The sequence below is a fragment of the Hemicordylus capensis genome, chromosome 1, assembly GCF_027244095.1.
Source record: "Hemicordylus capensis ecotype Gifberg chromosome 1, rHemCap1.1.pri, whole genome shotgun sequence".
NCBI classification, from domain to species: Eukaryota; Metazoa; Chordata; class Lepidosauria; order Squamata; family Cordylidae; genus Hemicordylus; species Hemicordylus capensis.
Genome location: NC_069657.1, coordinates 8,965,943 through 9,110,121, shown reverse-complemented (window position 1 = coordinate 9,110,121; position 144,179 = coordinate 8,965,943). Strand labels below are relative to the sequence as shown.

Below are 144,179 nucleotides of genomic sequence, written 5' to 3'. Positions count from 1 at the left end.
TGTGTGTGTGTGTGTGTGTGTGAGAGAGAGAGAGAGAGAGAGAGTATTCAAGGCCCTTTGTTTAAAAAAAAAAACCCAAAGGGGGCGGGGGAGAGTGGGAGAAAGAGAAAAATCCCGTTCAGCAGCATTTCAATTAACAAAGTAGGATGGTTTACCTGATAAAATGCTCCCTGTGTGAGTGTAATTGCATATTTATGCCCCACAGAGAATTTTTAATTTCTGTTCAGTTTGTTTGCCTTGAAAGTATTTGTCACTGGAAAAGGTTCTTGATGTGTAATTTTTTAAGGCAGCGTTCGCCGACTGCACAGCTTGTTTTCGTTTTAGATTTATTTCACTGCGGAAGGGTTTGGAGATGATGCCTTTTGCAGTCCTGGATATACAATATAATCTCGCTCAAGAAGAGAGGCAGGATTTCACAAAGCAGCACTGTGAATGGATACTGTCAAGGACCTGTTGTTAGAGTTTGCAGTGTCTGTAATTTTGTTTTGTTGTTTACGGCTCACAACAACTTTTATAGGCCTTCCAATATTCTGTGCTTCTGTCGCTTGCCAAAGAGAGTCATCTTTAACAAAACAAAACAGAATTAAAAAAAATTCAAAGTAACATGTCCTTTTGCATAGTGTTAGCGGAGAACTCCTGTGGTGTAGCGGCTGGGCCAGGCTAGATGGAGAGTGAGGTGGGAGTTTCGTGAGTGGCACTTTTGATGTCCTTTCCTTTTCCAAAAAGCAGCCGTGAAGAGGGATATATATAATTTAGACTGAGGCTGTAGCATAGGAGGGGGAAATCAAACTCTTTTATTTAGGGGAAATAGCAAGGTTGGAGTGGGCCCTGGAACCAAAAGTGAAGATGAGCCCTTACACCTATCACCTTCTCCTTCTTGGCATGAGGGAGAGGGCAAAGAGCAAGCTATCAGCCAGAGGCAAAGCCCGCCTCCCTCTGGGGCCCGGGGACATTTGTCCCCCACCCACCCCATTCCATTGTAGCAGTGCCCCTACTTTTATCCCAGGGCTTCTCAAAGCTAGCATTCAAGCTGCTGTTGGACTACAACTCCCATCATCCCCAGCCACAATGGCCGAAGCGGATTGGAGTTTTGTCCAACAACATCTGCAGATCCAACTCTGAGAACATCTGCTTCTACCTCCCATGCAGTGTCTTCAGGCCAAATCTGTCCCCAAGCGACTATTAGCCATGGAGAGGAAAACTTACAGGCAAAAAATTGTACCCACAAATTTCCCCCTCTGGGTTCATAGCCATTTTGGGGAGCAGTTTAAGTTGGGGGATTGGCCTGGGGGCAAAAGGTTAACCTACCCTAGGCCCACACTTCAGACCTTGTCCAAATTGCCTCCTATACGACTACCTTTGGAACAAGAAAAATACATTGTTTCAATCATAGTTTGGTCCTAAGAGAAAAACTGGGAATCAGAAATCCGTCTTTCTAATCTTGCCCACCTTCCGAGGTGAGTTGGGTAATGGTCAGAGAAAGGGCCTTTCTAGTGGTGGCCTCCATATCATTCAGCTCCCTCCCAATACATATGTCTCGCACTTCCCTTATTAGCTTCTAGGTCCCAGGCAAAGTCCGTCCTCTTCTCATGGGCCGTTAATGGACTTTGGCAGCTTTCTGGTATTTTAATTCCCAGGGCAGAAATGAATTTACCAGCTGCAGCTTTTATTGTCTGGTTGTTTTTATCTGCTGTGCTATTTTTAATTACTGTGTAATGCTTTACTGACTAGTTTTTTAATATCGACATTAGCTGCTATGAGATCTTGTGATAAGGCAGAATAGAAATCCTTAAATAAGTATGTACACACAGAGCTATACAAATTAAACATGGTCAACACCCCCAGTAACAGTATGGAAGTGCTTCATGCAAAGTGCCTCTGTATCAATTTGTAATCCAGAGTCCTGCTGCAATGGGTGGGAGGGGGGAGATTTCCTCTCTCTTCCCCATAGAAGCACAATTTAACACCCATACTTTATTGATTAATTATTATTATTAGTAGTAGTAGTAGTATTGTTGTTAAATTTATATACCGCCTTTCATTAAAGCAATCCCAAGGCGGTTTACAGCAAATATATATATATATTTAACATAAGATGGTTAAAAAGACAGAATTAAAAGATTAAGTGGGGGGGGGATATTACACAAATCTGATTTAAAAATTTAAAACAAAAGCATAAAAGCAATAAAAACTATAAAGAGCAGCAGCAGAGAATCAAATAAATGCCTGGGCAAAAAGCCAAGATTTTACACTTTTTCTAAAAGCTGTGATGGAGACCAAGGAGAGAATAGCCACTGGGAGAGCATTCCAGAGTCTGGGGGCAGCAACAGAGAAGGCCCTGTTGCACGTGCACGACAACTGAGCCTTACTCATTGTCGGCACCCGAAGCAGAGCCCCCTCAGATGACCTTGTCAAGCGGGCAGCAACCCTTGGGAGCAGGCGGTCCCTCAGTTGCGCAGTCCTCAGAGACATATTTCCCTATGTTAAATAGTGCTTCTGGCGGGGGAGGAAAAATTACCAAAAATTGCCCCTCCACCTTTTCAGTGGGACTCTGGATTACTAAATGCTGTAGAGGCACACTGAACTCCTCCACACCATTAGTGGGAATACTGTATCAGCCATTATTGTTGCTGTTATCATCATTTTATTTCAATGCTTTTGAAGGCTGTCAAAATTCAGAGCGGATGTTCCATAACACACTTCAACCAAAATTGTGAACACAGAATTTTCCTGGGGAGCACTGAAGACTAAAACACATTAATGATGGGCAAACTGACCCTCTTGCAATTCAGAATCGGATGTGATTTACAAGTTCAGCAGAAGGACAACATGGAAGAAAGCTCTCCTTTGCTCTGAACTTTCTAGGAACAATAGGAAGCTGCCTTTTACTGAGTCAGACCATTGGTCCGTGTCGCTGAGTATTGTCTGCACAGACTGGCAGCAGCTTCCCCAAGGCTACAGGCAGGAGTCTCTCTCAGCCCTACTTTGGAGATACCAGGAAGGGAACTTAGAACCTTCTGCATTCAAGCAAGCAGATGCTCTTCCCAGAGAGGCCCCATCCCGTAAGGGGACTATCTTACAGCAATCACACATAGTTTCCCATTCAAGTGCGAACCAGGGAGGACCCTGCTTAGAAAAGGGGACAATCCATGCTTGCTCTCCCTAATCATGCTCATTTTTTTAGCACATGTGCATTTGCAGTATGCAGCCTGGGAACAGGGCATGCCCATTGCCTAGGGCTAGGCAACCATGTGTTGTCCTTTTTTCTCCCCCTCCCCAGTATCACAACATGCATGTCTCCATGTATTAGTAACTCTCAAGCAACTAGAGAGTTAAGCCATATGTAAGCCAACAAATCAGATGCTGCCCAACTTTGGCCACTGAGTCATGCCAGCTGCACAGACTGCAGGGGTGCAAAAAGGAGACACTGACTAATAAGACCTTTCATTTTTATGGAAATGGAATGAGTTCCTTCCACATGCATGGTGGTCCTGAACCAAGTTGATCTTCCCTTGGCTGCTGTGTATCAAAAAGGAGCACTTGCAGTCCGCTTCCGGTAACACCATGAGCCTGTTCTCACAACCACAGATTCCGGGATATGAGAAGTCTAACCCAGGAACCTGTAGTCGTTTGGGGCAGCGGAAATCCTCCTGACTCCGCTGTTCCAAGCCTGGGTAGCCCAGATCTGCTACCCAGGTTAAAAGTGAGGGAGGGTGCAAACAAAGCCTGTTCTACCTTTTGTTTTGGTTTTCTGCAGCACTGGCATGTTTCAAACTGTTTGCGGGCTACCGGCAGCCATCTTAACCATAGAGTTGGGTGGAAAGCAGGGCCAGGGAGAAGAAGAGAGCTGCTTCTGCACTAAGGGCTGCCTCTCCACTGCTCATCCAATGCACTGTGGGATACTAGTGGACCCAGCTCAGGTTTTCCTTCCTTCCTGTAGTGTGCAGCAGGCCTGCACATGTGGGGGTTGGGTAAGTAAACCCTACTGGGGCTCAGGTTGTCTGGGAGCACAGGATGGAACATGCCTCCCCTTCAGCCCACCCCATCTTCATTTAAGAGAATGTCTTCTTCATTATGAGCCCCCCACCCCACCCATTGAGATCATCAGGAGAGGTCTGTCTGCATTTGCCACCGACTCGTCTGGTGGCTACTCAGGGACGGGCCTTCTCCGCTGCTGCCCTGAGGCTTTGGAATGCGCTCCCTGGTGAAATAAGAGCCTCCCCATCTCTGACAATTTTTAAAAAGTCTTTAAAGATGCATCTGTTCACCCAGGCTTTTAACTGATACTGTTTTGATTGTTTTTAATGTTGTTTTAGAATATTGTTTTAAAAATTTAAAATTGTTGTGTTTTAAATTTCTTGTTTTTGTTTTTAATTAATGTTTTAATGTTTTATCTTCTTGTAAACCACCCAGAGACGTATGTTTTGGGTGGTATAAAAATATGGTAAATAAATAAATAATGAAATAAATAAACAATGAAATAAATAAATAATGAAATTAATAAATATGGTCGTTAGAACAAGCTCAATGTGTCATTTGACCCCTCACAGGAAGGTACTTTAACCTTCCAGATTGTAGACCTCTTCAGGGCAGGGGGCTGTTTATGCCACCCTATTCAACATCATGTCCACTGATACTGCAGTATTAACACATAAATATATTTGTGATTTCTTCTGTTCAGCACCTCTCCAAGTTGTTGTTGTTATATTTATTCAATTTTTAAACCGCCCTTCCAAAAATGGCTCGGGGTGGTTTACACAGAGAAATAACAAACAAATAAGATGGCTTCCTGTCCCCAAAGGGCTCACAATCTAAAAAAAGACATAAAATAGACACCAGCAACAGTCACTGGAGGAGGTACTGTGCTGGGGGTGGATAGTTGCATGCAAGAGACACATTCACCGCATGTATTTAGAACACAATATAGGAAGCTGCCATATACTGAGTCAGACCATTGGTCCATCTAGCTCGGTATTGTTGACACTGACTGGCAGTGGCTCTCCAAAGTTTCAGGCAGGAGTTTCTCCCAGCCCTACCTGGAGCTTTCAGCGAGGGAACCTGGGAACTTCTGCATGGAAGCAGATGCTCTACTACTGAGCGGAAAAAAAACCCCACCCTTTAAGGGAAGTATGTTATAGCAGACAGCATGTACATGTAGTCACCCATCCAAATGCAAATCAGGGTGGACCCTGCTTAGCAAAAGGGACAATTCATGCTCTTTACCAAAAGTCCAACTCTCCTCTGGGGCTCAGTGGAAGAGCATCTGCTTTATATGCAGAAGGCTTTGTTGTTGTATAGTTGTGAGCCACCCACAGAACAATTTGTTATGTGGCAGCTAACAAATAAAGGTGGTGGTGGTCATTATGTCCCATGTTCAATCCCCTGCATTTCCAGGTAGGCCTGGGAAAGATCCCTGCCTGAAATCCTAGAAAGCTGCTGCCAGTCAGTGTAGACAATACTAAACTAGTCTGATTAGGTAGAAGGCAACTCCCTATGCTCCTAGGCCTGCAAAAGTTGAGACTCACCAAGTCAAGCACAGCTTACCAGCCCTGCATCACAGCCAAATGCATGCTTGCCGTCCCCTCTGTTTTGCTGTCCCAGGCAGGCAGCAAAAACAGGTTTCTCAAGGCCCTGGCAGGTCCTGAGCTGCACTCAGTTCAGTGGGTCATGACAAATTATGCTGGTCTGGTGGAAATAAAAGGCTGACAGCCCATAATGCCTTTTCTGTAGCAACTGGGGTCTCTGGAGTTGCTTTGCAATGCAGACAGAAAGAGAGAGAGAGAGAGAGAGAGAGAGAGAGAGAGAGAGAGAGAGAGATTAGGCTCATTACTTATTGTGCCCCACAGGAACTAAAGCATATGATGCGGTCTTTAAAAGGTTTTCGGATATCTTGAAGTGCAGGGACTGAATATCTATTTTTCATCTAGTTAATACTATAGGCCCCATGCATTGCAGTGTCCATCTAGAGAGTCTCCACCTCCAGTTTAGCGTAGCGATAACCACCAGAATGTTAAGCAGAACAAGCAAGGTTTGATCGCCTGGAGTAATCCGTAGGTGCCACATCAACCAATCTCTGCCTTTAGACACCCACGTGGAAAAGATAACACGCCACATTCAGCAGAGGACCTTTTCAATTCTCTTCTGCTACCATCTGAATTTAAAATTCACAAATATGCATGTATATAGCTTTGGAGTGGGGGCATTTGGAAAGAGAGAAAGGAGAGAAGCCTCATAATCTCTGCAGTCAGGTTACTGTAGGTTTAGCTAGTTATTTAATATGTATTTACCTACCTGTCCACAAGGAGCAAGAAACCATATATATGGGGTGTGTGTGTGTGTGTGTGTTTGTTTGTTTGTTTATTTATTTATTTATTTAACATATTTGTATACTGCCCAAAATGCAAGTCCCTGGGCAGTTTACAACAAAACAATAAAAACAAGTTAAAAAGTTAAAACATTACAACAATTTAAAACTTAAAACAACATTAAAGCTATTAAAAATAAGCAAACTATTAAAACAGTATCTAATTAAAAGCCTGGGTGAACAAATGTGTCTTGACTGCCTTTTAAAAAGTTGTCAGAGATGGGGAGGCTCTTATTTCACTAGGGAGCACATTCCAAAGCCTCGGGCCAGCAACGGAGAAGGCCTGCCCCTGAGTAGCCACCAGAGGAGCCGGTGGCAAATGCAGACGGACCTCTCCTGATGATCTCAGTGGGCGGTGGGCTTCACAACGAAGAAGACATTCTCTTAAATACCTAGGGCCCAAGCTGTTTAGGGCTTTATAGGTTATAACCAAGACCTTGTATTTTGCCTGGAAACATATCGGCAACCAGTGTAAATGTTTTAAGATAGGCGTAATATGGTCTCTCCGAGATGACCCAGAGACCAACCTGGCTGCCACAATCTGGACCAACTGCAGTTTCCAGACTACGTACAAAGGCAATCCCACATAGAGTGCATTGCAGTAGTCAAGTTTGGAGGTGACCAGCCAATGTACTACTGTTTTGAGGTCATTTATCTCAAGAAACGGAGGCAGCTGGCATATCTGCCGAAGCTGGAAAAAAGCACCTCTGGCCACGGCCACAACCTGGGACACCAGAGAGAGTTTTGTGTCCAAAAGCACCCCCAGACTGCGTACCTCTTCCTTCTGGGGAAGTGTGACCCCATCCAGAACAGGCAGATCAAAATAATCTCCTGACATGCCTATTTGAAGCAAATCTGGGAAATTCCAAAGGGAGGAGAGAGGGGAGTAGAAAATTGGGAGAAATTTTCAGAAGAGAAAGCTGAGAAGATGGCTACCAGGACCTAGTGGAACATAGGAATCTGCCTTATACCGAGTCGGACCCTTGGTCCATCTAGCTCCGTTTTGTCTACACAGACTGGCAGTGGCTTTTCCAAGGCTGCCGCCTGAGTCACTCTGAGCCCTATCTGGAGATGCCAGGGAAGGAACTTGGAACCTCCTTCATACAAGTGTGCAGGGTGCTTTCCAGCTTAGCCACTCAACAGCAGCAAAATGCTTCTGTTCAGGCAAACCACATTCAAAAACGTGATTAGCAAAGTGCCCTGCAGGGGGAGCAGTCTCACGAAAATGAACAACCTGAAAAAACAGCAACTTTCTTACGCCGGGTATATGACAACGTAGCTCTGTGTCACAGCAATTAAATCCAAAACAAGGCATCGGAAATGTGAATGGCACCCTGCTGTCAGCGTAGGGACTGCAGTGTCACAACACAGGAAGTGTAGCAGCACACTTCAGAGAGACGCCGTGAAACCGTTGCAGGTCTAATCTGGAAAGTGCCCAGGTGTGCTTTCCAGAGCAGCCCCAAACCCTGAGGGCAATGTTTTACAGTTCTCACATGTAGTCTCCCATTCAAATGCAAAGACAGGGCAGAGCCCACTTAGCAAGAGAGACAATTTATACTTGCTACCACAAGGCCAGCACATCCTTTAATCATGTCAGAGGAGAGTTCATCTGAATCACCCCTCTGCCCGTTCTCCAAAACCCTGCTTAAACAGGGTCATCAAAGATAGCATGTGAATAGGGCTAGTATTTATCCATTGGAGGGAGTCAAACTGGACCAGAAACTGAACCCAAAAATCCAGAGAGGTTGTTCCTCCACCTCCACCAGTGAAATGAATCTGAACCTAAAATCTCTTTGTTGCTCTGAACCTGAACTGAACCCCTAAATACAAAAAGCAGTAATATATTCAAAACCTATTCAATAATCAGGCACTCGGGTTATTCTTCTGAGGACTGGTAGGGGTTCCTCTCGGCTTGAGGTGTATGGTAGCCATATCCAGATGGTGAAAAAAGTCAATATCCATCACCAAAAAAGAGGAAATAGAGGACACTTTTCACAGAGAGAGAGAGAGAGAGTCTCCAAAAAGTCGCCACTTTGCATAAAATTTGCATATGTTTTTTGGTGTTATACATGCATATTTTGATAGAAATTGGATAATTTAAGAATAAATACAGTCCACCACTGTGAAGTTGATGACCAGGTGAGCTGTGTGTCTGCTTAGCCTGCTGTCTAGGTGCTAAGTTCTCAAGGTCCCTGCTTCTGAACAGTAACTTCATCTCCCGGTTAGGTTTACCACCCAGTCCTCTGTTCTCCTCCGGCCATGGGTCACCCGGCCTGCTCTCCCCAGCCAGGCCAGCAATTTCACCTCTTGGCTCGAGGCCGGGCAGCCAGCTAGCTACTGAGCGAAGCCTCTTTGCATGCTGGTGCAGAAATGCAGGCACGGTCTCCCACTCACTTGCTGCTCTCTGTGACAACAAGCATTTATAGACCGCTTTTCAACAGAAGCTTTCGCAGTGGTTTTCAAAGAAAAATAAATAAGAAGATGCTCCCCTGTCTCCAAAGGGCTCACAATCTAAAAAGAAACACAAGGTAACACCAGCAACAGCCCCTGAAGGAATGCTGTGCTGGGGTTGGATAGGGCCAGTTGCTCTCCCCAGGATAAATAGAAGAGATCCGCCACTTTAAAAGGGGGAGCTGCTAACTGCTAACTTCTCAGTGCCACCACCATCCCATGAAGGAAGCAAGCGGCACCTGTCAGGCTCACCTATTTCTGCTCCTGCATCACTTGGCTTTGTGTATGGCCTGCTCGGTTCAATTTTATATTAAATAGATGTATGGATAGATTAACCACATTGTATTGAATAGATGCTTGACATGAGTTTTGGTTGACACAATTTAGGCTGTGGTCGTGACTCCTATGAGTGAAGGCCAGGTTCCTCGCAGCATATTTTCCATACTGTCAAGGGTGGCCCCCACCTAGTGCCTTTGGCTAATATTAGTGAAAGTTGGCCTGTCGGCTCGGACACACTTCCTCATTTTTCGATATCTCAGATCGAAACTGGCCAGGGCTCAATGTTCCATTGGGAGTAGGGGTCATTTGGCACGCACCTTGTTCCTCTTTTGCATCTCCCCTAGCCGATGACATCTTCCTTAGCCAATGGTGTAAAATGTCAAATGGAACGGATTAGCCGTGGGTCATCAATGGTCAGGACCCCTCTCTCTGGCCAATCACCGTCAGGTGCGTGGGCAGATAGGGTGGGATACTTAGGACCCTCATTTGGAGCTCGGGGGGGGGGGGTGAGACGAGTGGACGCTGAAGCCAAAGAGAATAGAGGAAGATTGCCCAACTCAACACGCCCGAAAACTTTGCAAAAGGGAAACATCAGTTTCTTTCTTGGTAAGCTCAGAGGGTAAGCTGAAAAGAGTGAAGTGAAAGCTCTGGTGATCTATAGGGTGTCAGTTAGATTTTAATTTAGTTGCTGTGAGAGAAAGGAAAGCCACTGTGTGTATGTACTGCAGTTCATCTGAATATTGGTAAGAAAAATAAATCAGCTTTGATTGAATATACCTTTCCATCTCCCTTCGTGTTTTCTTGGGTCTTGGGATTCCTGACAGCCAGCACCATCAAAAAAACCCAGTGAATGTGAGGATTTTTGGAGCCCTCATTTATTCCTGGTTGCAGGAGTTTTGGGGTGACAAAAATCATTTACATTTACAACATGCCACTAAAGCGAACCTTTGGTCTGGCTTCCCCATTGGATGGATGGTCAGTAGGATGTGGGCAGGGGAAGGAGACGAAGGAAGAGAAGCTGCTGCTGAGAGCAAAGTGTTCTGAGAGAACAACATATTCCAGCTCCTGGACACCACAACACATGCAAACAAAGTTGTTTAGTCCCCAAAGTAGTGTCTGTGCCTCCTAATGCCAAAAAAAAAAAGTCATTTATCCCCCCCGCCCCGCTGCCAAATAGTCACATGCTTCTATAAATGTCCCTAGTTGGAAGAGCGACTGGTGAGGGCAGAACCGGGGAAGGGGGTGGTGAGAGGCACCTTTAAAAATAAATCAGCAGGGCCTTGCCAGCATTAGAGCAGCACCTGCATGCTGCCGCAAGCGGCGGCATTCCACCCAGAATCCTCTGCAGGGCCGCGGGGCAGGGCAGAGGCCACGGCTGTGCCACCGCCCTGCCGGGATTCCAGACAGAGCACTGCCACTCCCCACGGGGTTCTGGGTGGAGCACCACTGCTTGCGACAGCTTGCAGGTGCTGTCCTAACACGGGTGGTAAGCACCTGCGGGGCGCAGAGGCGTAACTATAGGGGGGGCAGGGGGGCACGTGCCCCGGGCGCCATCTTTTCTGGTCATGTGGGGGGCGCAGCCATGACCAAATTTTTAAAATATATATTTTTAAATTTTTGTTAATACAAATGTTTCCTGCTCAGTGCAGCAGCGCTGCAGCAGTCAAGGGAGCGCGTTGGTGCCCCCTTCCCCACGAGCGGTCCCTTCCACGCCGCCTGCGCCCCCCCCCATTGCTTTGCTGGCGCCTGGCGGCCAGTCAGTGGCCTGGCTTGGCGGCGGCGGGAGCTTGTGAGGAAAACCCTAAGTATAATGTAGTATGTTGGGAGGGCGGCGGGGGGGGGGGCGCCATTTCAGTGCTTGCCCCGGGCGCCGTTTTCCCTAGTTACGCCTCTGGCGGGGCGCCTCTTGTCCGGCCGCACTAGCTGCCCTTACTGTCCAGGGCAAGGGTTGGCAGCCATCCGACGCTGCGGGAGGGGACAGCGAGCTGGCGGAGGAGGAGGAAGGTGGCTCGCCGACAGGCCCCGCTGGCCGCCCAGTTGCCCCGCCGCACCGAGTGCCCAGCAGGGAAACGAGGCTGGGCAAGCTGGGACCGGGGGGAGCTTCATAGGGAACATAGGAAACTGCCATATACTGAGTCAGACCAATGGTCTATCTAGCTCAGTATTGTCTTCACAGACTGGCAGCAGCTTCTCCAAGGTTGCAGGTTGGAATCTCTCTCAGCCCTATCTTGGAGATGCTGCCAGGGAGGGAACTTGGAACCTTCTGCTCTTCCCAGAGCGGCTCCATCCCCTGAGGGGAATATCTTGTAGTGCTCACACTTCTAGTCTCTCATTCATATGCAACCAGGGCAGACCCTGCTTAGCTAAGGGGACCAGTCATGCTTACTACCACCAGACCAGCTCTCCTCTCCTTCAAGGGAGGCGCACGGGAATGACATCATCGGCGTGCCTCCCGAGGGGAGGAGACTCATGAGGGAGGAACAGGGATGACGGGGAGTGGAGCTGCCAGGGATAGTGGGTTAATAAAGAGGGGCGTTGGCCCCCTAATTGGGGGATGCAGGTGTACAGCCTGCGAGGGGGCATTGAAGGAGCCGGCCAGGGATGCGTGGCTGAGTGCTGGATCTTCGGGAGAGAGGCCTGTACCAGGAGCAAGCAGCTGGGGGCGGAGGAGACTCAGGGTGGCATTCAACCCTTCCCCGTCCCTACTCTGAGGCCGGTCCCTGCGCGCCCGGGTGGACTGAGTGAAGAAGTCCTGACTGTGTAGCCAGACACCTCTCGTCACCCCCCTCAGTGCTGCCCTCACTGGCCGCTGCTGCTAGTTGGCAGCCCTATTGAGGTCTATTTGGAGACGCCCTTATTTCCCAGTGAACCATCTGGAGAGGAGGAGGAGACGAGGAGCATGGGAGAGTGGTGGGCAGGGGGGCCGAGGACTGGTGATCCTCCTGGGAGACCAGCAAAGGCCTGCCCACTGACGGGCTGTTGTCCAGGAGCAAGGCCTCAGAGTGGACCCATCTTAAACTGAGGCTGGAAAGACGGGAAAGTGTACTTCCTCTTTGCTGCTATTAACACCTCACGGTGCATTTTCCTAATTTTTATCTTAATTTGTTTGTGAATTCCTTTAAAGAAATAGTTAGAAAATAATAAATGTTTATTAAACTATTTCTCTCGGGAAATTCTTGTCCTGTTTATATGTAGTTCAGTGACAGAGCATCTGCGTATCGTGGAGAAGGGTCAGTCCCTGGCAGCGTCTCCAGGTAGGGCTGGGAAACACCCCTGCCTGGAACCTTGGAGGAGCCACTGCCAGTCTGTGTAGACAAAACTCAGCTAGATGGACCAAGGGTCTGACTCAGTATATGGCAGCTTCCTATGTTCCTATCTGCAAGCAGAAGTCTTGTATTATTCTGCATGAAATGAATCTAAACCAGTTCAGAAGCTGGTTACCCAACTACATTTTTAAAACTGATGTCTCAGCTAGAACTTTACTGGAAAGCAAAACAAAAACACACACACAAAAATCACTTTTGAGTTGGAACTGGAACCGAACCCAATTTCTAATGGTTCAACCGCCGATAGATCATTTATGAAACTCCATATTTATTAATAGCCTGATTTTCAGTTTAAACAAAATCCCTGAAGTGGGGAAATGATAAAGCATTTTCAATCAAGTACTTAAAACTACAAAATGATTTATATAAAGGTTGTATTAAAAGCAGCTGAGTAGACCGCTAACAGTCTAACACGGGGGCGACATTAAAAAAAATCAATATCAGATAGCAGATTAAAACCATTCCATATAACATAGTCAAGAGATGCCACCAAAGCACTTAAATTTAAATATCTGAGGTTAAAACAATTACATTTGGCAGCTGAATTTGAACATCAAATGTTCATATTTACATTTTGACAAGAACAAGTTGTTCTGGTAAAAACTAATCTGCCTACTTCCCTTTCACTATAATCTTAATTGATAATTACCATCTTCACAAGTTAGCCTGCTTCAGCCTTAAACGTTCACACATCCACCATCTTGAACTGGGGTGGATGACATCATCACAAACTACGCCGTTGAGGTGTCCCTGTGTGTCACTCACTACAGCTGTACCTAATTTCATTCAAATTGGTTAGACAGTCCACAAGTTAGCCCACTTGCACCTCAAATATTCACACATCTGCAGTCTTGAATTGGGATGGATGACATCAACACAAATTATGCCGTTGAGGTGTCCCTATGTGTATCTCACTACAACTATACCAAATTTGGTTCAAATCAGTTAGATGGTCCACAAGTTAGCCCACTTGTGCCTCAAACATTTACACATCAGCCATCTTGAATCAGGGTGGATGACATCATCACAAACTACATGGTTGAGGGGTCCCTATGTGTCCCTACAACTGTACTCAACGTTGTTCATATTGGTCCAGGCATTGCTAAGTTGATAGGGACAGACAGACAGACAGACAGAGACACACACACACAATGCTGAGTGATCTCATAAGCTAATTTCCTTAAGGAAATCAGGTTAAACATAGGGGAAATACTATTTCAAATATTTGTGAATCTTGACTTCACCTCTAGTGTCCATTAAAAATGAGGTTCTCTCATTCAAGGATTGCCTGAGGTTAGTGGTAGCATACGCAGCAAGCATTCTGATAAAGATATGTAATAAGGAAGATTGTCTTTGGTCTTCTTTACAACACAGACACACACTCTCTCTCTCTCAAATGCCTGTTGTGGCCATTTCTTTGTTTGCCTGCGCCATTTTCGAAACACAACCAAATCATAAAACTGCTTGCATGCTGCAAATGATACAATGAGATTGAAAACAATTGGTAGCTGTGGAATAAATACCTTTTTACAGTCTATCAAGGTCAACCTTTTTGCTTGATGTACTTAACTAACCATGTAAAATATTACATCAGCCAGCCTACGGGGCACTTAGAGATAGATCCCCATTTGCATAATGTCCTCTGTTCGCCGCTCTGTGGTCCTTAAGGGTGTTTAGAATAACGGGCTTGCAAGAACATACTTAATCCAATCTCATTTTAGCTTTTTGCTCTTTTAAGATTTCAAAAATTAATAAATCCCCCAGATATTCCAAATTACCATGCGCTTTTATAAGCATAACTTTGTAACTTTAACCCATTTATGAACATACCCTCCAGGCATATGTACTAATGAATAAGAAATAACATTAGAAGTTTAAAAGATGGCTCTCTTTATGAAGTAATGTAGGAAAATCCTGTTAGCTGGATCAAGTACAAAAGTGTGATTTCTTAAAAATAGAAAATCCTTCACAATTACTTGTAATTACAATAACCAAAGGATAAAAAGTAAGAATAGTTGAAGTATTGTCATTATTTGACTCATTTTGTGGGGTATTTTTATGTATATAGGATGAAGACGTCAGTAAAAACCTGAGCAAAACTATCTCAAAAACCATCTCAAGCAGAGATGGTGGTGCGAGACATTTGGGCGTTCGAGGCAGAAAATGAAAATGGCGGCCCCGTGCCTAATAATAAACATGGAATAGAAAAAGGCAGAAAACTTGAGAAGAGATAGTGCCTGGCACAGAGTCCTTTCATTCTTGGTGGCCCACTCACAGCTACAACTGCATTAGATGTTGGCTGCCATTTACCATTCTTCTTTCTCTCAAATTGCTCCACATAGCATCATGTCACTCCTTGAGCCATTGTGGGAAGGGCAATATGGTAGGCATCAGCCATGATCTAGAAGGCTGATGTTGCCGCCGTTGTCCTGAGAATGGAAGAAATCCATGTCAACTGTAAATAGTAAAGGGACAGTGGTTTACCCAACAGGAGGCCAGTGACTACTGGCTGGGTCCAGTCCTCTCTCCAAGGGGTCAGGGCAGGCACCAGCAGTTGGCCCCTCAGGGTGCCTTGTGTTGACACCAGCCCTGAGGGGACAATGATGAGGCGAGACCATCATAACTACAGGGGAGCAGGACTCAAAGCAGCGGAGGCCAATGTTCTTTTAATAAGAACATAAGAAGAGGACTCCTGCTGGACAGGCCCAAGGTCTATCTAGTCCAACACCCTGTTTCCTACAGTGGCCCACCAGATGCTTCTGGGAAGCCCATAAGCACGTGATGAAGGCGTTTCTCCTCTCCTGCTGCTCTTCTCCTGCTATTCTGTTATTCAGAGACGTCCTACCTCTGAATGTGTAGGTAGCCTTCAGTCATCAATACTAGTAGCCACAGATAGACCTGTCCTCCATGAAAGGGAAGGGGATATGTCCTCTGAGGCCTCTAGGAAAGTGGAACATGGGGTGCCTCCCCCCAGGGAAATCCCCCACAGATGTCCTAGAGATGAGATACTCTGAAATACAGGTTTTAGTTGTATCAGAACATAGTGTGGGTCCATTTCATCAGCCATAAGGCAGGGGTACTCAAACTTGGGTCTCCAGATGTTATTGGACTACGACTCCTATCATCCCCAAGGAGAATGGCTGAAGGCTGGGCATGATGGGAGTTGTAGTCCAACATCACTGGCGAGCACAGGCTTGAGAACCCCTGCCATAAGGGATACCCCTTAAAGAAGGGCATATTGAAATCCTACCACACGCCCCTTCTGTTCCCAGCGTAACTAATCCAGAACAATTCAGTCACTTTTAGAGACATCGGCCTCCCAGGAGAGTTGGCAAGGTCTGGAATGCACCCTGCCTTGCACTCTTTTACATTATCAGAATATAGGATTTAGTGTTGTGCTTTCACAGATATAAAATTAGGCCGACAGAAGTCTGGACCCTGGCCCTTGCTCTATCCTGCTGAACTTGTAACGAGCCGAGAGCCAACAGTTTTTGGAACTGTCGCCTCTCTCCAGATGCTGCCATTCATTTCTGTGGGAACAAGACCACTTACATCTAATTACAGTTTCTGCTCAAATTAACAGGACAGAAATGACAGCAATGGGGGCAGTGGCGGAGGGTGGGGGGGGAATAAAAGAACCGAGGATGAACTAGGAAACCTTTACCCGACACGGATTAGGAAGTTAAGTTGGCTTTCAAGGGCACCAACTCTAAGGCAGGGCCCTACTTGGAACAATTAATAGTTTGCTTAATTTGTGTCAAATGAAGGGCTTATCCATTGGGTCCTGCAAAGGAAACACCAAGCACATGGTTTGTTTTCCCCCTTTTGCAGGATTCTCCTACAGATTCTTCATATATGGTCTTCCATGGGACGGGATGAAAAGCTTTGCTACAGCATCCTGCCAAGCATACCAAATGCTGGCCAATTGATCAATGGGAAGGTTGTTCAATAGTTGCATCAGGAGTGGATTGTCCTTAACCCCTGCTAACTTGGCAAAGAGGCACCTTTTAACGTGGTGATTCTCTTTATTGAGCAGGGGGAGAGTAACTGGCCCTCTCCACCCCCGGCACAGGACCTCCAGTGACTGTTGCTGAAGTCCGTCTTATGTTTCTTTTTAGATTGTGAGCCCTTTGGGGACAGGGAGCCATCTTATTTATTTGTTATTTCTCTGTGTAAACTGCCCTGAGCCATTTTTGGAAGGGCGGTATAGAAATCAAATGGATGGATGAATAAATAAATAATAAAATAATGAGCCTCTCCACTCCCATCCCACCCCAGCATTAATAAGAGTTGTGCTGCCTGCAGACCGCCCATTCATCAGGTAGAGCTGTGTGGCCAGCAGGCAGGCCATTCATCAGGTAGAGCTGCACAGTTCTGCCTAATGACTGGCCAGCCTGCAGGCAGAACGGCTCTCAATCCTGGAGCAGGGCAGGAGAAAGAAGCAAATGGAGCTGCGGGAAGCAGAGGCAGCTGTGCCTCCTTTCGGATGAGCCGCTCATGGGTTGCATCTTTGAAAGCTTCCCCTTAGAGGAAAAACCCTCCCTACACATCCAAAACTAGCATTTCATGGAGAATGCTTCAGTTGCGTTTTCTCCTTGACATGCTGTGTTTCCATGTGCAGAGAGAGGTTGTTTCCCCCTCATCTTGGAATATTTAAAAACGTAGTTCCTCCATCTGCAGCTTGCAACGGCATGGTGCAGGAAAAGCATCACCCTCTTGGTTCTACTGAACATGTAAATCGGCCTTCAGGGGTGGAGTTTGGTTGCTCCAGTGCAAAGTGTGGCAGAATTTAACCTTACCATTTCAAATAAGTTCCCCCTTGTGCCAATCGAGCGGAGAGACACACAGGACTACACAGGGCAGAGGCTGCGTCCGCACATACCCGAAAATCTTACACAGCAACTCCTCTCACGAAATGAGGCCGTAGCTCAGTGGTGGAGCACCTGCTGTGCATGCAGACGGCCCTAAATTCAGCCCCTGACAGCCTCTCCAGGTAGGGACTGAAAAAATCTTTGCATGGAATCCTAGAGAGCTGCTGCCAGTCAGAGTAGACACTACTGAACTAGATGGACCAACATTCTGACTCAGTACAAAGCAGCTGGGAGACCCGAGTTCAAATCCCCATTCAGCCATAAAACTAGCTGGGTGACTCTGGGCCAGTCACTTCTCTCTCAGCCCAACCTACTTCACAGGGTTGTTGTGAAAGAGAAACTCAAGTATGTAGTACACCACTCTGGGCTTCTTGGAGTAAGAGCGGGATATAAATGTAAAATATAATAATAATAAAACTATTATTATTATTTCACTGGGCATTGTCCACAGCACACTTCCAAAGAAACATTCACAGCCATAAATACATAAATACATAAATAAGAAAGAGCTAGGGCTGAGAAAATTTACTCAGAACAGTCCCCTTGAAATTAAAAGGACAAAGTAGGCCATTCTTAATGTAACGTCCTTTTAATTTCAAGGGGCCTACTCTGAGTAATTTTCCTCATCATGTAGGCCAATTGTTGGCATAAGAACAGTCCTGCTGGATCAGGCCCAAGGCCTATCTAGTCCAACAGCCTGTTTCACACAGTGGCCCACCAGATGCCTCTGGGGAGCCCACAGGCAAGAGGGCAAAGTTCCATGCAGTTTGCAATGTCCCTTCGGAAACTGAGTGCAGTTTGTGCTCCTGTGCAAATACAAAAATTGTGCAATTGCCCAACCATGCAGCCGTTATTTCCAATGGGCACAGTCTTGCGGACCTTCACTTGTGCCATTTTGGCCTTTGTGCAAGAGTGCACCACGTGCAAAACTGTGTACATGTCACCTAGCAATGCACATGGAACTTTGCCCAGAATGTCAGCAGTAACTCTAAATGAAACCAGACAGCTGGGATTCTGAAGAAGTAGGATTCTCTCACCAAAAATACATGATGCGCCTTCTTAAAGGTTCAATTTAGCTAACAGGGCTAATCGCCACTGAGAGACCCCCTCCTCCATGAATCTGTCTCTTTTTTCTTTTTCTTTTTTTAAGAAGAAAAGCTCTCTAAACTGGAAGCCATCATCCCCACCGCTTCCTTCTGTTGTAAGCTTGTTGCAAAGATCCAAGATTTCAAAGATGCATGGTGCCTGGAAGATGTGATGTTTTTCCTCTGCTGGGAAAAGCCTGAACACTCAATCTGTGAAAAGAAGACAGCTACCAGTTGGTGGCTGGCTGCTGCGATCATTCCATTCCCCAACCGAGACCTTTCTCCAGCCAGCTATTAGGGCTTCTGCAATGCAGTTCCAAGGATAAATTCCTGGCACGGCAGCAGCTCCAGTTGACAGGGTGAGTTTATCTAGAGGGAACGAACGTGGAATGTGCTAGAGAACAGATTTTTCATTTGAGGCCCATTCCAGGAGTGGCGTCAGCTACAAGGAACAGTTCCCCAAATGTAGGACAGTCGCTTTTAGGTCATTATCGTTCGACATATGCATGAGAACACTTTGTCATGCCGCCATTCAGGAAATCATTTTTTCTCCTTCTGACTCGTGCAGAAATCAGCCCACAGATTAATAGCAACAGATTAAGATCTGCTGATTTAAAAGAAAACTTCTTTAAAATGCAATTCCAGTGGTATTGAACTCCATTATAGATTAAGTTCTGTTTATAACCAAACTCGGGCCTTGTGCTGGCGTTGCATTTCAAAATGTCATGGTTTTTATATATTCTGGGCATGCCATTGAATAAAAATATGTTGCAAACTGATTCTCACTTTAGCCCTCTTTAGACATCAGAGTGAGCAGTACCCACAGGGGTGGGTGGGGTGGGGGGCAAGGAAGGAGTCCTGCTGCCCGACTAGCACTCACCCCAGGATCAGAGTTAGGCACAAGAGGCCTCTGGATACCCCCCCCCCCCCAATGACTTGATTTCAAGCTTTATATAAAGTATTTTGATTTAAAGGTATTCAAATGAAAATAGACCTATAGATAACAATTTATGTTATCAAGATGCAATGAAAAACTAATAATCTAATACAACTAATAAATCGTCTAATAAAACTAATCTAATAATCTAATCTAATAAAAACTGATAAAACCCTAAGCTAGCTAGGTCAAGCTTAAAAGACTCCATAGTGCACACGCACGCACGCATGCACACACACACACACAGAGTCCGGACATAACTGGCACCACCAGCATCACTTCAGCTATTTGACACAATCAGCATCTCAGTAACTATTGTTAAGAATCGCATCTCTGAGTCTGTGGAGTTTTCATCAACCCACACTGTTGTATTTACTTGTGTTTGTATGATGGATGCCTGTTGCAGTTTGTAATTACACATGGAGTACTGTCATACCTTATATTGTGACTCTGCATTTTTTCTTTGCCTACTGTTCTCAGTAGTTCACGGGTTTTGTGTTGTATTCCTTGGAGTGGATTCTCTGCATTTTGTTCCTGCTTTCCTGATTGAGGAAAAGAGAAGATAATAGTTTCACCCCATTCCTGCTGCTGTGAGAATCACTGCCTGTGCCTGCTGTCTGTGAGAATCAATTTGGGTACAAAATGATTTGTACCCAAATCTACCTGTTTTGGGGAATTTGTGGACAAAACAAATTGCCCCGTGCTAGCTGGCCAGATGTGGACACAGAACAATTCGGAGGTGATTAGATTCGGGTACAAATCAAATCGAACAAAAAGTGATTCGTGCACATCCCTACTTTACAGCAAGAGAAACCAGCCATTCCCAATCCATTTTGAAAGAGCTATTGCAACTGGGGGTGATGGGAACTGTAGTCCAACAGGTTGGCCACCTTTGATTTAGGGAAGCAGGAGACCCTGGCTTGGCTGAGAGTGGTAGAACTGGAAGAGTACATGGATATCTCTGTAGCCCCATTCAGGCATTAGGTTACCATGTACTGAGCTGAATGCCAACAGCAGTGCCATGGCAGGCCCCCTATCCTGCCCACATTGATACTACGCTCTGCATCCCCCTACCATTATGACATGCTTCAAAATGAGCACCCCTACAATTCACAGATGCGTTCGTCTACAGAGACAAATGCTGCACCTGATGAGTGTGGCGAAGGTGTGGTTTGTTTATTATTAATTGTTGTTAATTAATGTGTTGACTTATTAATTTATTATTATTACACATATTTATACCTACCTATATTGGGCAGCAGTGATATAGGAAGTATGGTCACTTTAGTGACAATGACAAAGGCATCATTCTGTACTGCACGGGAGAGGACAATTGTAAACCACTCCTGTATGTTACCAAGAAAACCACATGGATAGACAAGACAGAATGATCATCAGTGTAGTGCCATGGGCCCCTCAGGTTGGATAGTACTCAACATGCTGCTGAGAAAGAGCTGAGGATCTTTGAGTACCAATGGTGTTTATGACGCGGTTAGACTAAAGTCTTTTGGACGTCTAGCAGCTGATGTTGCTGTGCAGGAAAAGACAATCCAAAACTGCAAAGACAGAATTACAATGCGAACATGGAATGTAAGAAGCAAGAATATGAGAAAGTTCAACACAGTGAAAGATGAAATAAATCGACTACAGATTGACATCTTGGACATTAGCAAATCAAAATGGACTGGAATTGGACACTTTCAGTCAGAAAATCATACCATTTACTACTCAGGACATGAGAAACAAAAAAGGAACTGTGTCGCCCCAATGACCAATGCAGAAGAAGAGGACGTTGATGAGTTTTATGCTCAAGTTCAGTCTGAAATTGACAGAACGTGCAAGCAAGATGTGCTGCTGGAGTTTGGAGACTGGAATGCCAAATTTGGAAATAGTAAGGAGGAACACACAGTCGGACTGTATGGCCTACAAAACAAAAATGAAATAGGAGAATGACTTCTTAGTTTCTGCCAATCCAATGAACTCTTCATTGTTAACACATTCTTCAAACAATCAAAGTGGTGCCTGTACACATGGACTTCACCAGATGGAGTACACAGAAATCAAATTGATCACATTATTAGTTCAAGGAGGTGGAAGAGCTTAGTTATAACAGCTAAGATGTGGCTGGGGGCCAATTGTGGAACAAATTGTGAACTGCTCATGTGCAAGTTCCAAGTCAAGCTAAAGCGGAAAAACAAAGTTACCCAGTTTCCACAATATGTTCTTGAGAATGTACCCACCATTTTCAAGGAGAACATCAGGAACCGCTTTGAAGTTCTGAACCTCATTGATAAGGAACCAGAGGAATTGTGGAGTGAAATCAAAGACTTTGTTAAGGACAAATGTGAAAAGAGACTGCCAAAGACCAAGAAACAGAAGAAAGCAAAATGGATGTCAGGAGGGACGGTGGTAATTGCCAAGAAGAGGAGAGAAGCCAAAGTCAAGAAAGATAAAGACCTCAGGAAGGGACTTAATAGGGAATTTCAGAAAGCTGTTAAAAGAGACAGGGAGCAGTACTACAATGACATCTGTAAAGACCTTGAGGATGGAAATAGACAGGGAAACAAGGAAAGTTTTCCAAAAGATCTCTGAACTCAGAAGGGGGATCCAACCCTGAATTGGTATGTTAAGGGATGCCAAAGGATAGATAGTAACTGATACAGAGAAGATCAAACAGAGATGGAAGGAGTATACTGAAAATCTGTACAGTGGGGACGTCAATGTCCAAGATACTCTAGAAGATATTTCCTACTTGCAAGAACATCTAGTACTGGAAGATGAAGTTAGATCAGCACTCTGATCATTAGCAAGTTGGAAGGCTACAGGAATGGATGGAATAGCTACAGAAATATGGCAGGCAACAGAAGAAGAATCAGTCAAGGCTCTAACCAAAGTATGCCAGCAAATCTGAAGAATGACACAGTGGCCAACAGATTGGAAGAGGTCAGTCTTCAAAAGAAAGGAGACTTAACAGATTGCACAAACCATCGCACAATAGCCTTAATTTCACATACTAGCAAAATCATGCTCAGGATCGTCCAATGCAGATTAGAGCCCTACGTGGAAAGGGAAATGCTGGATGTTCAAGCTGGTTTCAGAAAAGGCCGAGGAACAAGAGACATCATTGTTGATATGCACTGGATAATTGAGGAAGCCAAAGAATTCCAAAAAGAAGTCAATATGTGCTTTATTGACTACAGAAAAGCCTTCGATTGCATCGACCGTGTCAAGTTGTAGAATTTCCTTAGGAAATGGGTGTCCCAGAACATATCATTGTTCTCATGAGAAACCTATACACAGGACAGGAAGCCACAGTCCAGATGGAACATGGTGAAACAGACCGGTTAGATCGGCAAAGGAGTAAAACAAGGCTGTATACTTTCTACTTATTTATTCAATTTATATGCTTTACATAGCATATAATATGCTCATAGTATACTGAGATTCTCTCAGTATAAGCTGGATTGGAAGAATATGAACATGGTTTTAAAGTTGGAGGAAGAAACATCAATAACTTGTGCTATGCTGATGACACCACTCTGATAGCTGAGAATGTGGATGATCTGCAAGCTCTAGTAATGCAAGTCAAGGAGCACAGTAAAAAAATGGGACTACAACCAAATGTAAAGAAGACTAAACTAATGACAACGGGTACAGCAACCATCCTCAGAATTGATAATGAAGATATTGAAGTGGTGGATAGCTTCTGCCTTTTTTGGATCAACCATCAACAGTAAAGGATCCAGCAGTCAAGAAATACACCGCAGACTAGCACTTGATAGGGGTGCAATGAAGGCCTTGGAAAGGATATTTAGATGCCATGACATGTCTACACCTACAAAGATTAGAATTGTTCGGACAATGGTTTTCCCCATGACACTCTATGGATGTGAAAGCTGGACTTTGAAGAAACAAGATAGAAAAAGCATTGATGTTTTTGAATGTTGGTGCTGGAGAAGACTTTGAGGATACCATGGACAGCCAGGAAAACAAACAAATAGATCATAGAATAAATCAATCCAGAATTTTCACTAGAGGCACAAATGACCAGGCTCAAACTATCATACTTCGGACACATTATGCGAAAACCCAGCTCCCTAGAGAAGTCCATAATGCTGGGGAAAGTTGAAGGAAAGAGAAGAAGAGGATGACCAGCAGCAAGGTGGATGGACTCGATTACGACAACAATGAATGCCCCACTGAGAGACCTTAAAGGCCAAGTTGAAGATGTTGGAGCTAGGACCCTGGCAGCATCAGCTCTCAGCAGCAATGTCTCATAATGACCACTGGGGGGAACAGTTAAGGTCATGGATAAAAGTGCTGGACTCCTCCCTTCTTTGTTCTTCCAGTGTTAGTCTCTATTTTGTCTCTCCAGAGATGACTGTTTTGGTCTCTGTCTTCAGCCATAAGCTGCAGCAGAAATTCAAGCTGCAGGCTTTTTCACATTTGCTTGTAACCTTATCTTTAAATAAATCCTTGTCGTCCTTCAATACTGTCTCAAGACCTCTTGCTTGCTGCTTTCTCACCAAACTGGTTTTTGCCTTGCTATTTGGGGACTGAACTGCCATTCTTCCCCTACAGAAGACAGATCATCCTGGAGAGACTCTATCTATCGCTAAGAGTCCACACTTGGGGCAGCTTACTTCATTAATAAAATAAATACACTATAGATTTTAAAAAATAAGTTTTTAAAAGTTAAGACCAAACTCAAAACTGAAATCAAAACAATGAAAAGCGAAACACTAAGAAACCTACCAGATCAAAGCAGAGGATAAGATATTAAAGGTCTCTGGTTAAAAAGCACATTGGCACCCGGACAGCACTTACCAGCACAATCCTGAGGTATGTGTACAACCTATTTGGTTATTCTCAAAAGGGTTTATATTACAGAAGAAGCAGAACTGGGTGTCTATTTGCCAGTCTCAAGGCACAATAACTAATAATGATGATATCATTAGTAATGATAATAATAATGGCTTACACTGTGATTATTTTATTTGTTTTGTTTTACTTTACTTTATTTGGCACATTTCTATACTTCCCCAAATACAAAAGTCCAAATTATAGGTCATTGATCAGTTGTGTATGCAAACAGATGATACTGTATGTAGATAAGAAGTAAATCATACAGCGTACATCAACATAGAAGCCTTACGTAATAACTTCTAAGAAGGACTAGAGGTTAGCTGTCGATGGATCTTAACAGCAGCTGCACAAAATTTAGGAGGTAGAAGGCTTCTTATAGGCGGTAGAAGGTTTCTTATCTATCAGGAGGAGTATGGCGTAAAATTCAGCAGTCCAGCTGGGAAAGCATGATAGCAAGGGAGAAATAAGACTGCACCGGCTATCACTATAAAAAAAGGACAAAACAGCAGCACATGGTGGACAGATTCGACCTCACCTGAGCCACAGGGGCATAACCGACTGGCCAGAGGGGTTTTCAAAAACCTTCCCAATAAGACCGCTGATGGTAAGGCATCATATCTTGCTCTAAGGAAAACCCTGTGATGGCTTGGTAAAGAGAGGGACAATACATAGATAGCTAGCAAGTTCCTGGTTGAAGTCACCGAGGCGCCCTCTTATGGTCTCCAGGATGGAGCTTAAATCATTCTGATGTTCAATATCCAAGACCCTCTGTTTGAGGATCTCCTGGGCCTGGCTGTAATCTAATAATGACAAATGTTCAGCAGAGAGGCCGAGTGATGACAATTTACCCATCAGTGCTCGCGTCCAGGTGGATTGAAACCTATTGGCCAACATAAGAGGGATCAATCCCAGAAGGGAGAAATGTATCCTAAGCCAATAACTGAGGTTTACAATCCATGCTTTTGTTTCCACCCTCTGGAAGCCCATTTCCAACTCAGTGCTGCATTGGAGATACATTGAGGGGCCCTGAATACTGCTCTAAGAAACTTAGACTGGATTATCTCCAGTGGCTTATAGTTAGGGTAGGGGCCCAGTTGTGAGCCATACAAAAGTTGGGCCAATGATTTAGCAGCAAATAACTTTAGCTCTGCAGGGATAACTTCTCCACTGTTGGAGTAAAAAAATCTTAATGTTGCTGAAGCACTTCTTTGTGCATGTAGGGCAATGTAATCCACATGGGCCTTCCATGACCCAGTGGCGTGAAAAACCACACCCAGATATTTAAAACTATTGACCAGCTCTATATGATGGCCTTCTATATGCCAGTTCAATCTTTTAGGCCTCTTGGCAAAGACCATCTCTTTGGATTTCTGGAAGTTAATTACCAAGTGGTTGTCCTTGCAGTAAGTGATGAGGAGCCTAAGTGCTCTCCTAAGGCCCACAGGAGTTCATGAGATGATAGCAGCAGCATCTGCATATAGTAGGATTGGGATAGCTGCACCCACAATAGTTGGGGAAAGCAGCACTGGATCGGAGAGATTATTAGCTAGGGTATTTATGTAAAGATTAAACAGGGAGGGTGCCAAAATGCACCCTTGTTTAACTTATTTACTAGTGGTTATTAAATGTGAAAGTGAGCCTTGAGGATTACATCTCACTCTTACACTGGTAATATCGTAGAGCTTCTACATAAGAAAGAGTAAGCTCCTGTCAATATTAGTGTCTCTGAGTTTTCCCCAGAGGCTTATGCTCGAGATTGAATCAAAGGCTGCTTTGAAATCTACAAAGGCCACATACAAGGAAGACTTAGGTTTGTTGCTATATTTCTCAGTCAGGTGGGGTAATACCAGGACATGGTCCATGGCTGACCGCCCTATTCTAAAACCCGCCTGTTCATCACCCAGAATACCTTCATTCTCCATCCTGTCTTGCAACTTCCAGGCTAAATGCCTTGGGTAAAGCTTACTCACAACACTCAGCAGGCTAACTGGGCGATAGATGGCAGGATCACATCTATCCCCCTTTTTAAAATATGGGCACTATTATGACTATGCCCCAGTGTTCAAGTATGAGCCCAGTTTGATCGATGCATGTAAAGAAGGCTGCCGATACAGGGGCCAACCACTTTGCATTAAACTTAATCATTTCAGAGCAGATACAATCACAGCCCAAGGCCTTGCCAACTTTTAAGGAGTCAATACGCTTCTTCGGCAACTGAAACAGGTGACCAATCAGGGAGTGGGTCGTTTTTTTAAATCTGATGGGGCTAGTTCCTCTTCCTGGGTTGAATAGAGAGCTTTAAAATGTAATTCCCATGTCTCCATTGGGACCTGACTAGTCAAATGGGAGGAATAATGCTCCGAGCAGCCAGCTGTAATACGCCAGAAGAGAGGGGACTCCTTCTCTCTTACTGAAACAATCAGCCACTACCAGGACAACCTTTGAGCCTCTCTTTTCTTAGCTTTGATCAAGGATTTATATTGTTTTTTCAGGACTAGTAGTGTTGAAGGGGTTGCACGTTGAGGGTCTTGTCAGTACAATTTATAGTTTGCCACTAGAGCCTTCTTGGTAGCTACACACTCTTGGTCGTACCAACCTCTAGCCCTACCCATTGGCCAGCAGTTATAATTAGTTCTTTGCTGCACAAGATGGTCCCGTATCATATGAATGAGTATCCCATAATGTTCATATACAAGCCCAACTTCTCCCCTCATTAACTCATCACAAAACCCCATCATATCGTCTGAGTTTAGCAAAATGTCCATAACTTTGAGCCCATCTCTCATCTCATTTAATCCGTACTTCCCCAGTCACCACTTCCAAAGCAAAATGGTGCTTATCCTGAGAATGAGATGTCCCAGCTGTCAGGTTTGTTCTTAGAATTAAAGGGAGATGGTCTCTATCAGGGCGGGTGTCAACCTCCATTTGAACAACACTACTAACCAGGTTACGGGATGTAAGCCAGTAATCCACGGTTGACATCCTGTTCCCAGAGCAGTAGGTAAATTCTGCTGGGCGGTCTCCACTCGCTGCTCCATTTAGAATACACAAATCAAATTGATTGGCCAACTGGGCCAAACACAGGCCTGCAAAATTATATTTCCCATCCTTGGCCAGCCAGTGGGGAAGAAGGGAGTCTCCCATATCTTCTGGTGGGACAGCATGGTAATAGGTATATAAAGCTGTGTCATCCTGCCCCATCCTTTTTTTTTAAATTTACATTTATATTCCGCTCTTCCTCCAAGGAGCCCAGAGTGGTGTACTACATACTTAAGTTTCTCCTCACAACAACCCTGTGAAATAGGTTAGGCTGAGAGAAATGTGACTGGCCCAGAGTCACCCAGCTAGTATCATGGCTGAATGGGGATTTGAACTCAGGTCTCCCCAGTCCTAGTCCAGCACTCTAACCACTACACCACGCTGGCTCCTTGCATTGAAATCACCTCCCACTAGAAATAAGCTAGGGTGTTGGCTTTCAATGCATTCCTCTAGATATTTGCTTAGACATTGACATTGCTGCCCTACCTGGGAATGCTTACACAGAGGGGTTAAGTATATATTAAACAGAACCAATTGAACATGATTAAATTGCAGTAAAACTGCAGTCACCCACTGGGCATGAAAGGGCACGGGAGTCATCTTCACATGAAGTCCTGTTGCAATTAATAAGGCCAATCCTCCCTTGGGTCTAACCCCCTTTTCGCTGGGCAGGGGATTGACATATTGTACATAGAAACCATCCACCTCAATGTTATCCATGGCCCAAGTCTCCTGCTGGAAAAGAATATTGAATTTAGACAGGTACTCTATAAAAGAGATATCTCTGGATTTTCAAGCCCAACCGGCTACATTCCACGTGCAGAGAGAGAGTCCGCTTCTATTTGATAATTGTCACTTGAGTAATTCAGCAGTGGCTGGGACTGAAGCCTGCTCTTCAGGCAGATTTAGTTGCTGAACTGGATTAGTAGGTCTTGGGGCCTTGTCAGACTCCGTTGGGCAGACGTCCAGGGAGATTGCTCTGTTATTTGGAGGCCTGCTGGAGGAGACATCTTGGGACTGGATTGATCCTTTTTCAAAGATTCTATAAGTTCAGGCAAAGATGGAAGGGGCCCCAGAAGGTCCTCCAGCTTTTCCAGTGATGAAATAGGCTCAAAGGGAAATTGCTGATTTTCCTCTGGTTCCACTGAATCTGCATTGGTGTCCCTCTGAGTATTCTCCGGAGTTATTCCTGTCAGATGGTTTTGATTTGCAAGGAGTGTCTCAAAAATATCTGTTTAATCAGAAGCCGAGAGTCTTACTATGGGATTCCCATCTTGGGTCTCGGGGTGCTTCAATTGCAATGCTGTAGGGCTTCTGCCTCAATCCTTTCCACATCTTTTATCTCCTGGCTCAATTGTCTCACATGCACCAATTGTAGCTTCGTCAGGGATTCTGTTTCATGCATAAAGCTCCACGAGCTCAGCAGATTTTAGAAAATCCTCCCCCACATTTAACTGTTCGTTAGCAGACATATCTTCTAGGATAACAGAACATTCAGTGAGGGGGTCCATCTGTATAACTTCAGAGTTCAAAAACTCTATTAAGTCCTTGTCTAGGGAGACATTGGTTAAAGCAAATTGATCATGTTTCCCTACAGTCTCCGTTTCGCCAGGAGTTGAAATTCCAGAGTTATCAAATAGCTTATACTCAGCATGCCGTTGGCCAACTTTTGCAAGAGGACTTGCAATTGTTTGAACTGAGGACAGAGTCTGTTTGAGATTAAGCAAACTTTTATTGATTTCATTTATTCCTTGTTGCATCTCCTTTGCCGAATCATTTGAGGAGAAGGTTAAGCTATCCTCTTGAAGGCTGTCCAGAGTTTCAACTGTAATGCCTTGTTTATGTGAAACTATCTCAGCAGCTGACTGTGGAAGCACATTTTCCGCAGTGGGCTTATCAATGCTATGCAAATTCAGTCTGGCTGTTGAAGATCTTGCAGTATTCACCCTTGCCGGTAGTAGTGAGAAAATTGAGGTATTTTGAAAAACATACAGGAAAGATTTGATAGCCAGCCAGAAAAGCTCTCATTTTGAGAAGCATGAAAGGAACGGTAGATTGACTGAAAGTTAACAGAATTATTTTGCACTTTGGGGAAGAGGCCCATTCAAGAGGGCAACCATTCAATATCTAGGCTATCAACACTTTGAGGGTGACAATGAAGTAGTTGACCTAACAAGAGTTTAATAGCCTTCCAGGTGGACCAACACCTTCCCATATTGTATTTATTAATAATTATCTGAAGTGCAACCTGATTAGTCTAAAGAATTCTGGTATCGGACATCTTGCCAGAGTCATTTCCTATGCCCACCACATTTCTATTCACATACATCTTTGTAATAAAGCTAACTGTACTAGATGAATGCTTTTGCATGAGGGCATCATCGGAAGTCATAATACAATCTACCTTCTGGCTAACTGAGTTTAAATTTTCAAATATTGCAAGGACGGTCCGAGCTGTTAGTAAGCATTGTTCTCTAATAAAATCTATTGATAATCTGGGGCACTCATCTGGGTCCAGCTCTCCAGCTGATGCAAGAGATAGGTCTATTAAAAGCTTTTATCCTTTACCAAGGTATTATCCCCCTGCAACTGTCTTTCTTTGATAACTGTTGCTGCTTCAATTAGCTCAGTTTCCTCTTGCTCCAAAAGTGCAAATCTATTCATTGTGGCAACAGGGTGGCTCAAACTTACAGGCTCTTTTGATGTCTTACTATGCTTTGTTGCCATAAATGTATCCAGGCGTGTTTGCTTCGAGGTTTTCACCCATCCTTGCATTTCTGGGCTGATACGCTGCCTTTCCCCCCCCCCCTTTTTTTTTGGCCCATTATTTACGATAGCTCAAAAATTTGCAACAGAAAATAATCTGTTGCCTTTTATTAAAAACCAAAGAATCCAAAGAAAAATAAAAGCCAGGCAATTGACCGGCCAGCCAGAGGGTCAACAGTGCTCTGGCTTATTAAGTGCAAAACTCCTCCAAAAGACAAACTGCAAATCCCTGCTAACTTGGCAAAGAGACACCTTTTAATGTGGTGATTCTCTTTATTTTGCAGCGGGAGAGTAACTGGCCCTATCCACCCCCAGCACAGGACCTCCTCCAGTGACTGTTGCTGGTGTCTATCTTGTGTTTCTTTTTAGATTGTGAGCCCTTCGGGGACAGGGAGCCATCTTATTTATTTATTTATTATTCCTCTGTGTAAACCACCCTGAGCCATTTTTGGAAGGGCCATATAGAAATCAATCAATCAAACAGAGGAGCAGAGTTTAAAAGGGGGGAGGGGGAGCTAAAACTAATTAACTCCTCTTCTAAGAGAGTCCATATCAAAATAGCATTAAAAAGGTTGCAGAGTTCCTTCCTGCAGCCCCGATGGGCGTCAGCATATAAAAGGCCAGTGTGCCTCATCTGTACCAGTGTGGCTTGCAAAATGCTCCCGTGCAGCTGGTGGCCATGATTATTATAAAGTTGGAAGGCTTGCAAGGCCAGGGAGAAGGAACAAAAAAGAAGGAAATTTCAAAATGTTTTCAAAGGGCCTGAGAGGCAGAGAGAGCCATTAATGTTCCCTTGAGGATGATACATCAGGAGAAGAGAATGGAAGGAAGGAAACAAGGAAAGTTTGATTGTGGTTTTCTCTGCACTGGGTATAATATGCTGGGCTATTGTTGCTATAACGATCTGGTTTTGCGGCATCTCAAATTGACAAAGGTTTCCAACAATATATTGACAAAGCGCTAAGGACCTGTGAAAGGGCCTTCTCGGTTGCTGCCCCACTTCTCTGGAATTCCCTTCCCCTGCGGATTCGTTTAGCTCCTTCCTTGTTGCTTTTTAAATCTCTATTGAAGATTTTTCTTTTTCGCCAGGCTTTTACCCTGTAGTTTACTTTTTTTCCCCTGTTAGTTACTTTAGTTTTATTTAGAATGTAATTTTAATGCTGGGTTGTTTTTTGTTGTTGTTGTTGTTTTTGCATGTTTTTGTACACTGCCCAGAGTCTTTGGAGTGGGCAGTATATCAAGTGTTTCAAATAAATAAATAAATATTTCTCAGTCAGACCTGGGTACCATGGGGTTGGGGTCAGGTAAGCCAGCTCACCATCCACGGTTTCTCTCGGGGCCCACTGTCCACTTCCCCTTTCTCACTCCTCTTATTTCTGCCCCCCACCCTGGCCACACTGTCCGGTTTGATGGCGTCGTCTGAGAGGCCTTGCTGCTGCCTCAGAAGCATGGCCTGAGAATGCTGAGCACCCACCCACAGATGGGGAGGGGGTATCCTATTTCCCTTCACCGCAGGTAGCAAAACGTCTTAGACTGCCTTGCTGTGTGGGGCACTTCTCCAGTTGTTCTAGATCTCTTTTGCAGGACTCACCCCCAGCCCTATCTATCCTGTCGCTGCTACCAGGGTTAAGATAAGTCTCCCCCAAGCTCTTGTGGAGGTTGACTTGAGTAGCACCGCTGGTGCAAAGTGCTCTTTGGTTCTATCGCTGCCAGAGCCTGCCCTCTTTGCTTACCTATAATGCAAAGCTCCCAGGCCAGGGCATTGCAGTATGGGTACCCAGGAGAACATCAGAACTGCCCTGCTGCATCCAGTCCAGCATCCTGTTTCATACAGTGGCCCACCAGATGCCTCTGGGGAGCCCACAGGCAAGAGATATGTGCATGCCCTCCCTCCTGCTGTTACTCCCTTGTATTTAGAAGCATCTTGCCTCTGAGGCTGGAAGTGGCCTATAGCCACCAGACTAGTAGCCATTGATATTGTCCTCCATGAGGCCATCTAGGCTGGTGCATACCACCACATCATGTGGCAGAGAACTCCATAGGTTGATTATGCATTGTGTGAAAAAGTACTTCCTTTTGTCAGTCCTAAATATGCAGGCCTTCAGTTTCATGGGTTGACCCCAGGTTCTAGAGTTGTGAGAAAGGGAGAAAAATTTCTGGTCTCCTAGGGTTGCGGCCTCCTATGGTGGCTCTTCACACCTCACCTTGTGAAGAGGCATTGGGAATTTATTGATTTAAAATATTTATACCCCACCCCTCCAGTACACTACCTTCTGGGGTAGCTCACAACATTAATAAAATAGATACAGTGTGAAATAAAAGATTGATAAAGTTAAACAAATGAAAGAACCAGGGTAAAACCAAACTTGAAATTACATTTTTAAAAAAAGTTTCAAATTAAATGCTATTAATCAAAAGCTATAAACTGAGAACTATAAAAACTAAAGAACCTACCCAACATAAGCAACAGATAAAACATTTTAAAGTCAGTTAGAGCCAGGGTGCATGCATGTTAAAAACAATGAGGGAGGGAACATGGCAAGCGCTTCAGGGAGGGTGTTCAAAAGCTGAGGGGGGCACAACCGAAAAGGCCCTGTCTCTAGTCCATGCCAATCAGATCTCTGTTAGGGGTGGGGCCATGAGTGGGGTCTGCGATGATGAGTGGAAGGCCCTGGCAGGTTCCCTGGCTTCTCCAAGATAGGGCTGAGAGAGATTCCTACCTGCAACCTTGAAGAAGCTGCTGCCTGTCTGTGAAGACAATACTGAGCTAGGTAGACCAATGGTCTGACTCAGTATATGGCAGCTTCTTATGTTCCTATGTTCCTAAGACCAGCTCTACACAGATTGCTGGCAGGTTCATATGGGCAAATATGGTCTGACAGGTACCCTGGCCCCATGCCATGTAGAGCTTTCTTGGTCAAGACTAGCACCTTGAATCTAGCCCAGATGTGGACTGGTTACAAATGAAGCTGCTGAAGGATGGGTGTGGCATTCATGAAGTGACTTGTGCCTACGAGCATCCTTGCAGCAGCATTCTGAACCAGCTGAAGCTTCCGAACAATCTTCAAGGGCAGCCCCATGTACAGCACAGCACAGTAGTTCCTCAGGAAGGAGTCCCTGGGCGCCAAGCAGGCACTCCATCTTTGGAGTTGGAACTCAATCTGGGCTTGGTGATGCCTCTGTTCCTGTATTCTGGGGGCAATGGAGGGGGCTCGAGGGAAGGGGGCAGCACTCCAGGACTCCTCTCTCTGCAGGGGTGACTGGCTCTGGCTGCCCTGGCTCTGTGAGGGGCAGAGATCTGGGCCAGGTGTCCTTTTCTTCCCCAAACTCACTCTCCAGAGGGTTGGTGCCTGTGTAAACCCAGTGGGTATACAGATGGGCTTAGAAACATAGGAGGCTGCTTTCTACTGAGTCTGACCATTCGTCCATCTAGCTCAGTGTTTTCTACACAGACTGGCAGCAGCTTCTCCTAGGTCGCAGGAATCTCTACCAGCCCTATCTTGGAGGTACCAGGGAGGGAACTTGGAACCTTCTGCATGAAAGCACACATCTGCTCTTCCCAGCGTGGCCCCATCCCCTGAGGGGAACATCTTACAGTGCCCACACTTATAATCTCCCATTCAAATGCAAACTAGGGTGGTCCCTGCTTAGCAAATGGGACAATGCATGCTTGCTCTCACAAGACTGGGTAAGATATTCCCCTTAGGGGATGGAGCCGCTCTGGGAAGAGCAGACGGTTCCAAGTTCCCTCCCTGGCTTCTCCAAGATAGGGCTGAGGGAGATTCCTGCCTGCAACCTGGGAGAAGCCGCTGCCAGTCTGTGAAGACAATACTGAGCTAGATAGACCAGTGGCCTGACTCAGTATATGGCAGCTTCCTATGTCCCTAAGACCAGCTCTCCGCACAGAGAGAACATCACACATCCACGACCGAACAAGCACATCTGCGGAAGCCGGAACCATACCGTCAGTGCGTGGGCAGGTTGCTGAAGGAAGTGCCGTGCACTTGGGCTGTGCCGGGGACTTTGAGGAGCAGTGGCAGCTGCCGCTGAGCCAATAAAAACTGTCATCTATTTTAAAAGGTGCCTTCTTGCTAACCCGCCCCACAGCTGCCCGTTAGAAGACTTTTCAAGGATTCCCCCACTTCTTTGCTTGTAAAGGAATTTCACTGACCAGATTCCAGCCCCTCAATCCTGAACCAGTCCTCCACAGATCAGGCTTGGTTCTGTTTGATCGCAGACCGGACCACCTCCGGCCCAGTTTGCGATCGAACTGTTGAACCCACCCGGTTCGAGGCAAACCGGTTCGGGATTGAACGGTTGGTGTACAGCCCTACTTTGTAGTACAGTGAAGGAGGGTCCACAATGACCCAATTCAGACATTATGCTGTATGAGTGTATAGATCTCTGTACGCGTGTTTGTGTGAATGACTGTACCTGCGCTCATGTTGAAAGTGAACTTGGGCACAAGTCCCTCAAATGCATGATACAGATAGGAAGTGTAGTGCTGTGCTTGTGTTCAACATAACATGTGAATGTATCTATGTATGGGTCTGTACCTGTGCACACTGTACAGTTGTTGTATGAGTGTTGAACATTTTATTTAATTAAATTTATTTTATCTGTATTCTGCCCCTGACTTGCATCTCCAGGCAGTTTACAGCAACGTCAAACAAAGACAAACATTAAAAGATTAAAACAGTTTTTAAAAACCACAATTCTGGTTTAAAACCTTGGTTGAAGAAATGCATTTTTAGACATAACGTGTGAATGGGTGTAATGACACTTGATGAAGGTCCAAATGGACTCGGTGCTGACTCTGCCCGTGACCCAAGATGCCAGCAAGCCCCCACCACCCCCACCCCCACCCTGTACAGTGAAAAGGAAAGTTTATTTTCGTTGCAGGAATCTATATCAAGCACAGATGATTCACTAAAGTACCATGAGGCCAATAAGCAATTGCTTTTTAATCACCAGCAGATATAAAGGTGTATGGATATCTTTATTTTTTATTTTTAGTATAATTATCAAATCAGGATTAATATAATCACGCATATTGCTTCTCTTCTCACAGATTTAAATTATGCAAAAATGTCTCCCACTCCCACCCCCGACTGGCATTCTTCCTACCCAGCAAGGAACATTTTAATTTTAAATGCATTTGGGGGGAGTCTTTAAATTACACCCTGCCTTTTTGTTTTGTTTTGTTTTGTTTTGTTTCTCCTTAATGGCTCCGACGATGGATACTGTGGATGTACTAATCTGTAAATAGACTCCCAGTCCAGAAAGTATCTCAGCAATGTGGCATCAATTGCAACAGCCCCTTTTAGTCAGAGTTGAATAAAGCCACACGAGAGACGCATATAACATCAAACTTGCGGGATTAGAGCGGGAGGCCTCGTGCTCTAAATCATGATTGTCAATCATTGCCTAGGATTAAGGGATATAGTTTAAAAACCTAAAAAGGGAGCACTTCCTTTTAACTTCTGCCTACTGTGCATTTTGGATTATCACCCAGAAATAGCCTTGCTTGAGTCAAGGCTGCCTCCCGACTACCGCAGAGAGGAAATGCACCCCTTTGCCATCTGCCTGGTTCGCTTTCCACTGGAATCACAGCCAGCCAGGGATGCCATGGAGAGATGCCCCAGAACTCGACCCAGCCAGGCTGCTGTTGAATTGCACAATCCTCCCCATTTTTGTTGAACTGGGCTGGAGGAAGAGTGGATTTCTGGTCAAGCGAGCAGCTCCTCCTTCCCGGTCTCATCTTTGGCCTCTTAACCCTTGAGAAGGACCAATCTGGGGAGAGAGTTCCATGCAGTTGGTTATTTGCGGCTATCTTCAAACTGAAATTCAAGAGACCGTGGACTGACAATCGTGGTTGAGTCAACTGTAAACCACATAGAGGCCGCAACTGGCATACTGCACAAGGTTTGGTGTGCATGGTTACATAATGTGTATGCCGTTGCACAAGTATGCTCATGGGCAATCACAACTTCACTGGAAATAATGGCCGTACTATCATACAACTGCATTTGCACGATTTTGCGTTTGCACAAAAGCGCACTTGTGCAACTGTATACACGTGTTGCTGCGCAATGCTCTGGGCTCATTGTGTGTCAGTCACAGATGTGTTATTATTTTTAGATGTAAATAAATAATGGAGTCACTTAAGTGGTATAGAAATGTAATAAACTACAACTACAACTACTACTACTACTACTAATAATAATAACTACAATAATAATAACAACACATCAGCTACAGAGGGTCACACTACTCGGGAAAGCACAAATACTACAACGCTATCTTTAAATTTTTTTTCTTTAGTTATCCTAGCCCCTTGGAAAGGGCCCAATAATTAAAGTACCAAATGCAGTCAATAACATCTGGTAGACTGAGCATAAATAGAATTATTATTATTATTATTATTATTATTATTATTATTATTTTAAAAAATTAATTAAATTATAAACCACCGAGAGGCATCTAGTGTTGGGCAGTATGGAAATGTAATAAATTTATTTTATTACATATTACATATTTGCACAGTCAAACAAGTGTTATTGACTGGTTTGTTTATTATTATTATTTTATTATTGTTTACACAGTCAGACAGGTGTTATTGACTGGTCTGTTTTATCTAGACTTATTATTATTATTATTATTATTATTATTATTATTATTATTATTATCCAGACCAATGCTGTGCTCCATCTTTGGTTATATCTGCTAGGTTCTTTAGTTTTTATAATTTTCAGTTTTTAGCAATTAAAATAACTTTTAATTTGAACTTAATACCAATTTTGGTTTTTAACTTGACTTTCAACCTTGTTTACTCAATTTGGTTAATTTTATTTCTTTTATTGTATATTGTATCTATTTTATTGTTCTGAGCCCCCCCCCCCGAGCAGTAGTGTAGTGGAGGGGTGGGGTATAAATATTTTACATAGATAGATAGATAGATAGATAGATAGATAGATAGATGTGCAATGGACAAGGATACATCCATGCAAGAAGGTCTTATAGCTGAACAGATTCTCAAAGTTGCTTAGTCTCTTGTGCTCTTGGGGTCCACTTTCACAAGGAACATAGGAAGCTGCCATATACCAAGTCAGACTATTGGTACATCTCAGTCAATATTGCCTGCACTGACAGACAAGGTTCCAAGGTTAAGAACATAAGAACAGCCCTGCTGGATCAGACCCAAGGCCCATCTAGTCCAGCATCCTGTTTCGCACAGTGGCCCACCAGATGCCACTGGAAGCCACAGGCAGGAGTTGAGGGCATGCCCTCTCTCCTGCTGTTACTCCCCTGCAACTGGTACTCAGAGGCATCCTGCCTTTGAGGCTGGAGGTGGCCCTCCAACTAGTAGCCACTGATAGACCTCTTCTCCATGAAGTTATCCAAGCCCCTCTTTGAGCCACCCAGGTTGTTGGCTGTCACCACATCTTGTGGCAGAGAATTATAGAAGTTGATTATGCGCTATGTGAAAAAGTACTTCTGTTTGTTGGCTCTAAAGTTCCTGGCAATCAATTTCATGGGATGACCCCTGGTTCTAGTGTTATGGGAGAGGGAGAAGAATTTCTCTCTATCCACTTTCTCCACACCATGCATGATTTTATAGACCTCTATCATGTCTCCCCACAGTTGTCTTTTTTCTAAGCTAAAAAGCCCCAGGTGTTGTAGCCTTGCCTCATAAGGAAAGTGCTCTAGGCCCCTGATCATCTTGGTTGCCCTCTTCTGCACCTTTTCCAGTTCTACAGTGTCCTTTTCTGCAGGACATTGCAAAACTGTCAGGTTGCAGGCAGGAGTCTCTCTCAGCCCTGTCTTGGACATGCTGCCAGGGAGGGGACTTGGAACCTTCTGCATGCAAGCAGACAGATGCTCTTCCCAGAGCGGCTCCATCCCCTAAGGGGAATCTTTTACAGTGCTACACATGTAGATGCAAGCCAGGGTGGACCCTGCTTAGCAAAGGGGACAATTCATTCTTGCGACCACAAGACCAGCTTGCACGACAGCAATAGTGGATAGCTTTGCATCAGACCCTCTGTCTACTGCCTGACGCTGTTCAGACTATAGCTTTTAGCACTGTGTGGTAGTGGTGCTTTCTGGTCTTTGGGCAGTAAGGGGCTGGCATGTTTCACCCGCTCCATGTTTTAAACCATATACGGTTGTTCCTCCAAAGCACTTTCATCTCTGGCCATCTCCGCAGATCCAAACACTAACTATTATTGTAAGCCAGGCGTTCCCAACATTAGGTCTCCAGTGGTTGTTGGACTACAGGCAGCTCCCATCATACCCACCTGAAAGCCATTTTGGCATGGTGTGACGGGAGTTGTAGTCCAACAACAGCTGGAAACCTAAGGCTGAGAACTCCTGATACAAGCAATGAAATGAGCCTGGGTACTAGGAAACACCTACATCGAGCAGCAGCAATATACGAAGATGCTGAAAGGCATCTTCTCATACTGCACGGGAGATGGCAATGGTAAACCCCTCCTGTATTCTACCAGAAGGAAACCACAGGGCTCTGTGGGTGCCAGGAGTCGACACCAACTTCACGGAGCAACTTTACCTTTTACTATACAAGAAATCAAAATTGCTCTGAGCCTGAAGGGGGAAAGAAAGGGGAGAGAACTTGATGGGGTATAAACAGTCGTCACCACAACATTGGGCCACCCATGTTATTTGGGCAACTGAGGCCAGGTGGAAAACGCCGCCTGCCCTGCCCTCTCCACCCCTGGAGGTATTTCAGTGGTTGAGGAGAGGAGGCTACTTGCTGGAAGCCTCTCCTCATCACATTGGCTACCTTGGGCAAGCAGGTCATGAGCAAAAGCTCTGCTCCTTAACACAGCCTTGCAAAGGCTGCAGTGGAAGTGCTGCATCCCACTTTTGCAAGGTTCTGTGAGGACTGCATGCAAGGAGAAGACGTTGTCGGCGGCAGGCAGCCACCCTCCTCATGCAAACTAAGGTCTTCCAAGACTGTGCATGAGGAGGGAAGGTTAGCCCTCCTTGTGAGCACCATGGTCTCATCCACGGTTAAGCTCGCCATCTGGGAAAGGCCCTGGAGATGGTTCTGCTCCTACCTCGAGGTCCATTTTCTAAAAGGTGGTACTGTGCTCATCCCCTTTGGGGCTCGGCAGGATTCCATTCTCTCCCCTCTGCTGTCTAACATCTACATGAAACCATTGGGAGGAATCATCTGGGGATTTGGCCTGAGCTGTCATCAGTATGTGGATGACATTCATTGTATCTCTTTTTCATCAGGCACAGGTGAGGTAGTGACTGTCCTGAATCAGCACCTGGATGCAGTAATTGACGGGATGAGGGTGAACAAATTGAGATTCAATCCAGACAAGACAGAAGTACTCTTGGTCGGTGGTTCCTCTGCCCAGGTGGATGACGTTCTGCCTGTTCTAGATGGGGTTGCACTCCCCCTGAAGGACCAGGTTCACAGTCTGGGTGTGCTCATCGATCCAGCCCTGTCACTAGAGCTCAAGTGACCTCTGTGGCACAGAGCGCCTTTTATCAGCTTTGGCTGATACGCCAACGGCGGCCTTACCTGTACAGAGATAGCTTGGCCACAGTTACTCATGCTCTGGTAACCTCTCACTTGCGTTGGCTGCCTTTGAAAATGGTCCAGAAACTGCAGCTGGTACAAAATAGGGCTGCAAGTTTATTAACTGGGACTGGATGTTTTGATCATATCATGCCAGTGCTTTGTCAGCTGCATGGCTCCCAATCCGTTTCTGGGCCCAATTCAAAGTGCTGTTTTTAACCTTTACAGCTCTAAATGGCTTGGGATCAGGTTACCTGAGAGAGTGCCTTGCCTCATATGTCCCAGTCTGGACCTTAAGATCTTCAGAGGCCCTCCTCCAGTTGCCCCTGCCAAATGAGATGAGGCATGTGGCTACCAGGAAGAGGGCCTGGGTTGCACCCCGTTTATGGAATAGCCTCCCCAGTGAAATTTGCCTGGCTTCATCACTCTATTCTTTTAGATGCCAGGTAAAGACCTTTTTGTTCACCCAGGCTTTTAAATGCTGGTTTTTCAGATTTGATCTGATTTTTAACTAATGTTAAAATGAGTGTTTAAGCTGCTTCGTATTGTATTTTGTATTTTCTTTTCTTCTTTTTTGTCTGTTATGATTTAATGTGCAATGAGTTTTTATTGTATGTTTTAATCCTCTGTTGTGAGCTGCCCAGAGAACAATTTGTTATGGGGCAGCTAACAAATAAAGTTGTTGTTTTTTAATTATCATTATCATCATCATCATCATCATCATCATCATCATCGCTCTTGTGCAAGAACATTGCACTAGTGCAAGACTGTTGTGCTAACTAATTGCACTAAGACTAGTTCCAGACTAGTGTTGCACTAGTTCAAAAATGTTTGTGCTTGCACAATGCTGTGTGTAACCTGTGGCCTGCCTCATATTTTTCAGGGGACTATTGCACAATAATGCAGTTCTGAGAATGCCAGTGATTTAGTGCAGCTACGCACTCTTGCACTTGTGCAACTTCCTTCGTTGCACAAGTGCAGCATTAGTGAGGATGTGGGTCACTGCGATTTGTGGTGTTGTGGTGGCACGAGGGAGCTGCCCCCCAATCTTTTTGCCTTGCCTCAACAATGTCCAGTTGTTCAGGCTTCCTTCCTTCAGGGAAGAAGCCCACAGCTCATACAAAACCAGAAATAAAATCCACTCTGCTTCTTTAAGGAAAGGGGGCAAGGGGGGGGAGTGCAAAGCAAGCAGTAATCTTATCAACACCTAACCTTTTAATCTGATTATTGCAACAACATGTTAATTTATGAAAAAACTTTGGCAGTTGGTTAAATTGCTCACAAGGCTGTGCATGGCAGGCTCAACAGGTTGCTTCATTGAAATCGTGTAGCCACTTCTGGCAAAGACATTCCAAATTTGGACTTAATTAATATTCCTAGTCCTGGTTTCCATAGTTTCTTTTTAAACATGAGTACTAGCAGAACCTGGCAGCAATGTTGCCCATATTCTCAATAATAACCCCCCTCTGGCTGTCAATATGTGTGAAAGAGAAAACATTTTTTGCATACCTAGAACAGCCTGTCTTATCCCAGTCTTTTGTCCCCCCCCCCCCCAAATATGTCGGCATGGTTTTTGTTTGGTTTTGTGATTTCATTGTATTTTTTTCTTTTTGCTTTACCCAGCTTAATAGACTTAACTCTTTCCTGGACTGAGTTCTGCAAAAGCAGGCAAGCATACCCCTTTCTTTTTTCCTGGAAGTTTGTCATGGTTTAAGGATTAAATATATGAATGTTGACGCCTAACACATTTTTGCTTGCTAACCTAAGATGTTCCTTGTTGGACAGAAAAGGCAGCTTGCTACTCCTGACTTTCGGCACAGTACACGCCAGAAAACTGGTCATGACTGAGGCATAGAAAAGCTGAAAGGATCCTCTGAGGCCCAGAGGGGTGGTGGGGTGGAGTCTAGGAGCTGAGAAGAGATGGCTGGCAGAGAAGGGGGTAGAGCCTAATAGTATCTGGACTCTGGAGGGGATCAAAATGGCACATGAATGGTCAGGGGAAGAACTTGTCTTCGCCCAGTGTCTTGGGGTATAAAATGGATATGGGGAGGCAGAGCAAAAGTTAGTTGGCCCACCTCTAATTTAGAAACATTGGGTAGGTGCCAGAGATGGGGCCTTTTCTGTGGTGGCACCATGTTTCGGAAATTCTCTTCTCAAGGAGATATAACAGGCTCCCTCCTTTTGCAGTTTTTAAATGCTGGATTAACACTCCTTCCTTTCGTCAGCATTTGGGAGTTTGTTGTTTTAACTAGATCATTTAAGCTAATTTCCCCCCTACTACTACTTTTATACTGGCTTCCTTTTATTTTGCATTTTTGTTTTTCTCTTTTGCTGTTTTTAATTTGTTTGGTTGTGGTAGGCCTCCTTGTGCTTGTCTTAACAGGGAAAGTGGGGTAGTTGGGCATTATTTGCACAAATATGTAAATCATCAAGTCAAGAGTCCAAAATAGCCAGTCCTCTTCATTCTGAGCCTTCTCCTTGTCATTTTACTCCTTCCTCTGCAGATCTTGAGAAGAAAGCTAAAGCTTGTCTGAGGCTCCTGACATACCCAGGCTCTACCTTTTGACCTTCCAGGCACCATCTTCTGCTTCCACTAGGCGCCACCAGGGTTCACCCCTTCCCAACAGACTCCACCCCAATCTGTTAGACGCCACCCCTTATTTCCAAGGCTCCTCCCCCTGAGACCCAAGGTTTCAGAAACCTAGCAACCTTGTTCCTGAGTCTTAAACAATGAACATGTTGCCATCAGGAAACCACTGGACAAATAGGTGTCCTGGAAAGAAAGGGTGGGGGTTTTGCCTTGGATAAGGGGGTGTTCCTTTTCTTCTGTTTTTGTTTGTTTGTTTGTTTGTTTGTTTTTTGTTTTTTAATGTTGGATCAGGGAGTAGTCATGTTGTAGTCAGTAGTCATGTTGAAGTGGGCTGTATTCTATCTGGATGAAAAACATGAAAGTGGAAGTATATGGAGGTCTATAGTGTGTGGAGGTCAGGGGCATAGCTAGGGGAGAGGGGGCCTGTGTTCACCCCTCTCTCTGGCAGCCCCTCAGGATGAGGGAGATTTTGAAGAAAATAGCGAGGGGTGGAGCTGGGGGCCCTCAGGAGCTGGGGGACCCGGGTTCTTTGAACCCCTTCGCTCCATTATAGCTACACCCCTGGTGGAGATGTTTTAATTGCTATTTGAGATTCCCTACACTGCGACCTTTGCTCTTTGGTATTTATGGAGCTCATTCACAAAATTAAAAAAACCTGTATTCTTCCTGGGTTTGGAAGCTGTGGGTGCTTCCAGTTTTCAGTTGTGTGTAAGCAAGGTGAGAGGAAAACCTGGGTAGAAGTGATTGTGTGGAACCAAGGTAGGAGGAAAGGCTATCCAGCTTTTCTTCCTGAGTCTATTCACACGATGGGGTGAAATCGGGCTAGCAGAGGCTAGCCCGATTTTGCCCTATCGTGTGAACCACCAGGCTCGGCTGCGAGCCGGTGGTTCCTAGGTGGGTAACCCGCCTAAGTACCCCTCCCCTAAAACCAGGTTTGCAGAGCGAGCGCTCCGCAAACCTGGTTTTAAAGATCGAGAGTATCACGCAGGACATACTGGAGCTTCTGGGGGCCACGTGGCCCCCGAGCTCCCCAGCCCCTGCTGGCTCTGTCATGGAGCCGGCAATCATGTGGGCGGCCAATCCGGCTGCCCAGGGCTCCCTCCCTGCTCACCCTTCTAAACCAGGTCTCACTGATCATGAGACCTGGCTCCCTATCTTGCTTCCACACAATCACTTCTACCCAGGTTTTCCTCCTACCTTGCTTCCACACAACCAAAAATTGGGAACACACACACAGCTCCCAAATCTGGGTAGAACACAGTTTTGGATTGTATGAATGACCTCATTTTATTTTATGGATTTCTATACCAGCCTTTAACAATGTTTTGAGGACAGGCTTTGAACTTTTATTTGTAGCCATAAGATCACAGTATATAATAAAAACAAGATCTAAAGCAGCAATCCAACAGCAGTTTCAAGAAGAGAATCAAAAGGCCTGGCAAACCTTTCTGGGGAAGGAAACCCAAAGAGGGGGAATAAAACCAAGTAGACCTTCTCTTTAGTTGCAACCAGGTGTTCTGCTGCAGGAGTTGGTTGAAGAGCCTTCCTAGACAATGGCAGAAAATGGGTAAGTTGATTTTATTCTTTAATTTGTATGTCACCTGTCTCCGAAGGCTCTAGGCGGTTCACAAACGTTAGTCCCCAGAACTGGAGAGTGTAAAGCTAGAAAACTTTCCTGGTATGCTATTCTTGCTGTTTTGTGTGAATGCAAAAACTGTGAAAATGGCAAGAAGAACCTGGAAATCTGGGGTTCAGTAGTAGTAGGAGCAAGCACAAAAGAATCCCAAGTAGATATACTAATATATTTAAACCTGAGATTGTAACAAACATAAAAGTTAAACCTATGCATATAATCATAACTTTAGAAACATGAAAGTGTGAAAAAGCATGTGTGGAAATGCTTGTAACCTCAAACACTAATTCAATCAAGTCCTTATGAAATGAGTGACTGCAAGTTTTCTGGTAAATGAGTTCTTTCCCTTGAAGAAATAAATGCAAGAACAGTCACAGCACCTACATGTCTGGAGTTTTGTGGAGATGGCAAGCAACATTTTGTAGAGTGCCTTGCCTCGGGACTCCCTAGGGACTTGAGTTTTACTCAGAGAGAGGGATCTATCTGCAGATGCTGTGTCTTCTAGCAGCAGAAGGAGCCACTCTGGGTCATTCTGAGAGTCCTAAATTTTGCACCCCACAGCAGTGTCTAATCCCACCCCCACGGGGGTCTTCTCTACAATTTGAAAATCCATGTCCTATGCAGTGGCATAGATTGAGATTATGCAGCAAAACAGCACCTCCAAATGATGCTTTACAAAACAGCCTCCACCTCCATTTTTCTAATTTCCTGGCTTCCGAACAATATTCACCATTTCACCAATGAAAGGGGCATGCCTGTGCCTATGTAGGGGGTGTGGCCAAGCAACCCAGGAGGTGTGGCATACCATGTGGAGGGGCATGGCCATTGGCCAAGCAACCAGGTGGTGTGGTGCACAATTCTGATTCCAAGCATGCCACAAGAGGAGAATAAAATAAAGCACATGCTGAGCCCATTATACCAGATAAGCAAAGCCGAGCAGCTGAGCCCTTCACCTCCAACACTATGCAGATGAAAACAGGGATGGAGAGCTGGTCTTGTGGCAGCAAGCATGAATTGTCCCCTTTGCTAAGCAGGGTCTGCCCTGGTTTGTACTTGTATGGGGACTACATGTGTGAGCACTGTAAGATATTCCCCTTAGAGAATGGGACTGCTCTGGGAAGAACATCTGAAGTTCCAGGTTCCCTCCCTGGGAGCATCTCCAAGACAGGGTTGAGAGAGACTCCTGCCTGTAACCTTGGAGAAGCCACTGCCAGTCTGTGCAAACAATACTGAGCTAGATGGACTAATGGTCTGACTCGGTATATGGCAGCTTCCTATGTTCCTATATACTTGTAACCACCAATTCTCATACCAAGGTTTACTACCCGAGCCGAGCCCCTCATTGCTGAAGGCAGGATTCCACCCACTAAATTCTGTGCAGGTGTACTAAAGAGACAATGACTCTCACCCAACCATTTGGAGACTGAGTTTCTAGAGACACTGGAACCTGGAGAGGATGCTGGATCCTGAAGAATGGCGACCCTAACAACTCACATGAAGAAAAGTGATGGATCTCTAAGGGCCACAAACAGCGAAATAGAGGATCAATGTCGGCTGAGATGGTTCCAACAAAAATGCAAGAACAGCTGATGAATAAAGTATTTATTCCAGTATGTTTCGATAACATCTTTTCCAAGGAATATCTATATGCTATATATATTTTATTTGCAGCCCAATGAACAGCCTCCAGTGGCTGTTGCTGGTGTGTATCTTTTGGTTCTTTTTTAGCTTGTGAGCCCTTTGGGGACAGGGAGCCATTTTATTTATTTATTTATTTATATCTATATAAACCGCTTTGGGAACTTGCGTTGCTAAGACGTATATAAATATTCATTGTATTTGTGTGTGTGTGTGTGTGGATAGATAGATAGATAGATAGATAGATAGATAGATAGATAGATAGATAGAAGATAGATATTGATATTCCTTGAAAAAGATATTATCAAAATGTATTGGAATACATATTTTTTATCATCTCAAAAAAGGGGGGGGCAATCATTTGCAAGGGACAAATTCTATATAACAGAGACTGTTCCTGGCACATAGAGATGCTTGGAGCCTATGGTTCTCCTCTGAATTATCAGATATAAATGAGAAACTTTCCATTTTTACAGGCATTTCCATGCAAAGAGGAACAGTACATTATCCCCTTCCTTTCTCTTCCCCCCTCCCCAAGGGAAAGCTTCTGATCTTTAAATATTTTTAAAAGTTCAGCCTAGTTGCACAGTTTCCTCGTTTGCTCTGCTGCCCCCTCTCCCCCTGCATTTCCAGCCCCCACTTCCAGAACACAGCAATATAAATACTGCTAACTCTGTGGAAATGAATTATTGACAATTTTAATACATGTTGCACAGTACATATTAATACAGAAAAATACATGTTATCAGCACCGTACTGTTGACTGTGTACTAATCCATTCCACCTGCTCAAATATTAGTGCAAATAATTATATATTTGTAATGTATCATTGCTGTCTAGTTGGAATCCACGCTGGCGGAATAAATGTCTCTTCGGAGAAGCTGTTTGCCATGATGGGCAGGATGCACCATATTCCTACTCAAATTGACTTTGGATGGATAAGTAAGTAGATTGAGCAACCTTCAAAAATCCACTTGTGTGAGATTTAGCAAGTTATTTTAATGAATTGTTTACAGTCAAATGAATGTTGCAGCAGTGGAAGGGAGGGAGATGAACTTTCATATGGATGCCCAAATTTGCTGGCTTGTCTCAAAATACTTGATGGTCACACTGAATAGTGGCCAGGGTTCAAAGGTCAAGCTTACCAGCATGGGCAGTCTACACTGGTCATCTCACCATTATTCGCCTCATGCTAGACTTAATCCTTGGCTATTTCCCCCCCCCCCCATGACTTCTAGGGCTGCAACTATCCAATCCCAGCACAGCATCCCTCCAGTGGCTCTTGCTGGTTTCCCTTTTGGGACAGGGTGCCATCCAATTTATGTATTATTTATTTTTCTGTGTAACCCACTTTAAGAACTTTGGTTGAAGAGCGGTACATAAATATTCATAATAGTTGTTGTAACTTAAGTGGAGCAGCGGGGAAATGCCTGACTAACAAGCAGAAGGTTGCCGGTTCGAATCCCCGCTGCTACTATATCAGGCAGCAGCGATACAGGAAGATGCTGAAAGGCGTCATCATCTCATACTGTGTGGGAGGAGGCAATGGTAAACCCCTCCTGTATTCTACCAAAGAAAACCACAGGGCTCTGTGGGCACTAGGAGTAGAAATCGACTTGACGGCACATTTTACCTTTAGAAGTACTTTGAGGTTTCTTGGGTCCCTGATTTGGGGATGGGTCCAGATGCTGGGTCATAGGGAACATAGGAAGCGGCCATATACTGAGTCAGACCATTGGCCCATCTAGCTCAGTATTGTCTTCACAGACTGGCAGTGGCTTCTCCCAGGTTGCAGGCAGGAATCTCTCTCAGCCCTATCTTGGAGATGCTGCCAGGGAGGGAACTTGGAACCTTCTGCTCTTCCCAGAGTGGCTCCATCCCCTGAGGATGCTCAGTGGAAAAACATATATGCTTTGCATGCAGAAGGCCCCAGGTTCAGTCCCTGGTTGCATCTCCAGATGGGGCTGAGTTGGGAAATACCATCTGAAACCCTGGAGAGCTGCTGCCAGTCAGTGTAGGCAGTAGTGAGCTAGATGGACCAAGGGCCTGACATGGCACCAGGCAGCTCCCCATGCTCCTGTGTTGTTGGACTACAACTCCAGTCATCTCTAGCCACAAGGGCCAATAGAAATGGTCACATGCTGCTTTTCAGCAAAGCAGCTCACAAAGCATTCAACGGAACAAAAAGAATGAGGAAATGGTCCCCTGTCCCAAAGGAGCTCACCGTCCAAGAAGGAACCCAGGCAGGGAGTCACCAGCAACAGCCACTGGAGGGATGTGATGCAGGGCTGAATGGAGGCAGTTGCTAACCGCCCCCACCCATCACCCTGCTAAATATAAAAGAAGAGATGCCACTCTCAAAAGGGCTCTCAGTCCAGTTAGTGAGGGTGATTCCCAAGCTGTGGGCCACCAGAGAGCCTGGATAGGGTTCCTAGCCTCAAAGGGGCTCACAACATAAAAAGAAGCACAAAGGAGACACCAGCAACAGCCACTGCAAAGACACTCTGCTGGGGGTTGGCTAGAGACTGCCCCTGCTCAACCGGAGAGAGCCACCACTTTAAAAGGCACCGCCTTCCTCAGTTTGCAGGTGTCCGTCCGGAATAGGGCCCTCTTTCTGCTCCTCTCTCTCTCCTTCCCCTTCTCTTTAAAAATGGATGGCCAACCATGTCCTTGTTTAATAGCCAGTGATGTTGCTCATTCTTAAGAGGAGGTCTCCTCCGGAGACCTGGAGATTCCGGTTTGTCATCTGCTCCTGGACCGAGAATCAGCGACCCTTGAATTAGTGAAAGGCTACCCCGTGTGGTGAGTCACAAGGCTGCAGTCTGAAACATCTTTATGGACAATGACTATCCCCAGGTCCTGGACTTGGCTCTGGGGGACATTCCTACTCGCAGATGGAAGTTGCTGCAGGAAGGAAGAGTGACAGTGTGACTTGCTCAGCCGAGAGAGTTGTGCGACTGCCTCTGCCACACAAAAGTGGGCATTAGGAGTTGGCTGTTAGGGCCAACTAACTCTTCTGTTGGCCCTGGGTCACCCGGCAACTGCCTAACCTGGTCAGTCCCTGATGCCGCTGGATGATCGTATTGGAACTAGACAGTAGGTAGGTACCTTCATGACAATGGCACACAGTCAGATGAGAGAGGAAATCTGTTCAAGCTGTTATTTTTTCCAGAGCTCACGGCAGGACTGAAGAAATGTTTGTGTGTTTCGAGAGCTACCCAAGGACTTCATCCACTCTTCAAATGTTACGGCTGCCCTTCACCCTTTCAACCTCCCCCCCCGCCCCCCCCCCCGCAACAGCCTGTTTCTCCTAAGCATTTAAAGAGCAGCTTTTCAATCCTCCTCCAGTCCCCTTCACAATGTCCCCCCCCCAAAAAAAACCCTGCATGATAGCGTAGTAAGTACTCTGCCTTATTTCCCCCTTTCATTATTATTACCCTTTCTGCTGTAATGCAAACAGAATGCAAATACCTAGTTGTGTTTTAAAAAAAATTATAGGACTTGTAAAAGGAAGAAAGCACATACATTCTTTCCCACTCTATTGCAATTTCCCATTTTAACCAATTGGAAGGCGTATAATTACACCCGCCCCCCTCTCAAGCGTGATTGCTGCTCGTTAAATGCCAAGGTTGGAAGAAGGAGCTATGGAAAAGCAACACTTTTAACTCATTACCAGGAAATCAAAGGGCATTTAAAAAATTTAGTTCTGGATGGCACTTAAATTATATTGAGGTGCTACTGGAAATATTTTCCTAAATTACATGCCATAATAGCTATAATATTTAGAAACACACAGCAGTTTCAACTCCTCCTGGCCCAAATTTAATTTTTCCGTTAACTTTTGTGTTTGTTCGCCTGTGAGTGGGTGGTCCATGTGCCATTGCTGGGTTTGCTGGCACAATGATGGGGAAATAGCGGTTGTCGTTACCTGCATTTGTATGCAAGAACTTTTGGTAATTTTTTTTTTTTAATGAACAAACTTTGCTTTTATCTCCAGACTAACCCTCTGCTGAAACCCCAGGGTTTTCTGCTAAGTGTGTCTGGGGTGTGTGTGTATGTGTGTGTGTGTGCAATTTGGAGGCTATCTCTGCTTATCTCTGCAGTCACCTTTGCCTCCCAAAACTGTGTCCCTGAGGACTGGGGGAGGAGACACAGGACACTTCAGGAGAAAGGGGAGATCATCAAAAATCAATAATAATGACAAATATTCAGTAGAAAAGCCAACAATTTGCGCAATAGTGCTTCTGTCCAGATGGATTGAAACCTATCGGCCAGCATAACCGGGATCAGCCCCAGAGAATCCTAGGGGAATATCGGGTGGAATCCTCAGGAACTGGAGACTAACGGGTTCAGACAACATGCCCACCAGATGCTCACACTTCCTGGGAACCGCTGGTTCTCATCCACATTACTTTGCGATGATCATCTGAATCTGCCCACAGTATGTTTCCCCATGATGCCTGCGATGATCGTCCCGATGATCGTAGATGATCATTCTCGTAGATGATCATTCTATTCTTTGTAGATGATTATTCTCGTAGATGATCGTCTCAATGATCGTATGTTTCCCCATGATGCCTGCGATGATGCCTTTGCAATGATTGTCTGAATCTGCCCACAGTGTTTACCTGTGATGCCTGCCAATTACATTGAGTGGGGTGTGTGAAGGAGGAAAACATTAGGGATGTGCGGAACCGGTCCGGTGGTTCGTGGCCCAATGGTTTGGTACGGGGGTTCGTGGGTTCGTGATCGTACCGAACCCCCACCCCGGTTCCGTCGGACCGGTACTGGACCACCAGGTCCGGTCTGGCAGGCCTGTGAACTTAAAAAAAATAATATTTTTAAAGCAAGTACCTGTAGCCCCTTCGGGGGGGCTTGCTGTAGCCGTGGGGGGGGGGGTCCATGTGGGTTCCCTCTCCCTCCGCCAGCCTTCCTCATCACCGCTGCGGCCAGGTAAGCATAGCCTTTTTGGCCCTTTCAGGCCTCCGTAAAAGCGAGCAGCCACCGCACATGCACAAATGCCCTCTGCAAGGCCGTGGCTGTGGGGACACACACACACACACCCGGCACGGCTACAGCAAGCCCCCCCCCCCCAAAGGGGCTACAGGTACTTGCTTTTACATTTTTAAAAAAAGTTCGCTGACCGGTTCAGGACTGGACTGGATCGGGGGGGTATCAATGGGGGCTGGACCGAACTGGCCCGGTTCCATTCGAGGCCAGTCCAGCCTCGAACCAAACTGAGCCAGACGGTTCTGTGCACACCCCTAGAAGACATACACCATGATGAAGTGATGGCATGGGGCAAATGATCCTGCACATTACAGGGAGAGAGATCTCAAGAAGGGGCTGTCCTTTCAGGTGGGAAGGACAGCCTTCAAGGTCTTTAGGCAAGACCTTGAAATGCCTTCAAGGTCTTTAGGCAAAGGAGGAACATTTCAGAATGTGGGATCAGGAGAAGGAAGGGCTGGTCCCTGCTCCTCAAAGGCCATCCCTATCCTCCTTTGCTATTTATAAGAAGAGTTTTGTAAAGCTTTTGTGGTTTGCTCCACATCTCTACCTCTCATTTATTGCTCTACAAGGAAAGCTTGGGGCCTATATAGTTCAGAACAGAAATTCCCAATCTCAGGTCCCTCGATCTTGTTGGACTTCAGCTCTCATCATCCCCAGCCAAAATGGTGGCCACTATGGCAGGGGATGATGGGAGCTGTAGTACAGTAACATCTGGTGAACCTAGACTGGGAGCCCTTGATTTAGAAAAGCGGCATTTTTGGACCTGCCAATGTTGTAATAGCATCATACAAATCTATGGTGCAGCCCTGCTTGGAATGCTGTGTACCATTTCTGGTCATCCAGTCTGGGAAAGGGTATTTTAGAAATGGAAGAGGTGCAGAAGAAAAAGGCCACCAGAATGATCAGGGGGCTGAAGCATTTTCCTTACAAGGAATGCTACCGCATGTGTGGAGCTTTTTAGTTTAGTTAAGGAACAAGGCTTATACCAAGTCAGGCCATTGGCCCATCTAGCTCAGTCCTGTCTACGCCAGGGGTAGGCAACCTTGGTTCTCCGGTTTGTGTCTGTGGGTGATGGGAGTTGTAGTTCAATGGCTGGAGAGTGAAGGTTCCAGACTGGAGTCTCTCCCTGTCCTACCTGGAGAGGTTGCCAGACAGTGGACCTGGGACCTTGGGCATGCAAAGCAGATGCTGTACCACTGATTTATGGCTCTCCAGACAGGGATGAACTACAACTCCCATCACCCCCAACTACAGTTTATTGTGGCTGGGGGTTATGGGAATTGTAGTTCAGCAACATCTGAAATACCACAGGTTGGAAAACCCTGGCCTATTCTAAGAGACAGGGGCTCACCAAGCTTCAAAGAGGGAGCAGATCTCAAGCATACCACCTGAAATCCTGGGAGATGCCAGAGATCAAACCTGGAACTTCCTGTCTACGTAGCATCAGCTTGACCACTGAGCCATGGCCTATGAAATGTCTTCATTGTTCTAAGGGTACGGTGGCACGAGTGGGAAATGAATCACAGCCTTTCCAAGTCAGGTCCGCTTCCAAGAAAACCACAAACAGCACTACACAAAATCTGAACGGTAGTTTCTTGGCAGGAAGGTTTGGCTACTCGTTTTGATCATTGAAATAAAGTTATGTGAAATGAAATTATTGCAGTAGGCAGGATTTATTGAGCTCTGCGATACTTTAAAACAATACAAAAGAAAGAAAACTAGAGCTAGCACAAGGATGGAGCAATGGGTATGGGTCTATGGTGTGGTGTAGTGGTTAGAGTGCTGGATTAGGACCAGGGAGACCCGGGTTGAAATCCCCATTCAGCCATGAAACTAGCTGGGTGACTCTGGGCCAGTCACTTCTCTCTCAGCCTAACCTACTTCACAGGGTTGTTGTGAAAGAGAAACTCAAGTATGTGTAGTATACCACTCTGGGCTCCTTGGAGGAAGAGCGGGATATAAATGTAAAAATAAATAATAATAATAATAATAATTTTGGTGGTAGTAGTGGAGAACAGTGTGGAGCCTGCATGGTGTGGTGGTTGGACCAGGAGTGAGGAGACCTGAGTTCAAATCCCCATTCAGCAATGCCCCAGCATCATTCAGGGTACTTTTGAAGTATTCTTGTAACCAATTAAGTATTTTTAAGTGTTCCTTAGCTTGGCCAAATTAACAATTAAGAATTAATCTCCCGTGCAGGAAGATGCACAGGAGAGAGAGGTTTTATTTTTGCCTACTGGCAAGGGAAAGCAAAGTGAAACCGGGATTGCTAGTCACCCCAAACCCTGTTGGGAAAGACTTATAGAGGTGGCTTGGTGGCAGTGAGATTTACCCTACCAGAATATTTTCTTTTTCTGAGTTTTGGAAAGTTAAAGTTTTTTAAGCCAGCCAGTCTGCTTCTCAAGCAGAGGAAAGGGATGACTCAGTGCTAGAGTCTTTCCTTGTGCTGCAGAGCTGACTCAGACTAGTCACTGAGTTAAACATTAACTGGCTGAGTCAGAAGGAAAGAAAAATATTCCCACTACCCACAAGTTGCTACAGCAATCGACAGAGGGAGTGTGGCTCCGCTGATTCTTTTGGATCTCTCAGTGGCTTTCAGTACCATCAACCATAGTATCCTTCTGGGTTGCCTGTGGGAGGTGGGATTATGTGGCACTGTTCTACAGTGGTTCCATTCCTACATCTCAGGTAGATTCCAGATGGTGTCACTTGGAGATTGCTGCTCTGCAAATGGAGATTTACAGTATGAAGTTCTACAAGGCTCCATACTGTCTCTTTAACATATATATGAAATTGCTGGAGCGATCATTAGGAGGTTTGGTGCAGGGTGTTATCAATATGCTGATGACACCCAGATTTATTTCTCGATATTGACCTCATCAGGAAAAGGCAAAACTCCCCTAAATGCCTGCCTAGAGGTAGTAATGGGCTGGATAAGGGATAACAAACTGAAGTTGAATCCAAATAAGATGGAGGTACTGACTGTGGCAGGTTGGGACCTGCAAGAAGGTTAATCTGCCTGTTCTGGATGGGGTAACACTCACCCTGAAAGATCAGGTATGTAACCTGGGAGCACTCCTGGATCCCAAATTCTCCCTGGTTTCTCAGGTTGAGGCAGTGGCCAGGAGCGCTTTTTATCAGCTTCGGCTGATATGTCAGATACGTCAATTTCTGGAGGTAAATAACCTTAAAACAGAGGTACATATGCTGGTAACCTCCAGGCTTGACTACTGTAATTCACTCTATGTGGGGCTGCCTTTGTACATAGTCCGGAAACTACTATTGGTACAGAATGTGGCAGCCAGATTGGTCTCTGGGACAATATGAAGGGACCATATAACACTGGTTTTGAAAGAACTGCACTAGCTGCCAATATATTTCTGGGTGAAATACAAAGTGCTGGTTATTACCTATAAAACCCTTAACAGCTTGGGTCCAGGCTATTTAAGAGAGCACCTCCTTTGTCACAAACGCTGCCACCTGTCACGATCTTCTAGAGAGGTCTGGTTTCAGTTGTCAGGTTATGGTTGTTAAGACCTTCTTGGTGTTTTCCACACTAGACGCTGGAAGGTACTCACAATGTTTCTGTGGAGTGCCTGACCAGATTGGCCTCAGTGTCACCACGTTGTAAGAAGGGTGCCGTCTAGGGATGTGCACGAAAAATTATCGGTGCCGGCGGGGGTAGGGCTTTAAGGGCGGGGGAGAGTGTACTCACCCCCCCGCCGCGTTTCCCCCGCCGGCGCTCTCCGAATTTTAAGCCCCTCGGGGCGGCAGCGTTCCTCCCTGCCGCCCCGTTGCCCCCGTCGGCCGGAAGTCCAGAGCGCGTGCGCGCGCGCGCATGGTAGGCGGGCGGGTGCATGCGCGCACGACGGGCGCATGCGTGCTCGGGACTTCCAGCCACTTCCGGCCGACGGGGGGGGACGGGGCGGCAGGGAGGAACGCTGCTGCCCCAAGGGGCTTAAAATTCGGAGAGCACCGGCGGGGGAAACGCGGTGGGGGGGTGAGTACACTCTCCCCCGCCCTTAAAGCCCTACCCCCGCCGGCGCCGAATTGCCGAATCCGCCCCCACACCCGAAGCGTTTCGGCGGCCTTTTCAATGGCCGCCGAAACGTTTCGGGCACAAGCCTAGTGCCGTCCACACTCCCCACGCCTGAGTCCGAATCATAAGGATATGATTTTGCCCTACAACGCGGTTAATGCATCTCAGGAAACTAGCTGTGTTTTTCCATGTTAGGGAGGCTACATGCGTACTCAATGCACTGTAACGTGTGGCAGTCTTGGCAGATTTTTACATTTATTCTGAAAGACATTATCTGCTTCCTCCTGCCTCTTTAAATGTTCAGCTCTCATGACAGTGGGGGGGGGAAGGCAGCGGCATGCATTGCATACGGAGGGAAGGGCAACAGTTCCCCCCCCTTCCACCCCCACTGGAGGCTGCTTGAGGTGGCACAGGGGAATAGTCTCTCTTCTTCAACCTCCCTACTTTTTTGTTGTTGTTCTTACAGTTCCTCTCCTAACCCTTTCTTTAAAACAAAAAACAAACAACGGGTGTTTGTGCAAAGGTGCAAGCCCATTCAGTGGTGCTTCCCCCTCCTGGCAGATTTGCACAAATGCACCGAGAATTTTTTTTTTTTAAGTTCCATCACGTCAGTGACCCCCCTCTCCCCCCGAAATCCCATTGGCCTGAGACAGAGAAAGAGGAGGGGCCGGTGGATGCGTTCTAGAGGTGGAGTATGGAAGCTCCCAGCCTGGAGAAACTGCTGCAGATTACTGCGTGAGAATTGCTGTGCTCCCGGCTTCAAACCACTGCCTCACGCCATTACACAGACATCGCAAATCTCCTCGTATGGAAAACGCCCTGGAGAGGTCCGGTTGCGGTTGCTGCCAGCTCGTTTGGTGGTGACTCAGGACCAGGCCTACTCTGTGGCTGCCCCGAGGCTGTGGAATATGCTTCCTGTTGAAATAAGAGCATCTCCTTCTCTGTTTGCATTTAATAAGACTCTTGACGCACCTGTTTTCTCAGGTTTTTAACAGAAACCCATTTTAAAAACTCTTTGGTTTTATCTTATGAGATTTTTACTTTATTTTGTGAAATTTTAACTGTTTTTCCTCTGTTTTATATTTTAAATGTTGTACACTATCTAGAGACATACTTATTAGGCAGTATAAATATTTGATAAATAAATACACCGCTCTGGACTCCTCGAGGAAGAGTGGGATATAAATATAAACATAACCAAACATTGCAACAAACCTATGGCTGGGAAACAATATTATCCAAGTAAAGCAACATTTCTACAAGTTTTAAAACTTAGGGGGCAGGGGGAGTACAACTTAGGAAGTTCTGAAGCACTCTTAAGATGTGATTTGCAGACTTACGATTATGCCAAATGTTTCTTGCTTTCCATTTCAACATCTCTACAAATTGTACAAACTGCTGCTGCTTCTTCTTTTTTTAAATGTACAAAGATTTATACTGGTGAGCAAAAAAAGCCTCACGACTTGAAAATGCTGGCTCCAAGATTGAGAGGTATCGGAGAAGTATGCCTGGATTCCACTTCACAGCTTTGGAAAATGGCAGCGGTAGGCACAAGCCTCCCCTCCAGTGCCCACAGAACCGTTTGTGCCTCTGCCATGGAGGACGAAGAGAGCAATGCAGCTGAACAAAGCAGCTGTTCTCCCAGAATGCTTTGAGAGAGCCTGGCATGCATCTCCTTCTCTGGTTTATCACTGTAATACTGTGCTCGGGTTTTCCTCTCTTTAAAAAAGCAAATCTACAGCAGTATAAATCAGGGACCTGGAGACATTTAAAAGCTTGCAGGAGGATACTTGGGAGGTCAAAACATTAAGAGAGCAGGGCATCTGCTTAAAATAGAGGTGAAGGGCCATGTCCGGCAGAGGGTCTCCCTGGGGAATGACCCAAGCATACCATTCACATCTCCTTGCCATGGGAACATTCCCTGCCTTCACCAACCCTGGGATCTCCAAGGGTTGAAGTTCACCCCCAATGCCTTATTAGTCTACTTTCCAGTAGGCTTATGAGATTACCTGGCATTCTGTGTGTGACCCCCTCCCCACTATCAACTTTGTAATGCCTGGACCAATATGAACCAAATTAGGTACAGTTGTAGGGACACCTCAACAGTGTAGTTTGTGTTGATGTCATCCATTCCAATTCAAGATGGCAGATGCATAGACATTTGAGGCACAAGTGGGCTAACCTGTGGACCAACTTGAACCAAATTTGGTACACTTGTAGTGAGTGATACCTCCATGGTGTAGTTTGTAATGATGCCATCCACCCCCTATCCAAGATGGCGGATACATGAACATTTGAGGCGCAATTGGGCTAACTTGTGATCTGCCTCACCCATTTGAACCAAATTTGTTACAGGTGTAGGGACACATAGGGACGGCTCAAAGGCATAGTTTGTAATCATGTCATCCACTCTGATCCAAGATGGCAGACACGTGAATGTTTGAGGTGAAAGTGCAAACCGATTTGGACCAAATTTGATAGAGTTGTAGGGACACCTCAAATGCATAGTTTGTGATGATGTCATCCACCCAATTCAAGATGGTGGATGCATGAACATTTGAGCAACAAGTGGGGTAAACTGTGAACTGCCTAACTGATTTGGACCAAATTTAGTGCAGTTGTAGGGATAGTGAAAGGAAAGTAGGCAGATTATCTACTAGAATTTGTGGTTCCATGTTTTCATTTCTTCCATGATTGTCACTATCTCTACAGGTGTTGGTTTCTTACTCTCAGGGAGAAAGATATTCCACACTTATCTTTCCCCACTGACAAACTGTCCACTATTATCTCATTTCTACTGCGGAATGGAGGAGTCTAGCTCTGATCCAGACTGAGCAAGAGCTCATAAGAACTGAGGCCTCCCTGGCAGAGGTACACCCCTCCCCTGCAGATTTAGCATCATCATGCTCGGCTGAGCGACCACACTACCTGGGACAAATTAAAGAGGTTGGGGGGCGGGGGCTGTGGAGGCCCTGGACTTCAGCCCCGAAGTCCAAGGGTAAAAGCGCCTCTGCTCCCTGGCAATGCATAAAAATACACTTCTGAACATGGGCTTATGAACAACAGAAAAAAGGCACAGGGAAAAGGGGATCTGAATTAGTATTATGGTGCAGGGGCAGGGTCTCAACTTCACAGGAATTAAGTCAGCACTTAGGCAAGTGTGTCAAAATTCAGTGACATTTTGAAAATTAAATAAGACACTTTGCAGGTGGAAGGTGACCCTGACCCATAGGCTGAAAGGGCAGCTAAGGTTTCTGTCCCTTTTCATAACCCTGAGGAAAATACCAAGTTGTCCCGCACAGCTTGGGCATCTTCTTCTATCACAACAGTAGTGATGGGAAAACGGGAACCTGCTGAACTTTACCTGACTTCACGTGTCTTGTCCTGGATGGAACCGAGTTAGCTACAAAGCCAACAGCACGGTTTCTAAGTGAGCGCTGATGTGGTGCAGTGGCTGAAGTGAATGAACTCAAAATCCAGACTTCCCTAGTTCAAATCTCACCTTTGCCATGAACTCACTAGATCAGCAATCTTCATTGTTTTTCAAGCAGGCCACTTTGGCAAAAACCTCCACGATGAGAGCCACTTCCCACTCTGTTGACCGCTACACAGTGATGCACTTTTCTCCATGCTGGGGAGGCCCTTTAAGAGATGGAACTCCCTCTCTGAAGGGCTCTAAGAAAGGGCTGGGAGGGGCTCATGAGCACCCAGTTTCCCTTCAAGGAGTCCACCAGCAGTGGGCAAAGCACAGCATGGCGTTGAGGGAATGCTGGCTTCCACTCCACATGGTCCCAGGGGGACTGTGCAGAGTACAGAACGATCTGTACCCGAAATGGCCAATTTCGGGTGATTCGGATCCGAATCGAATCACGGATTTTGGCCCCCCAAATTTTTCGGAGCTGAAACGAAACACCTGTTTCGGCCCTCCATTTTGTGGCTGATAAATGCCTTCTTCCCCCTCCATTTTGAGCAATGACATCAATTTGAATTTCCCGCCTTTTTGCCTCCCACTGACTTCAATGCAAAAAGGTCTGAAGTTATGTCTACTCGAATTTCGGGTCCCAGGGCCAAAAGAGTGGGGTGGGGTGGTAGTGCCTAATGGGTGGAGGCTACCACCCAAATTGCAGAGGGATTGGACAGAGGGCTGATTTTTGGTGAATTTCTGAAGTTTTAGTGTCTTTGGGGAAGATTGGGGCCATAACGTGGGATCTGGGGCAGAAGAGTGGGGTGGGGTGGTAGTGCCTAATTGGTGGAGGCTACCACCCCAATTGCAGAGTGATTGGGCAAAGGGCTGGTTTTTGGTGAATTGTTGAAATTTACGCGTCTTTAAGGTTTTTCCTCATAAAGTATAATGGAGGTTTCAGCAGCCCCATAAGTGCACTTGGGGGGTGCTGGGGTGGCCCAGAGCGAGTGGTGGTGTAGTGCACATAGGGTGCCAACCGCCCCCATGGGTTTCTAACCCATGGGGTACAAGGTTCTGTTGTTTCTTAGATGTTCTGAGTGTAGATTCTATGATAGCAAATGAGAGTGGATTCATGGTGTCTCATTGAAAATCTCATTTGCTATCATAGAATCCACACTCAGAATACCTCAGAAACAACAGAACCCTGTACCCCATGGGTTAGAAACCCATGGGGGCGGTTGGCACCCTATGTGCACTACACCACCACTCACTCTGGGCCACCCCAGCACCCCCCAAGTGCACTTATGGGGCTGCTGAAAGCTCCATTATACCTTATGAGGAAAAACCTTAAAGCCGCATAAACTTCAACAATTCACCAAAAATCAGCCCTTTGCCCAAATCCTTTGAAAAAAAATCTGGTAGCTTCCTTGCCCCTATCTTGCACTACCACCAACCCCAGACCAGTCTGGGCCACCCCTTTCCCCCCGACGTGAAGCGATACACCCTCCATTATACCTAATGGGGGAAAAACCTTAAAGACGCGTAAATTTCAACAATTCACCAAAAATCAGCCCTCTGCCCAATCACTCTGCAATTGGGGTGGTAGCCTCCACCCATTAGGCACTACCACCCCACCCCACTCTTTTGTCCCCAGGACCCGGTTTTTAATCCGAATCAGATTCGGATTAATTCAGATCCGAATCGAATCGGGCGTGATTTGGACAGGTCAGATTCGGATCCAAATCAAAACACCGAAAATCCGAATTGCACACCCCTAGTGCAGAGTATTCAGCTTTGGTTGAAGCTTCACACAGGCCCAATAAATAGTCCAAGAGCCACACTTAGGGTTGGCTCCTGGGCCTTACCATGAAGAACACTGCATTAGGTAGTCCTAGGCAAGCTTCTCAGCCTCAGTTGCACTACGGGGGGTGTTATCATACCTGCTGACCTTCCAGGGTGGTGGTTAGGATCACATCAGAACACCAGTGAAGCTAAGGGCTCTCTGAAAATGTTAGTCATTATTAAGAGTTCTGCATTAAAACACACACAGACATACACCCCAACTGGCATGACTTCTATACAAATGAATTGTCAAGAATATAATACAGATCTCTTCTCTGTATGCTGCCAATTTTTGTCCTGCCATGGCTCCTTTATTTTTAACATCTGCATCAAAGGCATAACATTCAGAAGGTGAAACATTTCTGAGCCCCATCACTTTCCCTCTCCATGTCGGAAGAAAAGTCCAGGTTGTTGGATTTCTGCCCACTGTGCAGCTGTAGAGGCAGCAGAGGCCCACCAGGAGGTTATCTCTGCTACTCCCCATCAGCAGCAAGAACAACTCCTCCCATCGCCCTGTTTGGCCAGGATACTGCACACGTGTACAGGCTTGGAACTGAAAGGGAAAGTGGCAGCAAGAACTGGGCCATTGTTGGTTACAGGTGGCATTCAGAGGAAGGAGTGAGGAGGGGAAAAGAAGAAGAGGGGGCTTGCTGGAGAGAGCTCTGCTTCCGGAATAAAATGCAGCTCTTTAGGGGGACACCATTCCCAATACCTGGCAACCTTGCTCACTGCAGATTCCAGGGTTAATCAGAGCAAACCTTCACATGTGGTGGCTGACATTTTGAGAGAGCAGATTACCCACATTGCCTCTGTGGCATGGGGGAGGGGAGGAGAGGGGGAGGGAATGGCGGGGTGACTCATTTCTGCTGACATTAAGAGGCACTGAAATCTAAGTCATTCAACTTGGGACAAATGCTGAAAAGGGGCATTCCCACTGCACCATCACCACCTCCAAGTGCCTCACCTGCTTGCTTGCAGCAACACAGTGTCCCCATGAATGCACCACAGAAAGTGCTTTTGCAGAACATTCACCTCTGGAAACAGTTTTATTTCACAAGGAATAGGAAAAGAGGACAATGGAAAGGCCCGTTTACGTTGCGGCGTGGTTTCTGTTCTGGGCACTCACCCCCTGCCTCTCAGTCAGTGCCCTCCTTGCCCCACCCACCCCCAAAGAAGCTGTGCTATCTAGTAAGCCAAGTCTTGGGGAAACCCCTGGCTTTGCTTCTCCTGCACTCTCAGCTGAAGTGGCGACCGAGACGAGCCGATCTGTACTCCAGGCGGAGCTGAACAAAGGAATGGAGGATGTTCTTGTCCAGGATAGCGAACTGCTCTTCCGAGCAGACCTGCTTCAAGTTTTCTGGAGCTACGATAAGGAGGTTGCAAAGGGAATGGAGCGTGTCAAACAGCTGCAGTACCAACGCAATCTGTAGCAAGAGGGAAAAGCAAAGCGGAATCCATGTAAATAGCAAGTGGTGAGGTCAGCCCAGAGAGGAGCAGCCAGGCATTCTGTGCAAATAACACCGCACCTCTCGTGCCCAAAGTGCTTTGTCATCTTGTGCACAGGCAAAACAAGAAGCTTGGGAGGCGGGCAGCCTGACAACTCCCCTTTTGGAAATGCAAGGCTGCAGCTTCTAACAGGCCACCCAATTAAAGCACAAGGCGGAGGTGCTGTGTTCCACGATGCACGTCTGACCACCACGTACCTTGAACTCATTGGCACACTTCCTGTACTCAGCCACATCGCAGATGGCCAACAAGCTCCCCATGCAGCTGTAGGAGTACTGCTGCAGGTGCTCGTAGATGAGCCGATGGAAGCGGACTCCAAACTCCATCAGAACAGTGTCCACGTTCTTGCCATCCATGGAATTTCTAATCTTTTCCACTTGCTTTCTGACGTAGGCACAGACTTTGGCACAGGCCTGTAAGATAAACGAGGACGGTAAGAGAAGAAAGGGCTCTCTCAAGTTTGAAAAACACCAGGGTTGTGGGAGGGGGGCGTGTGGAATAGCAGAGGCCACAGTTACTGTGTGTATTCTGGAAACGGCTATGCCTCATATTTCAGATCGTACACAATCTGAATTTCTTAATAAGTGTGAACCATGCTGAGGGCAGCTATTGAGGTCTAAGAGTATGAAGGGCAGAATTAGGAATGTGCTCCTTGGAATATTTTTACGGTTGCTCTTTGCATGTGGCATGCAGTTCATTGGGATGGTGCGAGTTATTCCATGGGGTTATTCCAATATTCCATACTGGAAATCCTGGAGATGCCAGGAATTGAACCTGTGGCCTTCTGCGTGCAAAGCAGCAGCTGGATCCATAAGTGATAGCCTCTGCAATAGAGCTAGAGGTGGAGCATGGCGAGGCAGCTGGAGCTAGGGACTGTGCTAAGGCACAGTCATAAATGTGCCTCAGGACGCAGAGACCCAGCCTTATTGCAGAGGGTTGACTAGGTGACCTGCAGGCCTTGCCCGGCTTTACGGCTCTGCTTTTACAACTTCTTTCTAGCTCAAGAGGACTCCAATGACTAAAAATGCTGAGCATTGAGGAACTGCTACTGTTCTCACTCCGGCTGAAACCACACAATGGAAATGCATCAGAATTCCCGGAAGAGTGGAGGAAACTGGCCTATTAAGCAGGGCGCCCCATGTGACAAAGCGCATACACCAAGAGGGGAGGATGCCAGTGGCTCTCTAGTTACCTTCTGTGCCCCTCGCCTTTGGTGCTTCTATATCTAGTTACTCACATTAGTGTACTGAACCATAATCAAAACACTGTTCTCATCTTCTGGTTTGAAATCGGTCTTCTTTTGTTCCGCAGCCAAGATGTGCTTCATCTGTCCAATCATGCAATTCAGTGTCCTTCAAAGTTAAAATACCAGGTGGCTGTTTTAAAGAGAGTGTTCTAACCCCTACAAGGCCCCAGCTGACACAGTCCCTTATCAAAGCAGCCACTACCTTGTGGCAAAGTAAAGTGGCAGATCTCTTCCCCCTGGGCCTTGCAGAGCCGGTAGACTCCTGGAGTATTTTATTTTATTTTCAGGCAAGGGTCTTTCCCAGCCACTACCTGAAGATGCTGGGGTTGCACCAGAGACCCTTGGCATGCAAACCATGAGTGTGTGTGTGTGTGTGTGTGTGTGTGTGTGTGTTGTATCTATACACACACACACACACACACACACACACGTTCTGATCTATTAGATCTCATTCCAATACTAACACTCCCCCCCAAGAGGAGATGAGTGGTTGTGTTTTTGCTTCACGTAATCTATTCCCCACCTCTACCGCATTTCTCATTGCTTGCCAGACAGTACAGACCAAATGGAAACTGACTGATGAACTGAAATATGAAACCTCCACTTGCCTATCGATGCCCATGTCCAGTTTCACCTCCATTTGCTCTGTGATGTCCTTTTTCTTCTGAAGGCACTCAGACAGCTTAGGAGAAGAGCTGTGAGAAATCAGGGGAGGGCAAGTCATTATCTGCAGTTTGTCACAAGGGAGGCAACAACTGCACACACCCTGGATTCCAAGCACCTGACTCTGCAAGGACCTCCCCGTTATTCTCAACTCTCACAAAGTGGCCCCCAGGCTGGATTAGACAAGCATGTCAGGAAAAACCCAACTGATGTGGGGAAAGGAACCTGGAAGCACCACAGGGGGAGGGGCTGAGAAAAATATGAGCCAGTGTATTCCTAGGCACCAGCATCTGATGGCTTCACAGAATACTAAAAATCTCCATTCAGTAGATTAACTGATTGTATTTCAAAACACAAACATAAGTTTCAGGTCCTCTTGTGGAATACTTGGATGTATGTGAGTTCTGAAACTAGAGGAAGTTTATATGGGTCAAGGAGGGAAAGGGAAAAACACAACTCCACCACATGCTCCCATGTACTTCCTCTAAAGCAGGGATTCTCAAACTTGGGTCCTCAGGTGTTATTGGACTTCAACTCCCACAATCCCCAGCCTCAGTGGCCTTTGGTTGGGGATTATGGGAGTTGAAGTCCAATAACACCTGAGGACCCAAGTTTGAGAATCACTGCTTAAAGTTACAGACCTGATTTACTGCCTCCCTCCAAATCCAGCTCCGTGCCTTGGTGGCCCTTTTCCTGGTGTTAATTTAGTTCCTGCCAAACAACTTAGATTTCTATAACTACCCAGGGTTTGTATAGAAACGTGAATAATTGTCATCACTGTAGCAGAGTGGTAGAAAACTTGCAGATTGTTAATGGAGAAGATCTACACAGCAGTGTGCATGCGAGGAAAGGCAAGCACTGGGCAGTAAGGCCCAAACCCTTTGACTCACAAAAGGCAAGAGAGGCTTCTAACCCCTCTTTACTACACTAGAGCCCGTGGGCGACTGGGTCTGCCCCTTCCATACAGCCTCAGGTGGAGACAACTGCAATAACTCTTCTTCCTCTCTGGAGGAATGATTACGAGTCAAAATGCAAATGCCACCCAGATTACTAGATCAAAGAAACAATGAATGGTCTACCTGACTAATGGCATCAGATGGTCATTGAACTGCTTGTCAAAGAGATGGAAAATGGTATTGGCCTGGTTGACGACATCCAGGAAGTAAAGGTTTGCGTTCTTGGCGTCTGGAGAAGGAATGCCTAGGAGGTGGGTAAATAATGCCATGGGTAAAATATTTCACTGAGGCCAAGGAAATTCCCCTGGAACACCCCCAGGTCCATAACCTGGGGGTGCTCTCAGAGCCGGCTTTGCTCCTGGATGCCCAGGTGGCAGCTGCACCTCGAAGTGCCCTGGCTCATCTTAGGGCAGTGCCCCAGCTGTGCCCTTTCCTGGAGAGGGCAGGTCTGGCCACTGCTACCCATGCTCTGCGTCATGCAGGCTTGACTACTGCAAATGCACTCCATGTGGGGCTCCCTCTGAAGAGCATGCAGAAACTGCAGCTGGTCTAGAATGCTGTGGTCTGGCTGCTACCAGATGCTCAGAACGGGGATCGTGTCACTCTCCTCTTGTTCAAGCCTCACTGGCTCCGGATGAGTTTCCAGGTACAATTCAAAGTGCTGCTATTACATTCAAAGCCCTGTATGGTTGGGGCTCAAGGTATCGTAAAGACCGCCTCCTTCCATTAGCAGTTTCCCTGCCTGCCCAATAAGATCATCCACTGAGGCCTTATTCTATGTTCTGCGAGTGCTGGAGGTATGACCAGCAGTGACACACAATGGGCCCTTCTTGGTAGTGGCGCTCCCTCCCACAGAGGCTCACATGGCCCCCACACTACAGGCTTGAAAAACATAGGAGTATAAGAACAGCCCAGCTGGATCAGGCCCAAGGAAGCCTCTCTGGTCCAGCATCCTGTTTCACACAGTGGCCCACCAGATGCCGCTGGGGAGCCCACAAAAGCAAGATGAAGGCATGCCCTCTCTCTTGCTGTTGCTCCCCTGCAACAGGTATTTAGCAGCATCTTGCATTTGAGGCTGGAGGTGGCCTATAGCCAACAGACTAACAGCCACTGATAGACCTGTGTCCTCCATGGATTTGTCTAAACCCCTTTTAAAGCCATCCAAGCTAGTGGCCATCACCACATCCTGTGGCAGAGAATTCCATAGATTAATTATGTGCTGTGTGAAAACGTACTTCTTTTAGTTGGTCCTAAAATTCCCGGCCTTCTGTTTCATGGGATAACCTCTGGTTCTAGTGTGAGAGAAAAATTTTTCTCTGTCCACTCTCTCTACTCAATGCATAATTTTATAGACCTCTATCATGTCCCACCCGTAGTCGCCTCTTTTCCAAACTAAAAAAGCACCGGATGCTGTAGCCTTGCCTCCTAAGGAAGGTGCTCCAGTCCCCTGATCAACTTGGTTACCCTCTTCTGCACCTTTTCCAGTTCTACAGTGTCCTTCTTAAGATACAGTGACCAGAACTGTACACAGTACTCCAAATGTGGCCGTACCATAGATTTGTATAAGGGCATTATAATATTAGCATTTTTATTTTCAATCCCCTTCCTAATGATCCCTAGCTAACGGGCAACTTTTAACATGGTAATTCTCTTTATTGAGCAGGGGGAGAGTAACTGGCCCTATCCACCCCCAGTACAGTACCTCCAGTGACTGTTGCTGGTGTTTATCTTATGTTTCTTTTAAGAGTGTGAGCCCTTTGGGACAGGGATCCATCTTAATTATTTATTTTATTCTCTATGTAAACCGCTTTTGAAGGTTTCATTGAAAAGCGGTATATAAATATTTGTTGTTTGTTGGGGAACTTTGTCAAAAGCTTTTTGGAAGTCCAAGTATACTATGTCAGCCGGATCACCTTTATCCATATGCCTGGATCACTTTTATCCATATGACACTCTCAAAGAACTCCTAAGGGTTAGTGAAGCAAGACTTGCCATTGCAGAAGCCATGCTGGTTCTCCTTCAGCAAGGCCTGTTCTTCTATATGTTTAACAATTTTGTCCTTAAGTAAGCTTTCCATCCATTTACCCAACACAGAAATTAAGCTAACCTGCCTGTAGTTTCCTGGACCCCCACCCCTTCTTGAAAATCGGAGTTACATTAGCTACTTTCCTGTCCTCTGCTACAGAGCCTGATTGTAGGGATAAGTTACATATATTTGCTAGGAGATCAGCAATTTCACATTTGAGTTCCTTCAGAACTCTTAGGTGGATGCTATCTGGCCCTGGCGATTTGTTAATTTTTAGTTTTTCAGGACAGCTTAGAACATCCTCTCTCATCACCTCAAATTGGCCCAGTTCTTCAGGCTCCAAGCCTAAAAAGCTCAATTCCGGAGTGACTTTTCCATGGTTTGTTGAAACTTTTGTGCTTTGCAAGCATTTGACCCAAGTCAATTTGTTTCCGCCTGTCTTGTTAATGCTGCTGTGTATTATTCTATTAGCTCTTTTTTATAGCTATGATGGTGTTTATTATTAATGTTTATGTTTTTAATTCAAGCCACTCGGAAGGTCTGTACAGGTGGAAAGCAACCTAAAAATACTAGCAAGAAATACATTCAACAAGCATCAGGAATCCTGTGTATCAATAACTTCTATTGCCAAAGATCACAAGAATTGGCTTCAGGCTTTATGAAGGTAGATTTTTCATTAACATTGGGCAGCATCCAGGATAAGACATGTACAAGCAGAATAATTTTTGCCAATCTTCCCTTCTCTCTGCAGCCCCCTATGTCTGCTGAAAATATGTCCCTGAAGGTCCCCCCAAAACTGGACGTATTTTTGACAAGCACGAGGGGCTGCAGAGGGAAGGGGAGGGATGAAAAAATAAAAGAAGGATCAACTTACCAGCCAGACCAGTTTCCAAAGCATAATCGATGTGCTCAATACACAAGAACTCCACGAGCAAAGAGAAAATTCTGAAGGCATTCTTTGGCAAATCTGAAGGATCAGAGAGCTTTTAAAAAGGAAGAGTACCTGTTAGCACTTTTCTGAAATGGCGATGAAGAATTCTGTGCAAGTGGATTCAGGCACAATGCTAACTGAGTCCTTTCTTCTCTTGGCCTCTAGGAGGGAATAATGGGAGGCTTGCTGCTGCAGTCATGATGAAATTCTTAGTAGCAACAGAGCCTCTGTGAGGCCAGAAGGGAGGACACGGTTTGGGCATGCATCCCCCACTTCTATGAGTGGGGCGGTGCACTGCACTGTATGCAAGTTCTTTGCAACCAACTCAACACAACTGTGTGGGGTCAGGGGAGAATATGCAAGTGCCAGGTTCTTCTTAGTATCCTAAGAATCCTGGTCTTCATTTTATGAAAATAAAATCCTCATGGTTGCAGAGAAATGCATGGAAACATGAGCTGAAGTCTCAGAAGCTCCATTTGTCCTCAGGACCAAATACTGTTCCTTGCACCTTGCGCAGAACCATTTCCAGTCTCTCCCCCGCCCGCCCGCCCCCCATCTATCTCTATCTCTCTCATAGATAGATAGCTAGATAGATAGATTTGTGCATCATCCTCTTTCCAGTCTCAGCAGGATCCTTCAGTTTAATTTCTGGAAACACTATCAGAATCTGGTTTAAAAGGCTACAGTACTTAAACACTGAAGTGGACTTTGAGATAAATTCATTGCTATAATGTCCAAGAGGTGGAGGAAGGAAAGACCCCAGAGGGCCTCCAAAGTATCTTGGGGCTCCCATCAACCTGATTCATGTCCAGACAGCAAGATGTCTGATATATTTCACATTTATATGCTCTTTTCCACTAAAAACCAAACATATTCTGAGAAGCTTATTTCAAATATTTAGAAGGGTAAGAAGCAATTTAGCCTACAACCTCCCCCCGCCCTGGTTTTTCTGTCAGTTAGTGTTAAGCAGGCAAAGTTGTGAGTCATCAATTTCCACCTTACTCTCCTTCCCCCCTCCCATTCTGTTTTTTTCTTTCCACAAGCTAATCAGGTGCCTGATTAGATTGAGGGAGAGTATCTGGGATATAAGAGTGAGGATTTTAAACACTGAGACATGGAACACTGAAGTTGGCGTCTGTACATTGAAACGTCTGTTCTTTATTTGTAGTTTTTAATTTTCTTTTAATCTACACAATAAAAAGGTCTGGAGAGAAGAATTTGGTGTAGATCCATTATGCGTATTGCGTCACCAGTAGATCAGCTAATATTTATATGCTCCTTTGCCCACTAAAAACAATTTCCAAAACAGCTCATAAAAATCTATAAAAATCCGAGTCATAAAAGAGAGCAGGGACTAAAACAGTCTCTGTGTGTGCACTATACTCTGACAAATCATTAGGTATTTTATTGTGTACATACGCACCCTGTGGCACCTTTCAAAAGCCTGTTTAGTTTCTTGCAAGAGATTAACCACAACATCCTGGGACAGGAACGTCTCACCATGGGTATCAATACTTGGGCCCAGTGACAGGTTTGTCCGTTGCCTTATTCTCTCTTTGAGGTCTTGAATCCTAAGAAGAGGAACACCCACAGGGAAGGTTTATTCAAACCTTGTGTTACTTTGGGCCATACAAAGGGCATCACTTTTTACGCTTTATAAACAGCAACAGATGCCTTACATTCTTGAGAAAAGCAACACACCATATGCAACCAAAACAAAGAAGTTTCATGAAGGAACGAAAGGACCCAACATGTCAGACCTTAAAAGCCAGCCTCTTCCCTTATGTTCCATCATGACCTACAAGACTGACTAAGAGAGTGCCTGGGGAGAAAGTGCCTTGGCTGGAGAGAAACAACCAGTTTTGACAGAGCTGAAGGTGGTATGTCCATGGAACACATATGCATTTCCTTTGCCCCACTGTTATCTCTGGTCCAGCAGCTTTGTAGTACTTCAAAACTGGCAAAATCTGTTGGATCAGGGACAACAGCAGGGCAAATGGAGTGGGTGTTCACACCACAGGAAATGACTGCTCTATTATACCACCTCCACCACTCGGTTTACTAGATCTGTATTCTACTTCCCAACTGGAGTCCTACCACAGAGGAAGAAAACCAGCAGGAGCAAGAACAGAGTCCAATTTTGTCATCATCTGCCTCCTTCTCTCTTCTGGAATCCTCCTCAAAAGACAATCTTAGATGGCCTTTGGTGGGAGAGGAACAGGCACCTGAAGCTTTCACCTGTCCTCTCCTGGTTCACCTTTTGTATAACAAAATAGAGGAACACAGTGAGGGGCTGCACCACAAAAATTGAAATTTCCTTTTCTCCTAGAGCATAGGGTTTCCCAACCTTGGGTCCCAGATGCTGTTGGACTACAATTCCCATCATATCCCAGACACTATGGCTGAAGGATGGGGATGATGGCAGTTGTAATCCAACAACATCTGGGGACCCAAGATTTGAGAGCCCCTATGCTACAGTATCACAAAAGAATGCAGAAATTCCCTGACACACATGCACACCATGTTTATGTGGTGTTGTTTTTTTAAAAGGAGGTACATGGTACGGATGTGTTATACTTGCCAATCTTGTGCAATGTAACATAATTACAATACAGTCATAATTTTATTTGAAATATTAAAAAAACAATGTGCCCATCAAGTAGGCTTGAAAATTCTGAACAAGTTAATTATAAACATACAATTTTAAGAGACCTGAAACGAAGCTTACCCTCCACTCCCAATGGCTCTCTTCTGGTGATTTTTTGAATCATAATAGCGCTGTAAAATCATGGAGCTCCTGCTTCTCAAATAACCAATTTCCACCTCAATGTAATTCTCCAAGTAGGAAATGAAGATGGATTTGATAAGCTTAGACAAGAAAGTCTGCTTATCAGTACCCAAGTTAAACTCCATCAATTTGCTTGAAAGATTAGTAGTCCTTTATGTTAGGAAGGAAAACAAGGGAAGGAAGGAAGGCATTTGATAGGAGATAAAACACAGATATAAAAGTATTTGCAAAGTTCACCTAGGCTAGGGGATGCCCTGTGGTGTGGGTACATCCAATGATGCAGCACTGCCCAAGCTAAGCAGGCACAGACCTGGCAGGTCCCCTGGATGGGAGAGCACTAAAACTCCTGTGTAAGAACATAAGAACAGCCCTGTTGGATCAGGCCCAAGGCCCATCTAGTCTAGCATCGTGTTCCACACAGGAGCCCACCAGATGCCGCTGGAAGCCCACAGGCAGGAGTTGAGGGCATGCCCTCTCTCATGCTGTTACTCCCCTGCAACTGGTACTCAGAGGTGTCTTGCCTTCGAGGCTGGAGGTGGCCTATAGCCCTCTGACTAGTAGCTACTGATAGACCTCTCCTCCATGAAGTTAACCAAATCCCTCTTAAAGCAATCCAAACTAGTAGCCAACACCACATCTTGTGGCAGATAATTCCACAAGTTGATTATGCGTTGTGTGAAAAAGTACTTCTGTTTGTTGGACCTAAATTTATTGGCAACCAATTTCATGGGATGACCAATGGTTCTAGTGTTATGTGTGTGTGAGAGAGAGAAATTTATCTCTATCCACTCTCTACACTGTGCATGATTTTATAGACCTCTATCATGTCTCCCTGCAGTCGTCTTTTTTCTAAACTAAAAAGCCCCAGGTGTTGTAGTCTTCCCTTGTAAGGTGCTCCAGGCCCCTGATCATCTTGGTTGCCCTCTTCTGCACCTTTTCCAGTTCTACAATATCCTTCTTTAGATGTGGTGACCAGAATTGTACACAATACTCCAGGTGTGGTTGCACCATAGTTTTGTATAAGGACATTATAATATTAGGCGTTTTATTTTCAATCCCCTTCCTAATGATTCATGGCATGGAATTGGCCTTTTTGACAGCTGCCAAGATCCCTCTCCTGGTCAGTCACTGACAGCTCAGATCCCATCAGAGTATACTTGAAGTTGAGCTTTTTCATCCCAATATGCATCACTTTACACTTGCCAACACTGAACCGCATTTGCCATTTTGTTGCCCACTCACCCAGTTTGGAGAGCTCCTTTTTGGAGCTCCTCACAATCAGTTTTGGATTTCACTACTCGAAAGAGTTTGGTATCATCTGCAAATCTGGCCACCTCGCTGCTTACCCCAACTTCTAGATCATTTATGAATAAATTAAAAAGCACTGGTCCCAGTACAAATCCCTGGAGGACCTCACTTCTTACTTCCCTCCATTGTGAAAACTCTCCATTTATACCTACCCTCTGTTTCCTGTCCTTCAACCAGTTACCAATCCACACCTTGCTACCTGAATGAAATGAACTGTCTTGTTCTACTGTTTGGATAGTAACCTCCCCATCCTCACCTCCACATGAAAGGCAGGCCAACAGGCTTTGTGTCTGGACTAGTGATTATTATTTTTTTTTTAGGGGAAAGAAATGAAAAGGATGTACATTGAATGAAAAAATCTTTTTTTACAAGTTCATGTAGGAAATACCTGCACTGACACATTCCAGATGACTTGAATTTGACTAGAAGCGGAATGGCTGACTCAGTCCACGCACTGACTATATGTACACCATTATGAATAGTGCTCCATTCCCAGTTTATTTAGCATAACAAATAATTTCCAGTGAACAGACACTAACCTAAATGTGTCATATATTACACTGGCCCAGATTGGCACGCTGCAGTTCTCTCATCCTAGCCCCGCCCGCCAGCATCCCACTCTTCCACCACAGAGTGTTTGTTTTCTTTGGGGAGCCAGCGAGAGGAAGGCAGTTAATAATGCTGAATATACGGTACATATATTCATCTGTATATTCCCATCAACAATGGGCACTGCTTTTCTTCTGACACTGCAAAGCCTGGGCTTCCGGTTCTTTCTGAATGCTACAGTAAGGGAGAATTTCAATCCTTCTCCCATGCCCCAGCCTTTACTTTGGCGGTGGGCAGTGGTGCAGAACTATCTGTGCATAACTATAACACTGAGATATTGCCCAATTCCAGGAGGAAAAAGAATAAAAGAACAGTAAAGGGACAGGGAAGAGTAACCCTGCTATGGCGACACAAGCTCTTAAGGACGGCAGCAGGAGGAAAGGTTTTAGTCTCGTGTTCCCCCGCACCCAACGGCTCTCTTGGCTGTCCCACCATCATATCTTTGCAATGGATTGTATAATCCAGGGGTTCCCAACCTTTGGTACTCCAGGTGCTGCTGAACTACAACTCCCAGCATCTCCAGCCACAATAAATTTTAGCTGGGGATGATGGGTATTGTAGTTCAGCAACATCTTGGGGACCAAAGGTTGGGAGCCCCTTGAATAATCTATCGCAAGCTGTCGTGGAGAAAGGCAAGGTATAAATATTAAAAAATAGTATTAAAAATATTCCTATACTGCTTTTCAACAAAACAAAAAAAGTTCTCAAAGCAGTTTACATTACAATACAAAAGGTATTGGTGGGCGGGGAGTTCCCTGCGCTCAGGGAACAGCAGCACTAGACACTAGAGAGCAGCTCTGCTGGGCTGACTAGGGACAGCTGTTCTCCCCGTCATATATAGGAGAATTACCACTTTAAAGGTACCCCTTTGTCCAGTTAGCAGGAAATGTCAAGTAAGCTAGCAAGCAAGCAGACTTGGGCCTTTTCCACCCTCACCGTTATAGAGTGTAAATGTAACGCTTCAGAGGAAAAGCAAATTACTAAGCAGCACCAACCTTGTGTACAGCTCATAGAGGCTCTGAAGATACTGCTCTGCATCAGACTTCTTATGTTCTTCCAACTGGTCTTTGATATAACTCTGTGAAATGAAGGCCAACATTTCCAGGTCTTTATTTCCCTCAGGAATGTATGTGTCTTGTACACGTTCATAGATACGGAAGCCAGCTTATCTAAGACCACTGATGTTTTTAAAAAGCACAGTGTTCATCACAATCAATGCCAATGCCTCCTTCCATTTACACCTGCCATCTCCAAACTGCATTCTTTAATTTTGGCACTCTTCAAAACTAGCCTTTTAATTGCAACCTATCAGTACTTTTCCCTCTGTCATGCTGTTGGGCAGCGGGGGGGGGGGGGCGGGGCACAGCTACCCCAATCCCCTTGGCATTGCTCCTACCAAATATTTGCTGCTTATCCCTCCACCTGACCTGAATGATGCACCAAAATATTCAAATGCTTCCGATTCTCAGATATTAAGTGTGTAGATTTGCAACCCACTGAGGCAGGTTCAGGTCCCAGCAGAAAAGGCTTCTCCAAAGTGCTGACTGGAGATTCTTTTCTTTTAAATATGGTGGCATGTCCTGCAGCCTAATGCAGGTGATGTAGAGTCACCTGTGCAGTTACAGGGCTTTAACACACAGAGCGACGGTGCTGCACAAGAGGGCAGTACTGGAACGACTGGTCCCTTGCATGATCTCACATCGCTCACTGCTTCCAATGGGAACAATGGAAAGAGTTGCGTGACATGGGCTCACACAAGAGGTCAGTAGTTCCGGTACGGCCCTCTTGCCCATGCATGATAGAGTCCTGCAGCAGGGCAAGCGGTTTTGCAACAGCCGCATTAGGCTGCGGGACAAGTAAGTCCCTGCTGTGTTGTCAAACTCAACTAAACCATTTGTATATCCTTCTGCAATAAACAGTGATCAGAGAGCAAGCCTCAAAACCCCCAAGGTTTTCCCTTTTCTCGGTGTTACATGGAAACCACTAACGTAGATAACTCCTTTGGTGCTGTAAGTAAAGAAATCCTGTAACTGGAGTAAAAATCTGTATATTGCCCCTCAAGACACCAGAACTGAATTCTTCAACTTTGGGTTTGTATTCCAAGAAGTACTTGACTAAAAATGCCTGTTTTCTTTCTTTTTGAATACAACTTTTATGTTTGGTGAGCCTGGTTTTGTTGGGTCTGGTAGTCATGCCTACACTATCAGGACCACTGAACATAAAAGTTGTTTTTGAAAAGGAAGAAAACAGGCACCTTTAGTCAAGCACTTTTTGGAATGCAACCAAGGAGGAAGGTGAACTGAGTAGTCACAACAATCGTTTCCACTTATGACTCCTTTTGCACAGGACCCAAGGAACAGGCTTCTGTTTTTTTAAAATCTATATCTACACACACACTTGGGGAAAGGGTATGTACCATGCAAGGAAATAAAGCATTACCACTTGTACCAAGAACTGCCAACACAAACTGTTCTGTTAAAATGCTTAAGAATAAACAAGGATGTTTTAACAACCTTCTTTTTAGTATTACTTCAAGTCACCTGAAGTCTGATTTCGAAGATATTCTGGATAAGTTTGGCCATTACAGTCTCTGGACTGCTAAATATATCTCCAACCTGCTTGTTCGCACTCTGGCAGAGAATAGCCGTATCTTCAAAAATATCACTCCTTAAGTAGGCACCCTGGAAATTAAAGGGCGTGTGGGGGGGGGAGAGAAACCAATAAGCTAGAGTCATCCTACCATCAAAGTGTCCATAGCTGTAAAACTATGCAATATTATCCAGATATTATTTGTAAATCTGATTTAAAGAAACTCAAAGCCTTACCTCTTGGCATTGCTTTATATATACATCAACACAGTGAGAATAGCCCTTTGGGAGGAAAAGAGATCACAATTCAGCCACATTTTACTACTGTGTTTGTGTGTATATATAAGTTATTTTTTGGCAAGGGCATGGGGTGCAGTACATCCCTTCCCTGATTCCTTTGTTTCCTTCCTCAGTCCACTGGAATACTGCAGGAGGCCAGCAAAGGCAGGACCAGAAAAAGAAACCAAATAATTGGCTGGTTGAGATGATCCGAGCAACCTTGGAATCCGATTCTCTTTCCTCCTCCCACTATCCAAATCGGTGGAAACAATGGGAAACCCTATTCAATCCAGCACAGCACTTCCGGTAGCAGTTTGCTGGTGTCTCGTGCCTGTATCTCTTTTGAGATTACGAGCCCCTTGGGAACAGGGAGCCATCATTCCTTTGCTATGTAAACCACTTTACGGTTGTGTTGTTGTTGAAAAGTAGATTACCCCCTCCCCACCCCCCGCCCCCCAGCATGCAGTGGTTAGTGCTGGGGAATAGCTTGCTGGAACAAAATCATCAGGGTGGGTTGGCAATAGCCGCACAGTCCCCTAGAGAAAAATCACAGTGTCTAGAAGGTCCTATTTTGAGCCATAATTATTTAAATACTTTTAAGTTCCGAAACCTTGCCTCAAATTGCATCCAAAGTCATTGAGAGACCCCTCTCCTTACCTTAAAGTGAAGTAAGACTGCAGCTACTTCTCTCATCCTGGAGATCTGCCCTCTTCTCTGCGCATTGGTAAATTCCTGGATCAGTTGGCACTCTAAATCATGGTACTTACCTGAGTATGGGGGGATAAACAACAGAACACCAGAGTTGGCGGAACAGGTACATCTTCAAACAAGACAAAACAAAGCAAGGGCAGCAGAAAGGGAAACTTACTTGCTATTTTGGATTTTACTTCAGAAAATCTGTTGAGAAAACACAGTAAGAGTTACATAGGAAGCTGCCTTATACTGTGCCAGACCATTGGTCCATCTAGTTCAGTACTGCCTACACTGACTGGCAGCAGCTCTGCAGGGGTTCAGACAGGTATTTCCCAACCCACCTGGAGATACCAGGGATTGAACCTGAGACCTTCTGCATGCTAAGCAGATGCTCTACCGCTCCCCAATTAAAACCCATACCTGTAAACAGTTCAACCCTCCTGCCAAGTGCCACCTTCACACACTCAGTTTTTGGATGTACAACCAAATGTGTTAAGTGTACACTTGAGAAAGAAAAGCAACTAATGCCAACATATTTCCATGCAACAAACATGCGTCTCATACGGGTACCGTTTTTTTCAAAAGATACAGGGACTGCAAGTGTCAAGCACACACTTGGAGGCAAACACAGGTTTGTTACATGAGATGTTTTCGATAACCACAGTTAGCAGGAAGCAAACCAGTGAAGTCCAATGGACAAAGGGTTGAAGCTGGGAGGCCAGTATTCAATTACCAACTCAAAGCAGAGACTCACAAGGGAAGAGATGCGTAAGTTACTAATGCTAAGCTGCAGTTCTCCATCTGTAGACTTTTAGCACAAGTGGCTCATCTCTTTATCTACCCATTAAAAGGAAAAATGTGTGATGTGTCAGAGATGGCACGAGACGATGCACAAGGCAAAAAAAACCCATCAGCTACAGAAAATAATTTATTGCCGATTCTTAATTCATTTTGAACATGCTTGGTCTTCCTTCCTCGGAGCCACTCCCAACTGAGATATGAAGTAGCCTCATCAACTTGCCTGAACACTAAGATGCCTTTATAGGCAACATCTAGAGGAGACTCTGGGTGACTCCACCATCTGATTAAAAGGCAGATGGAGAACAAAGGGCATGAGGGCCCTTTTGGTTGTGACTCCATTTGTGGAACTCTGCTATTATTCTTTTGGTACCAGGCAAAGGCCTTTTTATTTTCCCTGGCCTTTTAACCATGCTCATGTTTTCAACAACTAATCTGAAACTGTGGTGGTGGTTTTAATTTTTATGCTTTTATTTGTAAGCCACCTTGATCAATTTTATCTCTCTAGCTGTCCAATTTGTACACCACCCCAAACTTTCATCTCTGGGTGGTTAACAACAACTATAAAACAAGTTAAAACATACACAAAAAACTTAAAATAATTTTAACAATCTAAAAGTCAAAACAGATTAAAACTTGAAAATTTTAAAAGCTGAAAAAGCTTTTGGAAGAGGTGGGCTTTTTAAAAATTTTCAGAGATGGGAAGGATCGTATTTCAGCAGGGAGCGCATTCCACAGTCTTGGGGCAGCAACCAAGAAGGCCCGTCCCCGTGTGGCCACCAGCCAAGCTGGTGGCAACAGGAGACGGACCTCTCCAGACTTCTTCAATGGGCGGTGGGGCTCATAATTTGTTGAAAGGAAGTCTATAATCAAACAACCTAAGGAGCAACTCAGACTATTATAAAGTTTCTCTTAATAGCAATTTCCCCTGAGGGAGAGCTTTCATGTTGAAAAAGTATCAGGATTCAGCCTGACCAAAAAAAATGCAGTGTTTGATGGTTTCCATTCATTGCACCTTCCAGCTTGAGGCGCAGCCCAACTTCTACTGCAGCCAATGGCACAGCTGCCTGAGGTGCTGCTTGTAATACTATCCTAGGCTGAAGAGTATAAAACCTCTAAAGCTGAGCTCCAAACAGAAGTGCTCTGCAACAACCAGAAAAATTCACCTTCAGATAAATTAGTGAACCCTTTTTTAAAGAATAGTGATTCAGCAGCAGAATAGCTGGCCCTAAATGACAGGCTATGGAAGAGAAGGAGTTCCAGACTCTCTTCACGAGAGTCAGAGTGGGATAGGATAGATAGAGCTGGACTTATGGGGTGGAGGACCTAGCTTCAAATTCCCCACTCTGGCATTAAATTTACTAGGTGACCTTGAGTCAGTCACTCTTCTCAACCTAACCAACCTCACCAGAGTATTGTGTGGATAAAAGATGCCCAGGGTGGGTAGCCTATATATATCACCTTGAACTCCTTAAAGGAATGATTTGATTTTTAAGAAAAGAGAGACAAAGGATTTTAGTTGAAGTCTGCCTTCTGCTAGCAAAGTGAGTGAGGAAATCAACTATCACAGTCTGCCACATGCACAGCAAAGAGAAATGAAAAGGGGCCAACATCCCACACACAGTAATGCAGGTGGCTCTCTACTGCCTCTACTGCTGTGGGCATTGGAAGCAATGTCCGCAAAGTTGCGCCAGAGTATTCTTGCACTACCATCTACAATTGTGCTGTTGACGTTTCACAATACGATGCTCATTGGGAACAATGGGTGGGGCATTATGCAACTGAAAATTGCAAATTTTTAGGCAGTAGTGCATGAGCGCTCTTGCATAACACTGCAGGCATTGCTTCAGATGCCTGCAACAGCATGTTACTCTGCGTGCAAAGTTTATTATTTATGTCCCCATGTAAACCACTTTGAGAACTTCTGTTGGGTAACAGTATATACATGTCCATAGTAGTGGTAACCGGCATCACTAGGCAGAGGGTGGGCTATAAGTGATTAAGTAAATGATTTCACACTTTACCTGTCAAAAGGTAATTCTTGTGCTATCAGATGCAGCTTCTGGATAATATCTGCTGCCTCTTCAATCTATTGGGGAAAGACATACAATTCACTATTAAAATGAACCTTACCAGTAGATCACTTGCTTCCCCAAATGGAAAACGTTTTCCAGCATCTTTGCTAATATGCAGAAAATGTGTATTAATTATTTGGTGTTTTTTAAAAAAAAATTAAATGAAGCCCTTCCAAGTGGCAAGATAATGCAACTGCAATGGATGAGTAACCTGGAACCTCCCTCCTTCCCTTGTATTTCAAAATCAGGGGCCCCACTAATGAGAGAGAGGTTGGATTCCTAGCTTGAGACAGAACAAAATCCCTTGGGGAGCTTTGTGTGCTGGAGTGCAATGTTGGCCATTAGTGTCAAACCCTCACCTTCTACCTCAAAGCCGTAAGGACAAGAGGTACTTCTAATAATAAATAACTACAATCTCCAACTCTCTGGCTCCTCATATGAGCGTCTCCCTTACTGCACACAGGACTACCCTAATAGAATTTTGTGGGAAATTCCTGCTACAACTTCTCACATCTAAGACACAGCTGTGCCTTCTGGCACAGCTGTCGCCTCATTATCCTGTCCTTTGCAGTAGAGCAAAGGGGAGCATATCTGTTGAGTCAGAAGGTAAAGTGTCTTGTAACCCTTGCAGTCAGCTCAGAGGCAATACAATGCTTTCTTCAAGGAAACGTCTCACAATCTGATGCCTGGAAGCTTAACAAAGTGAGTATCCTTAAGTTCCTTGGGAAGGAGAAATTGCCAAAATAAATTTGTCCTCAAGCCTGCATAAAGAAAGCCTTCAACCAAAACGCAATCAAAATTTTAGCAACAATGTAAGAGTGTTTAAGACACCTGCAAAATTCTAGTCCATGGCACAGAGAGGCACTGGCTAGCATTACAGGTGAAGTGAGTGATTTGTCTTTTCATGACTGCTTGTCATGATAGGCAAGAATAGCTGGGCAGGTTTTATCACCAAGGCCAGTAAACTTCAGTGAGATTTGCAAAGCTGCGTTAAAAATAGGCAAGGTTCCGTTTTGAAAACAGCTAAGATTAGAAGGCAATCAGACCCTTTGAAGTTTAAAGGAGGCCTGTGAACACGGAGAGATGTTTGGACATTTGCTAGGGACACACACAACAGAGGGCATCCTGTGGGAAGTGAAAATCCTTGCTGATATCTCACAAGGAAACTGAGACTTGAGAAACGGGTGGGGGGTGAGGGAGAGCTGCTCTCCAAGCAGCACTCTGGAGCTTTGTCTCCAATCCAGCTGCACTTCAGAAGGCCCACCCCACAGTAAGAGCCTTGCTCTGGACAGCCGCGGAGCCAGCCAAAAGGCGGCCGGGGTCTGGCCCTGCTCGGCAGCCCCCTCCAGTTACGCCCTTGTGCATGATGTCACACACACAGGGTCGTGGCTCGGGCTCCAGAGGGGCCCAGAGCAAACTCTGCCCTCCCGCCCAGGTTGCCGAGAGCCCGAGCGAAAGCTCTGTTTGTTATTTCAGGCAGCGCCAGCTGCCCGATACGACGTTTTCCCCTTTGGAGAAACGTCCTATCGGGCAGCCAACGCTGACCGAAATAACAAGCTGAGAGCTCGCCCGGGCTCTCAGCAGCCCGGGTGTGGGAAGGAGGAGTTCGCTCTGGGCTCCGTTGGAGCCCAAGCCATGGGGCTTTGGCGGCCATTTTCACCGGCGGCCCGGGTTCTTTGAACCCGCTCACACAATGGTAGCTACACCCCTGGCTCTGGACATGAGGAGGCTGCACTGGCAGAGAGGGAGGGCTGGATGGGAGGCACACCCAGAACTCTTATTCCCCCAAGATCCAATTGTGTTGTCTGCATGAGCCCATAAACATTCGGAGAGAGGAGAAACAGTGATTTATTGGAAGTTCCAGGACCCCATCAGGATCCTCCACACAGCTGCTATCCCACACGTAGATCATGCCAGATTTATTATAAACAAGGTGATAGTGACTTATAATACCAAAGGAGGAAAGATTTCTAGATTGTATAATCAAAGATTCTCCCATACTATTTATTTTATTTAACATATTTCTATACTCCCACAACTTGTGTCTCTGGGTAGTTTACAATTAAAATCATTTAAACATTAAAATCAAACAATTAAAATCAAAATCAAAATCATTTCAAACCCAACATTAAAATATTAAAACTATAAATCTAATTAATAGCCTGCGTGAATAAATGTGTTTTCAGTGCCTTTTTAAACGTTGCCAGAGATGGGGAGGCTCTTATTTCAACAGGGAGCGCATTCCAAAGTCCAGGGACAGCAATGGAGAAGTCCCGTTCCCAAGTAGCCAACAGACGGGCTGGCAGCAACCGCAGACGAACCTCTCCAGATGATCTTAACAGGTGGTGTTGCTCATGGTGAAGATGACGTTCTCTTAAATACCCAGGGCCTAAGCTAAGAGGAGCCACCTAATGGCGCAGTAGGGAAATGACTTGACTAGCAAGCCAGAGGTTGCCAGTTCGAATCCCCGCTGGTATGTTTCCCAGACTATGGGAAACACCTATATCAGGCAGCAGCGATCTAGGAAGATGCTGAAAGGCATCATCTCATATGTGCGGGAGATGGCAATGGTAAACCCCTTCTGTATTTCTACCAAAGAGAACCACAGGGCTCTGCAGTCACCAGGAGTTGACACTGACTCAACAGCAAACTTTAGCTTACCTTTAAGCTTTAAAGGTAATAACCAGCACTTTGTATTTTGCCTGGAAACATATTACCAGCCAGTATAGTTCTTTCAACACAGGAGTAATATGTTCACTTCTAGATGACCCAGAGACCAACCTGGCTACTGCATTCTGGACCAACTGCAATTTCCAGAATACATACAAAGGCAGCCCCACATAGAACACATTGCAGTAATCCAGCCTAGAGGTTACCAGCACAAATACAACCATTTTGAGGTCGTTCATCTCAAGAAACAGATACAACTGGCGTATCAGCCAAAGCTGATAAAAAGCACCTCTGGCCACCACCTCAACCTGGGACACAAGGGAGAGATTCAGATCCAGAAGCACCCCCAGACTGCATACCTGTTCCTTCCGAGGGAGCGTGACCCCATGCAGAACTGGCAGATCAAAACGTCTCCGGAGTGCCAACCCCGCACAATAAGTACCTCCATCTTATTTGGATCAGGGATTCCCAGATGTTGTTGACTACAACTCCCAGAATCCCAGCTCCAATGGCTTTTCTTTGGGGGATATGGGAGTTGTAGTCAGTAACATCTGGGAATCCCTGTTAGAGGGAACACTGATCTGGATTCAGCCTCAGTTTGTTATCCTTCATCCAGCCCATTACTGCCTCCAGGGAGGCATTTAGGGAGGTTATGCCTTCTCCTGATGACATTGACATGGAGAAATAGATCTGGGTGTCATCAGCATACGGATAACACCCTGCACCAAATCTCCTGATTATCTCTCTCAGCGGTTTCATGTAGATATTAAACAACATCGGAGACAATATAGAGCCCTGAGGGACACCATACAAAGGTTCAGATTTTGCAAACAAATCCAAGAGACGCCATCTGGAATCTGCCCGAGAGGTAGGAGCGGAACCACTGCAAAGCAGTGTCTCCCATCCCCAATTCCCTCAGACGTTCCAGAAGGATACTATGGTCGATAGTATCAAAAGCTGCCGAGAGATCCAAAAGGACCAACAGAGTCACACTTCCTCTGTCAATTCCCAATTGGAGATCATCCATCAGGCCAACCAAGACATTCTCCACCCCACAGCCCGCCCAAAAGCCAGTTTGAAATGGGTCTAGAGAGATGATCAGTTTCCTCCAAGACCACCTAGAGCTGGGAGGCCACCACCTTCTCAATCACCTTGCCCAGCCACAGAAGGCTGGAGACAGGCCTGGAGGAATCAAAGAGAGGCTTCTTCAGAAGCGGTCTAATAAGTGCCTCAAGACAATGAGGCATCCTGCCCTCCCTCAGAGAAGCATTTATAATTTCTACCAGGCCAGATAATATAAGCCATGTCATAGCCCTGAGATTTAAGACCTGCCAGTGAGGTCCAGCTCCAGGTACAAGTTCCCTCCCTGGCATCTCCAAGATAGGGCTGAGAGAGACTCCTGCCTGCAACCATGGAGAAGGAACTGTCAGTCTGTGTAGACAATACCGAGCTAGATGGACCAAGGGTCTGACTCAGTATAGGCTGAGGTACCAGCCTCTTGTGAGGTAAGATTATCATTTCCTGCAAGGTGTATGGCCTTCTCAGCTGTGGCCCCAGAGTTGTGGAACACCTTCCCTCAAGAAGCTCAATTATATTCTTTTCTGGCTTCTTTTCAGAAAACCGATGAAGATATACCTATTCTACTAGTCATTTGGAAATGGAGATTGTTCATTGTTATGTTTACACTTGTTGAAACTGACCCATTTCCTGCACAATATCCGGAGAGTGGTTTCCACACTGACCGTGCTGATGTGGGCATGTAAAACAAGATCCACATAGCTGCACAAAAGTGTTGTTGCACAAATCCCCCCAAAATACACAAATACAGTTGCATGACACTACTGCCAAAGGTCAGTGTTAACTGGACGTGCACTATTTTTCAGGATTTGCGCAACAGCACTCTTGTACAACTACGTGGATTTTGTTTTAAATGCCCATAGCACTTAACTAATTGCATTAACAAACTGCATTGCTAACTGAGCAAAGAGGCAGCTTTTTAGTGGTGATTTTAGTGGTGACAGTAGTGGGAGAGTAACTGGCCCTATCCATCCCCAGCACAGGTTCCCTCCAGTGGCTGTTGCTGGTGTCTATCTTATGTTTCTTTTTAGATTGTGAGCGCTTTGGGGACAGGGAATTTCATAGAAAGATACACACACACTGCTTTGGGAACTATTGTTGAAAAGTGGTATATAAATACTTATTATCATATTTGTAACACAGCAGCACAGGCAGTGTGGAAACTGCCCGGAGGGGCAGCACTGAGTGGGATGTGGGCCACTGTTTTACTTAACACTGTGAAAACAGAAGCAAGTTTGCACAGGAACCTTCCCACAGCTTTCTCCCCATGGCAACAGCCTGTGCCCCCAAAAAACATCTCCAGAAGGTTGGGGGACTCTTTGGAAGGGGTGGAATACAGGGGGCGGGGATTGCCAAAAATTGGGTAGAGACACCTTCCATGGGCAGAGCTCTACTCACAGAAGATGCCTTTGCCCAATTTCCAACCATTCCCCTCTTCTCCTGCAGCCCCCCACATTATGCCCCAACCCCTTCCAGAGGGTTCCCTGGGAAAATAACGAAGACACTTAAAAAATTATATACAAAGAAAGCAAATATGCTGCTGGTGACCCAAATCAATAAAAATCTGAACACCTGTCAATAAACCAGAAGCTTACTGAAATCTGTTCAATGAGTGATAATTCTAAGGTATAAAAATTAAAAATCTTATATATGGATTATTGCGAAAATAGAAAGGGCTCATATTCCAGGATTTGTTTATGTATCGAGTTAACACCAGGAGTAGCTAGAGACACAGAAGAAACTAGGTATACTACATCCTGATCATAATCTGATTTAGGTATTCCAAAGATTACCTCTGGGAAAAAGAACTTTACTGGTACTGAAAATGTGTAGAAACATTAGGTGGCTGGGTGGTGGGGTATGTGTGTTAGAACAGGATTAATGCAGGACCAGAAAGTAGCCTTGCCATTATACAGCATACTTGCAAGACATTACTAAAAAGACACATTTATAAGTTTAGCATCATAACTACGGGGGCGGGCTGGGATATGAAAGGATCAAGTCAGGGATCTAGAACATTAAAAACACAATGGTCAAAGATCAAAAATGGTTAGCAACAAGAAAAATGATTCAATTAAAAGAAGCATACGATAGAGATCCATTATTGGGACAAAGTGGTTTTTGGTTGCTCCACCCCACCCCCAGAGATGAATTGTTGGCACATAAATTAAAAAAACAAAACAAAAATGTAATCTCTCTATTATTATCATTACTATGTGAGAGATTAATATCCCGCCTTTCCATTGTCTGCCCAAGGTGAGTAACTTCATAAAGCACATTTATATCAAACAATAAATGATACAATATAAAACGGGACCAAGGCAGCAATTAGCTTAGTAAGAAAAAAAGAAGTGGTTCTCTTACAAAACATGCCAAACTATTTATTCTTCTTTCAAGCCATAGAGAGTAGAAATAAAAACATTTTTATAAAAGATTGAACTTTCTAATAGGTTATCACCAAGCAGAATATAGAGATAAAACTAATAGATGCAGAGATGTCACTGGGGTAATAAAAACACACTAAGCACAAGAAACTAGATGGACCAGACAGACTCTCATGTGAGTATTATAAGGTTTGCTTTTTATTAGCAAAACCATTAATAAGAACAATTAATGAAATGTTACAAAAAGGTAACATAGCCAACTCAAAGAAAGAATAACTGTAATCCAAGCTTCTAAAATCACAAGATGTCATCACTGTCCTCACAATTATCCAGTTAAATAATGATTACATTGCTATTTAACTGCTGTAATTTTAGCTAATATATTTACTAGGTAAAATAATACCTAAAGATATTGACTAAGGCCGCTGTAGCTTTATGAAGAAAAGAATACGTAATATTAGAAAAAATGGGAAGTATTTCTGATTATGTAAAATGGGAGGGGGGGAGAGAAAATGACTGAATTTATTGATATGGAGAAAGGATTTGATCATGTGGAATGATCCACAACTTTCATGAATTAAAAGCTTCTGCCTTTGGAGCCACATTTTGCTACATGCATCCCACACTCTTCTAGCCCACTGCATGTGCCGTGGTAAAGAGGAATTTAACATCAAAAATCAATTTACTAGTGGAACCTGACAAGGTTGCTCCTTGTCACCATTTTTATTTAAATTTGGAGCTACTCCTGTCACGATACAAAACAATTCCAAAGATCAGCCAGCAGGCATGAATTAAAAGTGCATGTGTGTGCAGACAATGTAGCTCTTACTTCCTATTCAGCCAAAACATTCATTAAAGAGAAGCAACAAACAAAATTGGGAAAATACTAAGTTACAGAACAAAGAAATCTGAAGTATTATTCTTTCATTTAACTGAAGAAGAGAAAAACAAACAAATAATCAAAAGTATCATTTTATTTTCTAAAGAAAACAAGGGCTGAATCCCAGACTAAGTACTACTCAGGAGTAATTTGGACGTCAGTCAAGAGCTTTTATAGGAACAACAATGAACATCTGATGAAAAAAATTAAATCACATTCTGGGACATGGACTCCATTGAAGACGATATTTTATCATGGAAGGATAATGAAATGAGTGTATTACTGAAAAGTTAATATTCCAATTGTACTGACATGCTGAAACTGGCAATAAATATCTAGATCACCTGGGAGAAAAGACAAAGTCCCAAAGTGGCATCAAGACATTATATAAAAATAAAAAGGGGAAATTCCTAACCTTTATCTGCACTACTATGCAAATTGTTCTAACTAGATTTTGGAATTCTATAGAAAAGCAAAAGACACAATTTTGAAAATATTAGAAAAAGCTTTCACAGAATACTATTACCAGCCTTGCATTGGCTAAAATCTACTGTAAGAATGTTGCAAGTAATGGAATATATACCATTCCTTAGAGTCTGGGATAAATGTAGATATCTGCAAATAATTCTCTCTTGACATTTATTCCAAATTTCGAAAGGTTTTTGAGTATTGGATGGTTTAATATGTTGGTACATTTTGGGGTTAATAAAAATGTAGACCTGGCTGAAAATAACTGCATTAAAACTCATGAACAGATTAAGGAAGCCATGAAAGAAAACAAGGGCCTGGAGGAGGGGGGGGTGCTTTTCTAAAGAAACTCTTTCAGAACTTCTTGGCAAACCACCCTTAGCTCAGTCCTCTGACTAGACTTTTACCCTGAAAAGCTATAAGAAGTGACTAAGATACCCGGACTTGCAAGCTCTCTGGGCAATTCCAGTAACTGAGGCTTCTTTAACAAACACCAGAGACAGTCAAAGGAAAAGCTTCATCATGTTGACCACTTCCATTTCGGAATTTCCTGCCAACGTAGGGAGCCTGCTGGTAATAAATAGCAGAGAAAAGTGGAGCTTGTCCCTTGAATCCCATCAGGACTCAGCAACCATTCTCCACATTACCCCTCCCATCTCTTTAAAAGATTCTGCTCAGGCTGATAAACTGTTAAACAAGTATGAACACACATGTTGCAATATATCCCCGATATATATGTTTGACTTGAGCCTGTGGCTGAGCATAGTTTAAAGAAAGGTTAGCAACAAAAACAGGAGTTCCTAATCTTACTTGGGTCTTACTTCATATGCAAATTTTATTTTATTTTTCCTGTTTGTTTGGAGGTGTGGTGTTGTAGTTTTTTGGGAGGTGGAGGGTCCTCAGTCCCAGCTCTTTTCCATCCAGCCCTAAAGTTTCAAGAGTTAATGGATGGTAAGAGGTCATCAATATTTGCTGAGACTGCAGGGAAGGAAGGGGATCGTGGAATAAATTATACCTAATGCTGAATGTTGTTAGTTTATTTTGTGACTATGTATGTGCGTTTGCAAATACAATGATCAGCAGAGTAACAGATTTAGTGCGTAACTTCCCCCTCCATTCCTCAGTTCATACACATGCAGTTGCTTTTATATTAATGGGGGGGAGCAGGGTCAATCCTCCATACACCAAGAGTTTAAATGCATCAAACCCTTTCCCCAGAGAAATACAAAGCTATGAAATGGCTGGTCAGAAAATTAAAGAGTTTTAGATACCTTTCCCCCTCAGGAGCAGAAGGGGTTGACTTTCTTGAGGGACTATTCTCCAAGCTGAGCAATTTCCCTTTGTTTTTGTTCAAGCCCTCCTCCCACACCTCTCACCACTGAGTCCCATTAGTTCCATCCACCTGCTTGTCGGTTAAATACATGCGGAGCCCATGAACATTCTGTCCCATTGACTTACATGGGGGAAGTTCTTGGGTGGCTGGGGGGTGGGGGAGATTGGCCCACTTGGTTTTTTCCTTCAGATTTTTTGAATACTGACATATCTGCGGGTCATCCGAGTCTGTAGGTACCGTCCACTTGCCCACAAGTGCACCAGTTATCCGTCCATAAGAGTTATAATGTTGCAAGCTCCTTCGGAAAGAGTTTATAGATGGGCCATAGAGGCACATTTTGTTTAGGAAACTGAGGAAGACCTAGCAGAATCCTGATGAAGAGGTGTCAGGAGTCCTAGTAAGCTGGAAGTCACAGCAAGATGGCAGAGGTGGCTGGAGCTCTGGGCATCTATGTATGCACTTGATCACCACAAACACATGAAGCTGCCTTTTACCAAGTCAGACCATTTGACCCATCTAGCCCAGGACTGCCTTCCCGACTGGCCGCAGCTCTTCCAGCCCCATCATCCACAATCATTTTATGTGGAAATGCAGAGAATTAAACCTGGGACCTTCTATATAGCAATAGCAATAGCAATAGCACTTACATTTATATACCGTTCTATAGCCAAAGCTCTCTAAGCGGTTTACAATGACTTTAGCATATTGCCCCCAACATTCTGGGTACTCATTTTACCGAGCTCGGAAGGATGGAAGGCTGAGTCAACCTTGAGCCCCTGGTCAGGATCGAACTTGTAACCTTCTGGTTACAGGGCGGCAGTTTTTTTTACCACTGTGCCACCAGGGGCTCTTATATACCAAGTGATTGTTCTGAGCGATGGCCCCCCCACCATGTTCCTCGCACTGAGCACTCAAGAAGTTCCAACCCACCCACAGGATATAGGATTCCTGGAACTGATTCAGTGGGGTTCTGAAAAGTAAAGTCTTGGTTTAGAATTGTGAAGCCATGTTTGCCAGAAGGAGGAGAGAAACCCTTCTGCATCTGTACACTTTTGTTTTTATTCTTTGGGGTTTTTTTCTTTTTAACAACGCACCTCAGTGTATGCCCCTCAAAGGCAAGGGGGATGGCACATTAACAGTTTCTTGGAGCCAAAATACAGCTCTTGATTATATTTATCTCATCAGAGAGAGACAAGAATCATGTATGGAAAAACATTCATTCACAAGAAAGAAGAATTAGAACAAGACATTCAGTGCACACACGCACACACAGTTCCAAGGCATTCTAAAAAGTGACTCTCTCAGCATTCTTCCTTGTGATTTTGCAAAATGAAAAAGTGACAGCGTTTGCTATATTAAGAATGGCTGAATATGCAGGCACATTAAGTTAATCTGCATTCCAGAACAATGGAACTTGGGCAAGTCGCTCACTGGGGAGTCTGACGGTGGAAGTTAGAGTGAAGGTTTGTAATTAGGGCAACACAGCTTATAGTGTGAACTTTCTTTCAGCCCTGCTGATGGGTCTTACCTTTTCAGGGTTAGTAAAAACATCAGACTTCAGCTCTCCATCCAGAAACTCATTAAAGTATTTCATAAGTTTGTGAGCCTCCACTAGCCGTTGTCGTGGCGTGTTTACCCCCTCCAGCAGGTCGCCAAGGTGACAGACTTTAGTTGCCACGTAGCTGACATGCGCATCTAGCTCTTGAAAGTGTTGGAAGGCAACCTGGGAGAAGAGGACGGACAAAGCAATCATGTTTACTGTAATTAAGGCAAGTCAAGCTACTCAACAACATGCAAAAAAAGAACAAAAAGCACAAAAGCCAAGACAGGGAAAGATTCAGCACCCGACCATTCTGCAATAAAACGCGCAAACACTCCCCAAAATCATGAGCAAGCTGGTGAAAGGCTAAGGCCTCCATTTATATGAACCAAGCTATTTCCATTGATGACCAGTGCACGGATCTTCACAGAGATTTGGCACAATTAATGCCCAAAAGGCTTCCCTGCATTAAGTACTCAGGCAGATCAGTTATAAAATATTCTTCGTATGTTGCTGAATTTTTAGATCATTCAACTTAAGATGAAACTTAAGTTATATACAAGCAGTTATTTTCTCTTAATTGTATGCCACTAACCTCTAGAAATTATATATCTGCAAAACTACACATTCACACTTCAGTGGCATGCAATTAAGGTAAAATAACTTGTGTATTACACAAGTTTCATCTTGAGCTGATGTTATTTGTTTGTTTGTTTATTTCATTTATATACCACCCCATCGGGTGGTGCACAAAAACAAAAGCTGCAAAACAAACATTGCATGAGTGTATGTGCATGTATTTAATTGTATGCCTCCTTGGGGATCCCATTAGGGCCAAAAGGCAGGGTATAGCACATCATATAGATGTACAACATTTCACTTCCAATTCCTCTTTGATGGTGGCTGAGTAGAGGCAAGAGACTGACCCCATCGTAACAGACATCTGCAGAGTAGTATGGATGTCACCTTATGTCTCAACAAGGCTACATCCCAAACAACAGGTAGCCCCTCTCACATCTTGTTGGTTGGTGTCCCCCTACCACTTCTGTGTTAAACACTCAGAGAAAAAAAGGACATACTTGTTACTTGGTAGTGAATCACAAGCTTAAATGCAATTCAGCAGGAAGCTCCCCTGCACAAAACAGACTAAAATTGATGGCAGCTGTACAAGAACATAGACTGAGCCCTTAATGTAGGAGTGTCAAACTGCAGCCATCCTGTAGATGTTGGCCTACAACTCCCAACATTCTTGGATGCCGGCCACTGTGACTGGAGATGATGGGAACTGTAGGCCAACAACAGCTGGAGGGCCGCAGTTTGACACCCCTGCCTAAGTAATACCTGGTTACTTTTCTGCAGCTCTTGAACTTTCTTGGCAAATTCCTTGGCTTCTCTCTGGACTTGCTGCTCTAACTTTTCCACTCTTCTCTGGATTCGTTCATCGAGTAACTTCAGTTCATTGATATGATTTACAAATTCTTCTTGTAATCTGATGGGTTAAAAAAAGAAATTAGCATTCAGCACGTATATCGTGACAGTAAAACAATTATATGGAAGAGTACCTTTTGAGGATAGGATCTGGAGGAAGACAGTTGTTGGAATTAGGAACGTTGAAGAGATTAAGAATTTCAGTCTGAAACCAAGAGTCCTTGTACATGCTTATGATGGGGTGCACACACAAATTATGTGATGTTAAAGAATATATTATTTGGGCTGAATTGCTTCAGGAAAGGCAGGCTATAAGTGTGTGGGCGTGTGTGTGCGCAAGCGCATACATTTTATATAACACACTACAGAAAAGACAAGGAAAGGCATACTGGGTGTGTTGTCACTCTGCACGTCAAAGAGGGTACAGAATCCAATAAACCAGAAAACTATGGAGGACCAAACTTCTTCTACAAATCACTGTTGGTGGTAATGCCAGGCCTAAGACATGCTATCCCCCTCCTGATCAAAATGCTGAGGATAATCTTTTTGGTCAAAGACCATAAACAAATGATGATGATGCTGAGGGTAATATTGACATGGAGAAAGAAAGTAGGGAGGCACCTAAGGGAGCAGGACTATAGTTCAGTAGCAGAGCACAAACTCTGCATGCAGAAGGTCCCAGGCTTGACCTCTGGCATCTCCAGGTATGACAGGGAATAACTCCTCTCTGAAACCCTGGAGAGTTGCTGCTAGTCAGTATGGACAATGCGGAGCTGGATGCACCAATGGTCTGATTCTGTATATGGCAGAATCCTGTGTCCTATGTCCAATACCAAGAAACTGTTGTAATAATGGGTGACTTCAACTAGCCACACACAGAATGGGTAAATTCATGTTCATATCATGGCAAAGAAGACAGATATCTAGATTCCTTAAATGACTGTGCCTTAGAACAGCTGCTCATGGAAACAACCAGAAGGAAGGTGACTCTCAGTTTAATCCTAAGTAGTGCTCAGAACCTGGTGTGCAGTGTTGCTGAACAAATATGGAACACTGACCAGTGGGTTATCAAATTATATATATATGAGAAAAACTGTCAAGAAAGTCCGGTACAGATATATTTTACTTGGGGCGGCGGGGATTAGTAAAAGGGAACCTGAAAGTCAAATCTCTTCAGAATTGATAGATTATTTAAAAACCACATCAGTCAGAACGTATACCACAAAGTAGAAAAGTCCAAGTGGATGCCAACATGGCTCATGAGCAGAGTCAAGGAAGCCATAAAAGGCAAGGTTTCCTTCACAAAATGAAAGTCTTGACCACATAAGGAGAACAAAAGGAACAAAAGCTGTGGCAGAAGAAATGAAAGTAGACCATAAGAGATGTGAAAAAAGAGTATGAGGAGCATACAACTAAAAACATCAAGATAAAGAATTAAAATGTATATCAATACATCAGAAGCAGGAAACCGCATCAGATGACTAGGGAGTAAAAGGAATACTTAAGCAAGATCTGGGATTATAGAGAACTAGTTGGCCTGGGTGCAGAGCACCTGTGCCTCTAGTTCTCTCATGTTCTCAGCACCTCGTTCTCAGCTCTCCCCCTCCTCCAATATTTTTTTCTCTCTGGCCAGCTGCTTTTTCCAGCTGCCTGCCACTTTCTCGCCCCCACAGCCACCACGTTCCCGCCTCCCCACTGCCACCACTTTCCTTCCCCTCCTCTGCCATTTTAGCTTTCTCTCCCCAGTGCCCCCACCGCTTTCTTTCCCCGCCCACCCGCTCGCTCACTGGAGTGTCCGTTGGACTTATGTTCCCCGCCGACGTCGCTTTCCTCTCCCCCGTCCCCTCGCTCACAAACTCTTACGAGAGCTGCCACGCATGGAATTAGTGACGAATACATGTAAGATAATTATATAGACAGACATTGTTCTAGGGCACATCAACAAATTAAAAGTTAACACGTTACCAGGTCCAGATAGCACCATGCAATAATTCTTAAAGAACTCAAGAGTACTGAGCTTCTAAAATATATATATAACTTGTTTCTAAAATTAGGTTATGAATCAGAGCACCGGAAGACTGGTGCTGGGTGTTATCAGTATGCTGATGACACCCAAATCTACTTCTCCTTTTCATCTTCAGGTAATGGCACTCATTCTCTAAACGCCTGCCTGAAGGCAGTAATGGGCTGGATGAGGGATAACAAATTGAAGCTGAATCCAAGCAAGACGGAGGTGCTCATTGTGGGGGCTCAGAATCTGAGGGGTGAGTTAGATCTTCCTGTGCTGGATGGGGTTACACTCCCCCAGAAGGAGCAGGTGCACAGCTTGGGAGTACTCCTGGACCCAGGCCTCACCCTGGTATCTCAGGTGGAGGCCATGGCCAGGAGTACTTTCTATCAGCTTCGGCTGATTCGACAGCTGCGCCCATTCCTCGAAGAGGATGACCTCAGAACAGTGGTGCATCAGCTAGTAACCTCCTGGCTTGACTATTGCAATGCACTCTACATGGGGCTGCCTTTGTACGTAGTCCGGAAACTTCAGTTAGTTCAGAATGCGGCAGCCAGGTTGTTCTCTGGGGCAACCCGGAGAGACCATATGATGCCTGTTTTGAAACAGCTACACTGGCTGCCGATATGTTTCCGGGCAAAATACAAAGTGCTGGTTATTACCTTTAAAGCCCTGAACGGCTTGGGTCCGAGATATCTTAGAGAGCGCCTTCTTTTACATGATCCCCACCGCATGTTAAGGTCATCTGGGGAGGTCCGTCTCCAGTTACCACCAGTTCATATGGTAGCGACTCAGAGGCGGGCCTTCTCTGTGGCTGCTCCTGGACTGTGGAATGCACTCCCGGCAGAAATTCGTAATCTTAATTCTTTGCTGTCCTTCAAGAGAGCCCTTAAAACCTATCTGTTTGGCCTGGCCTTTCAGGGTTTTTAATTTAGTTTTAACTGTTTTAATCTTAACCTGGTTTTCAGGGTTTTAATTGTTTTGATAGTTTAATTGTTTTTTAAGATGTTTTTAAATTTGATGTTTATATTTGTATTTCTATTTTAATTGTTTTTAATGTTTTCTGTTTTTTAATTGTAAATTGCCCTGAGCCAGCTTGGAAGAGCGGTATAAAAATTGAATAAATAAATAAATAATAAATAAAATAAATAAAGACAGCCATGGTAATGCAGATTTTTTAAAAGGAGACCAGGGTGGAGCTATTTTCTTTTATATTTATTTATTTAACATATTTCTATACCACCCAAAACTCACATCTCTGGGCGATTATCTAGGCAATTAAAGGCTGGTAAGTTTAAGGTCTGTCCCAAGTAAATTGGTGGAAAGCATCATTAAATATAAGATTATTAAAGATATAGAAGAACAAGCCTTGCTGAAGGAGAATCAGCATCGCTTGTCCAAAAGTTAAGTTCTGCCTCACTAACTTTCTTTGGGAGTGTCAACTATTTGAGTCACACCGTTCTTGCTCTTTCAGGAGCACCGGCAGTACACTTGAACTACAAATGCTTTTGACAGAGTTCCTCACCAAAGGAAGGTTAAGAGCAGTCCTTTTAAGGAGCGGTAACTGATTAAAGAATAGGATAACTGATTAAAGAATAGGAAGCTGAGAGTAGGAGTAAATGGACAACTTTCACAACGGAGTGAAAAGCTTTACAAAGTAAGAAGTGGGGTCACCAAGGATCTGTGTTGGGACCAGTGCTTTTTAATTTGTTTATAACTGATCTGGAGCTAGTCGAAAGCAGCACTGGGCTGGTTTGACCTCCTTCTACAGGCTAAATGGAGCCTAGAGCACTTCCCCCACCCTTCTCACCCAGCCTCAAGGAAAAACCAACTGTAGCTAGTCCCAGAAGCCAGGCACTGAACCTATATCCTTTCTCTGCAGAGACAGGAAAAAATTGGCTTGAAAAGGAAATAACAGTTGTCTCCCATTCCACAGCTGAGCAAGTTTTCTTCAAAAGAACCTTCTCCCAATGGACAAAGTGGGGAATACCCCAGGGTGTGGCCTACTGGGGGCAAGAATTGGGAAGAAGAGCAAATGTGGCTCAGTGTAAACAAATGCAAAGTGATGTATCTTGGGGGGAAATTCCAAGTTTCACCTATCTACTGATAGGGTCTGAGTGATTAAGCAAAAAGAGAACTTGGGGTCATACTGGATCATTCAATGAGAACACTGGCTCAGTGCATAACAGACCTAAAGCCATTAAGAGCTGATAGTCCCTTTGGATATAAGGGACTATTCCTCACTTGAATAATCCACCAACTAACTCTAAAACAACAGGTCAGAATCTACAGGCAATGAGAAAATAAGACAAATGATGATCTTATTAAAATGGATAAGAAGTAGTTGTAAAGTGGCACTTAACCTTACCAAAATATAATCATTCACTCTACTGCACCCCAACACTTGGCAATTATAAATGTCATACTAAATTCTCTGCTTAACTAACAACTTATAATCATCCATCTATACCAGAACTCAGGAACTAATGCCCAAGGCCATTTCACTAAGATCTCAATGCAGAATCCAAAATGGTCAGGCCATCAAGCCATAAAAAGTCTATTTCTTCTCCAATCTGGGCTTCCATAAGAAAACCTCTCCCCTTCCACCCCTAGTTTTCTTGTTGCTTCCTATACTGAATTCCTTCCCCACCCCCCATTTCTTCCTTCCCCCTCTACAAGCTATTCTAAAAACCTGCTAAGGAGATTGCATGGGGGTCATAGAGACCCAGCAGCTTTCCCAGTGGGAGTGCCCATTGGATACTTATTTGAGTCACACCGTGCTTGCTCTTTCTTAGAGATGGTAAAAGTATTCATTGTACTTCTGGATTACATTGCTGACTTTTACCTTTTGGGATCAAAAGCTTCCACACCACCTCGGGAACCTCCACCGGGAGTCCTCCATGCCAGGCGTTCAATATACTCATCAGCCACAAAGGGTTCCTAAACACACAAGAGAGAGACTTTTTTACAACAAGGCACAGCAGGAAGGCAAGATGCATTTTGCTCATACCTTACCAAGAAAGTGGTTAAAAGCTTTTTCTGCAGCTGAATACTTTATAAAGTATAGATAATGGATCCAACGGCACTTTTCACATTTGTGCACCTAATCTAAAGATTAGGTGCTTTTTAAATGGCAAACATCTAGTTCAAGGTTTGCAAAACCAGCTTGCATAAGGAACGATTCCCAATCCTTTACTCACCAGGGGCCCTTCATTCGGTTTAAAGCTCTATCGGGACCTAGACCCAATGCATTCAACAGTGTTCTCACACCGCAATGGTGTTCACATGTTGTACACAGGGTCCTTCCTATCCTACAGTCCAAGGAGAGGCCAAATTAGGCAAGGAAGGGCCCAAGTTGTTCTTTCACTTAAACTCAACGCCTGTTGGCCTCTATTAAGTTCTCTCTCTCTCTCTCATCTCCATATTGTATTTTCCATATTGTTCCTTATGAAAGGGCCATGGCTCAATGACAGAATATCTAATTTGCACACGCTAAAGCCAGGTTTAATCTCCAACTCCTAAAATTAAGTGTGTGTGTGGGGGGGGGGGGGGGGAAGCTGAGCAAGGAAAGACCTCCTCTGCCTGAGACCCCGGAGAGCTGCTTACACCCAGATCAGACAATCCTGGGCTACATGGATGGTCCACTGCATATGCAGCAGCTTCACATATTCAACAATGCCATCCTTTCCATTTTTCAAGTGATCTCCTTTTAAGATTCTAAGAACACTCAATCAGACCAAGAGTCCATTCAGATCCCTGTTTCTGAATCCAGGTTGTCAGATGCTTCCAGGAAGTCTACAAACAGGGAAGGGACTTTTAAAAAGTCCCTTCCCAGATTCATTTCCTCCCCGCCCCCTGCCAACACATTCCCCAGACTCAGCTAATCTGGTCATCCACTTCTGTGTGACTCTCTGTACCACCCTTACCCATTCGTTTAAACATCCCCACCCTGAGCTCACCCCTGTTTCATATGGTTAATGTAGATCTCAGTCCCTGTGGGCAAAAATATTCGGTCCCTTCTGCACAGCTTCTGGTACATTGCTGAAACTATATAAATATTACAGTGAGACCAGTTCTACACATAATGGTAAAACTAATCAGGAATGCATCCAATGAAATTTTTAAATGTAAAGGGCACTAGCGATATGTCACCTTTCCAGACTCAAAATGCTCAGAAAAGCGACAATGGTATACACCTCCACTCATTCTAATATTACTGACACACACCTTGAAACACATCCACTGACCAGAAATGCAAGTTTCTTCACATTCACACTGCACCAAAGTGGCACTGCAAGTTGGTCCTGTTTACTGGCTAAGAAAAGGAAGGCCTTTAGTGTAACTCACCAATTGGCATGCTACCTGTAAGTTTGTTAGTGATGCAACAACTTCACCAGACATGAAGTTATCAAAATAATATTCATTATTACACAGTTGGGAAACACTTCTACATCTCAATTTCAACATTCTACTTCAGTTCCAACATTCACTTTCAAGGAGCCAAGGAAAGTGCTGGTTAGAGTGTTGGACTAGGACCAGGGAGACCCATTCAGCTGCAAAACACACAGGGTGACTCTGAGCCAGTCATTTATCTCTCAACTCACTGTGAACATAAACATAACCATGTACTGTACACGGCTCTGAGCTTCTTGGGAAGAAGAGTGGGATATAAAAGTAGTAAATAAATAAATATTATAATTATAATAACAACAACAACTTGATTTTTTAACAATTTGTTAAATTGTTCTCTTGGTGGCTCAACAAAAACATACAATGAAAACACATAGCACATTAAATCATAACAGACAAAAAAGAAGAAAATAAAATACAAAATACAATACAAAGCGGCTTAAAAACATTTTAACATTAGTTAAAAATCAGATCAAATCTGAAAAACCAGCATTTAAAAGCCTGGGTGAAGAAAAAGGTCTTTACCTTTACCTATCTAAAAGAACAGAGTGATGAAGCCAGGCAAATTTCACTGGGGAGGCTATTCCATAAACGGGGTGCAACCCAGGCCCTCTTCCTGGTAGCCACATGCCTCATCTCATTTGGCAGGGGCAACTGGAGGAGGGCCTCTGAAGATCTTAAGGTCCAGACTGGGACATATGAGGCAAGGCACTCTCTCAGGTAACCTGATCCCAAGCCATTTAGAGCTGTAAAGGTTAAAAACAGTACTTTGAATTGGGCCCAGAAACGGATTGGGAGCCGTGCAGCTGACAAAGCACTGGCGTGATATGATCAAAACATCCAGTCCCAGTTAATAAACTTGCAGCCCTATTTTGTACCAGCTGCAGTTTCTGGACCATTTTCAAAGGCAGCCCCATCGTACAATGCATTGCAGTAATCTAAGCGAGAGGTTACCAGAGAATGAGTAACTGTGGCCAAGCTATCTTTGTCCAGGTGAGGCCGCCGTTGGCGTATCAGCCAAAGCTGATAAAAGGCACTCTGAGCCACAGAGGCGGCTTGAGCTCTAGTGACAGGGCTGGATCGATGAGCACCCCCAGATTGCAAACCTTGCCCCCCAATTTGCATAATAAATACTGTGAAGATTGTGAGATGAACTTGGTAAGCAGGTTTACATTTGCCGTTTGTTGTCCAAGCACCTGCTGGAACCACACACATGGATTTTACTGTAGTTGCAGAGAAAATGTTTTTTTTTAAATTGCAATGTGATATTTAAAGCTAGGCCTCTTAATGTGTTTTACAACTCTATCCTGGATGTGAACCGAATTGGCAAGCATAAACAAAGATTACAGGCTCCATTAGTAGTTGTTGCTTTTAGACAATCATAGTATTCTCCCAATGATCATGCCCTTCGCATTTTAAAAATAGTTTAGGATGACCATTTCTCCTGCAGTCGCATCTGAACAGCAAGATGACATGACTAACATGAGCCAAGGACCATTCTGGATCAACAATCCACTGATGATGGTGCATCATACCATCAACATGTTGTAAAGGCTACCCGAGGGGAGGGAGGCCCAGAAAGTCACCTCCGCTTACATGGACAACTGTTTCTGTCCCAGATTCTGAGCAATTGTTGGGTAGAACCCAGAGAAATCACAGTGGGGATAGGCCACCAAATGACAGCAGAGAGATGTTCTGTTCAAGGTCCACAGTGATCAGGAACCACTGTTGAAAACAGATGGAATGCTAGATTTGGACAGAATGAGGTCATGCCAATGCTATTACTACGTTGACATCACTGAAACTGTGTGGCAGGTCAGTCCCCTACTGAACTACCATGTAGTGCTTGTATATTCCACATGTTGCTTTTCTTGGTATTTATCTGCAATGTTCACTATGCTTTCTTTTAGTGTTGCATACTGTATATGCAAACATAGCAACATCTATAAACACCCACATGGGTTAGCATGGTTTTTTAAAATATTGTAAACCACCTTGAAAGCTCTGCTATGACTGAAAGGCAAGGTATAAATTGATTAATGTTGGGAAATGAACTCTCAGATGAGGGAGGATGGATTTTTCACACACAGAAAGTTCTGAGGAGTCCCTAGGTGAATGGTGGCCTAGAACAAATAGCCACGACTACCTAGCTCTCAGCCTGATCTTTCTCTGATGCTTCTGGTGACCTGTGGCACCCTGGGCCTGGCTACCAGGTTTACTTACAATCTCATGCATGCATACACTTTGCAGGACAGTAGTAGTATATGTGGTAATTAGGGATGTGCAGAACGTTTCGACTGTGAAGCGTTTCGACTCGAAACAGGCCATTTCAAGTGTTTCAAGCTCAAAACAGAACTCCCTCTTTCAAAAGGGCCTGTTTCGAGCTTGGAACACCCTATTTTGATTGAAACGTTTCAACATTTCAAGTGCCATTTTAGAGGCCTGTTTTTCCCTTGCTAATTGATTTTCTGGCACTGGATTCCAATTGGTTTGTGGTCTCCTTGTTTCTTGGTTAGTTTGTTATCATACAAATCAAGTGTTGTCATGGGCAACTGTACCCCCATTGGTTGGGGGGAGGGAGGAGGAGCCCAAATGGAGGGAATTTCAATATGTATTCAAAGAGACTGGGAAGCAGAGATAGCCCTTATATCTCTTGAATAGGATACATCAAGAGAGGAGAAAGGTAGGTTTGATTTTTTGTGGTTTTCTTTTCTCAGCACTGAGTATACTATGCTGTGCCATTGCTGCTATACTATGTGGTTTTGCTGGATCTCAGATTGACCAAAAAAAAAAAAAATGTTGTTCTCACGAGCAGCCAAGCCTGGGCTTGGTTGCCCATAAGAACCACTGGGATCCACGCAGGTCCCGGCACTGTCACGCTGCCAAACCTGGCTCCATAGCTTGGCTGTTAGCCAGGGTTAAATTGTTTCATGATCGTGTAACTGCTCGGGCTGCTTGCAGCTGAGCGGTCACAGAGACAGGTGCCTAGAGCACCTGTTTCATAGGGGAAATCCGCAATTGTACAGAATTGAGAGATTCCCAGAGGCCAGGACGTGGCATGGAGATTGTCGGGAGATGGAGGTATGTTTTGCACAAGCTTTCCCTCCACCCCCTGATCCTGGTCATGGCAATACCCTTACTGGCAAAACCTGGGTGCCTGCCTGCCTTGAATTGCCGTTTGTTTTGTTTGTGAGATAGTGTTGTAGTGAGAAATAGTCAGTGGCAGCTCGCTCACGCTCTCTCTGTAATATTTCTTGGTGATTTCTGTGATGAGATCAATGTGTGATGTCCTCCATTTCTGTGATGAGAGACTAACTTGTGCTTCACTCACTGCTCTGGTCTGCTCTGCAATTTGTATTGCAAGGTGTACTCAGTCAAAATGTGGCTGAAGTTGTTCTAACTGAGCTTATGGCTATGCTTGCTACTAAGGGTGCTGCCGTGGCAGCTGTTGCAATGCTAGGAAGTAATGTAAGGAGTAATAATTGTGTGAGAGAGAGCAACTTGTGCTAATGATGTTACAGCACACTATGGCTGGCAATGAATTCTGGGTCAGTGATTCTTTTTTTGCCATTTTTGGTCTGTGCTTGAAATCTGTGTTGGGAGGGACAGATTCCCTTTTTCTGTGTGCTTCTGCAATGTTCTTCAAGGCTGGGTTGCAAATTACAATGCAAAACGTGAGTGCATGCGCTCTGTGAATACAGGCTAGGTACACCAAAATGGGTTGTGTGACAACAAATTGTTAATCTTTCCCCTAAGCCCCATGGGTTTTTTGTTTGTTTGTTTGTTTGTTTTTAAATCACCCACTTGCCTATTTCTTTTGTGGGTTGGGTGGTAGGTAGCACACATCATGCCCTATCACACAACTGACTTTAGTGTCCCTAGGAACTACCCATGGGGAACAATGGGGTGTTTTGAATGTCCCCATTGTTCCCGATGTCCAAAACACTCATCATGCTGAGGGACAGGCAGAAGCTCCTATTTGTCATAAACTACCATCTAATGATGCAGTATGGAAATGATTTGACTAGCAAGCCAGAGGTTGCTGGTTCGAATCCCTACTGGTATGTTTCCCAGACTATGGAAAATGCCTATATCAGGCAGCAGCGATATAGGAAGATGCTGGACTGAAAGGCATCATCTCATTCTGTGTGGGAGATGGCAATGGCAAACCACTCCTGTATTCTAACAAAGACAACCACAGGGCTCTGTGGTTGCCCGGAGTCGACACCAACATGATGGCACACTTTACCTTTTACTTTACCATCTACCTAGGGACTCCTCAGAGTTCTCTGTATGTGAAAAATCCCTCCATCTGAAACCATTTTTCCATAACCCTAGTGCTGAAAACACTCCACACTACACGGATATGCTGAAACAGTGATTTACCATTTCATACCTTACGTTATTTCTCTATATAAGCAAGGAGAGTCAGGGATGCATGCTGAGTCAAAGAATGAGGTGTGTGAACTAATCTCTGGAGGAAATCTGAAGCTTGTCTTTTTCCCCCTGCAACATGTGTGGGTAACTTAGCATTGCCCCCGTATCTGTCTAGTAAGGTTCCTGTGCCTTTAACAACTACAGGACTGGAGGAAATTCAGCACATGAACTCCCATCTCTTATAGCTGAACTTTTGTGCAAAAGGCACAAGAACCCTGTAAGGCAGGGCTGCACAACGGCCCTCCAGCTGTTGTGGGACTACAACTCCCATCATAGCTGACTATTGTCCACTGTGGCTTGGAAAGATGGGAGCTGTAGTCCAACAACAGCTGGAGAGCCAACCTTGTGCAGCCCTGCTGTAAGGGGGGAAAAGGTGCCAATTTTAAAATGAATTATTAAATCAGCATGTTAGTCCGTCAGCAGCTTAGGCCTAGAGCACAGCAGTTCTAGCTGGTCTGGATGCTCCAATTCTCTCCTAGAACTCCAGGCCGAGGGGGATAACAGTTAGCTGAGAAGCATTTAGTTTGCTTGTTTATAAAGTGATGCATTCTTTTCTCTATAAAAATATACCAGTAGTAGTAAACAAAAACAAGCTTTTTGGAGCAGTAGCACTACCAGTGCAGTTCTGCAAAGTTTACCAATACAGCGCATATCTGTTTCCATTCCTAAATCCCCCCCCTCCGAGCAATATTGGTATGTAGCTGCCCACTCAACTTCCAGCACCCCAAAGAGCTTCTGCTGCACCCCACCCCCCAGCTTCTCCCCCAACCACATCCACTCTTCATTATCCCTCACTCCTATTCCGTTGACTTGTGCCAAACATTGACCAGGGCTGCCAGCTTCTTTATTCTAGCAAGGACTAGTGTCTCTAACAGGTGCAGGGTGACTAGCAGGTTTCTGCATTTACATGCCAGGAAAAGCCTGGTATGAAAGCACAGGAGCCATGTTAAAATAAAAATAAAAATGTTAAGGAGGAACTCATACAACACAGACACTCTGGGACCTCGCGCCACTGTCCCTCTGAGATCCCCCATCTCTGTCTGCACAAGTACCCTATTGTAGTTGCCCCCCTTCATGCAAATGCCCCACCTCTCTCCTTTCCTCCCCTTCCCATTTAAACAGGGCCAGCCCACCTCACACATCCTCCTAGTCTCCGCTTGGGGCCCCATGGCATTCTCTTGGGCCCAGTGCCCACTCCCTCTTCCCCATATTCTGGCTTGCTGCCCTAACCCCTTGCCATCGGAGGAAGAAGCCCCCATCCTTACAGCCACCCGGGGAAAAGACCCCATTATTCCCACTGTGCAAGTAGAAATAAGGGGCGGGGGAGAGAGATTGATACAGGCAGAGGAGAGCCCCTTTCTACTTAAGGTGGACCCCGGCACACCCCAATTTGTCAGCTCTCCCCACACATACTGTCCCCACCCTGGTCCCCAGTGACAGCCCCTCCCCATCATTTGGCTCACCCCTTAGAGGCCCGTCTTTGACCCCACCCGACCCTCATGTCCCTATAATTGTGTGTAGCCAGCTGCACCCCCCACCCCCTACCCAAGCTGCCCCACACATTGCCTCCCACGCCTCATTCTGGACCCCCACCTCCCCACCTAATTTCCCCAGCGCCCCACTGACAGCTTCCCCCTCGCGGCTCTCCCCCAACTCCTTCCCCGCCCTCCGTGCATATCCCCCCAAGGGGAGAGGGGCACAGACAACAACCCCACCCCACCCCATTGCCAAGGCCACCCCACATGGAGACGGGGGGCTCCCCACGCTGGGCCCACCGGCCACCCCCTTGCCCCCTTTCCGGCTGCCTTGCGAGCCGCGGGGCCCCCGGCAGCCCGCTTGCCCGTCCCTCCAGCGCCCCCGGCTTTACCTCGAAGAGCTCGGGCGACGCCGCCGCCATGGGCCCCGCTTCGCTCTCTTTGTCTCTTTGCGGGTGCAGCGGCCGCCCCCTCGGGCCGCCCGCCCGGCGCCCAGGCCAGGCCTCCTCCATCGCTCGCCCGCCCGCCCGCCCGCCTCGCCCTCTCCTTCCTCCGCAGCTCGAGCTGACGACGACGGGCCCAGGCAGTGGCGGCGCCTCCAGCAGCTCCTCCTCCGGAAACCGACGCGGGGGCCGGCCGGGCTCAGGGCTCAGGCTCGCTGTCGCTGGCGGAGCAGCTCTTCGGGCCGCCGCCGCCGCCACCGGCAACCCAGGAAGCAGCAGCCTCGCCCAAGCGCCTCTCTGGACGACGAGGACGCCGCCTCCTCCTCCTAGGCCCGAAGCCGAGCCTGACGGGCCCTGCCGCCGCCGCCGCCGCTCTCTGGGCGGGGAGAAGGGGGAGGAGGAGAGGCTGGGCCACCGCGGAGGGTCTCCTGTCTGTGGGCCGCCTGAGCTGCTGGCTTGCTTGAGCGGGGAGGGGGATCTGCAGGGAGAGGAGGAGGAGGAGGGAGAGGTGGGGGTCCCCCCCCGTCTCCTCCTAAAAGGGGGCGGCTGCTGCGGCTGGGAGAGGGAGGTGTGGGGGCTCTCTGGGGGATCCTCCTGGGGTCCCCCCAATGCAGCCCCTGCAAGAGTGAAGGGGGCTCCCTCCTCCTCCTCGTCGTCCTCCTCCTCCTCGATGCCAGGACGGGGGGCTGCTGCTTGACCGACCGGGGGAGTCTGTGCTGGGGGTGGGGGGTACTGGGCAGTGCCAGTGCCAGGAGGAGTCTGCTGCTGGAGGAGGGGGGGGAGGAAGACCCTCCCGTGAGCCGCAAGAGGGGAGGCCCCTGGGCGAAACGTGGGCTCTTTGAGCCAGGAGGGCATCCTCTTCAGTGGGGGGGGGGGTGATTTGGAGAGGAAGGGTCTTCAGCCCCAGGGAGCTTTGGGGCAGAAGGGATTGCTGCCCTGTGCAAAGGGGTTGCAGCATCCGCAGGAGTGTGCCTCTTTGTAGGCAGACAGTGGCTCATGCCTGGCTCCACGGATTTTCTTCTTGTGAGGGGTCTGTGATCTTCCCAGGGGCTCCTGCCCCCCAAGGGATTAGGGTCCCCTAGTCTGCAGAGTTGAGCCTCCACCAGATTTGAAGGGGCAGCATCTGGTGAAAGAAGCCTCGCCCACTCTGAGTGGGGGGACCGATTTTATTTATTGGAGGAGGAAGGGGAAGATCCCTGGTCTTGTTTCTAGAGTGAAGGTAGCAGGGAGAAACATCTAGTGGCACTGGGTTCCGGGGGATTCTTGCTCAGAGACTTCTCGAGGGGGATTCTTGCTCAGAGACTTCTCAGAGACTTCTCAGTGATGCCTGCGACTGGACGTTTCCCCGCGGCGAGTCCCTCATGGATGCAGTGATCTCTCGCCCATTCGCAGCCCACAATGGCCTTGAGGGGACTTTGGCTCATCAGCCACGAACAAGGGGCACGAGGCACCGTATTGTTTTCCAGGTAATGCTGTCTCATGGTCCTCCAGCGAAATTGATTGGCGGTAGACTCGGGATAGACACAAGGGAGCACGTCTTCACGCCATGCGTAATTCCTTTATCACAGGGCTTGACAAGCCCATTTACTCCCCCCCCCCACCGGTGTCTGTCACTAGTCTGGTAATTTTTGCCCAATGTCCATTGTCTGGCTTCTAAAGTTTTGGGCTGGCTCCTGGGTTCAAAGAAAATTTGTCAAGGCCTGCTTTATTATAATGTCTTTGCGGCTGCAAGACATTATAATGACCTTAAAGGGGGATTAGACGTATTCATAGAGAAGGAGACATATGCCCGTGGCTATTAGTCATGATAGCTAAGTGGAACCTCCAGGATCAGAGGTAGTAAAACTTTAAATAACAGTTGCTGGAGAGGCAAACAGACTCTGCTTGTGGGCTTCATAGAATTATCCGGCTGGCCATAGTTGGAAGCAGGCTGCAGACCTGGATGGCCCTTTTGGTCTGGTCCGCAACAGAGTTCTTAGGTTTTTATGTTCGCTGCTGCCAGTTCTAAGCCTATGTTAGAGTTGGCCTTTATGTTTCACTGGGGGACTTGAAGGCCAGTTGGCAAGTCTCCTGCCTTCCCAAGCCATATTGTGAAACAGAACTTCATGAGTCAGGTCCGTCAGTGAGTGAGCATGTGCCACTATTCGTTGAAGGTTGCATTTGGGGGGTACATTGGGTGACTCCTTGATCTGAACTGGAATCTCTTGTAGGAGATGGGGAGCCACCCTGTTTCAAACAGGCTTTCTGCTTCGCTCACCTCTTTTTCAGTTGGTTTTTTAACGATCTCCAGCAAGCATGCATTTTGCTCTGTTTCCTTTGTGGGATCGGTGCCTTGTGCATGTGGAGAAAACAGGAAGAGGGATTGGCATAGTACTGAGCATAGTACCACCCTGCTCAACAGGACTGAGGACATCCCTTATCACCAGTATATTGCTGTGACCACAAAACGCGGTGGGAACTCCAGCCATGAGTACGAAGGGTCAAGACCTACAATCTAAATCAGTGTGTGTGTCCCCCACAAAATTAGGCACTCCCCACCTCCGAATTAAACCTGGAAGCATATGTCACTTTTAACACACACCTGATCCATAAGAGTAAGGACTGTTCATCTCCTGTTTCTGTTCAGTCATGCCCAGTGCAGTAGGGCGTAGGAAGCTGCCTTATACGGAGTCAGGCCGTCGGATTGTCTAGCACAGGAGTGTCTGGCAGTGGCTCTGCAAGGTTTCAGGCAGGCAGGAGCCTTTTCCCAGCCCTCCCTGGAGATGCTGTGCCAGGGATTGGACCCGGGCCCTTCTGCATGCAAAGCAGATGCTCTGCCACTGAGCTGTGGCCCCAGCATCTCCCACCTACTATTCAGCCGAGGCTGACTCGAAGGAGCGGTGGAGCAGTGCCTCGTAGAGGTACGACGGGCAGCCTGTCATGGGGTGAAGGGGCCAAGTAATTGCGCTGCAGTGGCTGTATAATCCATGGCTAGTGCAGGAGACTTGGCTGGAAGAAGACCAGGCCAGAGCAGTAACTCATTCCGAGATACAGTGGGCAGCCTGTGCTGGCAGACGGGGGGTTGCACTGTGTCCCAGGGGCGACTGAATTGCCAGATTACCAAGTCACACCTGATGCAGCAGAACTAGCACTCCCTCGTGCAATCATGGAGGCGGCCGGTCCAGTTTTGTGAACATTGCAAATAGGGATGTCCACGCACCTGTTCAGAGGCCCTTTTATGGGTGGCTTTAAGGGCAGGGCTTTAAGGGCTCTTACATACTGGGAGGGGTAAGTGCACCCACCCACCCCCGCCCTTAGAGCCACACACACATCCGGTTCCATGGACATCCCTAATTGCAAACTTGGTGGGAGTGCTGGATTCACAGGAGCCTTTCATTTCTTTCTCACTGCATGCATGCATGTTGGAAGTGACTGGTCTGAACAGACCACAGGATGCCAACTAGAAATAGGATGCTGCCAATGTTGCCCCCAGCAGCCCTTTCCAGACACCCTGATCTGCACATTATGCAGAGACCACTTGAAATCCTGTTGCCACCTAATAATGGCTTGATTGCTGATTAAGCATTGTGGAGAGCAGTCACTAGGCAGGGTTTCTGCATCATATGTAGTGCCTCCATATAAACATCCCATTCATGGGGCAGAGGAGAGCTGGTCTTGTGGTAGCAAGCAAGCATGAATTATCCCCTTTGCTAAGCCGGCTCTGCCCTAGTTTGCATTTGAATGGGAGACTACATGTGAGCACTGTAAGATATTCCCCATAGGGAAGAATATCTGGGAGGAGCATCTAGGTTCCATTTCTCTCCCTGGCATCTCCAGATAGGGCTGAGAGAGACTTTTGCCTGTAACCTTGGAGAAGCTGCTTACAGTCTGGGTAGACAATACTGTACTAGATGGGCCTATGGTCTGACTCGGTATATAGCAGCTTCTTATGTTCCTAAGAAGCCACCTAATGGCACAGTGGGGAAGAACTTGCCTAGTGAGCAAGAGGTTGCTGGTTTGAATCCCCACTGTTATGTTTCCTGGACTATGGGAAACACCTATATCAGGTAGCAGCGATATAGGAAGATGCTGAAAGGCATCATCTCATACTGTGCGGGAGGAGGCAATGGTAAACCCCTTCTGTATCTTACCCAAGACAACCACATGGCTCTGTGCTTGCCAGGAGTTGATACCGACTCAGTGGCACAACTTTGCCTTTTATGTTCCCAAGCAGCTACAAATGTTGGCTGGCCTTGCTAGCTGATCAAAGATCTATGGTCACTGTGACTCAACCCAAGCCCCCAAGGGCAGGTTCTTGTCCCTGACTCACTGTGACTTGTGGGCCCCAGTTTTCTGGGGTGGCTCTCAAGTGTATGGAGGCACTGCACACAATGCAGCATGTGATCCTGCTCTTACATGTTACAGAAGTGATGGTGCCAGCCATTGCTCCGAAGCCACGTCAAACAATCCCTGCATGCTAAACGTAATGCGCAGATGACTTTTGGCCCAGTCTTCCCATGGAATGTGGATCCATGGTAACCATGGATGCTTCACTGCTCTCCCTTGCCCTTTTACAAGACTTTTGCAGGGTGGAGGAATGGGAGACTTCCTCCAATCCCCCCATGCATGCAGTGTTGTTGCTTGGGGTGATGGTTCTCCACACAGATGCACAACCATGTAGCTGTCTAATTTGGCAACTACTAATAAACTTGGCCATTGGCAACTACTAATTTGCAGCCACTCCGTAAAAGTGAAGCACCCATGTTACGCGTGGCATTATCTACATTTGTTTTCTCATTTTATTTATCATATTTATATTTATTCAATTTTTATACAGCCATCCTTTCATAAGATATCCCAAGATAGCTTACAAAAGTTAAAATACAGTAAAACTCCATAAAAATCACATTTAAACCTTAAAATCAGTTAAACAGTAAAAACCATAAAACACACCAAAAACAAAAACAAAAAAACCCACCCACCCATAAAAAAGAGAATCAGAAGTAGGAAAGCTGAGAGGCCTGGCAGTCCCTAAGGGGTAAAAGCCTGAGCAAATAAAAAGGTCTTTAGTTTTTAAAAAGCAGCCACAGACATCAAAGAGCGGACATTCACTGGGAGAGCATTCCAGAGCTTGGGGGCAACAACGGAGAAGGCCCTGTCCCGGTGAAGGACAATTTAGCCTCTCTCATTGTCAGCACACAGAGCAAAGGCCCCTCTGACAACCTTGTTGGGTGGGCAGAAACCCTTGGGAGCAGATGTTGCTTCAGGTATCCAGGACCCATATCGTTAAAGGCTTTAAAGGTATATTCCAGCCCATATATAATCTCTGGGCTTAAATCATATAGCAGAAATTGGGGGGGGGGGGGGACACCCCTTCAATAAAACTAAAACGTAAGCTAAACGCCTGGTAAAATAGGTGCATTTTCAAGAGACGCTTGTCAGAAGGGGTGGGGTTTGTACCACTCCTTCACTAACGACATGAAGACTTGGCGATTGTGTGGACTGGATCTTTCATCCAGAGGTCTATTGAGCTTTCACATAATTCACCCTCACATTAAGAGGGTTAAAAAGAGAACCAAGAAAGATATGTACTGAGGTTGTAGATCTGTACACAAACTGTGACAGTGATTGTTGAGGTGCTGCAGTAATTGTAGTCTGCATTGTAGACTCAGGAACACTTCAGCCATCCTTCAGCCCGAAAAGGAATTAGAGACAACAAATAAAAACCTTCCACCATGCCAGGTTCGAACACCAATTCCACATAATGCCAATTATTCCCTTTTGTTCATTCCTACTGTATTTTAAAGTGACACTGTTAACTTGACATTTTAGAATTAAATTAATTTGGGGGGGGAGTCTAGCTTCTGACAGTGGAGTCTTTTAAAAATAATTACTGTACAACATAGTAGTTAAATCCATTTGTTAAAAAAATATTTTCTTCTGCTCTCCTGTTGCTATTACAAGGGTTTCTTTTCCCCCTCTGAATAAGGTGAGAATTGCCTATAGGACTGTGCAGGGAGGTACTGCACAGAAGCAGATGATGCTTCAGAGGGCTCAACCTTGGAGCAAACCCATCAACCAATCAGAGCAAGCAAACCGAAAACACAAGTCCTTGTTTCTCAACTTTAGGGGTGGGCTCCCGAAGGGGAGTGAAGAACACCAGCACGGGGCCTAAATGATGTGTCTGTTTTATTGGTAATCGTCATTTAAATGCTATAGGGTTAAGGTTCCACAGAGTATGGGTCAGGACCTTAATGGGATAATTGAAAAGGGACGTGTGGCGTTAAGAGCCTCCAAGTAAATAGGAAGCTGCCATATACTGAGTCAGACCATTGGTCCATCTAGCCCAGTATTGTCTACACAGACTGGCAGCGATTTCTCCAAGGTTGCAGGCAGGAGTCTCTCCCAGGCCTATCTGGAGATGCCAAGGAGGGAACTTGGAACCTTCTGCCTGGAAGATACACGTGCTCTTCCCCTGAGCTGTAGCCCCATCCCCTAAGGGGAATATCTTACGGGGCTCACACATGGAGTCTCCCACTCAAATGCAAGCCTGCTTAGTAAAGGGGGCAGCTCATGCTTGCTACCACAAGACCAGCTCTTGCATACATGCAACACTCACACACTCGAGGGTGAGATGGCACAACACATATGCAGGCCTGTGGGTACAATGGCCTGGTTTGTGCTACCATCCCTCTTCGGGAAGCGGAAGATGGTGCAAATCCAGCCATGGCTGGACCTCGGTATGGGGCACCCACCTCTGATGTGCCAGTGTGGAAAGGGGAGCCATTGCAGAAATGGGAAGAGCAGCCTGGTAAGTGCATGAACTCGTCAAGCATTAGCCTTGTGTGGGTTCTTAGGAACATAGGAAGCTGCCATGTACTGAGTCAGACCATTGGTCCATCTAGTGCAATATTGTCTTCACAGACTGGCAGCGGCTTCTCCAAGGTTGCAGGCAGGAGTCTCCTTCAGCCCTATCTTGGAGATGCTGCCAGGGAGGGAACTTGGAACCTTCTTGTTCTTCCCAGTGGCGGCTCCATCCCCTGAGGGGAATCTCTTATAGTGCTCACACTTCTAGTCTCCCATTCATATGCAGCCAGGGTGGACCCTGCTTAGCAGTCACGTAGTGTTGGCCCGGGATACATTCAGTCTGGCGCTGTGCAGAATAAGGGCAGACTGCTGTGAAGTGATCTTCCACACTTGCAGAGTACTGCCTGAAAGCCAGCTGCAGGCGTACAGCGATAGCGTGTGGTACTGATAATGTCTGGTAGTCTGAGCAATGGGATGTTAAGATAGCTACTGTATTTCTGATTGTCTGTTGCAGGCGTTACCCCACAGTTGAAAAGCGAGCAAAATTGTTCAATGGCGAAAGCTATGTGTCCGTGCCAGAAGATGGCCCTTTCCTTAAGGCATTGTTTTTTGAACTAAGGCTTACAGATGAAGACCACCATTTTATAGAGCGTAGGGATGGCTGTTCTCGAATCAATAAGACTTCTGTCTATGCACTTCAGGCCACAGGAGGAGATCTCTGGCCAGTTGTGGCCTTTCAGAAGAGCGGCTTGATTTATGTTGGCCTGCCATTGGTTGAGCAGTCCTTAGATCCACACCCACCTCTCATCAGCATCAGTGGAATCTCCCAGACCTTTGCCCTCTTGTCAGGGTTACTGGCCTTCATGAATCAGAAGAGTGAAGGTGAGAGGAACAGCAAAATCAGTCAGCTCCCAAGTTTGCTCATGCAGATCTGTCCGCTTGGCAGCCCTCTAGATACAAACTTTAACATCTCATTGTTGGAAGGCAACCACGTCACTCCAAGTAGCCACCCTCAGAAACCACCAGCTTGGAGAACCAGCACGTACAAGGGAAAGCCTCAAGTTAATGTCTGTATCATTGAAAAAGTCAAGTCTATGCAGTATGACAAAAGGGATGTGGTGGACATGTGGCAGGTTTACGGAACTGTAACTTGCAAGGTGAGACGATTTCCAGCACAAATCTCTCTAACCTATTTGACACATGAATGCACCTAGAAAAGTAAAAATTCAGCTCGTTTTTATCTCGGCATACGGGGAAGCTGAACTTAATATTTTTAATGCTTCAGCATACCTCAGAGAAGATAGTGCTTTTTTTAAAAAAAAAAGATTTGTGAGCAAAACCAGAATGAAAACCTTGCTTTACCATTCTGCTCTTGCATAGCTTGCTGCTAGTTTTGCTAGCTTAAGTAATAGTTAAAAGGTGTCGCTACTAATATTTATCATTTCTATATTGCTTTTTACTCTGCAGACTTCACCCTGCCGTGCTTGTATTGTTTATTCTCATAATAGTCCCATGACGTCTAACTCAATTCAGACATTGCAATAAACTATAATTAGGGAAGTTGAATTATAGCTTGGAATGATGTCAGAATTGATGTACAGAATTGATTTGGGATCAACCAGCAAACTAAAATTGAAATTTTTTTAAAATATTGTTTGAAGTGGGTTTGTGAACCATGGTTTGTGCTAATTATGGTTTGGTGTGATGTCTGAATTCAGAGGCAGAGTAATGGCCATAACCCTGGTTTGTCAATTCAGATATCACACCAAACCATAATTAGGCAAACATGTCTCAAGAGACTGATAAAGGACTCCTTGTAAAGGTTCTTTCTCCTGTAGCACCTGGAGAAGGGCCTCCAGTGGTGACCTTTACAGACAGCCAGATTCATGTGAGGGGAGGACTGTGAAAGGCAGTCCTTCAAATTCAGTGTTGTTTTAGTATCGGTTGTGCAGCTAGTTTTGTGTTCATACTATAAGCGCCAAATGCTCAAGTGAAAGTGAAATTCCAGATGACAGTTTTATTTATTTTAACAGCCTGATAGTAATCATGTTTACTTAGGGGGGGAAAGCCCAACAGGTTCAGAGGAATTACGTCCTTGTAAATATGCTTAAAGCTGCAAACGTTGGGGGCAGGGTGGATCTCCTGAATTGTTCAATTACATTAAAATACAAGAACAAAAAAAATGCTTGGGCTACTCCTACAAACCACATATCCAGTTGCCCAGAGAATATGTTATCCTTTTAAATTAATGAAAAAGGCCATCTGGCTTCTACATGATTTCTGGTTTCTCAGGGGGAAATAAATGCGGAACTGTTGCCCTTTCTTTTGGCTTCCTTCTTGCATTCTGACACAGTAATTTAGTTTTGTCACTTTGGATGTTTCCTCTTTAATTGGGGGAGGACTTTGGACTTCTCCAGTGTAGAGCAGTGTAGAGCAAACATCACATCTGCAGCTACAGCTCCATCAGGATTAAAGAACACCAGTTCCATCCATTCCAACTGGTGTGCCTGCTATGTGCTCAGAGGCAGTTTTCAGTGCAGTCATTAGCAGATAACTAGGCAGACCTGCCCCTTGTGTATCTGTCTATTTATTTATTGCATTTATATAGCAATAGCACTTACATTTATATACCGCTTTATAGCCGGAGCTCTCTAAGCGGTTTACAATGATTTTTAGCATATTGCCCCCAACATTCTGGGTACTCATTTTACCGACCTCGGAAGGTCCCACTTATATCCCACTTCTTCTGTGGAACTCAAGGCTGCATACATGGGGTGACCATGGCCTGAATAATTTCTCAGTATTAATGTTCAGCTTGTCTTGGTTTGCCAGTGGGAGCTCAGGAATGGAATGAATTGTGGCAGAATTGTGGTGACCCCGCAAAACCACCATACATTTTTCTGGGTTAGGGGACTAATCTTTCTGATTTGGTTGAGGGGCGTCCAGAATGGGTTGTGAATTCCTGTATTTTCGCACCAAGAACCCGCCCACAGCAAGTGCCCGCACCTGCTTCGAATCTGCAGTTTTGAGCAGTTCTTGTTAAAAATGAATTGGAAAGCCTGCACCTAGCTGCTCTTCTCACCCACCTTGCCTTACCACCTCCTATTCCTAGCACCCTTTATTCCCCAGCTTGCTGTTTGGGGGCAGGCTGGAGGGGATGCCATGCATCCTCTCTCGTGAGCCCCCCACCCCCTCAAGAGCCTTCCTTGCCTGGAATTCCCAGCAAGCTCTTGGAGCATCTGAGAGGATGAGACACTCTCTTGCACTAGCGAGAGAGTGACACATGGCACATCCCATCCCCTCATTTGTCACTCCAAGAGCTCTTGAGGGGATGGGCATGCGTAAGAGAGGACGCATGGCATCTCTCAAGTGTTCCCTCTAAGGTGTGTGCGTGCTCACAAGTTTTTGGATGTCCGCTCAATTAATTTTAGATCCCGCTCAGGTTGAATCAGGAAGGCCCCACTCTGGATGCAGGTGCGCACACACTGCCTTGATACTGCCGCCCAGAACAAAGTGGGCGGTGGGGAAGAGAAATGAGCCCAGATGAGCAGGGCAGTCTGTGTTAATGCTTTGTTAGGCAGCCTGCACCATTTCAAGTTCCCGCTCCCTCCCTTTCTGTTTACAAAAAACTTTAGAACCCGTGGGTTCTTGGTGCGAAAATACGGGAAACCATCATCATCAAGTTAGCAGGGAAGTCCCTGCTAACTGGGCAAAGTGGCACCTTTTAACATGGTGATTCTCTTTATTTAGCAGGGGGAGAGTAATTGGCCCTATCCACCCCCAGCACAGTACTTCCAGTGACTGTTGCTGGTGTGTGTCTTATGTTTCTTTTTAGAATGTGAGCCCTTTGGGGACAGGGAGCCATCTTATTTATTTATATTTCTCTGTGTAAACTGCCCTGAGCTATTTTTGGAAGGGTGGTATAGAAATCGAATGAATGAATCCACCAGTGAGGTCTGTTCCAAATCTCATAGGCACAGAGATGTTCTAGGCATGTGTTGAAGACTTATCTTTTTGTCTTTGAAGTGTGACATCGAAGGCACTGCTCCCAATGTGACTGTCAGCTTGAACCTCCCTGCCAACGGCTCTCCTCTCCAGGATATCTTGGTCCATCCTTGCGTAACGTCCCTTGACCCTGCAGTCCTGACCTCTAGTAGTGTTGACGTGATGGATGACTCGGCTTTCAGCGGACCTTATAAATTCCCCTTAATACCTCCTCCAGACCAGTTCAATCTCTGCTTTTATACTTCCCAGGTAAGGCCCTGTGATTCGTCGTGTTAAGCAGGCATGATTGGACCCCACCAAGGTCCCTGCCCCAACAGAGAACCCCTCGCTGAGAGCCCCCTGGCCCTGCTGCTGCTGCTCCTCGCTGGGGCTGTCAGTTTGCTCATCCACCTCCTGGCCCAGAGGAGTGAGCAAGTGAGTGGAGAGTGCAGCAAGGGTGTGGCAGCAAGCGTCTGCTCCTTTGCACGGAGAGGGACACATGGATTGAACAGTACCTGGAATATTGGTTTCTCAAACTGGAAGCTTTGGCTGCTTAGCTGGGACGGGTCCACTCCCAAAGGCCTGCCATCACCCAAGTCTGCACAAACAGTTTTAACAATGTGTAAAATAATGTGGCCGTAAGTTCACGACGACAGCAGAACTGCCTCCTCTGTGGGGACAAGTCCCCCTTCAGGAACTCAGGTGGCCTGCTGGCCACTGGCGTTTTGGCCAGACGGCAAGCAGCAGAGGACCCCGCACAGTGTCACAGATATGGTGGCACAGGGCCGTTAACGGGCATCACTGGATCATGGGTTTGATCCCTGCCAATCATTTTGTGGCTGGATCAGCTTCGGCCCTCCTGCTGGTTTTGGACTACAACTCCCATCATTCCCAGCCACAGTAGCCCATAGTCTGGTGTGATGGCTTTTGCAGGAAGGCCAAAGCCTGGTGTAGCTGGACCATTAGTCTGAGCCGGTATAAGGCAGCTTCATGTGTTCATATGGTGCTTCTGGTTTTCAGCTGGGACTAGGAAGAAATCTCCTCTCTCGTGGCAGGGTGAGTGGGGGAAGAGCGTCTTTTCATAGCCTTGTGCCAATTGGGCAGCTTTAGGACGGCTGACATAAGGCACATGGGAAAGGGTCATTGAGCATGGAGCGGGGTGAACTGGAAAGAGTTTTGGCACAATCAGGCTTGCCAAAGATACGAAAATGAGAGGAGTTGCTGTTTGACAGGGCCAGTTATCCATGGAAATGTGGTTTGCCTTCAGTGACCTCTTAGGTGACAGGGTGTTTTACATGAGGCTCATCTCTGCCTGGTTGTCCCATATGGAAGCCCAGTTCACTTCTGGACCTTGCCTTGCAATATTTTTCCAGCCTCTCCTTCCAGCAGACAATTCCTTCCCAGCTCTCTGGTTCTAAAAGGAATATGCAAGTTAGCTGTGGTCCTCCAGCTCATTACATGCTTTGAACGTGGTGCTGGACGGGTTTTTGGCCTCCATCCTAAAAATATTTCCAGCACCCTGCTGATCAGTGGTTTAGAGAATCTAGCTTGCAAATGAGTTGTTAATTCCTATTTTCCATCAGAATTAAGCACTTCTGCCTAATTACCTTGCTGTTTAGCAGTAGGAGAGCATCTGACATCAGGAAGCTGTCAACCCATTTTTATTTTATTTTATTTTGAAATTTACACCCCACCATGTGCCTCCAAAGAAGCAGTCTACAATCAGTCAGGGCAGTCTACAATCTACCAAAAATAACCCAACGATCAACAACACTTCCACAAATTATATTAAAGCAGGAACATAAAGAATTCTGCTCTTTTTTTCTTCCCCGCTGCTAGGTGCCTGTTCCACCCATTCTGGGATTTTATCAGCTGAAAGAGGAAGACTCACAGTGGAAGTTCACCATTCACCTGAAGCTTCACGAGAGTGTGAAAAACACATTTGAATACTGTGAGGCCCGAGTTCCCTTCTTCAACAAGTGAGGCTAACAATAAAATCTTCCCCTCTTTCTTTTCTGCAAGTGGAATTTTTAATGGTGTGCATGGCAAGGTCGTTTCCTTCTTTGGGTGTTGTCAAAAGTCATTATTGGGACGGGATTTGGAAAATCTTCATGAGAAGCGTGGCAAGTAGGAGGGCGTAAGATGGGAATGGGAAGGGGCCATTTAGCACCCCTTGGGGGCTCAGATTAAGCTCCAGGCTGCCAAATGCCAGACCTTCCCATAGGCCTTCTTGAGCCCTCCTGATTTCATGGGCTCTTTTGCCTTCTTCCTGTTGGGAATTCTCTCTGGTAGGAGAAACCCTTTCTCATTATAGCAGAGTGCACAGAGGCACAACACAGCAGAATTTGGTTAGGCATGCGTGTATGCTGAGAGTAAAGTAACTCGGAGCCAGTTCATAGTTTCAAATCAATATAAATGGTATTTATTAGAGAACTCCCATTCTAGATAGGAAAGTGAGGAGTTAGGATCTCTAATCTATCTATCTAGCTGAATGCAGATGGATTCTGCATCTTCTCTGCACACATGGTGCAGGGAGAGAGGCTTGCCATGTTGCAAGGTAGAAGGGCAGGTAGGGAAGAGAAGAGAGGAAGTAAGTTAATCCCTGAGATTAGCAATCTACATATCCAAAGGGATAGTGTCAGAGCAGTGGAGAAGGGATGACCAATGTCTTGACCCTCTAGCCCTCTGACTCACTAGTCTGTCCTCCTATGTCACTGAGACAAGAGACAGCGCAAAGTCCTTCACTTCCAGCCCTTCCCATTCTGAGTGGTTCCTGCCCTTTCCCACTTGAAAGATTTTGACCGAATAGGGAGGGCAGCGATCAGTGATGACAGAAGGGTGCGTAAAGAAGAGTATTCTCCTCCATATGCCCTCCAATCTTACCTCTTCTGATAGGAGGCTTTCCTTGTGCAATTAAAGCACCTTCGAGAGCAGTTCACGGATTCTGCTTCCTGCTCTATCCCTACCTGCCTCTGAGGTGGTTCTTTGGCTCTGTGGTTCTTTTCCTGACTTCTTGGCCCCTCCCTCCACACATGCCTTACCCATCCAGGCTGCCTTCCGACTGCTGACCTTGGCCTGTTGACATTGTGCGTCACTTATTAGTGTGTGCCAGGGGTTCCCAACCTGCGGTACTCCAGATGTTTCTGAACTACAACTCACACCATCCCCAGCCACAATAAATTGTTGCTGGGGGTGATGGGAGTTGTAATTCAGCAACCTCTGGAGTACCACGGTTGGGAATCTCTGGTGTGTACAGTTTGTACCAAATGTATCTCGTATAGGAAGAGGGCACTGTGGTTTCTCTCGTCCGTTACTTAATAAAGCACCTCTGAGTAGGGATGTGCAAACAGGTTCGGGGGTTCATGGTTCGGGATCGACCCCTGAATCAACCCACCCACCCCGGTTTGGTCCGGACCCAAATTTGGGGGGTTTGCGGACCAAAAAAACCCCCAAACTGAACTGCGGTCGAAGAGCACCCAGGCGAGGAGGTTACTTAGAAGGCCGGCGGGGGAGGGGTAACTTCTGCGGGGGACACCCCCCTGCCACCTCCAGGAACTCCCCCGAGGGGAGTACAAGGTTAATTTTTTTTTGGTCCGTGAACCCCGTGAACCAAACCGGGGAGGGGTTTGAGGGGGTGCCAGACCAGCTGGTTTTGTGCACACCCCAACATCTGAGTATGTCGTTGGATAAGAACAGCCCTGCTGAATCACACCCAAAGCCTATCTAGTCGTGGCCCACCAGATGCCTCTGGGGAGGCCACAGGTGAGGGCCTGCCCTCTCTCTCTTGCTGTTTCTCCCCTGCAACTGGTATTCAGAGGCATCTTGCCTCTGAGGCTGGAGGTGGCCTATCCTCCCATGTATTTGTCCAAGCCCCTTTTCAAGCCATCCAAGCGAGTGGCCATCACCACATCCCATGGCGGAGAATGTCATAGATTAATTATGCACTATGTGAACAAGGACTTTGCTGTAACTTTGCAGCAGGTTGCTGTAACTCCCAACGGTGAGTTTCCTTCTTCTCTTGGTGCCAGGGGCCCCATCACGCACTTGGAGTACAAAGTCAGCTACGGCCTGCTCGAGGTGTCGAAAGAGAAGAACTTGCTAGTCTGGGTCATAGGTAAGAGACATCACTTTTTCTACACCAGGAGGGAGCAACTGGTTTAGAAAGAAAAGCCGGTGAGGCCAGCTTGCTGGCAACCACTATGTTTACGCCTGGACCAAAGAGGATGGGCCAGATCCTCAGTTAAAGCTCGCTTCCCCCGCCCCCGTCCGCCTCCCACTCTCTCCTTCTCTGCCTTCTCCTTCCTCTCCCTTCCTTTGTTTCATTTCAGCCTGAAAAATAGCCTAGAGGCAGCTGACAGAGCATGTCAACCCAAGAGCTAGTCAGCAGCCTTACACAGCAATTATCTTGCCTTCCCTGTCTGGTCTTCTTTCTACCAGTTATCAGTTTTCGGCTACTTACTGTTTTCTGACTCTTATCTTTCTGTAAAAATGAAACTGAATATAATGAAAGCAGGCCCATCTGTTTAAATCTGGATCTGTCCCAATCACGTTAAAAGCAGGATGTGTGTGCATGTGCTCCACCCCCCACCCCGGTTCTCTGATCTGAACAGCGAAAGGGATCCATGGGTGAGCAGCACTGAACCCTTCCCATCACTGATAACATTCCTTGCATTAGCTGCCCCCTGAAATAGTTTTCCCCTGCCCAGGTTCCAATTCCAAAAGTCAGTATACCTGGCAGAAAATTGCCCCAGAGATCAAACTTCAGGGAAGTACGTGCAGGTAGTGGAAAGTTCCACACCCCGTACCTGTGGGTCTTTGCAGCTTGTTTAAATCAAATTCTTCCTCCTTTCTACATGATTGGGCAGATCTGAATTAAGGTATGGATTAAAGTGCTATTTGGATGCCAGCAGTAGATTTCTGAGATGCTCTGCAATCTTTAAAGACATTTGTTTTTCCCCTTTAAGGACAAAAATTCCCCAAATCACTGGACATTTCTCTATCCGGGACTCTTGCTTTTGGGCCCGTGAGCCCACAGCAGCCAGTGGATCCGGTGTGTACTGGAAGCACTGCCTATGTCAAAGTAAGCTGGGGTCTGGAAGAGAAGATGAAGAAGTTGGTTCTTAAATGGGGCAGCCAGCCGTAGCAGCCAATGGCCAGGGAGGGTCAGCATCCCTGAAGGGTGGGCAGGGCCTGTGCTAGTGCAACCTCGGAGAAGCCGCTGCCAGTCTGTGAAGACAATACTGAGTTAGGTAGACCAAGGGTCTGACTCAGTATATGGCAGCTTCCTATGTCCCAACGAGGAGGTGCACCATGGCTCTCATTAACCCAGGGCCCGGGGCAGGCACTGCTTCCATCAAGGAGCCCCTTGAGGAATTTTGATCTAGATGGGAATGGAAGTTTGGGAACCCAAGGGCGAATGGCCCTGGGGGAACCCTCTTTCCAGGCAGGCATTCCAAGGCAGCATGAGGGGACTCTGCTGACTCTCTGGAACCTAGGTACAGTCCTGGTGTTGAGTCAATCTACAGAACAAGGGATCTGAAACGGCGATAAGAAGCAGCCCGCACAAAAAGAAGCCGCTGCATCGATTGGTCAACCTATTTTGATCAACATATTTTGAAATCTCTTTCGTGGCGGGGTGGGGGGGAGTTCTTAGGTTTATCCATTAGTACACAATGCTCCCAAAACTCCATGCTGCCACTGATTTAAGCCAAGGGTAGGCAGAAGGTAGACTGGGATCTGCTGTTTGATCTCTCAGTGGTTTGCAGTTGATCAGCAAGGGCTTAACAAGAGCAACAACAGAGAAAGGACCGAGCAGAGTTTTCAGGGCCTTAGGGCCACTCCCTCCTGATAGTTTACAGAAGCAGACTAAATTGCATGATGCCAACCTATCTACAAACGTGCAAAATGCATGCTAGGCCACAAAAAGCAACCCTTTCTTTGTGCATTTTAAAGACAAACACACACAGAATTCACACTGCTTTGTACACCGCATAGCTTAAACCATAGCACAAGACATCCTCTTGCAAGAGAGTCGCCATCCTTGTACGGTGGAGCTTTGAAGGCCTGCCTGGGAATGCCTGTCTAAATGGTGACCCATAGAACCCCATGCAGCCCACCAGCCATCTGCTTTGGCCTGTCAGATACTAGGAACATCGGAAGCTGCCATATACTGAGTCAGAGTCCATTGGTCTATCTAGCTCAGTATTGTCTTCACAGACTGGCAGCGGCTTCTCCAAGGTTGCAGGCAGGATTGCAGGAATCTCTCTCCGCCCTATCTTGGAGATGCTGCCAGGGAGTGAACTTGAAACCTTCTGCTCTTCCCAGAGCGGCTTCATCCCCTGAGGGGAATCTCTTGCAGTGCTCACACTTCTAGTCTCCCATTCATATGCAACCAGGGCGGACCCTGCTTAGCTAAGGGGACAATTTATACTTGCTGCCACAAGACCAGCTCTCCTCTCCTAAACAACCTCCCTGTTTTTTGTGGCTCCAGTCAGGGAACAAAAAAGATGAGCCGCCCCAATGGACCACCACACAAAACCGGTGGGCCACATTCAGCTTGGTGGGCGCAGATTTGCCCTAGCCAAAAGTCCCAGCTCCAGTCCCTGGCAGCATCCCCAGGTAATGCTGGGAAGGACTGCTGCCTGAAACTCTGGAGAGATGCTGCCAGCCAGAGTAGGCAATACTGAGCTAGATGGACCAATGGTCTGACTCGGTATAAGGCAGATTCCCATGCTCCTAAGATGTGTCTTGCCATCCACAGTCGGGTTGGAAGCAGTGGATGCAAGATTAAATCTTTGGAGCAGGAGACTGCTGAGGTACCAGCGTCAAAGTTGCATGCTATGAACTCTACAAAGTTGTTGTCTCCTTTTGTTTTCCTTTTTGGCTGCTGTGGCCACTACTCTGGTGCAAGGATTATATGTACATCCTGAGCTATTTGATTTTATTTTCAGTAGCTGGAATGAGTGTCTGTGCGTCCCTCTCATGCTTTTCTGCTTGGTTGTCCTTAGCTCTATTTTAGAATCCTGGATTTCACGCTTACTGGATGTCACACCGACCAGCATTCCATTCAGGTCTTTCCATCAGGAAAACTAAAGTTCAGTACAGGTGAGCGCCTTGCATCTGTGGCACTATTTTAGTGGGAGCAGCACGATATGCGTGGGGAACACAAATGTGAAAAGACCACAAGCAGGTGAACTTGACGTTGACTGGCTTGTTTCAGACTTATTTTCGGAACGTTTTGGCTTTTGACATTATAACTTCCAAAGTAAAAATATGGCCCTAATTATGTCTTGAACATCTCTGAAATATTTGAGTTTGAAATATTTAATCTGAGTAATGCATTTTAAAAAAAACAAAAAACCAGTGTCCTGCTTTTCTTCTATAAGAACCCAAAGTTATGGCTAACAACAGAAGATTAAAACAATAGGACAGCAGCAATGAAAGCATTAATCAAAGCCAAAATTAAATAAAACGATACAGCAGCACATACCCCCCCCCCACACACACACACATTACAGCAACTGTTTTGTTTTTTGTTTTGTTTAAACCTTGATTAGCAACCAGCTTCTTTGAAAAACGCCACGTCTTTATTGGGCTGTGGACACACACACAATGAACACCAGGCAGGCTTCCCTGGAACGGGCACTCTACAGCATTGGCACCACATCTGAAAAGGCCCAGTCTTCTATCCACTCTTGTGCTTCAGTGGGCAGGATGTTGATCAGACTAGCTCAGTGGCAGAGCGTCAGCAGAAGGTCCCAGACTCAGTCCCTGCTATTTCTGGATAGGACTGGGGGAAACTCCTGTCTGAAACTCTGAAGGGGCCGCTGCCAGTCAGGGTAGACGGTACAGAGCTAGAGGGACCAATGATCTGACTCGGTAGGCAGCAGCTTCCTCTATACCTAGTAGCCACCTAATGGCGCAGCGGGGAAATGACTTGATTAGCCAGCCAGAAGTTGCCGGTTCAAATCCCCACCAGTATGTTTCCCAAACTATGGGAAACACCTATATCGGGCAGCAGCAATATAGGAAGATGCTGAAAAGCATAATCTCATGCTGCATGGGAGGAGGCAATGGTAAACCCCTCCTGTATTCTACCAAAGGAAACCACAAGGCTCTGTGGGAGCCAGGAGTTGACACTGACTCGATGGCACACTTTACCGTTACCTCTATATCTATGGCTGCACAGGAGGGAACATACAGGAGAAGACAATCCTTCCGTTATCCAGTTCCTGGACCGTATACTGTAAATCTGTATGTATAAGTGTGAGTAATCTGAACTAGAAGATAACCTCAGTACTCATCATATCCATGTGCTTATCGACTGCCTTTAAAATCAGTGAGCAGATGTATGCAGAGTGTTTGCAAGACTCAGACCTAAAGGCATACACCATTGATTTATTATTTTAAAAAATATTTTTAGACCGCTGTTAAGAAAAAAAATTATAGCGGTTTACAAAATTGAAAAACAACATTAAACACCAGTAAAATTATGCTGCCTCCTAAAATGACAAGAAAACAGTCCAGCAAAAATCCATATAAGGCGTGACATTGTCATAGTTTCCAAAGGCAACTCTTTTCTCTGCCTCCAAAAGGCCAGTTGAGAAGTGGCTATGCAAACTTCTCTCAAAGGGCTGTCCCAGTGCATCAGGGCTGCTATAGAAAAGTCTCTGCTCCTGGTGGAAGATGGAATCCAGAGCTGGGCCTTCTTAGAAGCTCTTGAGAATGCAAGTGAGCAATATTCAAAGGATTACCTCATTCTCTCAGTCTCCCAGGAATGACCCGGCTACAGTGATTCATGCATTGCATACATCCAGATTAGATTATTCTAATGTGCTCCAGGCAGGGCTGCCCTTGAAGAGTTCCTCTTGTTCCAACATCCCCTTGTTCACAGTGTGACCATGTAGAACACAACATACCTACCTTGCGACCTCTTCGTGGGCTGGCCCTTCGTTGCCAGACCCCATTTAAAGTCCTAGTTCTGATCTTTAAAGCCCTAAGCTGTCTCGGCCAGGATCCCTGAAGGGCTGCCTGCTTCTGTATGTTGAGAAATTCTCCTTAGAGGCCCTGCTCCATGTACATCGGAAATGTGCTGAGGGATGACACAGGAACCATATTTTGTATTTTCCTTCTCCCCATTGGCTTAGAACTCGATGGGCTCTCCTCCTCGAGCAACTCGCCTTGCTCTCTTTTTGTTGGCCTCGAGGCAGCAAACCAAGGCTGCTCTTTTTAGGGGAAGGTTTGGAACTGTCTGGCTCCTTTTCTTAAGTAAAGGTAAAGCGTGCCTTCAAGTTGGTGTTGACTCCTAGTGACCACAGCCCTGTGGTTCTCTTTGGTAGTATACAGGAGGGGTTGACCATTGCCTCCTCCCTCTCAGGCTGAGATGATGCCTTTCAGCATCTCCCTGTATCGCTGCTGCCTGATATAGGTGTTTCCCATAGTCTGGGAAACATACCAGCGGGGATTTGAACCGGCAACCTCTAAGTACTGCATCCTAAATTATTGTTTACTTTGTATTTTGCTGTTTTACATGATCTTGTGACTTTGATTTTTGGTACAGTTTTTAACTTGTTCCTTAGCAGCCTTGGAGGATGTTCTACCAAAAACCAGCCTATACGTGGGTGTTGTTGTTAACTGTAATTGTGCTCTGTGTCAGGGATTCTCAACCTTGGGTCCCCAGACGTTGTTGGACTACAGCTCCCATCATTCCCAGCCACAATGGCTGAAGGCCAAAGGATGTTGGGAGCTGTAGTCCCAACAACATCCGGGGACCCAAGGTTTGGGAGCCTCTGCTCTATATGAGGCTGCCAGTGAGGACATCTCAGAATCTGAAGCTAGTGCAAAATACTGCAGCTTGGCTCCAGCTGGGCGTATATAGCTTACTTCTGTATGTACACATATAGCTACTGCAGGGATTCCCAAATTTTGGCCCCGAATGTTGCTGGACTACAATTCCCACCATCCACAGCCACAATGGAAGGCCTTTGTGGCTGTGGGTGATGGGAGTTGTAGTCCAACATCATCTGGGGACCCAGGTTTTAGAAGCCCTGGGCCTGCAGTGTTTCGACCACATAGGCCGCCTGTCTGCTTCTGGACTTAGACGCCAGTGGTTGCCTTGGAAGCCCTGGGCCTGGGTCCCACTGGTCTCAGCGATCACCGGGCATTGCCCCTGATGCCAGTTCTGATTGTCTACTCGGGTCCTACTCCAGGTTCTGTCTCCACATGAAGTAAATGTAACTGCAGCAAGAGGCAGGGCCTTTATGTTAATTGCCCCAAGGCTGTGGAATGCCCTCCCCATTTAATTTAATTTAATTAATTTAATTTAATTAATTTAATTTAATTTAATTTTTACATTTATATCCCACTCTTCCTCCAAGGAGCCCAGAGCAGTGTACTACATACTTAAGTTTCTCCTCACAACAACCCTGTGAGGTAGGTTAGGCTGAGAGAGAAGTGACTGGCCCAGAGTCACCCAGCTAGTATCATGGCTGAATGGGGATTTGAATTTGGGTCTCCCCGGTCCTAGTCCAGCACTCTAACCACTACACCATGCTGGCTCCTTTGAGGTACAGACCACCCCACCCTGCCATGTGCTTTTCAGAGGTGCTCAGCTTTGGCACAGCTTATCAACCTTTTTGCTTGGCACTGTCTTCTCTGCTTTTAATTTTGTACATACATAATGTTCTGCACAAGCTGGTTTGAGTCTTGGAAGGGCAGCTAATGTTTTTAAATAAGTAGATACGTTAATCATTATTAAAGTTTATTCTCTAGGAGTTTGCATAAAGCAGTGTTTATTTTGAAATGTGGTCTAGATGCTTATTTTGCCTCCCCCCCCCTTTCTTTCTGTAATTATTTTAGCTCGAGAAGTCCTCTCTTCAGATTACTACATCTGGAATTCCAAAGCTCCAGCACCTGTGGTATATAGAACCTTGCTTTTCTAATTTCCCCGTCATTTTGTACTAGAAAGGAAGAATAAATTTGCTAAAATATTTTAATCTGTGTGCTTGTTATTTAAGTCCTTTGGAGTTTGTTTGGGTTTTTTGTTTAAAGCCAGTTGCTTGATTTCAAGTAAATAAATTATTGTGGTTGATGTTTTTGTTCCTTTTCTGGGCTATTTCAGACAACACAAAGTGTATTGCTGTGATTATTCCATCCTTAGACTTCCAGAACTACCTATAGCCAAATGCATTATGTGCATCCCTCCACCACAACTGTGTCATCGTCATTGTGTAAATAGCCCTCCGGCTTTTCTGAAAGCCTAGATATCAGGGTATTTTCAACAAGGATGTAAGGGGCAGTGGTGGTGGTAGTAAAACAGCTGATCCTGGTCTTGGCCACATTGCTTTAGCTATGGCCATTAAGCATCACTCCTGCCTCTCTTTGGATTTTTTAAAAAGAAATTGGAATGAAGGAATATTATAAAAGTATAACTTTGAGCATGTACAGAGTGACTTTCCCTTGCCACTGAGCAACGGCAACCTGCCTGCTCACCCATAGAATGAGTGAGCAAGGTTTCTTTTTCAAGCAGATGAGGAGGGTCCCAGATGGCCCTGGGCCCTGGCAAGCACCCCAGCACGGAGCTCCTAGCCCCCAGATCAAAACGATAGTTTATGGTGGTATTCCCACATCATCCCTAAACTTTATGCTAATTCTCCATGCCTGCTTATTCACCACTAGTTTTTGGATATCCACCCGATCATTTGGATGAAGGAAGCTGTAGTGCTTCTGTCTGGAAAGGCCAAACTAGATATGGTGGTGGCAGGCAGATGTTGCTTTCCAGCGCGCTACGCTGTTCACATATAAAGTGGGATGGGAGGCCCAAGGACCCTCTTCACCATCTGCCATAATGCAGGGTCATCCATGCATCCAGATTCAGCCCAGATGGATGCCAAAAATTCCCTGCAGCCAAATGCTCCCAAATTGCTCACCATGAGTCTTCTAGAGGTAACAAAGTGTACCGCTGTAATATCTGAAAGTCTATCAAACTTTTCCTGAAATCATTTGTCACTGTGGCAGAGAAGGTGAAAGCTGAGATGGAAGAAAGGTGTATCCCCCTCCCATGCCCTCTTCCTCCAGAAACTGCATAGGGGAGGGGTTCTCAAACTTGGATCCCCAGATGTTGGACTCCAATTCCCATAATCCCCAGCCACAATGGCCATTGTGGCTAAGGATTATGGGTGTTGCTGGGGATCCAAGTTTGAGAATCCCTGGCATAGGGGAATATCACTGCTTTAGGGAAACCAGTATCAATGCCTCTGCAACATCAGTGGCTATTACACCAACCCCAACTCTCATCTCATACCTGTTTGCATTCCAAGCAACCTCACACTAGGAAAAGGGGCAGACTGGCATGCCTTGAAATGAAAGTTTAACAGTGAATGTGGGCATAGGAGAGGTGAACAACATGCAGCATTCCCATTCATCTACAGCTCATATTTATGGCCACATTTTTAAACATCATCTCGGGGGGTGGGGGGGGGATTTCATTAGTAAGATAAATGCACTTTTCACTTTGCAAAATTTCACACTGATGTGTTTATGCCTTGTGGCATAAATCTTTCCAGAATTTGTTACAGGCTCATTCACCAAAGTCCCCTGAACAGGAAACAAAAGTTTGTTAAAAATATAACGTTTGTGTGAGTGCCATGCACCAGCAAAACCATCCCTGCACAAGATCCGTACCACTATTGACAGACATGAAGTTGATCCTGTTTTTTAAACCAGCACACACATGAACAAATTTTCCAACATTAAGATACAAGGAAGCTGCAGAAGCTACTAATTCTGTTTGCAGTTTAAATCGGCATCTGTAGAAACACAGGAGACGGAGTTCCTGCAAGTTATTTGAAAATGAGCAAATTTGTGAGAGGCAGGTGGGGAAAGCTGCAGGAACCTGGTGGGAGGCACGGAAGGAGAGACAAACGGCATCTTTAATCACCAGGCCCTGTGCCGCTGCCTTTGTTTAGCTGTGTGCTGTGTGATAAATAAGATCAGTGCCTGTGTATGGAGAGAAGTTTTAAAAGTATAATTTGAAAAAGCTCTCCGGTGGAGATAGCAATCTAATGGCTGGTTCATTCGAAAGAGTCGGTTGATTAGCAAGAGGCATGCCGCTCAGCTGAAACAGCTTGGCGAAACTTCTAAAAAGGCAACTTGGGTATGCTGAAATTAAAACCCCCTATGTCCCAAAGATACCATCTCTGAGATACTGCAGATGTAGGCATTAATGCTTCTCGGTATAGACACAAACACACTTTTTTGTGCATAAACTCACCTTGTCCACACAAGCAGCAGGAAAAAGTGGATAAATCTACTCCTGGATTGGACTGTGGCAGCTGGGAGATCTTATGAGTTTCCCCATAGCCAAGAGCTCCCTGCCCATAGAGCCTAGACTGGAGTCTAGCCTTCTCTCCGATCTGCTAGCCCCGCACACAGAAAACTAGCACTCTGAGGAGAATAGTTCCGGGCTGATTCTTAACATGCAAGGAGAATTTACTTTCAGTGAGTGAGCATTCAAACATGATATTCCCTTGTCTTAAGTGGTACAGTCCAGCAACTTCAGCATCACATGGTGTTCTGCATGTACAGATTGGCACCAACTCTCAGCACCAAGTCAGGTAAATAATATTCTCAATATACAGAAAGGTAACCAAGGGCCAAACCATACACTGACATGGAAATACATTATCACTTTGCCCCCATTTTGTAAATTAAAAGTAGCAGTAAGAGGCAGGACCTAAATTGGGTCTAGAGGTAGGGGTGTGCACGGAGCCAGTTCCATGCACACCCGGGAGGGTCCTTTAAGGTGCAGGGAGGGTGTCCTTACTTCCCCCACCATGCTTCCCCTTCTGGCACTACTTCAAAAACCGCAGCTGCAGGGCACTTATATACCGTCTTGATGCCCCGGTCAGCGTAATACTGAAAGTGACCTGCACGTGCACATGCACGTGTTGGCCAGGGCGGCAAGAGGGTATACAGGTGTCCCGCCCCCGTGGTTCTTGAAGCAGCACCAGAGGAGGAAGCGTGGAGGGAGATGTAAGGACACCCTGTGCCTTAAAGGAGCCCCCACCCCCACGTTTGAACCGGTTCGAATGCCAGTTTCGAAACCAGTTCAGCATCATCGGGAGAGGGCATAACCTCCCTAAATGCCTGCCTGGAGGCAGTAATGGGCTGGATGAGGGATAACAAACTGAGACCGAATCCGGCTAAGATGGAGGTACTCATTGTGTGGGGTCGGAACTCGAGTCGAGAGATGATTTTGATATGCCTGCTCTGGATGGGGTCACACTTCCCCAGAAGGAACAGGTACGCAGTCTGGGGGTGCTTCTGGATCCGAGCTTCTCCCTGGTGTCCCAGGTTGAGGCGGTGGCCAGAAGTGCCTTCTATCAGTTTTGGCTGATACGCCAGCTGCGTCCGTTTCTTGAGGTGAACGACCTCAAAAGAGTGGTACATCTGCTGGTAACCTCCAGATTGGATTACTGCAATGCACTCTATGTGGGGCTGCCTTTGTATATAGTCCAGAAACTACAGTTGGTCCAGGATGCAGCAGCCAGGTTGGTCTCTGGGTCATCTCGGAGAGACCATATAACTCCTGTATTGAAGGAGCAACACTGGCTGCCGATACGTTTCTGGGCAAAATACAAGGTGCTGGTTATAACCTATAAAGCCCTAAACAGCTTGGGCCCTGGGTATTTAAGAGAATGCCTTCTTCGCCATGAACCCCACCGCCCATTGAGATCATCAGGAGAGGTCCATCTGCATTTGCCACCGGCTTGTCTGGTGGCTACTCAGGGGTGGGCCTTCTCCGCTGCTGCCCCAAAGCTTTGGAATGTGCTCCCTGGTGAAATAAGAGTCTCCCCAACTCTGACAGCTTTTTAAAAGTCTTTAAAGACGCATCTCTTCACCAAGGCTTTTAATTAATATTGTTTTAATGGTTTTAATGCTGTTTTAAAATATTTTTAAAAGATTTTAAATTGTTGTAATGTGTTAATTTTTTCATTTTGTCTTAACTTTAAACTGCCCAGAGATGTAAGTTTTTGGCGGTATAAAAATGTTTTAATAATAAATAAAAATAAATTCTAGGAATAGAATGCCGAACCAGTTCATGCACATCGCTATGCACTAGAACAGGGGAAAGGGTTGCAGTCCTGTCGTTTTCTGAATCCAAGGGCTCCCTCCTCCAATACTGCTGTTAGCCCAACTATGGGGAAAGAAATGAAAGACCTGTACTGAATCCATCTCCTTTCCCCTGCTGAGCTAATAGCGACTTCTGGGAGGGAGACTATTTTTTATCAGGGAAACGGGACAGGAAAAAGTTAAACTCGTCACCCGTAGCGCCACTGCCCCAGTCCCATTTCTCCACCACATAGGAACACAGGGAGCTGCCTTCTACCGAGTCAGACCATTGGTCCATCCAGCACAGTATTGTCTACACAGACTGGCAGCAGCGGCTTCTCCAAGGTTGCAGGCAGGAGTCTCTTCAAGCCCCACCTGGAGATGCCAGCAGGGAGGGCACTTTGCAGATGCTCTTCCCGGAGTGGCCCCATCCCCTAAGGGGAATATCTTCCAGTGCTCACACATATAGAGGCCATCCACACAATCAAAAACTGTGATCTACCGGGTTTGGGAGCTGTGTGCGCTCTCAATTTTTGGCTGTGTGGAAGCAAGGAAAGAGGAAAACCTGGGAAGAAGTGATTGTGAACCTGGGTAGATTTTTCTCCTACCTTGCTTCCACACAATCATTTCTACCCAGGTTTTCCTCTTACCTTGCTTCTACACAACCACCATGCTTCCCCACCATGCTTCCTCTTCCAGCACTGCTTCAAAAACCGCAGCCACAGGGCACCTATATACCCTCTTGCTGCCCCCGTCAGTGTTATACTGAAAGTGACCTGCATGTGCACATGCACGTGCTGTCCAGGGCGGCAAGAGGGTATACAGGTATACAGGAAATTGAGAGCACACACAGTTCCCAAACACGGGTAGAACATAGTTTTTGATGGTGTGAATCACTTCATAGTCTCCCATTCAAATGCAAACCAGGGCAGACCCTGTTTAGCAAAGGGGCCAGTTCATGCTTGTTACCACAACACCAGCTCTCCTCCCTCAAAATGCCTGCAGCACCTGGTATTTCCTGGCGGCCTTCCATCCAAGTACTAACCAAGTCTGACCACTATGTGCTCAGGTGGGCTACTGTGTGAAACAGGATGCTGGACTAGATGGGCCTTGGGCCTGATCCAGCAGGGCTATTCTTATGCTCTTATGTTCTTGTGGCCATGCACCCATGCCTGCCTGCAGCTATTAAGGCTCCAATCATGTCTGTGGATGGGGCCACAGCTCAGTGGCAGAACATCTGCTTTGCATGCAGAGGGTTTCAGGTCCAATCTCTGGCCACATCTCCAGGTAGGGCTAGGGAGGACCCCCTGCCTGACACTCCATAGAGCCGCTGCCTGTCAAGGTAGACAATACTGAGGGAGATGGACCAATGGTCTGACTCGCTATAAAGTAACTTCCTGTTTTCCTTGTCCATTTGGCTCCCAAGTGTGTGTGTGGAAAATAATAATAGCCTGCTTGTCCAGGGTCATCTCCACATATTGGGCTTTCAACTCTAATCCCACAGAACTGCAGCCAGTGCTCTGTCCACTTGACCCAATTGGTTTTCCTCCAGTTATTCTCCCATGCCCTGACCAAAGGACCTTCCCTGACACTCTTTTCCCAGCCGACGTTAATCCATCCAGACAACATTGCCCACAGTAAACACTCACATTCACGGCTTCCCCAACACTCCTCTGACCACTAACCGCAGTTGCTGGGAAACCGTGATTCTTTCTTGGCTGGCACAATTATTGCAACTTTTTTATGTGGAGAAGGAGATTGTGCTAGTATTATGGACACCTATTGCACACAGTGCCCATTATATCACTGTGTTCGGCACATCACACATCGAAACTGTGCCGCTTTGAATGGCCCGTCAATTTATTCCCCACATTCCTTTCTTTCTCTTCTTATAGGAGCTATGTACTCACCCTCTCCATCACCCGAGAACAGACCTCCTGTTTTGTTTTTTTTTTAAAAAATGCCTCTACCCTGCAAGGCCATCCTTGAAAGCAACATACACCCTACCTCAGAGGTTGCTGGTTCGAATCCCCGCTGGTATGAAACACCTGTATCGGGCAGCAGCGATGTGGGAAGATGCTGAAAGGCATCGTCTCGTACTGCGCAGGAGGAGGCATTGGTCAACCCCTCCTGTATTCTACCAAAGACAACCACAGGGCTCTTTGGGCACCAGGAGTTGACACCGATGCGATGGCACACTATACCTTTACCTCCTGTTCCATGTGCTTGCGAGATATCACTTCAGAGGCTAGCTCTAGCACAACAGGAAAACACAGAAGCATTCCCCATCTGGGAAGAATATATGAGAAAGGGAGACTATACAAGGATGCTTATGTGAAGAAATGTTGGAATCCAGGAGTGCTTATCAGCTTCAACCAATACACCAGCTATGTCCATTTCTTGAGATAAACAACCTTAAAACAGTGGTGCATACGCTGGAAACGTCAGAGGAGCATAGGAGTCATAGGAGCCTTATATCGAGTCAGACCATTGGTCCATCTGGCACAGTATTGTCTACCCAGACTGGCAGTGGCTTCTCCAAGGTTAGTCTCTCTCAGCCCTATCTTGGAGATAGTTCCAGGGAGGGAACTTGGAACTTTCCGTATGCAAGCATGTAGATGCTCTTCTCAGAGCAGCCCCATCCCCCGAGGGGAAATATCTTGTGGTACTCACACATGTAGTCTCCCATTCAAATGGAAAGCAGGGTGGACCCTGCTTAGCAAAAGGGACAATTCATGCTTGTTACCACAAGGCCAGCTGTCCTTCCAACGCATATTTTTAAAAAAACATGCCTCTACCCTGCAAGGCCATCCTTGAAAGCAACATACATACATAAGAGCCCCTGGTGGCGCAGTGGTAAAACTGCTGCCCTGTAACCTGAAGGTTACAAGTTTGATCCTGACCAGGGGCTCAAGGTTGACTCATCCTTCTGAGGTTGGTAAAATGAGTACCCAGTATGTTAGGGGAATATGCTAAATCATTGTAAACCGCTTAGAGAGCTCCGGCTATAGAGCGGTATATAAATGTAAGTGCTATTGCTATTGCTATTGCTATATTCAGGTATTGCAAGTTAACAGATGTCTGTACATCTAGTCAGCTGGTTAAAAGCCCAAACAGTTAAATTAGCGCGAAGGCTGCAATCCCAGCTAACACCAGGGGTTCTCATCCAAGCTCAGCTACTCCAATGTGCTCTTTATGTCAGGCTGCCTTTGTACATAGTTTGTAAACTGCAACTGGAGCAGAATGTGGCAGCCAGGCTAGTCTCCGGGGCTATCCGAAGAGACCACATTACTCCTATTTTGAAAGAATTATACTGGCTGCCAGTTAGTTTCCAGGCAGAATATAAAATGCTGGTTATTACTTACAAAGCCTTGAATAGTTTGGGCCCAGGGTATTTCAGAGAGTACCTCCTTCATGAATCTCACCACCTATTAAGATCATCAGGGAAGGTCCAGTTGCAGTTGCCACCGGCTCGTTTGGTGGCAACCCAAAACAAGGCCTTCTCTACTAGGGTTGTCCCTTGGCTCTGGAACACACTCCCAAATGAAATCAGAACCTCCCCATCTCTGGTTGTCCTTAAACGACGTTGAAAACACACCTGTTTTGTCAGGCTTTTAGTTTATGATGTTTTAAAGTTTTAAAGCTTTATTTATGGTAATTTTAATGTGTTTTAATACGATTTTTTAATGGTTTTAGTTGTTGTTTGGTTAAACTGTAAACCGCCCTGAGCTTTTACATAGGACACTATAAAAATACAATCCATCAATCAATAAGCAAACAAATGAGCGGAATCAAAAAGGTGACGTTGACCATCATTTCCCTTTTCAGCAATTATTAGTTAGGTCTCCCATCAAGTGTGGAGTCATGATACCCGGTCAACCTTCCATAATACACTCTAGTGTACAAGGACTGATAATTAAAAGTAAGTTAACGGTCGAAAGCAAAGGCTACTGTGGCTGGAGATGATGGGGGTTGTAGGCCAACAGGAGCTTAGTCCATAAGCCAGGCCTACAGATTTTGGCCACTGATACCATCTCAGGGGATGAATGCTCGTAGAGATTTTTGGCAATGTCTCCCCACCTATTTATTTATTTATTTAACATATTTTTATATATACCGCCACAAACTTACATCTCTAGGCAGTTTACAAAACCCCCCCCCAAAACCCAGAAATGTTAAAACACTAGTTAAAACAAATAAATAACAACAAAAATTAAAACATTGATTAAAAGTTAAAACATTACAACAATTTAAAATTTGAAAACAATATTTTAAAACCATGTTAAAATTCTTAAAACAGTATTTAATTAAAAGCCTGGGTGAACACATGTGTCTTGAAGGAGTTTTTAAAAATTGTCAGAGATGGGGAGGCTTTTATTTCAGCAGGGAGCGCATTCCAAAGCCTCGGGGCAGCAACGGAGAAGGCCCGTCCCTGAATAGCCACCAGACAAGCCGGTGGCAAATGCAGATGGACCTCTCCTGATGATCTCAATGGGCGGTGGGGTTCATAACAAAGAAGACGTTCTCTTAAATACCCAGGGCCCAAGCCATTTAGAGCTTTATAGGTTATAACCAGCACCTTGTATTTTGCCCAGAAACCTATCGGCAGCCAGTGTAGCTCTTTCAATACAAGAGTAATATGGTCAGCTGGCGTATCAGCCGAAACTGATAGAAGGCACTTCTGGCCACCGTCTCAACCTGGGACACCAGGGAGAGGCTCAGATCCAAAAGCAGCCCCAGACTGCGTACCTGTTCCTTCCTGGGAAGTGTGACCACATCCAGAAGTGGCAGATCAAACTCATCTACCGAGCTCTGACCCCGCACAATGAGTACCTCCGTCTTATCTGGATTCAGCCTCAGTTTGTTATCCCTCATCCAGCCCATCACCGCCTCCAGGCAGGCATTTAGGAAGCTTATGCCTTCTCCCGATGATGTTGTCATGGAGAAGTAGATTGGGGTGTCATCAGCATACTGATAACACCCTGCACCAAACCCCCTGATGATCTTTCCCACCTAGAGATGGAAAACAGGTAATAGCATGGTTGCAATTACAGCTTTCTCTGTGTTATTGTCTCTTCTTTATCCCTCCTTCCAAACAATTATGGTAAAATTGCAGTCATTTATGTATTTTATTATTCATTCATTCATTCATTTATTCATTCATTTCATTTCATTTCATTTCATTTAAGATATCTGTACACTACCCACTACTGAAGTCTCTAGGCGGTTTACAGCAATAAAACAAACCAAGAAGTTTTAACAATTAAAAGATTAAAAAATCTAATTAAAATACCCATTAAAATGACCAGATAGCTAAAAAGCTTGGCTGAAGAGATGCGTTTTCAGTTGTACAAAGGAAAGGGTCAGGATTAGGGGAACAATGAACAAATTGTTGTACAGGTGGACCTCATTATCCGCGGAGGTTCCGTTCTTGGCTGAAGCTGCAGGCAGCAAAACCACGGATAATGAGGCATTGAGGCAATGCGTATTGTGGGGTTAGATTCCTGAAAGCTTTAAAAAAAAAAGGCTAAAACATCTAAAAACTGAAGAAATAAGAGAAAATGCCATACCATGCTCTGCATGTGTCCAGCTGTCTTGCAATTCCCCCCAAAAGCCACTATTCTGCCATTTTTCTTGTATGTATGTATGTATGTATGTATGTATGTATGTATGTATTTATTTATTTATTTATTTATTTAATGTTTTAAAACATTTTATAACATTGGGAGCAGGACCTGCTTGAGCTGGCGGCACATGAAAAATGGGCCCTCTTTAAAATAAATTGGATAAATGGTCTGAAATCTGGGATAACTTTCTTAATCTTTTCTTAGAATAAGAATCCTTCTGACCTATTCTTCTAGTGCAATGGTGGTTCTCCCTTCTTTTCTTCCTTTTTTCATCCTCTGTTTTTCTCTTTCTTTCTTTCTTTCTTTCTTTCTTTCTTTCTTTCTTTCTTTCTTTCTTTCAGGGGGGTATGGGGGGGCAACTGGGCATGTTGTTGCCATTTTTCTATGAAAAATTGCAGCTTGTTGGGGTTTTTTTAAGAGCCACAAAATGGCACTGTGTTGCAAAATGGCCTCCAAGGTCATTTCTGGCCACCTAGGAACCACGGATACACTGTCTTTAACCCTTTTAAAACCACGTATACAGAGGTCAGGTGTCAATTGCCCGACCGCGGATTCATGGGACTGAGGATGTTGGGACCGCAAGTAACGAGGTCCACCTGTACTCTCTCTAAAGCATAAACTTTGGAGGGCATTCCTACCAGTTGTCGTTTCCATTTCTCTAAATCCTTAAATCCTTACTGAAGACCTTTCTTTTCCGCCGGGCATTTGCCCTGTAGTTTACTCTATTTCCTTTCCATTATCTATTTTAGTTTGCAATTTTTAATGTAATTTTTGATTGTAATTTTTAATGTTACCTTATTTACATGTCATTGTCTGGAGTCTTTGGAGTGGGTGGTATATTAAATGCTTCAAATAAATAAATAAATAAATAAAATTTTAGGGTTGTTTTTGTATTTTTTAAAGCTTTTAAAAATCATTGCAAATTTGGCCACTGTAGGCCCAACAGTCAGGACTTCTTGTAAATCACCCAGAGACGTACGTTTTGGGCTGTATAAAAATAGGTTAAATAAATATAAATAAATAAATAAAAGCATGATAACACACTGAAAGCTGGACGTCCTGCAATGCTGTCATCTCTTTACCATCTCTAGTTGTGTAGACCTTGTCAAAATTCACAATGAGCATCATCCCCTGAAGATGGTACTAGCCAATTGGCTCATGTAAGATCTGGAGGACTCAAGCCTGAGACCTCCTGATCTAAAGAATGTTGACTTTCCTGCATGGAATCCACGCAAGGCAAGGTGTTATGTTGTGGCTGCTGCGTTCTCTTGTACCTGAAGCCTTTTGCCATGTTGCTTTATCTGCTCTGAAAGTTTTGACCGAAGCAACACAGAATCAAAAGCAGTGTGGAGATGCTCCTCTGATCTCCTGGGGAAGCAAATGAGAGAACAGAAAGGTTCAGGCCAACTGGCGCGAAACGCTGACATTTTTGTCACAAAAGTCCAGTGCCCTCTGTAGCTGACGCTCCTCACGTCCTGTAGCAGGGCAAAGCAAGAAGCCAACACAGTTTTTGTCTGCTGCAGATCAGCTGGTCTTCCCTCTGCTGCTTTTGATTCTGTCTAGAAGCCTATCTCTTCAAGATAATTTCTTTCACAAAACAAAAAGCAAAAGGGGGGAGGGAGAAAAGACAAAAGTCTGTTTCCCATTTGGTAGGTGACCTGTTTAATGTTTTCTCTGTGTCTGGGAACTCCTTAGTGTAATTACCGACCTTTGAACTCCTCAACTAATCCGGAGCTATTTTGTATTCCTGACTCATCTCGAAGGCTGGACCTCTCTTTTCTTCCAAGTCCGCTGCCACAATTAAAGAAGAAACAGCTGCATTTCAAAGGGATTCCAATTCCAGAAGCTTAATCGTGATTGACATGTTCTTATTCTAAGCTATAAGAAACTCTAAGAGTCCTTTCTTGGGTTAAAACTTCAATCATTTTCTAAAAAATTATCTCAATATGGATTTTATTCATTTTCTTTGATAGCCATTCTTTGCCTTTTCTCTCTCTCTTCTTTACAGTGTTTTTTTAAAATAATATATATAACTTGAAAGATATTTTGCATTGGCGGTGAATATGAACTGCTAGCATAGGGAGTCTGAGGAGCGCCAGACATCTCCTGGAGACAGAAGTGGGTAAATTCCGTTTAGTGTCAAAAATATGATTAGGAAATCGGACACCTGACATACAACCGGGCATGCTTTGGGATATCCAAAAGATGAAGGAAGTGAGATGAGTTGAACACCCACAGGGAAGGCTTGTCATGAACCTGTGATAAAACCCGCAATAGGCATTCACATTGTTAACAATTAAGGAATGTATATAATCTGCTATCCCAGTTTAACATAACTTTCAGTTCCCTAACCCAAACAGCAGTGGTTCTGAAAAATAGCAATTATTCAATACTTCACAAATCTGTGCATAGCCACTTGGAAATGATTGGCAAATATATCTATAGGGCTTGGGAAATAGTTTTTAAAATGAGATTAAGAAAAGTCAGGCAACTGTTTCTGGAATGAGACTCAGAAAATCCATAAAACATGGATGGCCAAAATAGAGCTTCACAGGAGGGATACTGATGAATTGTGGGAATCAACAGATGCCTGGAAAGTTTTCTAAAGATTTGATAAAATCCGATCTTTTGTGAAATGGGCAGCACACCTTGTTAGAGGTTGAAACCCTTTTTGTCAGTATACCTTCTTAGAGGCTGAAAACCATTCCATTTCCAGATTTGTTTGGGCCAGTCCAGAATGCATATGTGGTATACTTTTGAGGAACAGGTGTAGGCATGTTCTGTATTGTTTTGGAATCACTCCAGATGTCACAAGACTGCTGTCCAATGTGGATGAATGAAGTCACCTTTCATGACACCTTCACCTGTACTACAGTATCTCACCAGTATGTTGCTTCCCTGAATTAGGCCTGCAACAAATTGATCACTGGGTATCCTCATCATTTACCAGCAATAGAGTTCCTAAAAAACAAAGGGCTCATTCTCATGATGAAAATCATGGTCGGAGAAGCAGCCAGCCAGAACAGGAGAGCTGGGCTCACTCCTGATTGGTTGTGTGTTTGCAAAGATCAAGGTAGGAGGAGGGGAGCGTGACTGTGTGGGAGCTGGGAGCTGGGTAGGATGGCGTTGCCTCCCCCCTTGAAAAAATGCTGGGGACCGAATGTGGTCTGGGGATGCCCACCCCACCCAGTTCCCAGCCCCCGCATGCTCATTCTCCCCTCCTCCTGCTTTGTTCTTTGCAAACACACAACTAGCAGTCAAGAGCAGACATGCCTCTCCTATCCTGGTGATTCCATTTAGGGTTGTGAAAACAGACCCAAAGAGTCTTGTAGCCCCTTAAAGACTGGCACATTTTCTTCACCATTAGCTTTTGAGAGCTGCAATGCACTTCATCAGCTGTATGAAGGGTCATCCTTGGTTGGCAGGTGTGGTGAGGGATTTATCCCCTTCTATATGCTTGGAGATAGAGCAAGGGGGGGGGAATGTAAGGGTGGGATCAAGAGGTTATGGCAGAGGGTAGCCAGCCTGAAGCTCTCCCGCTCTTCTCGGACTACAACTCCCATCCCCCTCCTACAATGGCAACAGGCCGAAGTGCATCTGGCAGTCAAGGACTGTGGCGATGCAGAGAATATAGGACTATGACGATCAAGAGATTTACTTGGAAGACTTTCATTTGTGCTAGGCCCTACAGAATGTGTCAGGAGGCTCCGTCTGGGAACTAACAGTGATTATTATTCTTTGTGTGTTTTATGTTGGAGAGCTGGTCAAGGGTTGGAGAGCTGGTCTTGTGGTAGCAAGCATGACTTGTCCCCTTAGCTAAGCAGGGTCTGCCCTGGTTGCATATGAAAGGGAGACTAGCTGTGTGATAAGATATTCCCCTCAGGGGATGGAGCTGCTCTGGGAAGAACAGACGGTGGAAGAACAGAAGGTTTCAAGTTCCCTCCCCGGCAGCATCTCCAAGATAGGGCTGAGAGAGACTCCTGCCTGCAACCTTGGAGAAGCTGCTGCCAGTCTGTGAAAACAATACTGAGCTAGATAGACCCATGGTCTGACTCAGTATATGGCAGCTTCCTATGTTCCTATGTGAGAACTTTTGAAGTTGTATTTTTTTAAAAATAAGAAACCATTTCTGTGAATAGAGTTTGTTGAAGCTAGTGGACATATTAATGTTTATGCCTGTACACAAATGAATTATTGACTACTTTTATCAGGTTATTTATAATGTATATTCATATTAATATAAATTTATAATTATATAAATCTGGGTTATTTTGTTCAAGAGTGTATTTAGACACAGTTTTTTTATTTTATTTCATTCCTATGGAAGCTGTACAGTCAGTGACTACTGGTACAGGTGGCCCTCGGTTCATGTGGTTTCTGTGGTTTTGTGTGTCTGTGGTTTCGTGTATCCGCAATTACTCTTAGAGACCCAGTTTCATTATCCAAGCATAGGAAAATAGGTGAAATTCGCCTCTCCGCAGTTTTGAGTGGCCAGAAATGACTGGGAAATTACTTCCGATATAATTTTTGGCCACCATTTTCCAGCAGAGAACCATTTTGTGACTCTTTTATATTTGTGCCTATAGGAGAGAACAGAACCCCCACGAATGACGAGGGTCACCTGTACACCTAGAACATGAGAGAGGGAGATCCTGGGTAGCATTCCAACTAGTGGTCCATCATCAGAAGGCCCTTCTGTCAAAACAACAGTCCAGTTCATGCAAGGACTCTTGCATATGTGCACTCTCTTTCCATTGATGGAAGCAGCTTCTGTGAATGGAGAGGTAGTCCGATGCAATGATGATTCACAACAGCAATAACAGTAGATAAAGCAGATATCACACACACACACACACACACACACACACACACACACACACACACACACACACACATCAGAACAGCCCTGCTGGATCAGACCCATCCAGCACCCTGTTCTATACAGAGACCCACCAGATGCCTCCGAGAAGCCCACAGGCAAGGGGTGAGGGGCATGCCCTCCCTCCTGCTGTGGCTCCCCTGCCACTGGTATTCAGGCACATCATGCCTCTGAGGCTGAAGGTGGCCTATAGCCACCAGACTAGTAGCCTTTGATAGACCTGTCTTCCATGAATTTGTACAAGCCCTTTTTAAAGCCATCCAGGTTAGTGGACAGCACCATATCCTGTGGCAGAGAACCCCATAGATTAATTATGCACTGTGTGAAATAGTACTTCCTTCTGTCAGTCTTAAATTTCCTGGCCTTCAGTTTCATGGGATGGCCCCTGGTTCTAGAGTTGTGTGTGTGAGAGAGAAATGTCCACTCTCTCTACTCCATGCACATTTATCATGTATCCTCATGGTTGCCTTTTTTCCAAACTCAAAAGCTCCAGATGCTATAGCCTTGCCTCATAAGGTAGTTGCTCTAGGCCCCTGATCATCTTCTGCACCTTTTCCAGTTCTGCAATGTCCTTCTTAAGATACAGTGACCAGAACTGTACACAATTCTGCAAATGTGGCCGCAACACAGATTTGTATAAGGTCATTATAATATTAGCCGTTTTATTTTCAATCCCCTTCCTAATGATCCCTAGCATGGAATTGGCCTTTTTCACAGCTGACGCACATTGAGTCAACACTTGCAATGAACTATCCACCACGACCCCAAGATCCCTCTCCTGGTCAGTCACTGACAGCTCAGACCCCATCAGTGTATATGTGAAGTTGGGGTTTTTTGCCCCAATATGCATCACTTTACACCTGCTTACACTGAACCACATTTGCCGTTCTGTCACACACTCCCCCAGTTCGGAGAGGTCCTTTTAGAGCTCCTCCCAAACTCTTTTGGATTTCACTACCCTAAAAATAGTTTAGTATCATCTGGAGATCTGTCAACTTCGCTGCCCAACTTCTAGATCATTTGTGAATAGGTTAAAGAGCACTGGTCCCAGTACAGATCCCTGGGGGATCTCACTTTTTACTTCCCTCCACTGTGAAAACTCTCCATTTAAATCCACCCTCTGTTTCTTGTCTTTCAAACAGTTACCAGTCGAGACATGAACCTGACCCCTTATCTTACGATTGCTAAGTTTACTCAAGAGCCTTTGGTGGGGAACTTTTTCAAAAGCTTTTTGGAAATCCAAGCAGACTATGTCAACAGGATCACCTTTATCTACATGCCTGTTGATGCTCTCAAAGAACTCGAAAAAGTTCGTGAGGCAAGACTTGCCCTTGCAGAAGCCATGCTAGTTCTCCTTCAGCAAGGCCTGTCCTTCTGTATGTTAACAAATTTGTCCCTAAGTATGCTTTCCATCAATTGACCCAGCACAGAAGTAAAGCTAAATGGTTTGTAATTTCCAGGATCCCCCCGGATCCCCTCTTAAAAATATGAGTTACATTAGCTACTTTCTAGTCTTCTGGTACAGAGCCTGATTGTAGCGACAAGTTCCGATTTCACATTTGAGTTCCTTCAGAACTCTTGGGTGGATGCTGTCTGGCCCTGGCGATTTGTTAATTTTTAGGTTTTCAAGACAGTTGAGAACAACCTCTCTCATCACCTCAAATTGGCCCAGTTCTTCAGCCTCCAAGCTAGGAATGTGCACGAGCCAGTTCGGTGCGTCCTCTGGGAAGCGCCAAGCTGGTTCAGGCACCAGCATTCAAGCTGGCTCGACAGGATGGGAAGCAGTTCCCTTAAGGAGCCAATAAGGATCTCCTTACCTGCTCCTCCCTGACCCACCACTTGTCCAGGTGCTGTGCCAGGTCCGCAACCAGCCTCACGGGGATGCAACGCTGTTCCCTGCAGCCTCCATGCAGCATCGGTGCACACAAGCAGGCGGTCACCAAAGGTGGCTGGTCTTTGGTGGTGGCCTTCGGAAGTGGGGCTGAGGATTGGGGACAACACATTGTTTTAGACTCCTAGAAGGAAGACTTATCCTCATAGGAACATAGGAAGCTGCCATATACCGAGTCAGACCCTTGGTCTATCTAGCTCAGTATTGTCTTCACAGACTGGCAGCGGCTTCTCCAAGGTTGTAGGCAGGAATCACTCTCAGCCCTCTCTTGGAGATGCTGCTAGGGAGGGAACTTGGAACCTTCTGCTCTTCCCAGAGCGGCTCCGTCCCCTGAGGGGAATCTCTTACTGCGCTCACACATCACGTCTCCCATTCATATGCAACCAGGGCAGATTCTGCTTAGCTAAGGGGACAAGTCATGCTGGCTACCACCAGACCAGCTCTCCTCTGAGATAATCCTCATTATATTACTGTTATCTAGTAATTGGCTGGGCCTGGTACAGATATGTGTCTTGGGCTGTCCAGAGATGGGGAGGTAGGGGAAAATTCTGTGGCAGCTATTTCAGTGGTGGTGGGGAATCAACCAAGATATGGTGCTGGTAGGTCAGCAGAGGGGAAGGGAATTCAGGAATTGAATTGCTGTTTCCCCTTCCAGCAGGCCTACCACTTCTTTGACCTTGGAGAGCACTGCCAACAACCCACAGAACTTCACCTTATTACTTTGTAATGCCAGGTCGGTCCAAATTAAGTCTGAGATCATCTATGACTTGATTATGGATGAAGGAGCCTGCCTGGTGTGCATTACGGAGACCTGGTCGGGAGAGGGTAGCGGTCCGGTTTAGTCCCAGCTTCTCCCGATGGATTACTTTGTGGTGGAGCAGGTGAGAGGATGTGGGCGGGGAGGTGGGGTGACTGTGGTCTATGAGAATAACATCTCCCTTGCCAGGATCCTTGTCAGGGAATCGGCTTATATTGAATGTGTGCACCTAAGTCTAGGGAACAAGGCTAGACTGGGACTTTTGTTGGTGTACCGATCACCCCACTGCCCAATGGAGTCCCTAACTGAGCTGATGGACCTGGTTGCAGAGTTGGCATTGGAGTGGCCAAGGTTGTTGGTGGTGGGGGACTTCAATGTCCATTTCAGGACTGGGTTGTGGCTCAGGAGTTCATAGCAGCCATGGCAACTATGGGCCTACCCCAAATGCTCTCTGGACTGATGTATGATGATGGTCACATGCTCAATTTTGTCTCTTGCTCTTATCAGGGTGGTGTTCCATGGGTGGAGACTCCTGTCATCGCCCCATTATCATGGATGGATCACCATCTGGTTAAGGTAGGACTTGCAACCCCAACCCACCTCTGCAGGGGTGAAGGACCTATTAGGTTGGTCCACCCGATAAGATTATTGGATCCAATAGGATTCCAAGAAGCCTTGGAAGGGTCTAGAGTTGGCTCTGCTAGAGATTCTGTTGATGCTCTGGTGCAAATATGGAACAATGAACTCACTAGTGCAGTAGACACAATCGCTTCTAAGCGTCCTCTCCAACCTGCTTCAAAGTCAGCCCCGTGGTATTCGGAAGAACTACAGGAGCTGAAGCAGCAAGGTAGACAAGTGCAAGTGAAGGAAGACTTGGCACGAATCTGGCAGATCGCAACACAGAGCACATTTGAAGAGCTGTGCTCTGACAGTGCGGGTGGCAAAGAAGCAGTTCTTTTCTGCCTGCATTGCAGACAAAGTGCTCTGGAATGAGCACCTACAACCTGTTCTCTTGACCCTTGTCCAACTTGATTTATTTCATCTGCAAATCTTATTTATTTATTTATTTATTTATTTATTTATTTATTTATTTATTTATTGTAATGCCGCCCAAAACTTACGTCTCTGGGCAGTTTCCAACAATAGAAAAACAAAGGTAAAACATTCGTTAAAAACAAAAACAAGAAATTTAAAACACAACAATTTTTTAAAAAAATTAAACAATATTCTAAAAACAACATTAAAACAATCAAAACAGGATCAGTTAAAAGCCTGGGTGAACAGATGTGTCTTTAAAGACTTTTTAAAAAATTGTCAGAGATGGGGAGGCTCTTATTTCACTAGGGAGCGCATTCCAAAGCCTCGGGGCAGCAACGGAGAAGGCCCGATATTATCAGAAGGTCTGGTAAATATTATAAATGCTTCTCTGAGGGAGGGCACGATGCCTGCTTGTCTTAAGGAGGCTATTATTAGACCATATTTGAAGAAAACCTGCATTGGACTCTTCAGAGTGGGCTAATTATAGACCCGTTTCTAATCTGGCAAGGTGAATGAGTGGGTGGTGGCCTCTCAACTCCAGGCAGTTTGGGATGACGCAGATTATCTAGACCCATTTCAAACCGGCTTTTGAGTGGGCTATGGGATTGAGATTGCCTTGTTTCAGCCTGATGGATGATCTCTAACTGGCTATCAACAGAGGGAGTGTGACTCTGTTGATCCTTTTGGATCTCTCAGTGGCTTTCGATACCATCAACCATGGTATCCTTCTGGGTCACTTGAGGAAGGTGGGATTGGGTGGCACTGTTTTACAGTGGTTCTGTTCCTACCTCTCTGGCAGATTCCAGATAGTGTCACTTGGAGACTGCTGCTTTACAAAGTGAGAGCTAAAGTGTGAAATTCCACAAGGCACCATACTGTCTCCAGTGCTTTTTAACATCTACATGAAACCGCTGGGAGAGGGGTTTAGGGTGATATCAATTTGCTAATGACATGCAGATTTATTTCTCCATAAGAATTTCACCAGGAAATCTCATAACTTCCCTAAATGCCTGCCTGGAGGAGATAATGGGCTGGATGAGGGATAACAAACTGAAGCTGAATCCAAACAAGACAGAGGTATTAACTGGGCAGGGCGGGTGTCGGGGCCCAAGAGATGGTTTAGATCTGCCTGTTCTGCATGAGGTTACACTCCCTCTGAAAGATCAGGTACATAGCTTGGGAGTGCCCCTGGACCCAAAGCTAGTCGTGGTTTCTCAGACTGAGGCAGTGACCAGGAGTGCTTTTTATCATGTTCAGCTGATACGTCAGCTATGTCCATTTTTGGAGGTAAATAGTCTTAAAAGAGTAGTTCATATGCTATAATTCATATGCCTCTAGGCTTGACTACTGTAATGTACTGTACATGGGGCTGCATTTATACCTAGTCCAGAA

General features: G+C 45.6%; 2 protein-coding genes and 1 long non-coding RNA gene across 3 annotated transcripts; 2 read left to right on the top strand and 1 right to left on the bottom strand.

The window, feature by feature from the left end:
* The first annotated feature begins 43,423 nt into the window (after positions 1 to 43,423).
* Positions 43,424 to 66,972, top strand: LOC128330803 (uncharacterized). The gene is made up of 4 exons (XR_008310265.1): positions 43,424 to 43,697; positions 46,242 to 46,343; positions 66,620 to 66,756; positions 66,844 to 66,972. It is a non-coding gene; the product is annotated as an uncharacterized LOC128330803 (long non-coding RNA).
* Positions 59,967 to 103,584, bottom strand: EXOC5 (exocyst complex component 5). The gene is made up of 18 exons (XM_053264148.1): positions 102,664 to 103,584; positions 94,795 to 94,889; positions 89,855 to 90,002; positions 88,502 to 88,696; positions 78,111 to 78,175; positions 75,464 to 75,492; positions 75,253 to 75,362; positions 74,554 to 74,598; positions 74,269 to 74,409; positions 72,724 to 72,806; positions 69,752 to 69,961; positions 68,447 to 68,594; positions 66,967 to 67,075; positions 64,190 to 64,310; positions 63,056 to 63,142; positions 62,439 to 62,553; positions 61,399 to 61,614; positions 59,967 to 61,119 (listed from the first exon to the last, which is right to left on the bottom strand). Exons 1-18 carry the CDS (start codon positions 103,567 to 103,569, stop codon positions 60,931 to 60,933), a joined length of 3,012 nt encoding a protein of 1,003 aa, XP_053120123.1. The 5' UTR covers positions 103,570 to 103,584; the 3' UTR covers positions 59,967 to 60,930.
* Positions 103,585 to 103,641: 57 nt separating this feature from the next.
* AP5M1 (adaptor related protein complex 5 subunit mu 1) lies at positions 103,642 to 124,478 on the top strand. Its single transcript, XM_053264161.1, has 8 exons — positions 103,642 to 104,180; positions 110,015 to 110,657; positions 113,527 to 113,754; positions 115,324 to 115,463; positions 117,513 to 117,598; positions 118,449 to 118,564; positions 120,492 to 120,588; positions 124,342 to 124,478. The coding sequence occupies exons 1-8, from the start codon at positions 104,113 to 104,115 to the stop codon at positions 124,422 to 124,424; spliced, it is 1,461 nt and encodes a 486-aa protein (XP_053120136.1). The 5' UTR covers positions 103,642 to 104,112; the 3' UTR covers positions 124,425 to 124,478.
* The last annotated feature ends 19,701 nt before the right edge of the window (positions 124,479 to 144,179 follow it).

Excerpts from the sequence above, each read along its gene's own strand:
- EXOC5 (XM_053264148.1), bottom strand. The coding sequence starts at position 103,569 with ATGCCCTCCTGGCTCAAAGAGCCCACGTTTCGCCCAGGGGCCTCCCCT. Across the intron at positions 90,003-94,794 it reads GAAGCTTTTGATCCCAAAAG|ATTACAAGAAGAATTTGTAA; the intron begins GTAAAAGTCAGC and ends TTAACCCATCAG. Across the intron at positions 72,807-74,268 it reads TCTTCGAAATCAGACTTCAG|AGTTATATCAAAGACCAGTT; the intron begins GTGACTTGAAGT and ends TTCATTTCACAG.
- AP5M1 (XM_053264161.1), top strand. The coding sequence starts at position 104,113 with ATGGCCTTGAGGGGACTTTGGCTCATCAGCCACGAACAAGGGGCACGA. Across the intron at positions 113,755-115,323 it reads TCTGCTTTTATACTTCCCAG|GTGCCTGTTCCACCCATTCT; the intron begins GTAAGGCCCTGT and ends CCCCGCTGCTAG. Across the intron at positions 120,589-124,341 it reads AAAACTAAAGTTCAGTACAG|CTCGAGAAGTCCTCTCTTCA; the intron begins GTGAGCGCCTTG and ends TAATTATTTTAG.